Raw genomic sequence first — 113,996 nt, 5'->3', positions numbered from 1 at the left:
AATTGTTATTTTGCACAGGGACAAGATATCAGAATTCCATGGATACATGAAAGGAAAATAAAAGTCGAATTGCTAATAGGCATACTTAATCAGTTTTGTGCAATGTTTCCAAAGGAAAATCATATAATTGTCTGTAAGATTTCAAAATACATAAAATATGTTTTTTTTTTTTGAGAAAAACCTAAAAAATATTTACATAAAATCTTATGAACGCGCAAAACGCTCTCGCATCGGTGAAACTTTGGAGTCTGAAATACGCGAGAAATTTGACTTTCATCCGTTTGCATTTTCATTGCACTACCTACATATTTATTTGTTAAATTGTTTAGTATTTGTGTTAAAATGGAAGATTTTCAAAAGGTGATGTTACACAATGAAACAGTATTAATTGAAACGCCATATTACGCGTACTCGTTAAGAATAGTATCATTGTATTTAGATTTTTAGCAAACCTGACAGATAGCCTGTGATAGTAGTACTCACCTCCAACTTTAACCTTAATAATAGTCTCTAGGAGCCTTACAGAAAAGATTGAGAGTATTTTTATACCCTTTTTTATTGTTTCAATACCTACAAAAACTTTACCGATTTTAAACTATCTACATCACCCAGTTATAAACGTTCAAACACAAATACTTAAATACATGTAATAATTAAACCGAATTAACAAAAATGAAAAGAAAAAAATGGGAAAAACCGTGTACTGAGCGTTTTGCCGTAAACTGCATATGGTTGCAAATAATCCGATACGCCATATGACGTCAAACCGGTAGTCCCCCGCAGGGTATCATTAGCTGATTTTGTTACTTTATATACAGGGTGTTTTTTTTTTGGTGTGCCTACCATTGCTATCTCGGAAACGGTGAGAGTTACAACTTCGATTAAATTAAACTAAATTGGCTCCTTATGGAACCGATTAAGGAAACCGCTGCAAAGTTGCCACATTTTCAGTAGTTTCCTAGATATTTGAAAAAGTATGAAAATGGTCCAAAACTTCAATCCCTCGTATTTCGTATACTATTTGTGACAGAAAAGAAGTTTAAATTACAAAGTTTCACAACTTTTTACTTTCTACAAAACGACATATCGTACGTCATTGTACAACTTTTAGTAACTAAGTAATCGGTATCAACTTCATTATTTTAAATACGGACCTGGAATTTTTATTTCATATTTCGAAAGTGCTTTTTATTCCTGACAGACCCATGTATAATATGTTTACATTTATTAACGTTTCAGCCCGCATAATTCACCATCAGACTATTTTTTATTTACCTTTTTAAACTACACTACGTACTAGGTCACTATGGAAACGATTTTCTAACAAGTTTGACATTTATTTGTCAAATAAAGTTATTTTTAGATTTATTTAAACCTAACCGCTGAATAGGAAATAACGGCCCAATATTATGGCCACTTCGTTCTCCCGATATAACTCCAATGGATTTTTCTATTTGGAGAATAATTAAAAACAAAGTTTATAAAATCCCACCAGAAAATATTGACGACTTAAAAAATAAAATTATCTTTGCGTTTCAAAGCATTACATCCAGAACACTTAGATGCATTCAGAAAAAACTAATAAATAATGTACGGTTATGTCTAAGTGCAAATGGGAAACACTTTGAACATTTAGGATAATTATAGGTTAATAAGAAAGAGTATGTAGTGTAGTTTAAAAAGGTAAATAAAAAATAGTCTGATGATGAATTATGCGGGTTGAAACGTTAATAAATGTAAACATATTATACATGGGTCTGTCAGGAATAAAAAGCGCTTTCGAAATATGAAATAAAAATTCCAGGTCCGTATTTAAAATAATGAAGTTGATACTGATTACTCAGTTACTAAAAGTTGTACAATGACGTACAATATGTCGTTTTGTAGAGAGTAAAAAGTTGTGAAACTTTGTAATTTAAACTTCTTTTCTGTCACAAATAGTATACGAAATACGAGGGATTGAAGTTTTGGACCATTTTCATACTTTTTCAAATATCTAGGAAACTACTGAAAATGTGGCAACCTTGCAGCGGTTTCTTTAATCAGCTCCATAAGGAGCCAATTTAGTCTAATTTAATCGAAGTTGTAACTCTCACCGTTTCAGAGATAGCAATGGTAGGCACACCAAAAAAAAACACCCTGTATACTTAACTACGGTATATTTGGAAAGTTTTTTCAGCATTTTGACGTTTAGTACTTGATTGTGTAACCTACGAACTATAATAAGTAAAAAATAGTGAACTTGCAAATAAAATTCGAAGCTCTGCAAGTAATGCAATGAGTAGACATGTACCTAATTAGCAGAGGAAAAATATTACTGCAACATATCTGCAAAAGAGCCGACGGTTTCATTATATGTTTGACTACATTTCCAGAAAACATACCAATTCAGGCCAATGTTCTGATTCAAATCAAATTGTTCAAGGGACTGTCGCACAAAATGTCTAAAAATGTTTGATGAGATAAAAATGAAATTTTGAATCAAACGAGTTTTCAAATAGATAAACTCTTTACGCGTTAAGCTGTAAACTATTAGATAGATCCAAATGTAGAGTAAATTACTCTCATAATTATTTTAGGGCTAAAAAATTAATATGTATAAGTAATAATAATAATAATAGAAACATAATAATGAAGAACATAGACATATTTTTGTTCATATTACAAACTTTACAGGGTTCCATCTCTTTAGCTTATATATTGTATTACTACTAGAAAAATTAGCAGTAAATAGAGACGAAAAACAGGATTTATCAACTAGCAGATAGAACCAATTTGCAACTGACAATCTAAATACTTGTTATCTTCAAAAATAGTGCAGAAACAGTAGTATAAAAGGTGAAAAAATCAAAAATATCTTGAAAACGGTATAATAAACAATGTTATAAAAAAATTCATTTAACTACCAAGTTTTCCTTGGTTTGCACTTAGATTTCATCAAAAATATGGTACGTCCCATCAAAATATGGTACGCCATGAGTATGGCTTTGTGTATAATAAGGATAATGTCAATTATTTTCAAATAAAACTTAAAAATATTAATAGTTGGAGCAATCATTATTGATGGCGTAACCATATTAATTCATAGAACTTTTCATCATTAAAAACCGTGAGTTTCTCTCTTAACGAAGAAAGACATATTTAGACTTAGATCGATGTCTTTCTGGAGGCCAAACAGTCAACTTTTACCGCAGACTAATTTCCAAAAAAAATATTGAAATTGAGCCTAAAGTATTTATCAAATTCTTGATTTCTATGAAAATTAGATTGATGTTAAAGTTAGCAACGCATTAATAACTTGGCCCTAAACAACATATGATTTAGTTAGCTCAGTTATTCTCGTAAAGAATTACAAACAAGCATAATTACGTAAAAGCTTGAATATATAGATAGTATTAATCGTATCAGCTTCATAGCAAATGCTGATCTTGAATTTCATATGACAATGACTAAGATTATAAGAAGAGTAATTATTCTATTATAGTCTTCTAAATTGTGTGCTAGGTAGCCTAAAGAATTGAAGCTAAATATATAAAATAGTATAATAATAATATCGGGCAGAACTAAACTATATTTTAATGGCCTACAGTTTAGAAAAGTCAAATTGTTTCGATATCTTATCTGTGATATTTTTTATCCTCCTCATGCTACATTTTATTAATCGTGTTTAGTATAGTCTTGTACTGTTACAACCTTAGTATTATTATTGAGAAAAATTGATTTACCATGACTTGATATTAGACTTAAATCATCATTACTAAAACTTAAACTTAAATTTTATCTGAACCACACGAATAAAGCTTATTTTCCTCCAGAATACAGTTAGCATTGAAGCTGATTAACATTTGTAATGCTTTTTATTCTATATTTTTTTCAATTATAGAGAATTTCAAAATCCTCTAATTTGGATTTTTAAAAATTATTTTCTCGCTTTGATTTTTAGTGTTTGCAAACATACTACCGAAGCAAACATGAAACATTTACAACTTTAAAGCAGTAAAAATGAAAAACACTGAAATATTTGAATATCAAATTTTTTTAACATTAACACTTCAATATAGTTGGATTAATGGATCTTTGAATGCGATCATATTTTACGTGAACCTAGTAAGCACGTCCTTTTAATATGTATTTCTTTTCCCTTTTACAGTATTACTGACAATTAGTCTTTTTTTGCGAGGAGGTGGAAATCTTCCAAAGACACCCGGCTTGGACTGAAGCCGGATAGTGTGAGATTCGACCAACCATTACGTCGCTCACCTTACCCACTAAAACCACCTCCCCTCTTCTGCCTTGGAATCGCTTTTCGGCAGGTTTTCAGGGCTCCCAATTCTCCCCCCTCACAGGCTAGTTGCCGCCAAAGTTACCCACAACATTCTTTCACCTTTCATTCTCTTTCTCACGTTTTACCCACATGATTCGCTCAACCATTCTGTCGAATGCCAACCACTTCTCCTGGCTCTTCACCAGTTAACATTCGATCGTGCTTCGGTTTGGATTCAGTCCCCCTCTCCTGGCCTCCGACCGATTGTCCTCCCATTCTGGATATTCCCAGAGCGTGTGCTCCGAAGTGTCCAACACACTCTGCCTTTCACTCCTGCAGAACCAGCAGTGGTTACTGCGTTCTGCGCCTATGCGTCGCAGGTGTTTACCAAACACGCCGTGGCCAATAAACACCTGCGACGGGGCAAAATTGGACTTGGTCCAGTCGCATTCGGACCACCGCCTTATACTAGGAACAAACACCTTCATGTATTCATTGTATTTCACCCATTTTTTCTGCCACTCATGGGCCTCGCCGCAATCGCGCCGGCCATAGTTACGTCGATCAATGATCCTCCGTTCCTATTGCCGAACGTAACCCCCCCAATGTTAAATTCAGCCCAATATAACGCTGATACCTTTCTCTCTGATTGTCTGAAACAGCAGATCGGTAGCCAATCGCTTCCTGACCAGATAGATCTGAAGGCACTTATTCACTCTGATCGGCACCATGACGACTCTAATCAAACCACACATCCTCCCTATCATTCATTAATTCATGTTTACTTCGGTTTTGCGACCTTTTTAGGGAGGTGCACAGCATCTTGTTGCTCTTCGCACCCCCCCCCCCCCCCCCCTGCTGTTAGGTCTCCGCTCGGGAATCTTTCTTGAAGAGGAGACTCTCTTTTCGAAGTGCCTCCCCTCTTCCCAGTAGCTTTACCCAAAGGGCCGGCCTGGGGTTCCACAGGTTCCCTTCGGGTTCGTTGCAGACGCTGTATTTTGACAGTCAGCGAGGCCTGCTGTAGGACCTCGCTCGCCATCCCCTGGGGGTCCGAAGCCCCCTGGGGAAGTAACATTTCCCTTGTCGTCATAATTAATTCTTTTTGTGTCCCTCTTGGTTCGCTCCCAGTCCCGAATCCACCAGGAAAGCCAATGGCTCCGCGACCAAGAGCGTACAGCCCTCCCACCACCACAAGTTGAGGACACATCGGGAGGAACTAACAATGAGTCTATTTAACCCGGAACAAACCGGAGATCAAATGTATTTTTTGCAGGTTTAAAACATAAGTCTACGGTGTAGGTTCCTAAATATACAAATGACATCAATGATAGCTTTGTGTGTCTGTCGGCACATTCGTTGTCATCACAGTGTTGTCAATGGTACAAGTCGCAAAAGACGTCCGGAGGTATCTGGGGAAACCAAGCTTCCATGATTTATTCCAAAATTAATGATCGGTTCCGATTAATTCAATTTTTAATTGTGTTGTAATAAACGATTATAACCCAATACTGCTCAAAATGAAATATTTTTTGAATAAAATCAGAAATTAGTGGTTCAGATAAAACTCTTTAATTTTGATAGTTTCAACCAATAAAAAAAGCGTAGTCGGTTGTAGTTTTTGTAGTTATATTTACACATGTGTTGTAGTTCACTTTTACGTTTAATTTCCCACTATGGAAGGAATAAATAAATATTTCTATGGAAAATATATAAAAATACAGTTTAAATGCAAAGCTCGTTTTGTAACAATTCATACAGTTCATTCGTAACTTTTCGTATATAAAATATGCAAAAGGAAATTGGGGAAAATGTATGTTGTTAAATACCTTATCAATGGGTTTCCTGTTTCTATTTCCTCTTAGGAACACTGTTCTTTTCAAAAATAAAATAAAAATTTGCTTCCCCAGATTGGGGCTCTATAGGACTGCTCAAAGAACTACCGAAACCATAAATATTAAGACTTGTTCCTACAAAAGCAACATTTGTTATGGCTATCATGTTTCCAGGGATTCTTTCATGTAGCCGCTGTATTAACCCTCTAACAAACTTAAACTGACCTGGATTAGAAATATCTTATAAAAATTTGAGACTTTGTAAATAGATGCATAGTTCAACAGTATGTTCGTTCCAACAGTAAATCAATTCTGGAGTATCCGAATTGAATTTCAAGTATTTATACTGTAGATATTTCTGACCTGTTTGACCTAGAATGGGGATGGAATCCGGATTGGAATTAATTTAAAATTGCCATTTAAAATGTTGCTTCTGCATGGACGGGTTTTGACACCTTATTTAAGCCTAAGGCTTATTTATTTTTATGAGTAATAGTTATTTAACTGCGACTACAAACACTTAAACGTTTTAAAAAATAAAAATTTTAAGATATGTGTAGGTACATACATATTTAGAAGTTTTAATTCATTCTCTAATCTGTGCCTTCTATCTGTGTCTGTACATTAAATCCTGTATATCTCTGTACTATTTGTATATTAGAAATTAGCATTTAAAAATACGTAGTAATTACTCTAAATAAATGATTACACTGTAATTTTATGTTTTTATGTCCCATTTACTTCAAAGAAAGCAACGACTTCAAAGGAAAATGGGCCTAAAGGCCTTCAATCGCGTTGTTTTTTGATCCTCACTAATCTTTTACAGCAAGTGTTGCTGAAAACGTAAGTTTGATTTGCAATCTATTTTTTTGCTAATTATCACGGTAAAGCCCTTCACCATAACGTCAAGACTTCATCCAAATGTTTGCTTTGTTAGGTATAGCTCTAAAAAACACTGGATTCCGGGAAATTTAACGTACCTAGCTACGCTACTTATGTTCTCTTTTCGCTCTCCCCTGATCTTTTATACCAATTTCACTGTAAGCGCAACTCTGGTTTACAATTTATCTTTATGTTAGTTCTCATGAAAAAAATTATTTCACCATAAAACGTCAAAAACTCTTTTAAATATTTACGTTCTGTTAAATTTCATCGTAGAAACTTTAGATTCTGGAAAAATTGAGATATTGAAGTATGTCAGTTATGTCCACTTTTCGATTCTACCTGACCTTTTGGTACACATTTTACTACAAGCATAATCGTATACCTTACCATAATTACCACGGAGGTTTCCTTTACCATAACGTCAAGAACTCTTTCAAATTTCACTTGTTAGGATTTACCGTAAAAAATAAAAATTTAATTATCATTCCATTTTCTTTTAAATTTGTAAAATTTATAAAATATCGTTAATAGAATAATGGAAACAAGAATAATTAATTTCGTTTGCAAGTCGCTCGTGAGTTATTGAACAGAATTATTAAATAACCTTTTTAACGTGGTAGGTAAAGCACAATTTGAAGATACCTCTGCGGAACTTCAATTACATTTTTCAAAAACGGGAACGATGTGAAATACCACAAAGAATGGGGCCACCGAATGCGACGGCAACACCGCAACAAGCACCTACGTAGCAAATCAACAGTAAATAACCTCTCTAGACCGACTTATTTCTAACCTACTTAGTAAAGAGTTAATTTTATTCTCAGTTAATTTTAACTGAGAATTGAATGCAACTTCACGCTTATTTATGTATAAAGCGTTATTCTCAAATGGAATAAAGGAAAGAATGACTTACTGACAAAACAAGGCTCTGTGGTGCACCATTCTAGAAACCGCCCTTTCCGAGAACCTGCACCCCCAAGGGGCATTGTCAGGAAAGTCTCACTTGACGGATGACAGTAGCGGACGAACAGAAAGGGTTGTTAGCCTTTAAAAGGGAAAATGATCCCCAAAAAATTCTCTTTCTGTTTTAAACTCTCTTGAGCTGAAGTACCACAACATTACCCTTAATATTAGTAGTACCAAGCTGTGATAATTAGTGTAATCCTTAATCCTGTGTAAATAAAGTGGTTGAGTAGGAAAAGTGCGCATTTAATTTACTGGATCAGTTTCTCTGTCGGGTTGAATACTGATCCTTCCTGCATGTCTACCGGGAACTATAATGTAAAACGAACCCGTTCACTCTAGGTGCACGCTACACTGTTACCGACATCTCAATCGGTAAACGCACGCACACAACCCCGACAGGTCAATGCAGGCACCCATGGAAACATGACATTCTTGACAACTTGACTGACAAAAAAACCAGATGGTCCGCCAAAATCACCAATCACAAATTTTGCTTATCATCTTTCGTTTTCGAGTTTGTAATCAGTGGGCACAGCATCGTTTGCTGTTTCGTTCTTTTTGAATTCATAATTTGGAAATCTCTGTTATTTTTTTATTTAAGTACGTGATTTGGTTGTGAATCTTGTCCTTAACAAGCATCTGTTGAAATAAATCATCATGCCTATCGAGAACCTGGAAGATCAAGGCCTAGAAAAGAACCCAGATCTTGAGCTGGCTCATTATAAGTTTCTACTCACACTACCTGAGTATAGAAGTGATAAAAATGTTCATGCAAAAATTACTGAGGCAATCAAGAAAGATGGTAAGATTATGTTTTGTATACTTACAAAACACTAGATTCGATGCAAGACACACTGTTTTTAGTTCTTTGGCAGCTTAAGTATGTAATAGTTGAAAAGTTATTTAAAATGCAATGAAGAATCCAAAATTGCCAATTTTCAAAAAGGTCCTGTAGATAGATATATTAAGAGCAAAACTTATAGTGCGAAGAAAAGCCTATTTTTGAAATGTCATTGAATTAATTTTGTCTAACTCACTGCTCAGGCCCACCATCTCTTGCACTTGCTCATTTGCCTCACTTGAACTTTAAAAATTCAAAGTTTAATTTATATGTAACATTATGTATGCAGTACTAAAGGTGATCTGAGGAACCAACACAGAACATGAATCGAGCAGGCACACCATTCAAACTTTTCCTTACTCTGTTGCTCTGTCAACTTGTTTGTTATCTTACTTATATCCAAAGCTGCAGACAATCAAGATGTTGTAAATTTGTCAAACCAACTCAATTCATACAAAACATCAAACTTTATCTAAATAAATTGAGTTATTTAGCAAATCTGAAGTAATCATGCATTACATGTACACCAGGATTGAACTTGACAATTGAGCTCATAATTTGAGGACTATATTCTAGATGAATTTTGTACAATAAAATACCTTGAACATACCTGCATTATGCTTAATATAGTTAACATGGAGTTTTTAAAATAATATTTTAACATTGATTGCTAAATGTAGTTATTCATAAGATCTTAGTACTAATGATTGAATAATTCTTATTTTTATTTACATTTTTGTGTAGATATGGCTCCATGGTATGAGCTAGTGTGTCAAGATGTTGGCTGGAAAAAGGATGAAAAATTCCTTGCAACCCTTAAAGCAAAGAATGAAGAGCAAATAAAAACACTCAATGCTGCTATTGAGGATGCTGAAAAGAACCTCGGTGAGATGGAAGTAAGAGAAGCATATCTTCGGAAAGCTGAATATTTCTGTAGAATTGGAGATAAGGAAAACGCTGTCAGTACTTTCAGGCAGACATATGATAAAACCGTTTCTTTGGGACATCGTTTAGACATTATTTTTCATCTAATAAGAATTGGATTGTTTTTTATGGATCACGACCTTATTACTAGGAATATTGAAAAAGCTAAGAGGTAAGGGGAGCTCAAATATTACTTCAATGTAATCTTATTTAAAATGTCTATTTTTTTAGTTTGATAGAGGAGGGAGGCGACTGGGATCGTCGCAATCGTCTTAAAGTATATCAAGGGGCATATTGCATGGCAGTAAGAGATTTTAAAACTGCTGCTAACTTATTTTTGGATACAGTTAGTACTTTCACGTCGTATGAACTAATGGATTACAAAGCTTTTGTTAGATATACAGTATATACCTCTATTATTAGTTTACCAAGGAATCAGTTGAGGGATAAAGTGAGGATGCTGTAATTATTTTATACATTATAGTTATTTTATTATGTTTCCTTACTTTTTTAGGTCGTAAGGGGTTCTGAAATTTTAGAAGTTTTGCACTCAGAGCCTTTTGTAAAAGATTATCTGTTTTCTTTGTATAATTGTCAGTATTCTGACTTTTTTACAAATCTTGGTATGCTTATTAAAATCTTTCAAACACACGTGTTTATAACTATTATATGAATTTTTTAGCAAAAGTTGAAGAAATACTAAGGAAAGATTATTTTCTGAATCCACACTACAGATATTATATAAGGGAAATGAAGATTTTGGCGTATACACAGCTTTTAGAATCCTACAGAAGTTTGACATTGCAATACATGGCTGAAGCATTTGGTGTTACAGTTGATTTCGTCGATGAGTAAGTGGTACATGTTAAGCTTCTGTTATATTTTCCTCTGTACCATTAAATAACATGAACTGACTCTTACTTAACAATTTAATGAAAAACTTATTGCAATCTTAAACAAGGAACAATTATTTCCAGGCAATGCATATTGTAGTACTATATAATCAGTTATTTGAAAATCGATTTTTCTCTTTGTTACTATTATTACATTCCTGCTTTATTTTCAGAGAACTGTCCACTTTTATAGCAACTGGCAGACTTCACTGCAAGATTGACCGAGTGGGGGGAATTGTTGAAACAAACAGACCCGATTTGAAGAATGCCCAGTTCAATGCAGTGGTTAAGCAGGGAGATCTCTTGCTGCAACGTGTACAAAAGTTGTCTAGAGTAATTAACATATAAAGATGTATTTCGTAGCGTCAATTTATACAGATGTAACCATAAAGAGGTTGCCTCATGTCATGTGTGAATTAAGTTTGCTTAAGTAGATCTAGGTATACCTACTGATAAATTAATGACATTTTTATTACTATCTGAGTTCCATATTATTTCATTTACATCATTCTTTTAATATTATGTTAATCTTCATTTATGTCGATACTTAAAAATAAAAAAGGGATGAAAGGTTGACCTTTCATTCCAAAAAAAAAAAAAGGTTGAAGAAGGAGTAAATAAATCTCGTATTAATTCTATTTTAAGACATGTTTAAACTGTTTAACTTCGAAGTCGTGCAAAGTTTAAGATCTGGAGGTCCTGACCGACGTACTCATGTGTGCCAGAAGTATTTGCAAAAAGTTGATATGAGCTCAAGTTTTGTAAGCAAAGTTATCTGGTTGGTCGAATCGTATATATAGGTAGTCTTGGATCGTTCAATTAAAAAATATTGGAATTAGTAGAAGTTGTACGTCAAGCACAGCAGAACCAAATCTTCCAACAGAATAGCGCGCCGGCCCATACTTCTTAAATTGTGAGACGATTCTTGGAAGACTACTACCCCGAACGCCGCATTATGATGTACGGGCAGGTGATTAGCCTTCTAGGTCGCCCGATCTATCCCCGTTGGACTTTTTTTGGTGGGAAACACTATGTACATTATACATCATAATTATTAGATGTACATTCTTGAGTTGGTCGGTTTCAACCACATCAAATTCTAGTGATATTAACCAAGGCAATCCTTAAACCTCAGCAATTACGTACCTAATGCTTCCGAAGGTTTTGAAAGTGCTTTTAAATTGAGTGCCTATATTCTCTTGGCGAAAAGGGGGATGAAATGCCACCCCAGTCTCCCTTTCGGCCATTTTCGTCGTCGATAAATGCGCGTCGCGCGTCTCTTTAATCTGGTTGCCGATTTGTTTTCCTGTGCTCCTCACCCATCAGTGAGTGTTTGCGCACTGTAAAAGCAGGATACATGCTGCATTGAAAAACGTTCCATTCTAAATATAAACAGATATTATTTTATATTTATGTGTTTCCTCGTATGTTCTGTCGACGGATGTGCACTATGGTTACGATTATGCTACTGGATGTTTTAACTTTTATTAGCCAACAACAATTAAGGAGACATCTAAAAGAACATAAACGATAAAATATCTCTAATGCATTTTTGGATAAATAAAGGTAATCAGCAGGGGCATTATTGGCCCAGAAGTTGTCGCTTAGTTCGTCCCCCTCCAGAGGCTGTTGCAAATTATTTGGGTAAGTGTAAGTAAGTAAATAGATAGGTACCTACTTTATATGCATTCGATTTTTTAAAATTATACAGATTAGTACAAATTTCCAACCAAAAATGGGCCATTTTGGACAAATATTTACTGAAAAAAATATTTTAATTAAAATGAAACATTAAATATTTCGCAAATTAATTTAATTTAATTTGATATATAATTATTTAATAATTAATAAATTTACTGCAGGAAAAAAATTAAAAACTGTTTTTCTACGTGCTCCTCATAGAGAGGAAATACATAAAATGTTTTCTATATTAAAGATTTTAAACATATAGTTTTTGAAATATAAATTAGTAAAAAATTTATAGCTAATTATCAAAATCCTTAATTTTTCATACACAAACAACAATTTGGCACCATTGTAAATGGCAAATTAAAGGTCTTGGAAGATCGTATTTTTAAAGTTTTAACCCAAAGTCTATAACGAAGAAAATGACGAAGTTGATGTAATTAATGTGTTTGTTAGAATAGATGCAATACCTGAAACATCTTGCAGAAAACTTGAGGGTCAAGTGGATGTAAATAAGTCTCGCGTTAATTATATTTTAAACACAAGTTTAATCTTCATTAATAAAATTTAACTGAGTATGTGAAAAGCAACAAGCAAATGTTTCATAGACGCAGTATGGAAAATTTGATTTTTGTCTGGCCCGCTTTATACCAGGAACGAAAATTAAATATCACATCTATGAGAAAAATATTTCATCAAATATATGTTACTGCAAGACATATTAGCGGAATTAGCAGAGCAGAACCAAATCTTTTAACAGTATGATATGTCAGCAGATAATTCCCAAGTTGGTATATTGGTCTCCTAGATCACCCGACCCAGCCTAGTGGGATTTCTTTTTATGGAGATATTTCAAAAATTTAATTTATCGTACGAGTTGGTATAGTAGCACTGAAGATCTGCGTAATGTCACTTAACGGTTGCAAGAACAATGGTGCACAGTATTATATGTTAAATGTATGAGAGAATATGGAAATTAATTTAAGCACCTTCTTTAATGTTAATTATTCCTTCTAGTACTTATTAGCATACAGGGTATTTTAGAACTATAGGATCAAACGTCTAGGGATTGTTCAGTGCAACTATAGAAAACATTTGAGTATAAGCACTCGTGTCCGCAAATGTTTCTCTAAGGCGCTGCTGCCTTATCATCCTTAAAGACAGTTATGTGCAAAAATGAGTTTTATCGAGTTTTAGTACTTTCATTTTAATATATTTCTACATCATGACATCACAGTGATTGTTCAAAATGTCGTTTTTAAACTTGAATACACTTGTTTAAACGACGTACATGATTTCTGGGGACTTGGCTAAAAATTTTTGATAATCGTTTTAAACGACTTCAAATGTCGCAGCAATTCGTGAAATCAGATATTGATCTGTTTCCATTGTCGTTTCATAAACTAGAAACTTTGCATGCCCCTATAAAAAGAAATCTAAATATGTTAAATCGGGTGACTCAGGGGCCCACGGAACTGGAGCACTTCTGCCGATCCCATAATGTCTAAACTGACGATTTTAATAGGTACTAACGGCCTTCAATAGAAAAGAGTGCAGGCACACCATCAGGCTGCAGCCATATTTTCTGTCGAACGATTAATGGGGGGTTTTTAAGAAGTTCTGTTTTGAAAATAAATAAAATAACTCAATAAAACACATTCTTGCACGCAACTGTCTTAAGGCATCATAAGGCTGTAGCCCCTTAAACAGGCATAATCCGGACATCGGTTCTTATACTCAAATGTTTTCTAGTGTTGCACTAAATAATCCTTAGAAGTTTGATGCCATAGTTATGAATCACTCTGTATATTGTTTTATATTATCCGCCCCTGAATAAAACGAGTCTACTTCTTTTTAAAGTTTCATAAGGAGCGCAAAAAATTATAGTAACTTATTATTCTTTACGTTTTTACACTGCATATATCAAACATAAAGCATTTTTCAATATACGTTTATGTTTAATTTTTTTTTGAATTTATTTAATTTTACTAATTATTACTTAACTTCCTGTTTCAGAATCTAAAATAAGGCTTAAAATAGGCAAATAAATTTAAGTAATTTCTTCTAGATATTTCGTTTAGATCCAATAGTACAAAGGATATATGTATATTCACATATCCGTAATTTAAAAAAAAATATTTATTTTCTTCCGCAGCTAGTCGCCCCAGGGGATTTTATCCCAATCCCATGGTAACACCAGTTCGGCGTTTCCAGTCCCTCGAAAGTGTATCCAACAATGGTCTGCGTTATAGCAGAACATCTCCAGGCCACCGTCCCATTCGCCCCGCCGTACACAGTAATGCACATATTTACTATAAGTAAGAAGGATTAATTTACATCATTGTTTGCGTTTTTTATTACCTTTAGAATGGATTTGATTATTAAGTACGTTTTAGTTCAACAATTAACCGAACTCCGCGATTCGAGCAGGAGAGATCAATAGATATAGAAGACCAAGCCGCAGTACAAACCTTAGGAGGAAGTGAGCTGGAATCTTATATTCAAAAATTTAAATTTGCTTTACTGAGTTTCGCTTTCCTCTCTGTATGCGTTATGTTTGGGGCCAATTATGTGAGTACAGGGGTGAGTCAGTTATTATTTGGTTTGAAACGCCTAATGAATAAGGAAATTAATTTTAGCACATATGGCGACTGGGAGTCGAAACGTTAGTAGTAATTTCGGGAACCCTCGTGATACTTCTACTAGGTGGTATAATTATTTTGTACTTGGGTGATAAGCAAAACACCACACATCTAACTATGATACACCAACAAAGTTTCGAAACTAGCAATGACCAGGTAAGAACAATAAATGCGTTGGTATTTCCAAGGGGTTGAGGGGGGGGGGGGTACCTACTTTTACCCAGTTTTCAAACTTTAAATGCAGACGTGTTGCGAATACACGTATCGATTGCCACAAAATTGATCATCTCGATGCGCACTATGATAATATACAAACGGATTTGCAAAATCTCTTTCATTTTTTAAGATTCCTGGTAAATAGTCTTTGTGGGGTTAAAACAAAACTACTTTTACCTAAAGATATTGTTCCATGTGTGGAAAACTTTTTTATTAAGAAAGATAAAAAATCTATTGACACCGAAAAATATAAAATTATTTGCACGTTAAATATCTCGTAAATTATTTGCGGTGAAAAAAAACTGTTCTTGACAGCTGTTTTTGCACAGAGTTCCATGGAGTCATAAAAAATATACATCATATTTAAATTCGTAAATATAAGAATTTCACCTTTTTTTAATGAAAACCATTGTTTTCTTTCTTACAAGGAAATATAAGAATCAACATTTCTAAAATTGAAACCAAACAATAAATTTTTCATATTTGTTTAATGCCTGTATTTGCCTATAATGAATTTTCACTCCATAATCGAAATCTACTCGAAACGAATCTCGATTACCTCACTTCCTTGTCTCAGTTCCAATTAGATGACTTACAAGACCACAGTCACCAACAAAGACCCACTCAGCTGTCTATACATGAGACAGAAATGAGAGAAGCGTCCCCACCACCATATCATATCGCCATTAGGTTAACCAACCAGGTGGATCTGGAAGAAATACAGATCTACGATGACCAATCCCCTCCTCCACCATATGAAAAGGCTGTCACCTGAAGCAGATCAGGGTTTAAAGGTAAACGTATTCTACTTTTGTCTTATAAGCCTTTTTTAAAATGTATAAAAAAGAATTATGAAAGCCACTTATTAATGTATTCGAATACTTTTACAATTTCCAGAAAGTTGATAATATTCAACCATGTCCTGAAGACTGTACTTGTATGCCAAATATTTGAATGTTAGATGTATTGTTCTTTAGGTTAAAAGGAAAATAATTAGAGTATATGCGAGCTCATTTTGTATAATATCTTCTTTTGAAAAATCTCTCACTTTGAGAACTATTAAAAAAAACTAAAGATCTCATTTTGGTAATTTTAATTTTGCACACCATTTGGACCCACTTACTACCTAAGAAATGAATTTCGTGGTATTCCAGGGATGATGACCTTTTTTTATTTAAAAGGTCACTTGTTAATTACTTTTTTTCCTATTTTTTAACAAAATTTTACTAATATGTCTATATATACATGGTGATTTAATCCAATGGGCATTTCTATCACTATCGGTACCATGAAAATCTTTAAATTAGCAAAGCTTTATATTTTTTCCAAATTCGAATCTATCTTTGATATGTTAGTATAGCATAATTTATAAAAATGTTTCTTGAGCATGTATGTATAAGATAACATTTTCACAACGTCAAATAAACACTTAACGATCCGGCGAATAACGTCACCTTTAAGATGTTACTTTTCGTAACGTTTTATTGACGTGGTTAAAATCCATCTTTTTAGAACATTGCATGAGTCATATTAAAAGCATATGGCAAATATTTACATATTTATATTTCTTTTCCACAATGTGAAATAAAATGCAAAATAACTTTTCAAACCTCCTTTGTTTTTCCTCTCGTTTCACAATTCTTCAATTGATATATAGGACAAAATCCATTTTTTTCTGTGACTTTCAAACTAGCTTGTACCATCAAATAAGCTATCACAAAACAATATGGACGTGCAGCTTATTCAACTGGTCATTAATTTTATGGAAGACACGAGCAAGGATGTACATACACACACAATTATTGATTGTGAAATAATAGCCGAATACCTTTTGAATGAATTACCTGACAATAACTAATTAATTTTCACTTATCTGAATAACATGTAAGACATTACACCAGAGTTCGAGAACAAAACACGAAAGAATGGAAAGTGGGAGAACTAGCGAACAAACAGGTCAGACGCCAACGCCAAAACTGCGATAACTTGCCGAACCACACGTGAGTTTTATTTTTTTTTGTGAGCAATACTCCGTTTGTTATCTTAACTTTCCTAGGGGATGGTGGTAAATAGTATATTACGTTATGAGAGTAGTAAGCGGCATGTTACGGGTGAAGCGAATGTTTGCGCCCGACCCGCAGGTGAGGTCAGTAATTTCCTCAAGAAAAATAATATGCTTGTGTTTTTTCGACAACTTCCTCAACACCGTTACGTAATATTATTAATACTTATTGATAAGAAATAGGTAAGTAAAAGTCATAGGAGTTACACACAATATTATTTATTCGAACGGGTATCAGTACAAATATCGTTGTGGGCTGAGCGATATACATAATTTTGCTGAATATGATATACATTTGAATGTAGAATGTCCAGGGTCATCACATATAACCTCATAATTAGATAGTTTAGGCCTTTACGCTTTTAGGTTACTAGAATCTTATTTCTTATGTGGAAACCATGTACATACTTACATTTGAATATGATTACAGATATTTATATTAACAAAGCGTAATGCAGCAGGTTTAAGACCTATACCTATACATTCAAATGAGACAGGTAGGTATATAAAAATTTTGTGTATAATGTTACATATTTATTAATAGCTAATACTAATTTAGATTTTGTGTGTGCCACCGTAAACAGTTTTAAGTTACTTTAGAAGTCAAGCCCTTATTAAAACTGCCTCTAATGTTCCCTAATTTCATTCATTTTATGCTTCCGCACATCCCCCTATAATAATTATTAAATCTATTTCTATACATTGTTCCCTATACAGTCATTTAAAATCAATGTTCGTGATATCTACAGTAAGTCGTGAATATCATATAAGTAAGTACATATTACAGATATAAACCAGCATGTTATTTTTATGTTGCATGATTAGTCTTGATGGTATTAAGTAGTGCTATTCTAGTAAGTATACAAGGACTTAACTAACGCCAAACTACATCCACATTTCTTTCTGCAATAATATTACAAATTGGCTAAATTAATGTTGAAAATAGGCAATTTTTGATGTACACCAACAAACGCACCGCCTACTACTCCCTATACACCAACGCGTGCTATGGAGCGCGAATAATGCACTCATCATTCACGCCTTTGATTCTTAGAATCCACGCCATTAGTAACAAGCTGCCGGAGTATTTAGTAGGCTCTAATTTTCAAATTGCTGAAGGTCTTTTGAAGTTTCACGTGGCGATCCGATAGGGCAGTTGTGAAACGTCAAAATAATATAAATTTTGCTGCTAATTATTTAGTGAATTAAAGTATAATCGAGTACAAGTTCTATTCACAGCGAATTATGTGTTCAGTAACGATTTAGAACTAAAACAGGAGATGAAGAAAACCCTTGGAAAAACAAGACAAATTTATTTAATTGTAGCCTTAAAAGATAAATAACAATGGCTTCTTATTATGAAACTATTTAAAGAGAATTTTAGGTTATTTTGCAGAAAGTACGAATGTTTAGCCGTGGACAAAATATACTAGCGTGCTCGCATACAGGGCGATCCAGAATTAGTACGCCAAATTTTACCGATATAATCTACACCCAAAAACATGACGATAAGTTTATTAATTTTCGAGATACAGTGTATCAAAGTTTCATATTTTTTACATTTTCTTTATAATTCCTGGTTAAGGGCCTACATTATTAGATGTACCAACTGATTGCGAGAATCTATAGAGTGTGTTCTTTTTTCCAGAGTCAACTTCCCTTATCCTCCCACCTTCAAACTTTTTTATTATCTGCCATTAATCGTTTATCCTTAAAAGCTTAAAATTTTTGTTCAACCTAGAACCTTTTTTATATCTTACGTTGTTTGTCTATCCCCTAAAATATCTTAAAATGCACATAATTTTCCAATAATCATTGCTTACAAGCGTAATGAGTTTCTTTTTCGAATAAAAATGAACTTTTTGTTTAATTTGGACATAGACTGTACCGGCAAATTTGGCAGGCTAGTTTTGGCACGCCCATATAATGGCCCTCATATCCTTGAGAGAAATCTTTCCATCGAGAATGATGCATGGTCGTCCAATAATACTTTGGATTTTGAATCATTTTGGAGAGAAAGTTCTAATTTTTTTTTGAATTCTGGCAAGAAATAGGTAAAAATTAATGTTAGTTACCAATTTCATTTTCATCATTCAAATTAAAACAGTCTATTATTAAGTCTAAGTTACTATTTTAACCATTTAACCTGTTTTGCTGGTCACAATATGCACGATACTATAGGTCAGAAATTCTATCGAGAACTGAAGAGGGTAGATACAGGGTGGAGTGATTCATTTAACAATAGGAAATCGAATGTTGGAAGTATCCGTTAAATAGTGACCATTGGTGTAAGCTTTTACAAACTTGATAATTACACAAATACAAGGTGTTCTTTTTATTACAAGTAAAGCTACCCAAAATAATTATCAATGTCTTTTCTTTCATTACTTAAATTTAGATTTCCATTGTTAATAAATCACTCTGTATATTGTGAAAAACATCAGTTGAAAAAGTTATGTAGGCACTACCAGGAAAAGTCTTGTTCGTTTAACTTGAAGGATTAATAATAGCACTTATATTCTATTACACAATCATCACAAATATAAAAAGTTATTTCAGTATATTCACATTTAGCTAAACAGTCGTTTTAGTATGTGGTCTCATTTTTGTTGTTCGTAATTAAGCGGGTTCTTCTTCAGTCGCAGTAACAAATGCAAAATTATCGTGTTTATCATAATATTGTAGTGCCATGAATATTAAAGTGACTCAATATACAGGGTGGGAACTTTTAGAAAACCGAACCATTGGGAACTTTGACACGGTAATGTTACACAGTTGGTTATTTGGGGAAAAGTTGCATCATTTAGTGCCATTTGAAATCGAAAATATTTACAGAATGCTACATTTGTAGCAGGTACTCAATATACAAGGTGCTTTATTTGTAGCACCCTATATAAGAGAGATCTGCATCCTTTCCCCTTAAAGTGAATCTCAGGTTGTCCCGAAAAAGGATCTTTGTAAGATATATTGCTGTTGCGCAAAAATCTGCCATTTTATGTTTTGGTGGTAGCAATATATCGTGTCATTCGGGGGAATTAAAAGGACCAAAGCCTTAACAAAACATTACCATGTAGATTTCAATAATTATTTGGCCTGTTAATTATGATAACTTTTAAATATTCCAAGTTTAAGCTAAATATCTCAAAAACTCTTGAAGTTTTTTGAAAAAAACAAATAAAAAGATTAAAATTTTGACATCTTCCATTTAAAAAATGAAGGGTTTACGGACCCACCTTCATATGAATTTTTCTTTATGAAATGACGCAAGAAATCACACCATTAAGTTTGATAACGGAATTTAAGGACATCTTCTACTTATGAGAATCATTAGGAAATTCCCTCTTGCTTAATTTGAATTTTAGGTATTATGAAACTTAATGGTGTACTAAACAATGAATTTGCCACTTTGTGGTGGCTATTTTCATAATTACTAACACCATTCATATTTCCTAAATGCAAAGATTACAAGAAAATATCAATTTTTATTTTTATTTCTCAAATCTAATCGAAAGTAGAGAACATGACCTACGTTCTGCAAGAACGTTTTCCATTGCCAGAGAAAATTCATTTTCTGTCTCATTTGATTATGAAAAGCGCTTCATAGTATTATTTTCGGCCATAAAGTGATTCTTTGGAATACTAGTAGACTAAAGAGGGTATTTGATTTTTGTCTTAAAAGATAAATTCTCATCAAATTACCATGAAAGTGAGTATAAAACTTTGTATGTTATCTGTTCGTAATAAGATGTTATTCGACTCACCCATTTATGGATTCGCTCGGTCATAAGTTGATCCGTCTCATAAAACCGTACATTACGTACTTATTACATAAACAACTATTATATGTAGGTAGGTTCTTGATGAGCATCGAAATGCCCAATTTTATTAATATTTATTAATTCTGTGTTTCATTGTGTGAAGATGTTCCTAACCGAGTGCATTGCAGAAGTGACCACCCTGTAATAAGATGTACGTAATTTTTTACTTTACCTGCATTACAGTTTAATTTGTGGCAGGGAGATAACAAGCCAAAAATATTATATATTTACATTAAGTATCAATTCATTAACAAGCGTTTTCGAGTACCTAACTCTCAAGCTTAATACATTAATTATTATTAGGTATGTTACATTAAGTTAGTTTACATACCTATGTATGTAGAGTTAATATCATAGTAAAATGTATGTATATAAGTTATGATTTATAATTGACTATTATTAGCAATGTTTTTTTTTTATAAAATCAGGTAGGTACCCCATTAATGCGTGAAACTAGGAAGTTGCAGCAAGTTCAACATAAGTAATTTTTTGGCTTTTGGCTAATTGTAAAATGGTGAAACACGGAAAAAATTTAAGAAACAAAGGATGTTTTAAAATGAACAGGAAATTATTCAACTTTCGATGAAAGTCAACAGTTAAAGTACGAAAACAGGAGTTGTTTGGGAAATATACTATGCAAGTCACGCTTTTATGGTTACCCTCAAATCATAATAATTGAAAATATGGGCCCTCGTAACATTTAAATGACTCGCCTTACATTTCGACACCATTTTTCCACTAACTTACACAATAGCAGCATGGTCTTATTATTTAATCTAAATATCGTATCAATCAATAAGTAGATCAATATTTCTACATTTTTAAAGATTTCTGTTGTCAGTTTCTTGGAAGATATATTGGTAGTCATGCCATGTTGTTTATCTCCTTCTTCACGACTTTCCATTGTAAATTGCCTTAATCCTAATAGTATCACATGAAAAGTCTTAAATTCCCAAATAACTATACGCATGTAGTACCAAACACCTATAACTGTGGTTCCTTACTTTGATAAATGGTCAGCTCTAAATAATGTCGAAGTGTTCGAATTCATTATTATTCGTGATGGTGGCATCTTCCAAGACTAACCCTCAGCTTTCCATGTTTGCATCGTCGAAAAGAGTAACGCCGATGGTAACACCGTTGACAACGTCGTGCACTTCGCATTTCTCCTCCGGCATCAAAATCTGACACACATGGCCATTCTCCAATATTTGGGTCTTGTGTAGCTCGCACTCTTCTGGAGGGTCCAAATCCCCAGGGTCACCCATAATTACACCACCGTTCTTTTCGCAGAGAACATGGTGTCAGGGATTCAGGACATCTCTTTCGGATACCTATGAAGACTTTAGTCTCATTGTTCGTGAAAAGAAACGCTATAATTACCTCTACGAGAGGCCAATCGCTCTCTGGACTTGAAGATCGGCCCCCAGGAGACGAATTTTCCTCGTCCTCTCCGGAAGATACGTCCACCACCACAACGCCTCCGTCGCGTGGATCTCGTGGCCCTCCACCTGGAGGACCTCTGGACTGTGGTCAGGCCACAGTCATTAATCCAGTGTCCGGATCCGGAGACCAACAGTTGTCGGATAACCAGCAGCCTATGACAACCGTGACGACGCCGATTAGGAGGGCCAATATAATGTAAACTTCTGCGTTTCCTGAAATGTAGTATTATGTAATAAGAGCTTAATGATCCAACAGCTGACATTGCAGCACAAAGAAATTCAAGTATTTCAGTCAAGCTTTACTAGTTTCACAGGTATCGGAAAATATAAAATAGTAACAGAATATATCCATGGGTATATACAGGCTGTCTGATTCTGGAGCTCAACCATAAGGATTTTTCCTTAGCTTATTTCGAACGGTAGTTCAAAAAGCTTGGCACTTCATCAATGCAACTTTTCCTCTTCGGCAGTATGGCGATGTTAGGTTTGAAATCTCACGTTTCGATTATTGACAATCATCATCAACTTTATTTTTTCTTATCCGTACCATCTTGAATTTTCACATTTTTTAATTCAGCTTTTTAAAATATCAAAAGTTTTCCAGGTAGAATTATAGCTAACAATTGAGTCATATGTTGGCCTGCACGATCTCCAGATTTTTCTCCTTTCGATTATTATTTTTGGGGAGCTATGAAAGAAGACCTCATAAATCTGTAGCCACCGATGTTCATAATCTCACTGTGTATAGGGACCTACCATTTAATGTTACCGTGGAATAAATTGCTCTCCTTTTTATCCAACTTTTCGTTCAATTAGATTAAAGGATAGACATTCAAATAATTACCAGAGTAATTAACCATGCCGAAAATTTACCATTACGAAACATTCGTTTTTAACGGCACTTCTCTTTTCCCCTTAATAATATTCGAGAAAATGCCCGTATTATTTCAAGTTGAGAGGAAGAGAACAATGACGCAAATTGCAGTCTAAACGAGGTGTTGTTGAAGTCTAATTAAAATCTTGTCCAACTATAAACTTCAGCGGGCTGGTAATAATATTAACAAATGAATTATACACAGGTATTATTTAAGTGCCACCGTAATGCAAAAGATATTAAATAACGCATAAAAGTTGATATTTTTATTAACAAATTGGTCAGGAAAATTCGTCAACAGGAGTCTTCGTAATGCAGTTTTTTGTGTAGACATTTCCTTTTAAATACGGCATTTAAAAGCGAAACAAGCCCAGTTTTGGAGTAACTAAAGGTAAGGACTTGACTAGGTCGAATCTTGATTTGCGAGGAAAAACTTTTTTTCACATTTACCTCATAAGTGCCAATTTCCCGAGAGCCTTATAGTGGAAGTTGAATGCGGAGCACCCTATACTAACCTGAACCTCGGACCAACTTTTCAGCTTATTGAACCAGGATGTGATTACCGCAGCGATTCAACATGCTCAATTTATTCAATATGTAGTAATGCTTGATTAAAATCCAACTTTGTAAGTCTAACTATAGTTCCGGTCACTCAATTAAAGAACTGCACGGGAAAAAGTTTCATGGCTGCCCGGAAAAACAGTTTCTGCATAAATAGACTTGCATGGAACATTTTATATAGTCCATTTGTAAGCTACACTGTCCTTTGGGACCGGAAGTAGTAGACCGGGAACAAAATCGAGCACGGTAGATGGAGGTGACTTAATAAAATATTAAGTTTCAAGTGTAGGCACCGCCGGCTTCTATATTATTTAGTAAGATATTTTCGTGGAAACATTATACTTCGTGCTGCTAAATTCTTCCAAAATTTGGTTAATCTGAATATAAGCCACTTAGCTTAATGCAGAGAATTATTAGAGGATGTGCCTGTTGGAAAATAATTTTATTCCTACATGTCGCACGGAAACAATATTAAAGTTTATGAAGCTTTTACTCTATATTATTTTGTTATTATGTTTCTAGATTTTATTTCTTAGCACACAAACGAATTTTTACATTTTTACCGATCTTGCTTTCGACAAGCTTGAATATTTGAGTGAATGACAGGGTCCGTAAAGAGTCGGTTGCTGTTTTATTAAGACTGGGCACTAGTAAAACTAGCGACACTGGAATAAATTAATTATTCAAATCAGAACCTTTTATATATAGTCCCGGTTGTAAATTGCATAAATTTCACTGATGATAGCAAGTGCCATTTTTGAGCCAAGAAGACAGTTTGGACATAAATCGACTAACGTTACTCAGGTAAATAATATTTTATACAAGGTGTTTCAATTTTCGATTTGTTTTAGTTATTTTTGTACTCAAGTTATATCTTTAATTTTCTAGTCTCAACCCATTTCGTTTTGGATGTATCTGCAGGGCATATTATTTCAGAGTTATTTAGTCACTTGTAAAATTATGAGCTAATGAGGTCGACTGTCCTATTAGTTTGACTCAAGTTCGTATTCATGCTTTTGATTCACTTCCAGAATACTAAAAGATCGGAACACAATTGAAGTTTTTTCCAAAAATATCTAGAATTCTATTCCAGGTACAACAAAAACCAAAGGGACGAAAGAGAGATTCTAAATTGGAGGATTCTCGAGTGATTAGTGTTTGATCGCCAAAATGTTACCACCCTGTGGAATTTCATCAGGTAGTCACAATGTTTTGGTGGCAGTCACCGTCCAGGAAGAATTTTTCGCGAATTGAATGTGACCACCACGAACCGAGACCTTTATAGGACCAATGTGGCATCCGCACGAAAGGACAGTTTTAATGACTAGGTGGTCACCACCAAAATGTAGAACAAATATTAAAGAAATTCCCACATTCCTAGACATGATTCAATCTCAATAGCGGTATAAGTTTCTGTAACTATAACGCTAAAAAAATAATAATATAATAAAATAATATATATATATATATATATATAATATATATATATAATATATATATTATAATATATAATAACTATATATTTTATATTGGTAATTTTAAGATTCATCTAAAATCTGGTCTAATACATAAAGTTTTGGCTTAAATCTTGCAAGATCTGACACTGAAAGGGTCATTCAACCGTTATCGGGATGACTGGTTTCTTCTAAACTCGTTCCAGGCAAGAAAAATTTGACCCAATAATACCTAATTGTTTTCTTATTCCATTTCCCATTTTGCTCCTCCATAGACTGTTGATCAAAGTTGGATCTGCCCTTCTCCATTCTCTCCATCCACTTACAGTTCTTCTGATCCCACCAATGGCTCCACCAGGCACTCCAGGAACCGGTGACGGTGTACTGAGTTGTGGTAATTGAGCCTGATTGGGTTGGGCTGTGGTCCCTTGAGTTACTCCTAATCATTGATAGAATTAAAATAATTTTCTGGTTTAGATATACAGCGTGTCTCAGGATAGATGTAACAAGCAGACAAATGGACGAAAAATGCTTAAAATTTTTGAAAAACTTTTGGATGTTAAGTCTCTCTTGTTGTAAAACTACGGTATTTAAAAAATGAGTTGATTCCCAGTTATACAGAGTGTTTTATAAACAAATACGTAAAAATCATCACTAATACAATGCCTCTTTTTTGGAATACGAAAAGATTCGACTAAAAAAAGTTGTTCAGAATGCAATTTTACATCTTCGCACCAAATTTCGGGAATATAAAAGTATTTTTCAAAAAAAAAATGTTTTATTTTGAATCATATAACACTGCGTAAATATTATAACAAATAATAAATACCAAATTTAACAAATTAGATTTATAAATAGACTAATTGGCAACAGGTTTACCATTTTAAAATAATTATTTATTCGATGTAACCACCATCCATATCCACACATCTTTCGATCCTTCGTCTAAATTCCCTAAAAGTATTTTGAATATGTTTTAAAAAAACAAAAATAGACTTTGGCACAAATTATCAAACATTGTCATTTAAAATGGTAAACCCACTGCTAATTAGTTGGTTTATGAATCTGAAGTGTTAAATTTGAAATTTATTATTTGTTATTAGGTGTACAACTTTGCTTCCGCCGTTTTTTTTCCGAATTTCGCGATTTTATTGTAAAAAACTAATTATACCTTTAGGATCCAAAGTATTGTCCATCGCTGGCCACTACTTTCTCCCATCTTTCGGGCAGCATACGAATCCCGTGTTGAAAAAATTGGACATCTTTTGAAGCGATCCACGATTCTATCCAATTTCTTACTTCTTCATAAGACCGGAAGTGTTGGTCAGCTAGCCCATGTGCCATGGATCGAAACAAGTGATAATCAGAAGGAGCTAGGTCAGGAGAATATGGCGGGTGGGGTAGGACTTCCCATTTCAATGTTTCCAAGTATTTCTTGACCACTTGCGCAACATGGGGTCGAGCATTATCGTGCTGCAAAATCACTTTATCATGTCTCTCGTTGTATTGCAGCCGTTTCTTTTTCAATGCTCGGCTCAAACGCATTAATTGGGTTCGATAAAGAGCACCTGTGATTGTTTCAGTTGGTTGTAACAGCTCATAATATATTACGCCGAGTTGATCCCACCAAATACAGAGCATGATTTTGGAACCATGAATAGACGGTTTGGCCGTCGACGTGGAAGCATGGCCGGGATATCCCCAAGTCTTTTTGCGTTTGGGATTATCGTAATGAACCCATTTCTCGTCCCCAGTCACAATACGATGCAGAAATCCCTTCCGTCTTTGCCTTGCAAGCAACTGTTCACAAGCGAACAGACGCCTGTCAATATCTCTTGGTTTCAACTCGTACGGCACCCAATATCCTTGCTTCTGAATCATTCCCATGTCTTTGAGGCGTTTTGAGATTGTTTGTTGAGTCACTCCCAATGATTGTGCCAATTCTTGTTGACTTTGACACGAGTCTTCGTCAAGTAATGCTTCCAAGTTCGCATCTTGGAAAACCTTCTTTCTTCCACCGCTATGTTGGTCTTCGACGTGAAAATCACCGTTCTTGAAGCGCTGAAACCACTCACGACATGTCCTTTCACTAATAGTGGCTTCCCCATAAGTATCTGAGAGCATTCGATGAGCCTCAGCAGCAGATTTCTTCATATTGAAGCAGAAAAGTAAAACCTCCCGCAAATGACGAGAATTTGGCTCGTACACTGACATTTTCAATTGCGAATAACTTTATGATGAAGACACAAATAGACTAATATTTTTATGAGGTTATGTTAACAGGTGCCCAAGGCTCCTGCATGCCCACATGGGGTTATTTATTTCGATCATTACTTACCGCTACATACATCTATTCAAAAACGGCGGAAGCAAAGTTGTACACCTAATATAATTTTTACGCAATGTTTATTATCTAATTCAAAATAAAACATTTTTTTTTCGAAAAATATTTTTATATTCCTGAAATTTGATACGGAGATGTAAGATTACATTCTGAACAACTTTTTTTAGACGAATTTTCTGTATCTTGAAAAATAAAGGTACTTTATTGGTGATTATTTTTACAAATGTATTTATAAAACACCTTGTATAACACGGGATCAACTCATTATTTGTATACAACAGTTTTACAACAAGTAGGACTCAATCCCCCTACGTTATTCAAAAATTTAAAAATTTTGGTCCATTCGTCCTCTTGTCACATCTATCCTGAGACACACTGTACAGGGTAGTCCAAATTTGAGGCGTATCATTGGGATCTCAGAAACTATAAGAGATACGAGGTCGCTTAAGACAAATCTATGTTAAAAAAGATGTGGGAGAGTGCTAAATATATGCACCTTTTAAGAAGGTATGTTTATCATATCTACAAATTTTCTTGGTGATTGTTATATGTCATTGTTCTAAGAAGAGCAAAAGGTAATAAAAGACAAGATAAAAAATCCAGGTCCGTATTTAAAAAAATTAAGTTGATGATGGTTGCTCAAAGATGAAACGTCGGATTTCAAATTTCACAACACCATCTTGTAGGGAATAAAAAGTGGCAATAATGAAGTAACATCTGTTTTGGAATATTTTTTCAAATAAAGTCAGGAAAAAATAAAATTTATATAGCAAAATTTCGATTTTTTCTGGATATCTCCGAAAGTATTCGGAATTTTTCCACATACAAAGTAGCATTTTGTTGGGCACTAAATTGCGCAACTTTGCCCTAATTTAAGCGACCTCGTATCTCTTATAGTTTCTGAGATCCCAATGATACGCCTCGAATTTGGACCACCCTGTATATGTATACATACATATAATTTTTGATACATTATAGAGCTCCATAAACTGCATATTTTACGATATTTTTAATATAGGTAAAATGTCAGGGCGTTGTGACGCTCATCAATAGCAGTGGGCGACGCGTCGTCTACTGCAATTAATGAACAAACCGCCTTTTCTAATATTTAGCTTCGCGTTAAAGAGATTAAAAAAAGTTATTTAAAATATTATTTTAACCAATTTTAACCTATTATATATATTGATTTTCATCGAAAATTTTGCATTTTTAGTTTTTTAATTATCTTGTGTAAATTCCATGCCTCGATTCTCATATTTATTATTATTTTTACTAACAGACCATGAATGCAAAAACTATGGAAACAAAAACAATTGAATTGACAGTTTAATAAACAGATATTCTGTTATTTAAACACAATAGTTGTTTGTACCGTTCCCAATTTAGAAACTAAAATTAGAAATGCTCGTCGAATATCTTGCATTACGTGAAAAAATTGAAATAATGAAATTATTTGGAAACAATGTTCGAAGTAGCAGAGAAGTTGCTCGTGAATTTAATCCATTATCGTCCAAATTATTTTATCGTCAAAAAATGTCTTGCTTTCTTCACGAATAATCGTGTTAGCGTCGTACTGAATACTCATCTTGGAATTTTACATTTTTTCTCAGCGGTTTTTTCAAAAAAAGGTGATCTATATACAGGGTGATTCACGTAACTGTTTCCTTCGAAACTTTTGTACTTGTAACAAATCTAAATTTTTCATATTTGGGGGTTAAACTAATATAGATATACTCTACTTTTTTAAAATATTTTGAAGGTCATATCACTTCCGGTTATACCGGAAGTCGAGGTCAACTTCCTTATTTCAAATAGAACACCCAGTATATTTTTGCATTTTTGGAATCTAGGGATTAAGCTGATTAAATTCTTATTAGGTACTCCTATACCTAAACCTAACCGTTTTAAAGATATTTTGGTTTAAAAGAAAAATCTTTTTAAAACACCATTTCTATAAAATTTAAAATTCTCAGTTATTATTGAAACTGGCTTTGCGAAAATTTGCTGACATGTTAACTAGATATGGTAGATTAGGTTAATGTGAAAAGTTTTTATAAACATCCTACAGGGTATCCAAAAAAACACATCATATTTAAAGAACTTTGATGGCAAAAAAGTCGCTTATTTCAAATGGAACACCCCATATATTTTTATATGTCTAGAATCTAAATTAAATTCTGAATCGATTACTATTAGGCGTCCCTATACTTAAAATGAACGCTTTTGCTCTAATTTGCGATTTTTTAATATTGTACAATAATAATTGTAAGTATCTTAGTTGGCTTTGAAAAGAACATGGCTGCTTCCTGTAAAATGCGAACTTATTAAATTGATAATTACATTAACTGCATTATACAAACGCATTTTACAGGAAGCAGCCATGTTCTTTTCAAAGCCAACTAAGATACTTACAATTATTATTGTACAATATTAAAAAATCGCAAATTAGAGCAAAAGCGTTCATTTTAAGTATAGGGACGCCTAATAGTAATCGATTCAGAATTTAATTTAGATTCTAGACATATAAAAATATATGGGGTGTTCCATTTGAAATAAGCGACTTTTTTGCCATCAAAGTTCTTTAAATATGATGTGTTTTTTTGGATACCCTGTAGGATGTTTATAAAAACTTTTCACATTAACCTAATCTACCATATCTAGTTAACATGTCAGCAAATTTTCGCAAAGCCAGTTTCAATAATAACTGAGAATTTTAAATTTTATAGAAATGGTGTTTTAAAAAGATTTTTCTTTTAAACCAAAATATCTTTAAAACGGTTAGGTTTAGGTATAGGAGTACCTAATAAGAATTTAATCAGCTTAATCCCTAGATTCCAAAAATGCAAAAATATACTGGGTGTTCTATTTGAAATAAGGAAGTTGACCTCGACTTCCGGTATAACCGGAAGTGATATGACCTTCAAAATATTTTAAAAAAGTAGAGTATATCTATATTAGTTTAACCCCCAAATATGAAAAATTTAGATTTGTTACAAGTACAAAAGTTTCGAAGGAAACAGTTACGTGAATCACCCTGTATAGATCACTGGGATGTGCCGTGCACTTTTTATTTATTTATTTTTTGTTTAAATTATTTAGGCGATAAATTTATGAACTTTATTTTTAACAAAAACTAATTGATAAAACAATACGAAAACTGAAAGTACAGTGTTTTATTAATATGAGCATCGCTAATAAATCCAGCCATGGCTTGAAAACGGTGCGCCTCCGCATATGGATTTATTAGTAAAAGTTGGTGAATTTTCAATCCCCCCGTATACCCTATAAATATGTAACACGTATTCATTAACACTCTGTATAAATCACTAGGTGTTAATGGATTAATAAACACCATCCACTTCGGCCTGCTGTTCAATATGCAATAGTAGCTAAGAAAAACAGGTTGTTCAATACTACTAGTTGTGTAGTAGAAAAAATTCTGGGCAACCCAGTTCGCAGACATTGGCAAAACCTTCAAGACACAATTAATTTGGCCGCAAACAAAAAAAATCTCAGAACCAGTTTAAGAAATTTGTCGTTAAGATTAAATTTTTCAAAAAACCGAGTAAGGAAATATTTCCTTCTTCATGAAATAAAGTCATTTAAACCCAATTACTTATACACTTTGATGGAAAGTGACAAAAATAAAAGGTTGGATTATCATTATTGGGCCCAAGAAAACTTTTTAAGCGATCCTCAATTTTTAATGAAAATTATGTTTACCGACAAAGTTACATCCACTACGAACGGGACGGTGTCTTCACAAAATTGCAAATATTGAGCTGTAAAAATTTTCACTGGATTATTAATTGCAAAGACCAACATTCGGAAAAAAATTTATGTTTAGTGCGATATTTAAAACGATAGAATAATTAAACTTTTTTTTGACACTACGTTAAACACAAACCGCCTGCTTAATTTTTTTAACAGTGAGTTACGGGATATCATTGAAGATTTACTTCTAAATGTGCGACAAGAAATGTATTTTCAGTTAGATGGTACGTCTATTCGAAAGTCTCGATTAACATTGACTAAATCAACATTTTCCACAAAAATGGATTGGTAAAAATAGCCCTTTTGAAATGTGGCCTCCGCATTTTCCAGATATTATGCCTTTAGATTTTTATTTTTAGAATACCATCAAGAATAAGGTATACAGAATACAGCCTAGAAATCGCGATGCATGCAACCAGAACTTAGATGAGTTGTCAACAATAATCTTAAACGAATTGAAAAATACATCAGGCTGGAAAGTGAAGCAGTTGAAGCAATTCTTATTCGATAACCTTACATTTGATAAATTGTAAAGGGTTTTTTCATTTTAATTTATTAAATTTTATTGCCTACATCATCATTCATTTATACAAGATAATTAAAAAACTAGAAATATGAATTTTTGGATGAAAATCGATAGATAGGCTTAAAATAATACTCTAAAAAACTTTTTGAAATCATTTTTTTGATATCTCTAACGCGAAGCTAAATGTTAGGAAATCGCTTTGTTCATCAATAGTAGTAGACGACGTGTCGCCTACTGCGATATATATAAGCGCCGCGACGCCCCGACATTTTGCCTATGCTAAATGCCATAAAATATGTAGCTTATGGAGCTCTATAAGTGTATCAAACATTATTTCTTTACCTCTAAAAGTAAAAAAAATATAATACTGTATTCATCTTAAGTGCGACACACTAATAGTTTATAATAGCTTACCTAATAGTTTGAGTAGGGCCAGCGCTACTGCCAATAACATAAGCCAGCCCATCCCTGCACGTCAATGTATCAGTGTCCTCCACCATGAAAAAGGCAGTTTGCTAAACATTCGCCTCCTGATTTTCAGTTATTCGACTATCAGATAACTCGGTGCTTTTGTCCCTCTCTGTAATGTATCGGGGAATAGTCCTGTTTTTTCGTCAGTTATCTCGTTTTAGATTTGAACTAGTGTCGCAAGAGTGTTCTAATGGAGGTTTGAATTTTAGTTCAGGGACCGATGAATTTCCTGTTTCCTGTGTTAATTCCTGCCTTGTTGTTTAGGGACATTCACCGGTTTTATCTGTAACACACAAAAACATCAAGATTTGAAGTTAGGAACATAAAATATTAAAAATATTCATTTAGGAATAGGTACTACTTTTTATCGTCGACTACTTACAATAGAGCCTGTGTGTTATATAAATAATTATTTTTTTATAGTGACACGATTATGACTACTTTAGAACATAGATATTCATTTGATAATGATTTATATCATATATCTATTATCATAGTGCTATAGAGACCTTTTTTCTATTCTCTTGGTTACAATTGATTGTACATATGTGTATAATTTAAACGGCGAATTAAAGACGAATTTAGTTACACATTAGCGCAATTCCTCTTTACGGTTAACTGGTGTGATCTTTTATTTTACCCCGCAAGTAATAATTCAGTGAGATAAAATCGGGAGATCTAACAGGCCAAACACACGGATTCAAATTCTTACACCAACAGTCACCAAACATTTTAAAGAAGTCCATTATTAGCCTGGCTGCAATAAGCTGGTGTTCCAGGTGAGTTTGAACCAACAAGTGCAATATTTTTCTATAGCCAGATTTTCGAAAAAATCGTTAGTCACTGAATTTAGGATTAAGACAGATTTGATAGAATTTTATGGTTCACCATAGACGATGAAACTGATTGGACCCTCCTTAAGGAAGCAAAAAACATTAAATCTGAATTCTACTTTAATTCCAATTTCTTTAACCACATATGGAGCCTACAAGTGGTTATTCTGTTTATTGAAAAAGTCTTCTCTGGAAAACTTAATATCGTCTAACTAAACAATATTTTTTAAAAAGTTGGTGTGTTATTGTTTCCAAACCAAAATTGCTTCATAAAAGTGCAATTTTCCATCTTTAGAGGTTTGACTTTTGCGAACTTGCATTTATTGCATGCATGTTATGCTGGAATGGGATGCTCTGATTCAAAACATATGCTGACCATCAAATCATCCGCAGCTCTAAGAACACGAAAGTGTGGAAGTAAGCTAAAATATTCACAGTATTTTCTTCATCAGAAGTGATTTATAAGTTTCAGTAAACTAGGTTCTCCCTTTAATTTTGAGTCATAATTAATGAATTTGTGCTGTATTCGTATAAACTTCCTTCCAGTCATTTGCTGCAAATCAGGGTACGTTTCGCAGAACTGTCTGCGTGTTCTTGCTTTAATTAGACCACATTATCCATGAAGAATAAATAATTTCATTGAAACTTCACTTGAATAGCCCTTTTCTGTCATTTAATTAGTTTTCGAGCCACTGTTCTAAACACGCCTAATAGAATTTTCGCAAGCGTCCTACCTATCATATTAATTCAATGTTTTGCAACAATACACGAAATAGCACTTATATTCGTATCATATCTAAGTAATACTTGCCCATACCACTTGGATAATCAAAAAAGAAAATTCAGATAGATGACATAGATAATAAGATAAATAGAAAATATAAGGAGAAAGATAAGAACAAAGAATAAATAAGAAAACTCTTTCTTAGAGAAAAGCAACTTCGAGCAAATATCGGTGCAGGTGGATTTAAAGGTTGTCTTGTTTACCGAAATAATTTAAACTGTCATACACAGCCGATATTTTTCGATCATCAAACAACGTTATGTTCCAGCATGGAAGGTAATTTAAGTGGAGTCGGTTTTGATAAATGACAGGATTTCTAACTTAATACTTAAAAGATTTTTATAAATGAAAGTTGATTTTTCCGATTTAGGATTTTTCAGATTCTAGCTGGATGGCAGGAATGATAGAATTTCTTTTTTGCAACGGGGGCAATACTTCCTAAACTAGATAGATAGGTACCTACACACAGTGTTAAAAGCGAAACGCCTCCAAAAAATGTGCGTTTTTTTTGTGTTTTTGTGCTAAGGATCACATTTTTGTAATGAAAATAAATTATTTAGGGAAAAAAATAAAATAAATATAACATAAAAAAATTATAAAATAAAGTAATTTTTCACCAGAAATAGTACAACAATCGTTCACGCGTCCTCTGAAACGCAGAAGTGAATGTTCAATGATCTTGATACCGAAAATTGAATATATTTTTAACCGAATTATCTCTCATAATTTCTGTTCTGTTTTGGCTACATAATATCCAGGGGACTCACGAGGGTAAATGTTTCAGGTTTCTCATAATATTATCATGATATTCTATCGCACGAGAGAGCGGAGCGGTCTAGCGTGGAACATTTGAATCGAAGTAAATTTCCAAAAATGTTGTTTCGGTAGGTAATGTCTACATGACAAAAACGCGACCCAGAAAGAATAATAAGAGAGGAAAGGAACGTCAAAAAAGTGGAAAAATAATCGTTTTAAGTTTATAGCATTTCGAACGTAGTCCCACTTTCTGAACCTACAGAATTATTTGGATGAGTCAAAATATAGTATGCCAAGGTGTTATCTGTATTTTTTTTGTCGAAATTTCGACAAGTTTATGTTAGAGTTGAAGAAAAAATAATCTAATCAAAATTCAGAGCGTCTCGTGTTTCTTTGTAAAATCACCGTGGTACCGTGCATACTGGTGGTATCGTGCATACTGGTGGTATCGTGCATACTGGAGGTACCACGGTAGGTGAGAACTGCAAAGGAAATTTTTAAAGGCACTTTAGATGTGACGCGTGGTACTGCGGTGGTACGTTTGAAGCCAGACATGGCGTTTGAGCAAATTACCATGCATTCATTGTATCAGGTATCAATTGGGAGGAAAACTCTGCACATTTAGGCTGAACGAATCATAACGGCGCCATCCAACGTCACGGCTTTTTACCTTGGCGAATAAAACCGCAAATTAAGGTCAATGCGTAAACAGCGTCATTAATTTCCACATAATTCACATCCATTATGGCATACGACCCCAATTTGATGGAAAAGTATAACCATAGCATCATTGCTTTAACAAATTTTAGGGCATAGGACTGTATTAATTACTTAGGGGATCGATTTCACTAAAAAATGATGATAAAATGAAATGGCACGTAGGAGTACTTAAAAATGCACTCCCACTTTAAGAGCTCCAGAGACTCGTTATTTACAAGAAAATGTTTTCCTCATCAAAATTCGGTTCAGCTCACAGATAAATACAGTTCCTAATAAAAACATCAGGTAAAAACAATTTAAGCAATGGACTGAGCCCATAGAAATAAATATACCTTAGAGCGTCTTGAAAAATATTTATGATACATCCAGAGGACCCTTATTTTCTGCTTGGCGCTTCTGTAGTTCATTGTGGAAAAATGAATAATGATTCATGTTTATTGTGGTTAAAAATTTGTTATAAAAACGGATACATGAGAATAGATGACAGGATCATCCAGGGTTATAAAATGGGAAAACGAATGGGGTTTTAGTTCTTTTATGTTGTTTTATATCCTAGTTCCGTTTAAAAATCAGAAGTTATGGTAAGTCCTTTCTAAATTTACATGGATCAGTATTGAAGTTTGCCTCGTAAAATGAGTATGTATTGGCCTGTCTCACCCGTGTGCAGCTTTCCAATGTTACCCGATAGAAATGAAAATAGCCAAGGACCTTTCTAACTCTGGATTACACAATATATCCGCTATTCATCGTTAAAGAATCACGTACGTAATATATTCCGGTATGGACCATAGGACCAAAGTCGGGAGAGACGGGGGGTCTTCAAGCGTGGTACAGTTGTAACTCGCATTTTATCCTCCAGCTATATATGTTTCCTAGTAGATTTTCCAAACATTCACTGGATATGCCGTTATTTTTTGGGCACAATACATGTCTTTTGGGAACAAGTCCAATTCACAGATGATTTACAGTTATAAAAAGTACAAAGGAGTTGTTCTTTAAATAAGGATAATAACCAATATTTTTCGCCAAATCTAGGCAATAACCAAGTTTCTGGTTCTGTTTTTGCATTCATTTTGTTATTGTATTAACTACTTTCTATTTTTGTTATTCTTAAAAACATTCTAGAAAAAATCCTCAAATGAACACTTCGAACTTCAAATTCTCAACAAAAACTCTGTTGCATTATTCTAAATTAAAAGTAAATACTGAACACGTAATATTTTTGGAAATTCCAAATAGGGACATTTTTTATCCCTGTTTGGATATTACTATGCCTCTACCAACTGAAAATAGGTCCATACACTCACTCCATATTTAATTAACACCGGAAATTCAGCCAGTTAGTTTCCGGATCCTGATGCTCCATCGAAAAGCATTAATAAAACAGGTTTATTTCTACTTTCATGATAACCCGTATTCATTTTATTTCTGAAATTAGTTTCCGTGTTATTTGGGTATTTAAAAATTCCATGTTCCACTAACTCATACGTACGATATTACTTATGTAGGAGCTACAGTGCCATGACACTTGCAGCATTATGAAAGGGTACTGAAATCATTCATCGTCCTCAGTCATTCAAGCACACACTCCAAATTTGCCTTGAAAAGGCGATTATGTATTGTATCTAAAACTCAAAGATTAACAATGTGCTATTTTCTGTAGCTACTTTAATTATTAACTGAAGGTAAATTTCACACAGCCAAAACACTGTGTAAGGCCCCATTAGATATTAAATTAATTAGGAATTTCATGCGGTAGTAATGGACTGCCACAATCTTTATGCAAATATTAATTAAAACATGGAATATCTTCCTATGGATAATTAAGTAGGTTTCCTCTAAAAAAATCAGAAGGAAGTGCAAATATCTAATTAAGAACGTTTGCGGCAACATTTTCATGTCAGCAGAGAAACTTAAATTAAAAAAAATGATTACGAAAAATCATATATAAAAATTTTTAGGAAATGCTCTTTTGTGCAGTTCCTATCCTTTTCGGGTCATATTGCGAGGCGAGGATGTCTGATTTTTCTCGCTCCACAATATGGTCATATTTTTCGGATTCGCCCCAATTCTTCTGCTCGTTATAGAAAACAACGCATTTTCTAATTATTCGCATAAAATTAGTATTATAGCCCGAAATTCTTTGTTGAATTCAATATTTCCTCTATGTAGTCCATTACTTACCTATAAGTCAAAGAATCCTTAAGGATCCATTCGCGTGTTTAACCACAAAGCTCATAATCCAAGGATAAAAGGGGGAGAAGAAGCGAACAGCAGAATCCATTCCCTTGCATTTGTGGTAGTAACAAAAGGGATAGGCTGCTAATATTTGGATAGGTGTCACGTCAGATGGGTCTTTTATATTCCATTATTTAGACGAATAAAAGGAATTTGAGCGACGAGATTTTTGGAAGAAATTTCCTGTAAGGGAACGCGAGGATGTTAATACTGAAATATGTGGGTGGATTCTATCTCATTACTAGGGAAAATATTTCAGATCAGACGGCATACTTTTTTAAGTAAGAAACAATAAATAAGTCGCAGATGTCTATTTCTTGGAAAAAGGCTAAATCGAATCAAAATAAGTAAATCAGCAAGAGATGATGACTAAGCTGTGGCCAATTAGTTCTCTGGGGAAATAATGAGGCATATGCCTATGATTGTTAAACTCTCGTTCAAATTTACGCAAAATAAAGGATCGATAAAAATTTGTTTTAAGATCCGTGTAAAAATAATACTGTAAAACTTTGGATAATTTCAATATCTTTGGAATAATATTTCAATATCAAATATATAAAACGAATAAATAAAATACTAGCCAAGTAGCTCATAAATAAATATTGTACGTCGCACGCCCAGAAATGTGAATTAGTCGAGCTCTCAAAGTTTCCAGGGTGAACCGTAGGGGAGCCCTGGTTCGACCTACAAAACAATACTTTCCGGTCTTGCAACGGAATAAATAATTATTTCCAGAATTAAATATTTTAAACTACTGTAACGAAACTTTTCGGAAAGTTACAGAATTTTTATGCGGACTTGTTATTCTGCGCTACATATTCTAAATCAATAAAGCAAAACCTAATTTATTGCGAAGTAGTTCACTTAATTAATTAATAATTCTCCGGTGCATGGAAATTTACAGGGTGTAACAAATTCGAGTCTATACAGGGTGTTTTATAGATATACCGATAAATTTTCAAGGAATGTAGAGCTCATAAAAACAAATATTTAGGTCGAATAAAGTTAGGTCCGAAATCGCTTCGTTTCCAAGATAGAGTGCTTTATTTCTTTTTTTTTTATATTTTTAAATATTTCAAAAACGGCTTGGGATACAGACATGAAACTAGGGACACGCTATAGCGGGATAAATGTGCATGTTCTGGAATAGGCAGAATATTTGCACCTACACCAGTGATGTCCGTACGGCTATTCAATTGGATATTTTAAATGAAAGAAATAGTACGCCACTGACTTTTTAATACGAATATATTTTTTAATATTCCATTAATTCTTAATAAAAATGACCTCTTAGTGTTTTGTTGCTCAAGTAAACGTTCTCAAGATAAAAAATAATTTCTCATCCCTGTGCTTACCAAAAAACCAGTATAGGTTTCCAAATACGATTTTTTTTTTCAATTCTTTAGAAGAAATTAATTTAATTTTATATATACTGATTTTTTAGTAGGCACAAGAATGAGAAATTATTTTTTTATCTTGAAAGCGTTTCCGAGATCCCCATACATAGCCTCGAATTTATTACACGCTGTTATAAAAATTATGTACTTGATCAGACCTCACGCACTCAAAAATACGTAGATGAATGCTTTAAACGAAAATAATTTGATGCCTGAAACATTATTAATTTGAGAGGGAAACCATTTGACCCGTGAAATTGGTTTATTTCATGATGGGTGCACTTCATGAAAACGTTAATTATTGGGAATGACAGTATTCTCCTGCTCGTTATGACGTTACAGGCATATCCCTTCCATAAAATAAGTGATATCACAATCGGTTAGTTTAAGTTAATTCAAGTTCCATGAACACAAGCCCTATGCCTCAAAAGGGTCAGACTAGAGACTCAATTTTCATCTTAATAATTTTACCATTATCGGGAAAAATCGTTGTTTATTTTCTGCTGAAAATATTAATGTTATTGTTTAAAGTAAATACTCGTGCAGTAAATATTAATACGTTTTTTGCTACGTACATAGTTAATTACTTAGTGAAAAATTTTTTTTTTTTTGCGAAAATTAATTAAAATTGGAGATACAATACATAGCTGGAGTGCATTGTTAAGTAAATCATCACAAATGGTCATAATCTATAGGAAAGTTGGAGTGAAAAATTTTAATCAATTCAACGAAAGGTTGAGAATCATACTCCTGTGTAGATACGAGTACAGGATTGTTCCATCTAAATATTGCAAGCTACACTCGCATCATTAATAAAATTATGGTTTATAGGAATTGTGATCTTTTTTTGATGTATTCTGTTCTTTTGATTTCATTTTTTAGTTGTATTTTTATTCTAAAGATTTTAAATCCTCTTAAGTACAATTTCAGGTAACGGACTTATTCAAAAACTAACTCCAATACTGTCGATTAGCAAAAACACTATATGCTGCAAATGGGGTGTACGTTCAATTCATTTATGAGCATTGAAGGTAAGAAATTTTTAAAATGCTTCTATTAAGTGCAAGCTTATGTCTTAGCTTCCATGCAGCCATAACAGTTGAACCGGCGAATGTCTTTTTTATTATAGAAAACTATGTACAATCTCGTAATGCGGCAGTGTGGGATGGATAAAAATTTAGAAAAATATAAACAAATAATCTATTACCGAGTTGAAAAGCATTTCATTATTGCCAAGAGATTTTACAGTTTTATAAGAAACTATATAATCTTGAGACATTAAGGAATTTTTTTGTATACTATTTTGTCCATCACCAGCTATAGAAGATAAGATTGCTAGATGTATTGAATAGCTATGAAGTTCGTTTTTACGTCTTTTTTCTAAAACAGCTGACTAACAGGTTAATAATGACATATACATAACATATGCATGCCTCATTATTTACCTAGCGAGGTAATCGGCTATAACGTCGTCACTCCATAATAATTTCGAGTAAGGATGACATGACAATAAATGTCAAGTGAAACGTCATCGTTGATGTTCTGACTCAAGACATGATACCTTTTTTGATTAAATTTATGCTTAATTTAGGCGTAATTTTTTTAAATCTAGTTAATTCTTGAAGAGGAAAAAATTGTATATACCCCTCGGTTGTGAAATATTTATGATGCTCATGTCCTACATTAAGATTATTATTGATATTAAATTTAAACTTGACTCTAGGGGCGTAATAATAGATTTCACAATCTTGGCGTATAATATGCTATAATCCGCAATCAACGTATGTATTTATAATATACATTGGATTAATTCTGTAATGTATTGTTGTAATAATAATGTATTGTGTATATGTGTTATTTGGTTGGGTATTTGCCATGCAATATTACAAGTAAATAAAGATAAATAATCACCATGAATCTAACCAAATGTTACTTTAATGCCAAAAACATTAACAATTTGAGCAATAAAAAGGCACTTTTGGAAAACCAAGTAAACAAAACAAACCATAAATATTGTAGACAAGGTATAGTTTGTTCGGGACAATGCTAGAAATCAATAAAAATACGTCGGGAAAATGGGGGCGGGAAATGAGGGTTGGGATTAAAGGTATGTAATATAACATTTCTAAACTTATAATGAAGTTAGTAATGCGAACATTATTTCATCATTCGGTGTGCTTGGGAAGTCCGTTTCCAGAATTCTTACCTTTTCTATTATGATATTGGTAGTAAGTACTAGTGATGGTAATATTTGGCAACGTTCCAGAATCTATCAACATCTCGCTATGTCGCTAAACACAACATAGTTTCCAATAAAATCAATTTGTCAAAAACCCAGATATAGAGTCTTTCATAAGCAGTATATTCACTGTACATAAAAAGTATTTTTTAGAACATGACTTATAGCTACATAGGACTGTCGATCCGTAATCGATAAATGACTACATCGATCTTTCGGTAGAAAAGTTATGGACCTTTTTACTAACTTAAAATAACTGTCCAAAAAGAGTAAAAAAATTGAGCAATCGCAATGAGAGTGGTGATTTTGTGCTTTGATCTTCTACATGAAGTAATTTCATAACCTTCAGTTCATATCGATTTACATAATTGGCAATGTCGATAAATATTGACAGCCCTACCGTGCCCTAATGAAATCTGACGTGATATGCTCGTACTTAATTTCAACGTTTTTCCCCAATTAAAATGACAGCTTTTCAGCACTATTAGGCCATGAAAACATTATCGCATTGACGTTATTTTGATGCCGTTTATTTTTAAACAGGCTCTTTGATGCTGGCAGGACTTACTGCTAAAACAAATATCATAAATGTCTTAAATAAAAGTCCCATCGACTTCATTATCTCCTAACTATTTACCGCACGTGTGCAGTAAAATTTTTCTGGGCGATGCCATACTTCTTTTGCCGAAATTTGCGAAATTTTGTATCTACATGACCCATTTCTAGCCGGAATAGTTTCATTATACTTGAACAGCTTTGATAATTTAGTATAACGATACTGGAACTGGTCCAACATGTGGTAGTATAAAGTGAGGAAAAATTATAGCCTGCAAGCTCGGAAAATGGCTGAAATTTGACTTTCACTTAGTAGTTTTTCTGTTAATATACAGAGTGTTTTTAAATTATACTGCTAAATTGATATGCGGTAGATTAAATGCCGGAAATTCTATATAAATATGTGGTCAACAACGCTTAAACAAACAGGGTGTTTTATAACAGTTTGGAAAAACATACTTCTATTATTTTCTTTCAAAGGGCTTTTGCGATTTTATTGAAAATTGGTATACAAGATATGTCCATCAAATGCAACAATAATTGACGAGTACATTATTTTTAGTTGCTATGGTAACCATACAACAGGGCTGGCTTAGAAATTTTTTCAATATGTTTTGTATGCGTGAACAAAATGCATATTTGGTCAGTTTTTCTTAAATTTTGCTTAAAAATGTACTAAAAAGATACTTTAGTGCAAAATCGATAATGTACACTGTTTTTGAGAAAAATGAGCAAGTATGAAATACTATACACTGCTCATATACCATTGCGTTGAAGTTTCGGATATCTAACTTGCCATGCTTTTTTTCAATTTTTTGTTGATAATGTAATTAGATTTAAAAACATTAAAAATTAAGAAACTAGTAACACCAAAACACACTTAATAATTGCCCCATACAAATTATTCGAAATGTCTTCCACCAACACGAACACAAGCTCTGACTCTTTCGAGGAAGTTAAATGGTACTTTCTCTGTAATTCTCTCATTTCATTTTATCTCCGCAAACACAATCTCAATTCTTTCCCTTGAAAGTTTTCATTGCGAATTGGCCTACTGTACACTTTCTCCTTTAGATTGCCCAATAAAAAAAGTCTAAAAAATTATGCAAAATGTTTAGAAACGAACATCATGACAGGAAACTTAAAGACTAACATTGACAACAGAAAATGATAAAAAACATGGCAAGATAGATATCCGAAACCTCAATGCAATAGTAGATGAGCAGTGTGCAGTTTCTCATACATAGTCATTTTTCTCTAAAACAGTGCACATTAACGATTTTGAACCAGAATACCTTTTTTTTATGTATTTTTAAACAAAATTTAAGAAAAACTGACCAAATATGCATTTTGTGTATGCACAAAAAAACCTACTGGAAAAACCTCTAAGCCAGCCCTGTTGTTTGGTTACCATAGTAACTAAAAATAATGTACTCATCAATTATTGTTGCACCTAACGGACATATCTTGTGTACCACCTTTCAGTAAAATCACAAAAGCCTTTCGAAAGAAAATAATGGAAGCATGTTTTTCCAAACTATGTTAAAATGACCCATATATTTATCATTAAACATTTTGAATAATTTATTTATATCGAATTTCCGGCGTAAAATAGCGTAATCTACCTACCATATCAATTTGGAGCAATAATTTAGAAACATCTTGTATATTTCCGTTAGTCCCTAGATATCATAATGTGTCCGGCTCCAAGCAATTATTTTCAAAAACATTTCTACACTCTTTAGAGGAATCTGAAAACAATTTTGCTACACTCTTAATAACAAGTCAATAAACGCACATTTATGTGTGTTCAGGACTGATCTTAAGGTTGTACATAGTGATTAGATAAGCACTTTAGCATAAGTCGAATTAGTACTGCTGTTTGCATCGCAACCTAGTAGCTTTACTTTAGTTTATCCTATTTTATCACGCACCCAGAGACAACGCCTATGAACGTTAAGAAATTGGCACCATTTCAGAATGCCCAGATGTGGGGAATCCTTTGTCCTAATAATGATGGTTCCTCGAAAGGGACAACTTTCTCTCAAGTAACTAGCTCAAGTAGTTTTGCCATAGCACCACGTTTCTAACGGCTGCAATTAAGAGCACCCTCTTTGTCTACAAGGTTTCTACTGGAGTACGCCTATGGGTGCCGATCCCTGAATGTAGTATTTAAGGTTTCAAAGGGTAGTTTTTCGCTCTCTACGATTCGACCACACTGCGACTATACCTTAATCACCATATTTATTGTTTAAAAGTGTACCCAAATATATCATCCTGAAGTGCAAGGAGAAAAATTCTTTTTCTACAGTCCGTCAATCCAATAGGCAAAGTTTCTCTAATATTAACAATATGTGTGCAGTAAAACATTTTTCCACACGTGTATGTATAAAAATTTGACTGCACGCTGTTTTCCTGTTTCGTTTTCCTTCGCAGACGCTATCGACTCAATCATAACACGATTTCTAAAAGGACATCAAAATATTGTTTATTTTTAGCGGTTTTCGTTCCTTCCAGACCTCTTAACGGAGGAGGTAGGTCACGTTAGCAACTTGCACTTTTTGTTTTTTTAATTAATTTTTAAGGAGCTTTTAAGGCTTAGCAATTTATGGCAGAGAGGTAGTTTGCGGCTTTTGGCTCGAAAGCCTCAACTTTTCTTAGTTTAGATGTTGTTTGTAGGATACTCGAATAAAATATTGAAAATATTCGTTTCGAAAAAATATTTTTGGTGTCATCGTGATATGTTAAATTTTCCTATAATATTTGGCAGTAGATACTAGTGTTTAACTTTTCACCATGACCAGATTTAGGGTCTGAAGCACTGGGGCCTAAAAATGTAATTTGAAAGACCTTCATTTTAAGGCACTTTCAAAATCGTTAAAATAAATATGAAAGCTACCCCAAATCTCGCAAACTAAAAAAGACAGAGCAACGTGTTCAGTGCAAGCTAACAGTAAGATCATAGAAGAGATTAAACTGATCTATTATACAGGGTGTTCGTTAAACATATGGTAAAAATTCAATAGGTTATTCCCTGGACTATTCTAAGAATATTTTGTCCTTTGATAATTTTTGAAAAGCTTCTTTGTTCCGAAAATACAGGATGAGAAAAGTTTTCGACAATAGCAACATTTTATCACTAAACATTACGTGAAAAGCTTCTTAATCTGTAAGAACTGCTGAAAATGACTACCTCCAGCTATGACGTAAGATTCTAATCTTCTCCTCATTGACTGCCAAACTCTTTCAAAAACACCAGGGTTGTTTCTTGTTGAGTTACACCCAGTAATGATCCGATTTCTCAAATTTTCCACCTTTTCAACTGGAGAATTACAAACTAATAATTGTAGATGCCGCCATAGGAAATAATCCAAGGAATTTAAATCCGAGGATCGAGCAGGCCATATCTGAAGTCCATCTCAACGATCTTTTTTACCGGTGAAGCAAATTTCTCAAGAAATGGATTGGTTGAGGCGGGCCTTATAATGACTACTTCACTCGAGGTAGTCATTTTCAATAGTTCTTGTAGATTAAGAAGTTTTAGATGTAATATTTAGTAATAAAATGTTGTTATTATTGAAAATATTTCTCGCCAAGTATCTTCGGAACAAAGATGCTTTTCAAAAATCATCAAACGACAAAATATTCTTAGAATAGTACAAGGAATAATCCCTTAAATTTTTTCCAGGTGTTTAATGGACACCGTGTACATTTTTAATACAACTGCTTTTAGGGTTCCCGAGATGTCAGCGCTTAATATGATATAAATTTTGAAATATTGAGGAAAATTTCGAAATTTGTCATGTACCGCTTATCGCTCTAATCGACAGAAATGGATTCTACATAGACCCTGGAAACGCCCATTAAGGTGCTAAAGAAGAACTCTCACAATTATGACACCATTGAAAAAGAACATATTCTGTATCACTTACCATTTAGAAAGAATGTTATCGCAGTATATTCCTAGGCCTTTTGTTAATTTATTATCTCGAGCATCACCGAATTTAATACGTAGTTTACATTAAATTGCGGTGCTAATTAGTTCATTAATCAGGCGATACCACGATTTTCTGTAGCAGATGTTTAAGACGTTTAATCATTCCTGCTTAAAATAATGAGGTATTTGGTGTTAACTCGGATGAACAACGAGAAATCAACAACATTAAATTATGTTGAATATGAGTAATAACTTAATTTAGCAATGTTGAAGGTGTTTCCAAATTGGAAATTAGGAAAAACTCTAAAATAACGTATTGATATACTATAGTATACTGTAAATATACTGTGGTATTTTATTCTTTGAAGTCAAGAGTAGAGAACTTTCTAGACAACAAACGACTGTTACTCTTCCACGTTCATGTTATTTTGACTTAATTCCAAAATATCAAATTAAATTTTTTAATTTATCTAATACGATCCTCTGAAATTTGATTCGTGGCCCTTTCCATTTTGCTTATTTATCATTTTTTTCTTATTTCTGCTTTTTTATTTCTGAATTTAATATTTTTTTACCTTCTTTATTACAATGTTGTCTCGTCGGTCGGGGATAATATTCCACCAAATTCAAAATAATCGTTTCTTGTGATCTTCATAATCACAGGCATAAGACACGTTCAAATACACCAAAAAAATGGAATTAAGAATATTATTGAGTAACCTAACCATAATCGTAAATATAGAAGAAAAAAGAAAGAGTCTCCGGCTATATTTAATTTACAGTTCACTTGATTTACCTAGATATATAATAATTAATTATGCTCCTCACGTTTGAGAAAAGGGTACATCCTTTCCTTCACTGAAAATAAGTCTCATCTAGTTTCGACACGCTACAATACGCAAATGATACCTCTTCAACTTTATAATTAATGCTTTATAGCATGCCACAATTTGAAAATTAATGACTTCAATGGAAATAACCCTTCATGAATTGCAAATTCTATTATGCATGTATATTGCTCCAATAATTATGACCCTAAAGATTTATTCCTTGATTAAACGATTTTTCCGGATGAGAAGCTCTGGAGTCTGTTCTCAGTCTGCTATCTTGTTTAACGTTCTGTATAATAAAGGATGATAATTAAAAGAACCTCATGTATCATCACCCGTTATTAATGATGCCATGCCCCGAATTAAAACATCACAGACATGCTATTTAACATACCTTTAGAATGCTTCATAAAGCTTATGTACGCTCAATCAATAAATAGAATAAAAGGACAAATAACGAAATACATATCATTTCGCTTTTTACCTTTTTGCTGTATTTATTTTATTTTTATTTATTTTATTTTAAAATAACTAAATAATATTTCCTCTATCAGGCTTTTGTTCGTCTCTTATTGGTTTTTATTTATTATTTTGCTATTTTATTATTTTTTGGTCATCTTACTCACTCATTGTACTTAAAAATACAATTTGAACAACCTTCATTTCAAGGCACTTTCAAAATTGAGAAAATCACTATTGAAGTTGGACCATATCTCGGGAACTGAAAGAGCCAGAACAACCCTTCTTCTACACGTTGCTAGGCGCTTTTTCATTCATGTTAAGTAAACTTAGCGGGACATTTTTCGTTGCATTATTTAACTCAATTTTTTAGTCTCCATCTCTTCAATCAAGGTCTTATTGTCAAATACGTACAAATTGGAATAACAAACTCTCGGGCATTTAAATAAACACTAAATTGCCCCAATTTGTCGAGATTTAAACTTTCCGAGAGTCTTATAGTTTTCGAAATCCTAATAGTCAACCTCGAATTAGGGATACATGGATATACACTCACTTTCACATGAAATGCACCACCCAGTAATAATAATAATTAAGTCTTGTAATTTTGGCAAAATAATGCTTCATAATAGAGTATCAAATGATAAGACTTTCAGTAAAAAAGAAAGAATGCTGGTGGTTTTTTTGTCATCGACCTATTAGATTTTTTATTCAATTGCAAATAAATAAAATAATATTTTCATGGAAATATCAGTTTATTTTGTTGTTGAACTGTGAACAAGACATCTCAAAATGCCCCCAGTGAGACAGCGTCGAAATTTTTTCCACGTTTCGGATTTTGATAGAGGGCGAATTATCGGCATCAAGGAGGGTGAATTTTCTTTTCGTGAGATTGCCCGAAGAATGAATCGGAACCACACCACGATTGCGAGAATATGGTCTTCGTGGTCTGAAGAGAGGGTTCAGCGACGTCGTCCAGCTGGACGCCCTCCCCGTAGCAGCAACGCACGTGAAGATCGACTTCTTAGACGGATGGCCATTGGTGATCGATTTCAAACAACAATGTCTGTTGCAGTAGATTAGATGGGAGCTCTAAATCGTCGGGTGTCGATGGCAACAGTTTACAGAAGAATTTCGTCTTTTGGCCTGCATTCATACCGTCCAAATCTACGACTGCCACTAACCGCCCAACACCAAGCTTCCAGATTGGCCTGGTGTCAGGAACAAATTGATTGGAATCATGAGTGAAACAATATCGTCTTCAGTGACGAGTCGCGATTTTGTTTATGGATCAATGATGGTCGTAGAAGAGTCAGACGATACCGAGGTGAAAGAAGAAATTTGCAATTTTCTGAAAGGCGCCACACAGCTTTAACACCTAGTGTTATGGTCTGGGGTGCAATATGTGTTAGCCGAAGATCTTCTCTTGTGTTCGTTCCAGGCACCCTAAACGCACGTCGCTACATTGACAATGTTCTGAGGCCAATATTAGTACCTTTCATGCAAACTTTACCAAATGGCATTTTCCAACAGGATAATGCAAGACTACATAGTGCGAACATTACTCGGCGATACCTGGAAGAAGCACAATTGGAAATACTGCCTTGGCCTGCACGGTCACCGGACCTATTGCCCACTCGAACATCTGTGGGATATGATGAGTCGCCGTCTTCGAAATTTACCGAGATCTCCAAACAATGTGGATGACCTACATCATCTTGAGGTAGCATGGAATGAAATGCCCCAGGAAGATATTGATCATTTGTTGCAAAGCATAACGCGAAGAGTACGTGCTTGCATTGCCGTACGAGGCGATGTCACTTATTATTAATTTTTTCATTATCAAATGTTGCATCTTTTAACTGAAAGTCTGATCATTTGATACTCTATTATGAAGCATTATTTTGCCAAAATTACAAGGCTTAATTATTATTATTACTGGGTGGTGCATTTCATGTGAAAGTGAGTGTACATACATATCAATTTTTTAAAGAGATTTAATTAGGTTTTGACTAAATCTAGCGCTTTCCGATAAAATCAATACCTATATCCCTATTCCGTTCCAACTTTTCACTACAGCATAAATCTTTCAATGATCTATTTTATAACAGGCTCCTCCTATCGCAAGGCAAGTTCTTTTCTTATCACGTCCTGGCTAAATAACGCAAATAAAACCCAAATATATGACATTACAAGTTCTGGCAGGGCCCCAAATTCTAGAGAATTGTAGTATCTGGTGGAACAAATCAGAGGTTTATGTCTTAGGGCCTCAATATATTACATTATCATTCGAAGGCTTCATAAATATGTCGGAAGTGAGTGTTATCTGTTCCTATAAGTATCGTTAGACGTAGATAAATGCCTACTTTTAAAAGGTGTCTGAGAATCATTTTATTTTTGGAGATTATGGAGAGTATTTCAGATTGCAGTGCACAAATTTTAATAACGTATTTTATGCGTGAAAATATCTTTAGTTCGCTATATAAACTTTTACCCTCCAAAAACGTTTCATTAAAGAATTACTTAAATTCCCTGAGAGAGGAGTAGACTTACGCAAAAAAATGCGCAAAAGGAGTTATTAGTTCTTCCTCGAGAAGGGAGCGTCATACGAAAACAACTGAAGAGACCTTTTTTCTTCAGAAGTGGGCAGGGAAGTTAGAAATAACGCTTATTTTGCGAAATTCCAGTAGCGTATCATTTTTTATTTTAGAGATATTTAGTACCCCGTTAGTGCAATGACCATGGAAGTTACTAAAATTAAATTGTTCATTTGCAAAATATGCGCTCCCTTTGGCTATTGACAAGCACCAAATGTAATAAAAATAGCTCCAGGTGTTTTTTCCCAATTGAACTTTAACTGTTTAGTTTTTATAGCAAACTAGCGTAGTTTTCGGACATTCATAGGTCGACGTTAATAGGTTAAATATATTTGTTACCAATAAAAAACAAATTTTAATAGGGATTATTGGCTTAAAAGAAAGTAGATACTCTAACTTATTCGACACATGTACATCTTACGTAGCATAGAGCCACGAAAAAGAGCTTGGCAATAAATTTAAAATCTTTCAGTATTGATTCAAGTGCTTGCAAGCGCCTTTTACCTAGATATTTAAACTTACCCACATTTACTGGGATGTTGATATGGGTTATATGCACAAACTTAAAAAACTGGACGAGGATTTATTTTTTACAGTTCTGCTCCCTCTTTTTGGTAAATGAGACATTAATCTGTGGCAGCGAAATCGCAGGAAATGACGTTACTACGGTTTTTTAACGTTTTAAATGGCCCGATTGCACAAACGCATCTCAGACATCAAAATGACGTCATAGAAACTCTAGTACTTCTACTTTCCTTCCAAAAAATAAGATTAATTTTACTGGGATGCCGGCGTTAGAAAGTTCTTATCAATCGTTTCATCAATAGTCTCATCAATCGTCTCGTCAATCGTCTCATCAATCGTCTCATCAGCCGTCTCAGCAATTGTCTTCGCAATCGTTCCATAAATCAGATATCCTAGCAGCGTATGAGTTAACTATTTAATCGATTTTTAAGTTGAAATTTATTTTCATTTTTAGATTAAAACTATTCGTGGCCAAAGGGGTTATCTCCCTCTCTATTAAAAAATTATTCATGTGTTTGCGAATTTTCGGGTTATTTCAACCAAAAAAAAACTGAAAATGAGAGTCTGGAAACGTCATAGTGGGGAAAGCGATCTGTAGTTGCAGATTTATCGATATCAGCCTAGCCACATGTATGTGATGAGCAATAAATTACCGTGTAATTGATGTTTTATTGCCAAATAAATTGAGGTTCGTTACGAAATAAATTATATTTTATATTCCCTATTTTTCATGTTCGATTCATATTCAAACTCGATCGAAGATTCTTACTTAATTACCAATAAATGATCAAAATGAATATTTTGAGCATCAATTCCTCTTTAGAGAACGGTACCGCAGAGACGAAAGTTTCTGAGTGTAGACTGTTATGACGCCATTAAATACGGGTAGTTAAGATGCAATCAATATTCCAAGAACAAACGAAACGCTCAAGGGAATAGCATCCATTAGCAGTGGTTTTCAGATATCCTTTGAAGTCATAATTGGTAGGTAATGCTCCATCTCGACTAAAAGACTTGAGGCGTTGTCAGAGAAACTTGGTTTCAAGATTATGATAAATGAATTTGCATTTAGAAAAATTCTATGCAGCTCCTTCGATAGAACTCATAGATTTAATTGACCTATAACTTTTTTGCAGTTATTTCTGTGACCCTAAGTTTTAATGGGGAGAATGAGTAGGTATAGAACGTAAAACCGTTCTGCATAGAAGAAAACTAATAAAATTGAAGTCATTGGAAATTCCAATTGGAAAATCAAATTAGTAAATCCAATTCGCAAGTTAGATTTGATCCTCAATTCGAGCACCTAACTTTTAAACCGTTGGCTGTAAACAACCCCATTTATCTTGCTAAGTTCAGTAGACTGTACAAACCATGCCCTGAGGAATTTAATCGGAAATTTAGGTTTAATTCTTTTAATTAGTGACGTCGCGTTGCGAATCCCATCTAAGTCGGTTTTGGACACACCTGTTGCATATCATTTGAATGCAGGACACGCCAAAATGGACAATAGATATTCATATATATTTGGCTCAAATTTATGTTGTGACTGATCAAGCTCGAATCGTTCAGATTTTACACACACCCCTAATAACCTCAACAGAAATATAAAGACGTTGATAGGCCAAAATCGATAGAAAAAATGGTTGGAAGCTTGCCAAGAAGTTGGACAAGATAAAGGAAAATCAGTCCTTTGAACAAACACATTGAACGTCCTAGCTATAAGGAGCAACATACCCAGAATTTGGTGGACAACTGGTACGACAAGCATTTTAACAACTCATTAAACCGCACATACAATGCAAGTTAATTGTAGACACGCAGCAATCCTCGTACTGAAAACACAGCGGAGGGAAAAGACAAAATAAAAAGAAAAATTCTGAAGATCTCAACTCTGGAACCTCATGAACTCATTTTAAACCAGCTGAACAACTATGTTATAAATTGTACAGTGTACCTCAATTATACAGACATGGAAAAAACGTACAATAATTCGACGAAATTGATTGGACAATACACAAACGCCGAGCTCGAGACTTGTTAGATTACTCCTCGTGCTAAGTGTTTGAACACATAATAAAAAACAGACTTCAGGAGCGGATCAGAAAAAATGTATCAGTAAATCAATTTGGCTTTAAGCCAAAACACTTAACTATTCGCCCATTCTTTGTTTTGACGAGTAATACAGGGTGATTCACAACTTATCTATAAAATTTTAGGGGTAGGTGTGTCATGAAAATCTAAGTCGATTTTGTAAGAAAATTTTTTGGAAAATCCTTAAAAATTTTTTGGAAAAAATTGTTAAAATTTAACCATTGTATAATTGGACGACTGTAATGTTCCCATTTTTCTGCAGAATCCCTTTTAGGTTCATCAACCTTACATATAATTTATAGTTGGGTCTCCTATGTGTGGAGCTGAAGACATGGGTGATCCGACTTAAGGGTACTTTTGTTTCACCCGAAATAAAGGAAGCGAGCATTTTGGCATCATAAATTGTTACCCTTAAGTCAGATCATCCATGTCTTCAGCTTCCAACTATTGACACGTGGGAGACCTAACTATTAATTATACATATATACTGTAGAAGGCAGCAAGTATATTTATGGACATTAAATAAGGCATTTGACAGCATCTGGCACCATTGATCTACTATACAAATTATACAAAATTCAAACGCGAGAACTTCATATTATCAATAAGCTACTGGAAAGGTAACAACTAGAAATACAAACTGACGATACCTTTTCTCTCCCTCTTTCTCCAGAAAAAGGGACGATCCCTCGGAGACCATCCCTTTCCCCCTTCTTTTATAATGTATACTGCCATGACATATAAAATCATATCTCACAGAATAAAAAATGCATAAATAAAACAGTACACATATTATAATATGCTGACGATACTGCATTTCTTGCACATGAGAAGCCAACTGAAAATGCCATGGTTCTACAAACGGAGACTAACACCAAATGCCATAAAAAATCAAGTTCAACCCTCAAACCACCAAATTAAAACAAGGTGCCCAAGATGAATAGCAGATTGTCGCACAACTAAATCAAAAAACCATGTAAAAAACTTATTAGGTTGTTCGGAAAGTAATTTCGTTTTTTCCCGACAGAGGATTTAATGGTATTTTTTTGCACTTAACCTCACACTTAAGCCATATAATTTTTATATGCTTTGAGAGCTCATATAACAAGGCTTGTGTGTGAAACATTTCAATTAATTCTACGCAGTAGTTTTTGGTTGGTGCCCTTTTAAATATGGAGAGCGATAAGCAGCATTTTCGACATATCCTACTGTTTTACTACAGAAAGGGTAAAAATGCTGTTCAAGCCAGAAAGAAATTGACCGATGTGTATGGAGAAGGTGTGTTGACAGTACGCCAGTGTCAGAACTGGTTCTCTAAATTTCGATCTGGCAATTTTGATGTCGAAGATGCACCACGTTCGGGAAGGCCGGTTGAAGCTGATAAAGACGCCATAAAGGCATTAGTTGATGCGAACCGTCGAATAACAACACGTGAGATCGGATTGAAGTTAAATTTATCGAATTCAACAGTTTATGACCACTTGAAAGGCCTGGGATTATCCTCGAAGCTCGATATATGGGTTCCCCATGTTCTCACAGAGAGAAATCTGTGTCGCCGCATTGACGTCTGCGATTCGCTTCTCAAACGTGACAAAAATGATCCGTTTTTGAAGCGCATCATTACTGGGGACGAAAAATGGGTTGTATACAACAACGTCAAACGCAAGAGGTCATGGAGCAAAAAAGATGAATCGACTCAAACCATTTCCAAAGCCGATATTCACCAAAAAAAGGTGATGCTGTCTGTTTGGTGGGATTTTAAAGGAATCGTTTTTTTTGAGCTTTTACCGGATAACACAACGATTAATTCGGAAGTCTACTGCCAGCAGCTGGACAAACTGAAGGATGCACTTCAACAGAAATGACCCGAACTAATCAACAGAAAAGGTGTAGTGTTTCACCAAGACAACGCGAGACCTCACACAAGTTTGGTCACTCGCCAAAAGCTTTTACAGCTTGAATGGGACACAATGCCACACCCACCATATTCTCCAGACCTGGCACCATCGGATTATTATTTGTTCCGGTCACTCCAAAATTTTTTAGACGGTAAAACTTTCATCTCAAATGATGAGGTCAAAAACCACCTCGATCAGTTTTTTGCCAGCAAAGACAAAAAATTTTATGAGCGTGGAATTATGCTACTACCAGAAAGATGGCAAAAGGTGTTGGACCAGAACGGCCAATATATAATTTAATAAAGCATTTGTTTATTATACGAAAACTGTCATTCATTTTCACATAAAAAAACGAAATTACTTTCCGAACAACCTGATAGAAGTATTGAAGAAAAATTGAAATTCACTAAATATGTTCAAAATATGAAAATGAAAATTACTAATCGCTTAAAAGATTTTCGATCGCAGATGTATAAAGGCACAGAGATCGGTAGAAGTAGATATAAAAAGCTGTTTCCCGACCGGAAGTGAAATGTCATTTTATGAATTTGAGCGGTAAATTTGAAATGAGATCACGTGATTCGATTGCCGAGCGGAAGTGAGCTGTCATTCTGGTAATTAGTTTGGGAAATTTGAAATGGGGTTCCTTGTGTGGGGTATTAAATATTAGGTGAAGGTTACCAGCGGATATGGTTAGGGATATGGTTACATATGATAATTCTAATGTAAAAAGCACAGATACTGAAATTTTCGAGAGTAAAATCCAATATTTTGTATCTATTACCGTTTTTGAGATCCCCATGCTGTTTACTCTTATCTGGGACAGACTGTATATATATCGGGGTAATATTAGAGACGTTTTTCATAGTTAACAATTTTGTATTTTTGAGGCAAAAGTAGTAAGGCAAAACTAACGAATTCACTACTACTCAACCACTTCTCTGCCGTTCTGTCTCTTAATTGCCTGTTTTTCGTTTCTTTTTCTTAACTTTTCCCAGTTCCGGTGGTCTGTAAGACCCAAGGTACCTGTTAGTCCCGGCTCCCCATGGACAAAGTCCCACACATGGTCACTTAATTGCGTCGGCAATAGTGACCTCATTCGACAGTACTTTATCTTTAAGATGGCTCTCAGCCTACCCCTCATCTTATTATCACTTCTAATGTTACATACATATTTATGGAGTCAAGCTGGAAGGAGTACGTTAACAATAGATATTTTCATCTTTGTGTTAAGGAAGATTCGGACAACAAAAATGTGAAAAGTGAAATTTATAAAAGTGTTGAGAAATTTAATTAAAAAACTGATTGTGTTTTGTGCGGAGGTGCTGCTGGGAATTTCAACATACAGATAATCCCCTCAAAATCCTTAACCACTGATCACAAATACTGCATAAGCCGTAAAAATAAGTGTGTTTTAAATTACATTGAACATGGATACTTTGCACCATTAAGTTGCAAAAGTAAATTGCGGAATAAAAAGCATTATTCAGCTTGCAACTGTGTAGAAAGTACGTTATAGAACAAATCAACAGGAACTTGTTATGGATGGTACTTGGAAGTCCGTATTTAGTGAAATTTTAAGGAGTATAGACATGATTGGTCCTAAAAACCGGGTTCAGCCTATTCCAATACCATATACCTGTAAACTAGATAATTGTTTGCAAATTGCTATAACTGAAACATGTGTTAGATTAGAGGTTAATCATACATGGATTGAATTTTCACATGAAGAGGAGTTAAAATTTTTAGATTTTCTAGCGGAAAGTTTAACCAAGCCAACCAGGCCATCGAGGTATAGGAAAGATGTGAATATACGACAACAAGATGCTCTGAAAATAATATTACATAAGACTAAGCTGAATTTCATTATATCATCTATTATTAGAACCAATTAAAGGAATGTTTAAAAATTTAGTGTGATATTTATTAGAATATTATCAGAAAAGGAAAACGTCTAATTACCACAATTGGCGGTAGCTACGATACAGTTGCATAAATAATTGAACGGAATCGACTGTGATTATATTAGCATTGCAAATTCTGGTTTCATACATAAATTTTAACCAAAGAGGAAAAGCTCGCGATAAATTTCTTAATATAAAAAAAGCCTGCATAACAAGGCTTTTCATTCTGAAACTTGCAGCAAAATGTTGTGCCTCAGTCTTAAAGAATGGTAAGTAATTTTTAAATTATTTGCGCATGTTATAAAATGTATACCCTACTTTTATTTACAGGATTGGCAATAGTGTAGTTGTTAAATTTATCCCTGAACAGTTAGATGGGTTGCTAGCACAGTCGCAATCTGAGTCTCCAATATACCAGCAGCCAGAACAGTCTTATTGGCTTCCCCCAGCACAGAACACACATCCAGGACACTGCTGGTCACCTGGAATGCCAGTAGCCAGAAAATTGCTGGACACCCCGAACGTAAACCTCTGAAAGTATTGTTATAGACGATTAATTGTAAATAAACAATTAATAACCATATGAGCGCACACATGCGAGAGAAACTAAAAAAAGGTGTAAAAATTCAGACAAGAAGGAAAAGCCAGCGTCACAACTGAACAGTTGTGGATGACTTCTGGCACCTTTCTACCCTTACAAGACAAACAAGACTATCCCGCTTCTTTTCCCTTCAACCACTTTCTTGGAGTATTTTCAAATACCTTCTGTTTATTGTCTTTTTTTGTTGTTTGTATCACTTTGTTCTGTATTTCATGTATATTTTTTTCACTCGTAAGCATAATATTTTTGTCGCGAGGGCAAAAATACCAAATAACCAATCCTTTATCTCTGTAAATAAAGATTTTTTTTAATGTAAAAACATAGATGTATATATAATTTTGTTAATTTAGTGTACAAGTTCAAAATGTGCTCCATAATAACGCAAGCAAGTTTCGCAGCGAGTTTGTAAGGCATTAACCATGGTATTTAGAAAAATTTTAAACAATGAAACACGTGTCCTTCATTATCCCTTGTACAAAGTATTCCCGGATGACCCAGGGAACCCTTATCCTTGATGAAACACAACACGTGACCAGTAGCATGTGGCATCATTTTTCATCAACATATCAAATGAAATTATTTCATTGGACGTTGCCGCGTTAAAATGATGTTGATATTTTCGTGAAACTTTTTACACTTGAGCAATTAGTCGGTCCGAACGAATTCTGCATTCACAGAAATAATACTCTATTAAAAAGACTTTTTCTTTAATTAAAGCACCATTTTCGTAATGAATGTAATTGCAATATTATTTCACTGCTGCTAATTGCAATAGTTTCAAACCACTCACTCTCTCCCGCTCAACGTACCATTCAGAACACACCAATAAGGTATGCTCTGGTGTGTCTTCAACTTCCCTCTCAGAGAACAAGCAAAGGTTCTCACTTTCCACTCACATCCCACACAAGTATTTACAAAAGATCCTAATACTTCTAAAAATCCGTGTCAATGTACTGCATCCGCTCTCCTTTGCACTATTCATTTAAGTCTGACAGTAAAATTTTCGTCTATCCTTTGCATCGCTTTCATATTTTCCCCCGTTCCTTCACCATTATCTTCCTGGCATATATCCTATTTTCTTCCATTTTCCCTCCATAAACCTCCTCTCATCCACTCCTAGCTTGACTGGCGAGATCTTGACTAGAACCGGCACAGGGTCTTTTGCCATCATCCTATAAGCACCTCTCCCTCTTATTGCCAAGGCACGATTGGCTCGTTCTAGAAGTGCTTCATACTTCTTATACTCTAGTATTTCCTGTCATACTGATACCGCATAGCACAAAAAGTCGCCAGGGCTAAGACTTTCCTCTTACCATAACCGGGTCCACCCACTCTTGACATGAGATAGTCCCTAACTACCTTGCCTACTTTCTTTGCAGTTTTGCGTATACATTCAAAAAATTCATGTCTCTACCCAACCATATTCTGAGGTATTTCATCTTCTATTGCATAACAAGCTCGTGTTCATCTCTCTTAAGATTCTGATTATCCTTTGTTCCACCAGCACCATCATCTCATTTGGTCTGTGTCCATGCTAACTCCCCTTTCCTAAACTATCAGCCCCATCGCCTTTATTGTTTTCAGTTCAAGGGTTTCCTTGGCCTTGGTACAGATTAACCAGGTGATCCATTAGATTAACGCCATTTAGGAACTATGCTGTCAGCAACCGGTTGTAAAATAGATTCCACAGAATTGGTCCCAGAACCTGTGAGGCACCCTACACGTTTTCATTCGTCTAACCTGACCTAGCCAGAAGTAATTTGAAGGTCGTGCCAGAACTTCTGATTCACCAACCAAGGTACACGATTAGCGGTATAAATCGTTGAGGAATGTCCATCAAGCGTTTTTCTTCTTCAGTTTTAAGGATATATATGTTTTTTGAGTTTTCGACGCATCACTATAATTAATTATTATAACTAATAACATAATATAATTAATAACATTGACATAACTAAAATAATTAACGATTCCGTAAATCATACCAAGTCTACATATCGAGTGTCTATAATTCACCCTGTGGGGAATATTCAGGCAATCCAGAGCTCAAGGGAGTCTTATGATATATGAAAGTTGAGTTTGCAGCTGCGAATTTCCAAATAATGGATTTATTTGAATTAGTCAAATGTCTGGTTGTGTGTAGCACGAAAGCATTGTGTGATTAATGATTGGTATAATAACATCGAACAAAACTTGAATGAAAACGGTTAGTAGGAGCCCATGTGTTACAGTGCTATCTAAAAACTGTGAAATATCTATAAAACTTAAATCGTCAGCTTAGTCACTTGCTTAAACCTACATTATTGGACAAAAGTAGAGAAACTTTATTCCTCGGTTGAAATTTTTTTAAGTATTAATATTTGAAAATTATGAATTAGCCTTTAAGGTAGCTTTGATGTTGTGCAGAGATAAACTATTGATTATGTTTTTCATAGGGCCTTTAAGTGTAAATAATATTTTAAAGGGACATAAGTGCAGAAACTCTTAAAGAATTTTGTTTATAACAATCGGAACTCGTTTTTAAACAAATTTCTAAAAACTTTTGGTACTAGTTCAGTTCCAGCATGGTTCGTCATGGAAAGCATTTGCCTGAAGATATTCGATATAAAATAATTAACGCCCATCAACAAGGCATTAAACAAGTCGATATCTTTAAAGTATTTAATACTGATAAATCGGTTATTTCAAAAAAGAATTTCTAATTTTAAATCGCGAAATACATTAAAATCGACTAAAATAGTGGTCGTCCCAGAAAAACAACGAGACGAATTGATGCATTAATCAAGAAAATTGCTCAGCAATATCCACAAATCTGCAAAACAAATTTTATGTGAACTTGACGAAGCCAAAATGAGCTACAAAATTGTTCAAATAAAACTAAGAGAAGCAGGATTGTTTAGTCGCAAAGTTCCAAAAAAATCATTTACCTCCAGGAAGAACCAGAAGACCCGACTTGTTTTGGCCAAAAAGTATTTTCACTGGACCAACAGTGATTGGAAAAAAGTGCTGTTTTTAGATGAACGCAAGTTTAGCATTTTTGGGTTTGACGGCACATGGTGGTTCCATCGTCTCCCAAATCAAAGATTTAACCCCAAGTATACCAAACCTACAGTTAAACATGGCAGTGAATCTTGCAGGGAGTGGAGATGTTTTTTCGAATATGGTGTAGGTCCGCTATATTATACCATAGAGGGCCTTATGGATCAGTTTGTGTATCAAGATATATTAAACACATAATGCTGCCATATGCCGAGAATCATTTACCATTCATGTGGATATTTCAGGAAGATAATGGGCTGAAACACAAATCTAGAGTCATCCGAGACTGGTTCGTGATCCAAAAATTACTGTTATGGATTTTCCTGCATAAAGTCCAGATCTTAACCCTATAGAAAATTTTCGGGAGGAATTAGAACAACGTGTTCAACAGAGTATAATAGCATTTAAGGACGAATTAATTTGAGTTGTGCAAGAGTCTTGGGAATCCATCGGAAATGACGGGATTTTGAAATTATTAGGACCAATGCTAAAGCGATGCCAGGACGTTTTAGCTAACAAAGGATTTTCTACGCACTATGAATTTTAGTTTAAAAATGATCAACAATTTCGTCACTTATTTTGGAGTTTCTCTACTTTTGTCCCGACTTATTATTTATATTTTGAACATATTCTTTATTTTTGGTTTCCTATCGATGCTTACCTATCAAGAATGTTTCTTACATTTATGTGTAAATACAGAGATGTTCCCCGATTGATGGTACAAAAGATGTAATGGACTATAAATTTTAGAATTTTCTTTTGAGTTTCTGAGATTATATCCTGCTTGTTATGAAACGAATTCGAAGTATATTTTGAGTTTTTGCATATCAAGTGACGCAAAAATCATTTTCCTTCCAGGTAAAGTACCTTTTGAGTTCATAATTCAACAAAATGTTACTAAGAAAAATTGCTCACAATAAGAAATTTTGAAGCTGTGCCAAATTTCATCCAGATCGGTCTAATTTAATTAAAACGTCTTTTTTAAAATTATATGTATGACATAAATTGTATTCGCATAAAAAACTTATTTACAAAACATGTTATTGTATAATACTTTATTCACTATAATTTCCACTATTTTCTGTAGACCTTTCTATTCAATATCTGAAGTCTTTAAAGCTCTTCCGAATGTTTTCCATACGAATTTGATTTACCGTATTTCTTATCCTATCTTTTAATACTTCTCTATTGTTGAGTATTCGCTGAGAGAAAACAATTTTTTTAAAACTATCCTATAAAAAAAAACTAGTATTGCAAAGCCAAGTGACCTTGGAGGTCACGCTATCGAACCATTTCTACCTATCCAATTTCCTTGAAACACTAAATTTATCCATTCAGTTATGCATGCTGTCGAATGTGCAGGACATCCGTCTTGCTGAAAATAAATTGCTTGTCTTTCTGCTAGTGGTAAGTCATCTAAGTATTATTTCCTCAATCTTTCAAGTAGCTGTAAATAAACGTTCTGATTTAACCGTCCCTCTATAAAGAAAGGTCCGATAGTGCCAAAACGATATGAAATAGCACATCACACATTCACTTTTTCATAATATTGCCATCTATAATTGTTCCGAAAATCTGGTGTTTATCTAGATCAGTTGCGATAATTCTGAAAACAAACAACACCATTTGTAATACATTACAAATTGCTTCGTTCAAAAATGTTTTTTATAAAAAGTTCGGTCTTGAAAACATTTCTCTCCGATAATAAGACAAAACAATAATCTACGGCCATTATCTCTTTCTTCAAAAGTGCACATAAATTTCGGTTTGAATGGTTTAACATTGTTGGATTTATAATTTTTTTATAATAACGATTTACTAATATTTAGATGATGTGAACGTTTCCTTAATGATAGTTTTGGATGTTCGCCTACAAAATTAAGACCAATAATAGTTGCGACATCGTTTTCATCATACTTGTCCTTCTCTTTTTTAACTTTAAGAACGCTACCAATTGCAAAAAATGTCTTAATTCTGTGCATTGCAGTCATACGTGTAAGATCGGTGTTTGGAAGTCTCTCGTTAAACTGCTCTACCACTGATCTAAATGGCATTTATCCTCTCCCATAACACTGAACAATGTAAATTATCTGCTGCAACGTTAACAGAATTAAAATTTAAACTAAGACTACTGCAAATTGTCAGTTTTGACAGTACGTCAAAGTAGTCAGTGATTTTGTTTTCATAGCCTATTTAGACCAAATTGGTTTTGCGCCACTAGCAAGGCCAACTTGATTTGCAAGACCTCAAAATATTCTTCAAATTCGTTTCATAGCAAGCAGAGCTTAATTCCAAAATCTCAAAATATCATTTTAAAATTTTTACACCTCTTGTAACATCAATCGGGGGACACCCTATATGTGTAATAATTTTCAGATTCAGTTAGGTTCAAAGAAATAAATTTAAAATTACTAAAGTCGTTTCTATACTTTTGTCCAATAGTACACATTATAAAATGTCTGATCGTTTAAATGTTCAAATATGAATACCAGGGAGGAACAATTATTGCCGTAAATAATGGATTATTGTTAAGTCGATAAAAATCCTTTTTAAATCAAAGGTACACAGATTATAGGTATCCCTTGAAAACAGGACGCTAAAATTTGTAAAATTACTGATTACCTCCATCTGGGCATTCACGTCTGCAGTGTTCGTAGTAATTAAGACTGATGCGAATTAAAGTGACAGTCCTAATTTTAAAGCAAGAGAAAAGAGGATATTTGAGCAGCAGCCTTTTTCCTTGAAAATTAAATGAGTCAACATTATTCGTTATGTATTAGGAAAAGGTAATTGTGGGTGCCTCAGAATATTTGGCGAATCTTCTGGATTCGTATAGAACACATTAAAATAACATATTGCCTTATACAGGGTGTTTCGGAACTATGGAATCAAACTTCTAGGGATTGCTCAGTGAATAAAGTTCAAGGACGACATTTTGAACAATTTCTGTAGTGTTATTTTGTACCAACAAATTAAAATAAAACGTACTAAAAGTCGATAAAACAAAGTTTTGCACATAACTGACTTAAAGCATTACAAGGCCGTAGCGCCTTACGTAGACATTTGCGGAGACGGGTTCTTATATTCAGATATCTTCTATGATTGCATTGAAAAATCCCTAGAAATTTGATCCCATAGTTCTTAAACACCCTATATTATTTATTTTTGTTTATCATACATGACGTAAAAAAGATATCGGCTTGGAATAAACCTAAAACACCCTGTATATTTGCTAATGTGCGTTTTTTAAATAACGTTTAACTACAAAGTAGTTTTACGATTTTCTACCACTCCCTAAAACGTTAAAGCTCAACCACTCTGAATACTATTTTGCTCAAGAAAGGTTAGCTTTATCAACATTGCTCAAGAATACCTTTTTTACTTACCTTTTTTTAAGGTTTGGTACATTTAAAATAGTTTTTTAACTTTTAAAGTGACACTTTATCACACGTTGATTGTACTTAATCAAACTATGCGAAGCGGAGTTCTACCAGCAAATGAGTGCGGTAAAGACTCTTTCCCACGCGTTACGTGCAATATTTTTTCCACGATCGCATGTGTGTTACTCAATTGCTTTCGGTGAGTTTAAGAGATGAGTATTAGCGTTTATTTTATCCAACGCTAGTTCGATTTTAGTGTGCAGTAAAAATCTTTACACATATAGGTGCGGTAAAAAGGTTTACCGCGTGCATGTCAATGTCAAGTACCTCTAAAAAGTTTTGAGATTGACACATGCCACTTTAAAGTGACATGTGATGGCTACAGGAAAGATTTTTATAATACACATTTGGTAAGTTGCTATTTTCAACTACCAAATGCATGCAGGAAGGTCACATTACCTTATGCTGGTTATAAAAAAATGCCTGTATCATACTGAGTATTAAAAAATAGACATTATTTCATTAAGACTAGTCCGTCCCTGCCAAACTAAACGAATCAGATTTATTTAAAAGGGATCTTATTTAGAATCCATTGCATTAAAAAGTTATTAATTTAAGTTAGGTAGTTCGAAAGTTTTTCAAAGAAAAACCTATTGTGGGTTATGCGCTTTAAGGGCGGATATCTTCATAGGAGACGTCTAAAAGATAAAGAAGCGAAAGAACTTATCAAGTTATTTTAAAGTATTCTACATGAATTCAGAGAAGTAGTTCACATATTCTGAAACGTGTAGGATTTGAAAAATTATGGTACATTAAGTATCGAGAATAGTAAGAAAGGTTCACTCGTCTAAGGAAAAGTTTTTTACTATTAGTCTAACTCCGGCATTTTTTTCTTATATTTTAGACCATTTTTATACTAATTGCGGATACTTGTGCTTAGTAAACACGAAACGTTCGCATCAAAATGTCCTATCCTGGTGTAAAGCAATTTCAGCAAGCATGCTATGCGTCCATTTAAAAGAGATCTCTAACCTTTAGTCCATGGAAATGTAAGTGTATATTTGGAATCATTTTAAGTGTATGTATTCTTTGTTTAACTAATTAAATTTAATAGAAAAGTGAACAAAATTGGATATACACGTTGGTGATGAAATATTTCTAACTCTCATGTCTTCATCCCTCAGCAAAGCGCGCTTCGGGCTTTAAACTTAGGCACCAACCTAATGAGCTAACCCCCTAGCGGATTTCATTCCAAGCTATTTGTACAGCATTACAAAATATCACTATGATTTGTAGGAGAATTTGTAGCCTTAGATCTGCACTACTCCAGACGTGTTCAATGAGTAACAAATCAGGAGATGTGAGGGGCCAAGGTAACAAATTCATGTTAATTTCTTTCATATGAAGATTATGCGTCGCCTTATTTAAAAACGGAATCCTGAGATGATAAATTTTTCGGTCCTCATCAAAATAGGGTCATTTCGAAATTTCATTTCTAGACAAGTTACTGATAATTATGTCTAATAAACACAAAATGTCGGCGTAAAGCTGTACTATTTTAATATCGAACAATTTCAGCAGGCCTATATTATAACATGCGTTTATTTAAAACTAACGTCTAACCTTTAATCCATGGAAAATCACTTCATGTCTGGAATTGCTTCAAGTTCACGTATTCTTTTATTGGACTAGTTAAATCTAGTAGGGAAGTGAAAAAATCGTATATACTCCACGGCGGCGAAATATTTATGACTCTCACGTCTCAGATCCCTCAGCAATGCGCGCTTCGGGCTTTAAACTTGACGTTCGGGTCATAATAATGTCTTTCTGAAACTTGGTGCATAATACAGTATTAAAGTAGAGATTAAATTCAAAAATTTGTTCCCGAGCCAAAGAATATAATGAAAATATTTTATGCTTTTAATGTCAGTTTACTTTCCAAATTTTAATTTGATCGAAGCTCGCAGCTAAGTAAACAATTATTTAAGCGACACAAATCGTGATGGTCAGTTCTCAAACCCTTTTGTGGAGTATTCACAGGCCTTTTATGCCTGACCTTCAACGATTTATGCAAAATATACTTGTAAAAAACCATTTTCTATACTTTCTCATCAGTTGAATGGAATTCAGTAATAACATATAAAATTGAGCTGCCCTTGTGTGAGTAAGTATTTATTTTCTTTAAACCGACCGTTTGGCGAACAGCTCAAATAACCCGAGAAGCGTAGTATTCTCAAGATAATATAATTCGATCTAAAGAGATATTTACAGGGAACGGACTCAACAATTGTTGCTCCAATACACATTTATAGTTATGAATACTACTGAGAATTTGAGGAGCAAACAAAATGGAAAATAAACTTTGTTAAAACGTGCGCAAAAATGCACATTTCTGAAAAAGTACACAATGGATTAATTTATTAATAGAAACAATTCGAGCAAATATAAATTTAAAATCGCACTTGACAATGGAGACGATTTACATTACGTACGAGTATCGCATAAATCACGCCTCGGCCTTTCCAAGTGGTATAAATAGTATAATGCCCTTTGATTAAATGTAAAAAAAAATGAGTAATTGCACTAAAGAAATGCATTTCGGGTGCGAATATAAATTAGGTTTATCACCCATTAACTAAACTAATCTGGCTACACGGATCATGGGTTTTCGACAAAAACCTGCCGAAATATCACAGTGAAAATATCATAAGTAAGGCGTAACGGTCTAATGAAAACAAAACATCCTAATCTCATCCCATCATTGGCTCAGAGGGATTAAACGTCATTAGTTGGCAACAGCAAATTTAAATAAATCTTCATTAGGCAAATGAATAACGAGTAGAGAGATTTGGTTGGATTTTGATTGGGGTGCCCAAAGGGAGGTGCAGAAACATGAAATCCGTTGTTGGAGATGGAAATATTGAAAATTTTGTTAATCCCGATAGATGGGAAACGTGGTGGTTTAAAAATGCTTAATATTTTTCTGGAAGAATATCATTCACCATCTGTTCCACACTAAAAAAGTCACTTATTTTATTATTAAATAACAAGTTGTGACCAAAGTACCAGAGACCCTCACAAAAATTTTATCACGACAAATGCACTTATCCTTAGAAACACAAGATTTTCAGCCATCATATCAATTTACTACCGAATAAAGTAATCCTGGGATCGATAAAAACATTATTTTTATCGCGATAAAAATCGGATTTTTATCAGCGTCGTCAAGAAAATATGACCAGTTTGATTATTTTTCAACATCGGCTTCAGCCTGATAATCGCTTATTTATTTTCAAATATTACAATTCTCATTAAAGTATCATTGAAATATTAAGTTGAAAAGGAATTTAGCACGATTAATCACATTTCCAACACAGGCACGTGCGGCTTGTGATTTATTTTGACTTGCACAAGGATTTCGACACAATTGGAAATACCCTAGTGCGTATGCCGAAGGAGGGCGGGGAGGCGAAGTGTTTGAAAATTCTTGAGTAATTACTTCTTCATATTATACATACAGTGTGGAAGTTTTAGTTGGAACAGTCCATATAACTAAGACGCCGAACATATGCGGCCAAAATCCTCGGACTCGCCGATTTTTATTTTTCTTGCTGTTTTTTTTAACGGTAAATTCATGTATACAGAGTAGTCGAAAAATCAAGTACGATGACCAACTTCGTTTTTTCAAATAGAAACACCTATTTTTTATTTAATTTTTGAATTCTACGTAAAATTCTAAGTGTGTTTCATGTACCATGTCCTACATCTAATGCCCAACATGATGGAGCAGCCTCTCATTACCACATTAATGTTAGGGCTTATTTAAATGATATTTTTCCTGAACGCTGAATTGGGAGACGAGGGATAATTGAATGGCCGGCACGATCACCTGATCTCACGCCTTTAGATTACTTTCTATGGGGTTATCTTAAGAGTAAGGTATGTTTTAACCAATCAGCAACTATCGAAGCCTTAAAAAAAGAGTCCGTAAGGGAATAAAAACAATTACCCCAGCAATGTTTCAAAATGTCAAACAGGAGTTCATTCATGGTCTTGCTTACTGCCAAGAAGTAGGTGGAATCCAATTTCAACGTTTAATTTAATTGTTGCTTGTTGATTTATTTTGTATAAAATTGGTCCTTTTCAGGACCAAAGAAATTTTAAAAGAAATCAAAAGTTTTAGTTTTTGATATGTTCAATCGTAAATTTCTCGAGACCTGTTACGTTTAGGTATGGGATATGGTACATGAAACACGCTTAGAATTTCACGTAGAATTCAAAAATTAAATAAAAAATAAGTATATCTATTTGAAAAAACTAAGTTTATGAACGTATCTGATTTTTGAACTACCCTGTATATATGAATTTACCATAAAAAAAGTCATAAGAAAAAATAAAAATTGAAGTGTCCGAGGATTTTGGCCTCATATGTTCGGCATCTTAGTTATATGGACTGTCCCATCCAAAACTTCCACACTGCATAAGTGACCGTTGGTATATTATTATTATTTTTGCGTTCTTGTACATTCGTACCGATCCTACGAGAAAAAAGTAGCGAGGTGATCAAAAATATTTTATTATCAAAACTAAGTAAATATATAAATATAAATAAAAAATATAACAATTCTTGAAAATTGCTTCTTGTTACGATAATGCTATGTTTCAATCTACGTCTGAGTGACTGACGTACACCTTCGAAAATGCTCGGAGTGTCGCGGATCGCATTGCAAGATGTAATAAAACGTGTTCCTATTTTTTCATGTTTTTCATCATAAAATGATATTTTTATGAAATACGGTTCGATTTATAGTTTTGGACGAACAGCATTTTTTTCGTGTAGAAAATATTAGTAGATTAAAAGGTGGTTTCAAAATGTCAATTGTTCCAGTGGCGAAGAAATTAGGAGTAAAAAACCTCACATAAACCTTAAAATCTCCGCCACTGGTCTGTGAAAAAAAATGAATTAGCGCTCAAAAATAGCTAATATTAATAATAATATGTGTACAAAAGTTTAGTTTTGTACCTGAAACGATTCCTGAGATATCGTCAAAAAACTGAAAAAAAACTTTATTTTTAACACCCTGTATCTCGGAAATGGTGCGTTTGCAGACTCATGTTAATAGGAACTTTTTTCTTTTTTTTAGCATTATCAGGCGCATGTTTATATAAACTTTTCATCTTAGAATCACTCGAAGAATCACCCTTTGAAGTTTGACCACATACTTAAATAACACTCTGTATAATAGCAACCTAGCGCTAGATTTTGCACGCAAATGCTAACTTTTATATGTATCAAACTCTTGCCTCAATTTAATAATCATTAATGTTTATAAGGACTAAACAGGCTAAATTCTTATGACCAACGAAGAAATGAGTTCACCAAAAGGCTTAGTTTTTGTTTTAGTTTGGAGAAAGTTTCTCAACAGGGAGTTTATAAATTCAGAGACTGTAGCTTAGTTTGGTAGTTAGCAACTGCTGTAAATCAAATTAGCATTAAGTATTATTAATATTTATTAGATTACTTCACCGTGTTATGGTTTTGCGGTAAAAATAATAGTCTGATAAACAATTCGAGTATTAAAACTAAAAAATAATAATAATGCAGCTTAAAGATTTTGAATGCTTACACTCCTGAATACATTTAGACATAATGAGATAATCGATGACCCCTTAGAATATTTCAGCCCCGGTTATCTGTACAGCATTACAAAATACCATTAACGCTTGTGGAGGATGCGGCAAATTTTGCAGTCTTCTGTTTACAACGTTTCAGACGTATTCGATGGGTAACAGATCAGGAGTTCTGGGAGGCCCAAGTAAAAATTCTGCTTGCGCATTGCCTGATTGAAAAAATGAATTATGGAGGGCTCTGAGGTGGGATAAAACATATTGATTCAATACTCCCTGAATTAACAATGGTTGGACATATTGTCTTTGATGGGAATCAAATGAAGAACCAAAAAGAACATTTTCAACATTTAATGCTTTACTATTACTGCATAGGCAAAAATGCTGTTTAAGTCAAAAAAAAAAGATATGTGCAGTTTAAGCGAACGATGCTGTAAGAGACGAACGGCTCATGAATGGTTTATAAAATTTAGAGGGGGCGAATTTAACTATGAAAACCGACAAAGCTGCGATCCTCGGTTGATGACGACCAATTCGAAGTGTTAATCACAGAGAACCCACATAGTACCACTCGTAACATGGCACAGAGACACAAAGTATCAAATTCCACTGTTCACGATCAATTGATGCGGCTTAATTTCGTTAGTCGCCTGGATGTTTGGCTATCTCTCGAATTAAGCGAACGCAATTTGATGGACCGTATTTCGATGCGTGATTTGTTGCTTAAACACAATGAAAACGAACCCTTTTTGGAAAGAATTATAACGAGGGCTGAAAAATGGATTCTGTACAATGATGTAGAGCAGAAATGTTCGTGGGGTCCTTCTTCTGCACCACTCCAACGACCAATATTCACTCAAAAAAGTTATGCTTTGTTGCTGATGGGATTGGAAAGGCATTGTTTATTATGAACTGTTATAGAATAATCAAAGAATCAATTCTGACAGATATTGTACTCAGCTGGACAACTTAGAGTATGTCGTTGAACAGCTACGCGCAGAATTGGCTAATCGCAAAGGGGTGGATTTTCACCAAGATAACGCTAGACCATACGTGTCTTTGGTAACCCGGCAAAAGTTGTTGCAGTTCAGTTGAGATGCGTTACCGCATCCCCCATACAGTCCTGACTTGGCACCTTTTGACTGCCACCTATTCCGCTCTTTACAAAATCCGTTGAGCGGAAAAACGTTCGATTTTTTGGAAGACTGCAAACAGCACCTGGAACTTTAACTTTAAGACAGGGGATTTTTTTGAAAATGGGATAAAGCAAGTGCCCAAAAGATGGCAGACTGTTATTAAACAAAATGCCTCATGTATACTAGATAAACCCGATTATTTTTATACCGCTTTTAATTTTCAAAATTTGCTAAAAAGTGGTGGCGAGTTTCGAAATAACCAATAGAATAATGGAAAAAATGAATAATCTGTCTCAATCATGGAGAATATATTTATCAAAAACCATGTCAACCTATTAAATCTGATCTCTAAAAATAGCCTTTCGAAGTTATACGGCATCCCCATTCGTTCATAAATATTTCTGTTTCGAAAGTAGTGTAATGCAATTAAAGGTCTATTTATTTCCATTCTATTTTACATGTCGAGACCGACAGGAACTGTAGTTATCATTGCGAAGCAGTCGATCGTCAATATAAATATTGCTATAATTTCGTTCCCAGGACGTACATATGTCATTTTTAGTCGGCTTTTCTTTTTTCTTTCGTACATTTTGTTTCGCACAGTTTCCACGTTATGGCAAATCTGATTTTCCTCGTGTTGTTATCGCGCCGATTTAATTCTCAATTATACTGACTACTCTAAATTCGAATCTAAAATAACTCATGGGACTTTGACAAACAATCCTGAGAAAGTTTGTTAAAACTGAGTTACCAAAACGAAGACGTCAGCCATCTCTCGCAATCAATTGGGAAATGAATCGTGTTTCGTTATCCTTTTCGATTACGAAAACGTCTCAGTTTATATGAAGGACGAAGGGAAAAAACAAAGAACGTCACATTTATCTCAAAATTGAGATAATGGTGTCCTTTAAAGGGTATGAAAGGGAACTACTATTTGCATCAGAGTGGTAAATAAAAACTTGAAGCGTTCAGTAAATATGCGCATTTCAAATTTTTGCGCGTGACCCATCGTTTAGATTTAATTTGTTTATTTATTTATTTACGTGTTAAAGCACGTTAGAAGTTCGAGATTCTTTTTTCTGCATTTACGAGTGTAAGATTTAATTTCCCAATAATACACCGTAATATATTTGATTTACCATGGATCGCCATGGTTCGAAGATATTTAGTTGCAAACGTTAAAGTTCCATTTTTCACACTGTGACATTCCCTGTTCTTTCCCTTCTCCCTTCACTTGTGAAAATTAATTATGAATTTTTTTTAAGCAACGTTTTTCAGAATCCACAGATCCATTTTTTATCTTACCAAATTAGCTCTGAAGGGCCCAAGTCAAGAAACCACATTAATTTTCTTCTTTTAGGTAACTAACCGGAAATTTAAAATATAACATTCATTTAGTGTCACTTGAATATAAATTTCACTGCCACTGCCTCGGGCAAAATTCCCTGAAAATGTTATTAGCACTGCTAATGTTCAGGATTTATAACGGGCAGGAACTTTTCCATTAAAGGCGATTTCCGTAAGAAAACCAATATGGAAGCATGCTGTACGTGGCATTAAAAACAGGCTGCGAGGTGGAGTAACCCGGAATAATTTATCGGGATGGAAGTTTTCAAGAGGGCTAGAAAAACGGTGAATTTTTTCCACAGATGAATGTATTAATTTCTGCGAAGTTACGTTATTGATTTAATAAACGTAACGTGGGATTGGCACTTCAGCTTGAGTATATTATGCACCTTCAAAAGCTTTCGACTTCTTATTCCCTAAAGGTGATCCACACTCGGTCCCCGGTTGATCGTATAAGAATGACAGTTCACATATTAAATTCACCTACATTCTTGACTGATATGAGTTTTCGGATATTAAACCGAATCGCTGAATTATTTGGGCACGAAATGGCGAGTCGAATTAAATTTTAAGAGGTTTCCCCATTTGGTTTGTACAGCCGAAGCAGATGAAATATGCTCAATTTTACTCTTCATTTCTATTGAGTTTTTTTTGCTCAGACACGAGTCACATTTAAATAAAAACAATAATTCAAATATCTGAAGCTTCGGGACTACGCCATTCTACCAGTTACTTGTAAATATTAATTAAAATCATTTTTCAGGGTTATAAAGGCCTAAAATCGTATAAAATTAAAATATATATATATAATCTTATGCATTATTATTACCCAACTCCATCGACCAAGTAAAAAATTTATCGTTGGTTTATGGCATGGTTTGTTTACTTTGGAGCCATATACAGCATGTTCCAATATGTTTTTGACGTCGAAAAGTTATTTGAAAATTCAACCACGAGAGTATGTTGAGTATTGAGTAGACTGCTGGTTACTCTATACATTCAAAGAGTTTCCCAAAAGCGTATTATTCCCCACGCTAGTGAGGTGCAGTACCATGATCCAAATGTCAAATTTTTAGAAAAAAGGTGAGAAAACGTATTTTAAAGTAATTCAACGCACGCAATAAGGATGCATTTTAAAGCTAATAGGGCAAAAAAGAACTTACTCACATCAACGAAATCCGCTTCAGCAATAATAAGGCACTTCTAAATGACCCTTAGCGAATATAATGTCATTAAAGCCATATTATGGCGACCCCATTACTTCCTTCCGGTTTTTATGTACTTATTTTTCATAAATGCGGCTTTTATTTCCAAGGCTGAAGAGCTTTTGCATTATTATGAAGTGTTTGTCATTACTTAAATGCCCACGATCTTCAAAATATTCTGGAAAAAGCAAGTCGGCCTCATAATGCTGCTATTTCATTTCAACGGAATTTATTAAGCAAAACATTACAATTCCATTTAATAAAGGTGATAGAATATGCGTTTGAAATGAATATGCCTTGTCGCGGTTCCCTTTTTTTTTCGAGATTTTAATGATCTCGAAACTTTTTAAAAACAATAATAAAAATGAGAAACAGCAATGAAATATATCTCGGTAGCCACATTCAGCAGTTGTTGCCACTGTTCACTGTGCAACTTTTGACCCACAACAGATCTATCTGAACAACACGTTGCATATTGCATAGATTTAAATAAGAGCTGGCGTCATCTATACTCGAAATTTGAAACCATCGCAAAACTGTTGCACAACTGTTACCTCTGCTGAATGCGGCCAATGTTTTTGTTTTGATATATTTGTTTTATTTGTCTTGATACCTGTCCTAATTTATTTGCCAGTTTATAACATAATTTCATATTATACCTTTGCATAAATTGATCTCTTGCCACGTACGTATGACGCCGAATCATCGAGATGAAAGGTCAAAAATCCTAAATACCTATGAAAAACAGCTGATACAAGCTTCTTAGATAAATTAAGTGTTATAGAATAAAACCTTGCAAACACCATTTAATTAAGTTTAGAGAGAATAAATGAATGGATTAATTAAATCATTAGTTAAGCAACTTTTGTAGAAGAGTAAAAGGTTTGAAATCAAAATTTGTAGGTGAATTGTGGTACAATAGAACATGTAATATCCATTTAACTAAATCCCCAGGATTAAACTACGTTACCTTTCCTTTGCTGTTCAGTAATATATAATGAGTAATATACGAGTAATATGTATATGCAGAATATTCTGAACAATAACCCGTAAAATGAAACAGTTAACTTTACGAGAATGGCTTAATATAACGTATAAAGTCGGGTTTAAAACTAAATCATTAATCCTTCAAGAGAGAAACTTAAGATATATTTTATCAGTGTAATTGGAAAAGTTATAAACTAACAAAGTACCAACTAATCCCGCACGTCTTGCTGGAATTTTGTCAAACGCTTACTGTTCACTTAAAATTCTATAATCAACAAAATATACAAAGTGTAACATTTAACCCGGAATATTGAAATATCTCGAATACTAGGCATTCTATAAAGAAATGTTTAGTATCAAACTTTAATCACACTGAGAGGGAAATATATTGGATCTAAAGTTGATTTCCCTCCATCTCCCGTGTGGGTTGAGTGGGGGTTACCTTTTTAATATCAAATGGCAACCTCCATTTTTTCACAGATTCGGATAATATGGCTAAAAATAAGAAAAAATGGTCTGAAGCATTTTTTCGATTCATATTAGAAAACACTTTAATTAACCAAATTCAATTTCTCTTCCACTTTTCATTTACCAAAAGGTTTGGCGACAACTGCTTTAGAATGAATGAAAACGTGAATTTTTGTATAGCTTTTATTTTAAATAAATGTTCAAAACGATGTCCCCGAATTTCAATGCACCTATTTATCCGTGTTTTAAGGGACTCCAGATCTACGAAATATATCTTCTGAAATATCGGCACCAGCGTCTATAATATTTATAATACGCAGAATCATATCTTCATGTGTCGTTAGTATTTCTTTATAAACCTGGTCTTTGAGATATCCCCACAAAAATAAATCCGGCGAAGTAAAATCTGGAGATTTAGCAGGCCAATCCACCGGACCAGATCTGTCGATATATCGACCGTTAAAATTACGATTAAGAACTTTCTTGGCCACCGCAAAATAGTGAGCCGGACAACCGTCATGTTGAAATCACATGTTCTGACGCATTTCTAAATTTATGTCCTGGAGTAATATGGGCAATCCATTTTCCAAAATATATCGGTACATTTCACTATTCAAGTTGCCTTCAATTAAGTGGGAACCGATAAGTTTACTGCCAATAATTCCACACCATGTGTTGACAATCCAAGGACGCTGGTGCTCAATTTGTCGAATCCAATGCAGATTTTTAGCACTCCAGTAATGCACGTTATGCGTATTAACTGTACCACGATTTGTAAATGATGGCTCGTCCGCGAATAATACACAACGGAAAAAATTGGAATTTCATTCTGTCTGTCCAGATGCCCACACACAAAAGTATAAACGAGTTTGAAAATCTTCCTCATAGAGCCTTAGGTGTAAAGGGATATGATAAGGACGAAACTTGTGCATCTTCAGAATTCTCCACATACTCATATGAGAAATTCCTGATAATCCTGACATTTCTCTTGTGCTCACTTAAGGATTAAAAGCCACAGCGCCTAGGGTTGCAATTTGATTATTTTTTCTACACACAGTAGGTGGGCGACGTCTTTTCTTTTGATTTAGTCCTTTCATTAATAATTTTTTTTAATTACACGGTAGAAAGAAGTCCGTGGATTGTGGTTTTCCAGGAAAACGCTGAGCGTAGAGATTGACAGCATTATCTAAATGCCCACCAGCTTCTCTATACATTAAAACCATTTCGATTTTCTCTTCCACGGTCAAATAATCCGTCGTGAAACAGTATCAACAACAGAATGTTTAAAAGTAGATGTTTTATCTGTTGACTCCATTGTTTATTTATCACATTTTATTACCACATACATTTTTGGTCCATAGAAATTTTTTAAAAGTGAAGATTGCCATTTAAGATATGAATTATTAGGTTGTGTAGTATGAAATGAGTAGATTCTCGAAATGCCACATTCAACTGCGAATAACTTCACTCTAAATCTATATTTGGACTTGACTTTTTTATGTGGAAAAGGCCCATTCTTCCTCTTTCGATCAGAGTTTAAAGTGTTAAAAATTATTGAATACTTTTATTTTTATAAAAATTTTTGTGCAGCCATGCAAAATAGTGAAATTCGTGTGTTAATGAAATATGAGTTCCACCGTGGAACCACAACAGTTCAGACGGCTCGCAATATTAATGATGTGTTTGGTACTGAAGTCACTTCACAGCAAACAGTATCTCGTTGGTTCATGAAATTTCGTTCTGGCAATTTTGACCTAATAAATGAACCACGTGGACGACCTGAAACTCAAGTGGATAACGCTTATCTGAAAGCCGTGGTGGAAGCGAATCCACGTCAAAGTGCAAGCGAATTATCGTTAATATTCAGTGTAACCAAAAAAACAATATTGACTCATTTGACTGAAATTGGTAAGGTGAAAAAGCTGGACAAGTGGGTATCGCATGAGTTGAGCGACATACAGAAAGAACGACGTCTCGAAGCTTGTGTTTCTTTGTTGTGCCGGTATAATAACGATCCATTTTTGAATCGGATTGTTACTTGTGATGAGAAATGGATCCTATATGACAATACCAGACGTTCATCGCAGTGGTTGGATCAAGATGAACCACCAAAACATTGTGCGAAAAAAAATCTTCATCAAAAGAAGCTTATGGTGTCTGTTTGGTGGTCCAACGCAGATGTCATCCATCACAGCTTCATGAAACCTGGTGAATCGATTACGGCTGATGTCTACTGCCGACAACTGACCGAAATGATGAGGCAACTGATGGTTAAGCAGCCAAGATTAGTCAATCGAAGCGCACCGCTATTGTTGCACGACAACGCTCGGCCACACACCGCACAAGTCACCTTGGCCAAGCTACAGGAGTTGGAATTGGAAACTCTTCGTCATCCACCGTATTCACCCGACTTAGCACCCACTGATTACCACTTCTTTCAAAATTTGGATAACTTCTTGGTAGGGAAAACATTAAACTCCGACGAGGCTATCAAAGCTGCCTTCCAAGAGTTTATCGACTCCCGGCCTGCAGGCTTTTACAGCAGGGGAATCAATGAACTTCCCGTTAAATGGCAGAAGTGTATTGATAATGGTGGTGCATATTTCGATTGACAATAAAAACATTTCATATGAAAAAAAAAATGACTAAAGTTTCAATTCAATTCTACTCATTTCATACTACACAATCTAATATATTTCGTTAATTACAGTGTTTTTTAGCATAAATCGAAAAAACTGTTTCGAACGATATTTTTAGCCGTGTTATCCGAATCTGTAAAAAAACTGGGGATCGCTATTTCAAATTAAAAAGTTGACCCCCACCCCGCCCATATGGAGGGTGGAGGGGAATCAACTTTAGTATCAATACATTTCCTCCTCAAAGTGATTAAAGTTTGTTACTAAACGTTTCTTTATAGGATGCTTAGTATTTTAAGATACTTCGATATTCCAGGTTAAATATTACTCAATGTAATCCTATTGTAGTCTTTAGCCAATACTAACGTGAATTAATATATTTAATCAGAAACGTAAATTGAGATGTGATGTATCACCTCATAGTTAACGTTTATTTCCTAGGCTATATTAGTAAAGGTAGGTTTATAGAGCAAATAAGATCAAATATGAAGTAGAATGAGAAACAAAATTGCAGTCGATAAAATGCAATAAAATAAGGACACAGGAAAATAAGAAAAAGAAATCAGAAAAAAGAAAGAAAAATAATTATTCGGCCTGCGTAAACATTAAATAAATTGTTATCTGCTATTTTATTTTCGTCTTACGTCTTATTTTACCTTATTTGCTGTATAAACACACCTAAAGGAGTAACTTGAGCTTAGTACGAATTATAAACAAATCAATTATTATTAAGTAAACATAAATGCATCGTTACAGATTCATGTGATACGTAGATTTATTACAATTCCAAATAATGAGTAGTTTATTGACAAACTCTAATTAAATTTATAGGAAAGTCTAACACACTAGTTAGTTATCTTCTATATCCTCCCACGCTTTTTATATCCTGTTAACGAATTGAATGTATCCCATTAGCCGAAAATTTCTCATTAGAAAAATGAAGATAAAAATGTCAAAGTCAAATCAAGGCCAGTGAGAATATTTAATGAATACGATAAAATAAGACAAATCCTATATGTAAAACATTAGATATATTCATATTTAGGCAAAGAGTAGTCCAGGTTATTTCTGAACATTATCTAGTTTTACTTAGGTAGCTGAGTGTGTGTCTAAATAAAACAAACGACAATAGGAGTTGGAATATTACCTCGGAAATATGTTAATTGGAGTTTCTGCAATTAATATCAGCGAATGGTTTCCCCCTGCTTTGGCGCCTGTTGAATATTTCATACCATTTCGCTAAAGGAAAAGCAAATTGGTATGCCCAAGATAGATTTTTCATGTGTTGAACAAAGTAGTCGCTGGTTTAGAGTCTAATTTTAAAGATTAGTTTCAGCGATTTCTTGATAGATACGAACTTGGTTTTTGTTAAAGTGCGAACAGGCACGTAACGGACCATCCCATCTTAACAATGTCATGCAACATTTTCTTGCTACGCATCGAAATTACGGTCGTGTGTTACAGACTTATACGAACAGTATATGATCACGTATTGTATTATATGTATAGGTAGAATATATTAGTTATCCATCAAAATCAAAAGAATTAAATTGCCATTCGTGTAAAGCCTGCCTTTATATTGTATTACATTTACATTGCAGTAGCATTTACATTGTAGCAATATTCATGTGCTAGGTAATGCCTGAAAAGAAAGCAGTGAAAAAACACTAGCGATAGAACCCGAATCAACAGATCTATCAAGCAACAAATATATACGGACATGAAACGGAACAATGTATTGTAACGGCAACATTTAGTCATGCAAAAAAGTGGTGCAACACCAGCACGATCGTTTCTTGGATATGATGACAAAATACCGTGAAATACCGACAACCACGGGACGCCTCGGTGTTAGAATGTTTACAATGCGGTGTTACGCGACGCTGTTACTCAATGCCGTCCATACTTGTTGCCGGACATGGTGTTGCTATTCCATCTTATGCTTGTACGCGCATGTGTCTGCGCAGTCTCCAAATAAATATGGACGTCACAGCTCTACGGACATGCAAGAGAACGATGTATTGTAACAGCTTCGTGCAATATTTAGATATGCAAAAAAGCGGTGCAACACGAGCACGTATCGTTTCTTTGATGTGATGACCCAATACCGACAATTGACGGGATGCCCCAGGTGTGCGACGTTGCGTTACAGAGTTACGTTGATGCTGTTAGAATATGTGCGACACCGCTTCGCTAAAAACTAACATTTTAAGTAAATTATGTGCACAACCTATAGGTAAATGTAAATTCGGCAAAACCCATCAATTATATGTTAGCGCATCTTGTATACTCACTTTTTAGATTAAAGCACGTATTATACTGGTAATTTATTTATGAATTTGTTCGCGAAAACGTTTTATGAATTAATTCACGTATGTAAAACCCCTTTTACGCTGACAATTTGGCCATGAATTAATTTATGAAGAAATTCGCGAAGTTATTCACGAATTAAAGCGTGTCCTAGTTTTACTAGATCTTGTAGGACCGATTTCGGGCCTACAAACCAATACAACATATAAAAAAATGTTTATCTATTTATTATTTTCGATTTATATACCTTTCGCCTGTGATTTGCGTGCAAAAATTGGTAAAACTAACAATTAACCGGAAGTTTTACTCCCAGCTCACGAATCTTGAAATCAGTGGAAAACCCACAAATTTCATGAACGAATTCGCGAATTAATTTATGAAGAAACTGTCAATGAAATGGCGACGTAAGAACGCAGAAGTAAGCACTTTGCGCAGGCTTAGCTGGTACTGTTAGTCATCTGTCAATAACAGTAATGTGACCTTGTCACTAATGTCGCTAAAATTGACACTTCTACTTGTCTGAACTATCAATTTAAATCACGATGGATTTGGGCTTAAAAACTTAAGAAGAATATGGAGGTTAGCCGTACAGAAATCACGTATGACACATGAACATAAGAGATGAACACAGTTAACGACTACGCCTACACACATCACGCACGCATCCGTTCATAAACTTAGAAGTACCTCCACAAATGCGCTAACGTTAAATTGATGGACTTTTGCTTAGTTTACGTTTATGCGTTTTTTTGCATGTGTGGACGTATCTCCGTAATTTTATTTTTTTGATTTTAATCCAAGAATGTTCTGCTGACGTGGTACGCACCGACGTTCAGTTACGTACAAATTCTTGATGCGTCGTAACATCGATGCATAATGAGAAAATGCTGCAGGAAGGTGAATTTTTACGCTTTATAAAAATGGTTAAAGCCAGTTTTTGATTGACGCAACGGCTTCTATTGTAGTAAACAGCGGGTAATCATTAAAAACCTCAAGGAAGCGTTATAATATCAGAGAGACAAGACTTTATTATATTGATCTATTATATTATCACTATACTTTTTTTTAGGATAAATAGTAAATAACTTAATCAGTGCCTCGTATTCACTATCCGGAAGTTGCTTTTTAATGATTCCCGTTATTTGATTGCTCTTTCTTTTCCTTCCGAGGAGTAATCCACAAGAGAATAACGTCGTCAATAACTCCGTTAAAAGCGCTGTCAGGGTGCAGATTATAGAAACTTAATGTTCCTTTGAACCTAACGTTCCTTTAAGTTGACTTTTATTTCATGAAGTGTTCAATTATGTCTGTAATTTAAGATATTCAACATTACCAGAGTTATGGATTTTCTGTTAATTTGCCAGCAATTTAACTGCATTTCCTGATCCTTGAAATCTTCATTTCACTATCATTTCTCTTGTCCACATATTTTGAAGATATGCTAAAGAAAGAAATATAAAGTAACAGTGTATAAAATTTACATTAAAAACATTTTCTTTATGCCCGTTTGATGTTCACGAGTTATGTGGATTAATCAAATCGATTAATGAGGGTAAAGCGGCATTTTTCGTTTATACATATATGTACGACCGTCCGATGGTCCATTCTAAGGAGAGAAAACAGAGTAATCAATCAAGAAGAACTTATTATAATGTAACATTTTCTCCACTTTAACAATTCTTATAGATACTCATGAAATATTAATAAAGCCAATGAATGTGGATTAGCGGATATTTATAGGGGCGTAGGTAGATACACTTTAAGGACTTAAGCCAATTAGAGAAGTTTATAGTTAATAAAGTAATCCCCCTTTTGAATGTAAAATATCTCTCAATTCGAAAACTTTTCTGGATACCGAATCCGCTTATGGTACGGACTACTATCTCAGTTCTTCGTGGCCCATAAACTTTAAAAACTTTTGCGCTAATTCCACTGCTCCTTTCAAGTGCGAAAGGAATTAGTAGCTGGAAGGGAATAAGTAGCCCGTTTTAAATTTGTGATAAAAAGTACTCCAATAAGTTTTATTCAGAGACCTTTGTAACAATATTGTTATGATTGAATCTGGCATGGTACATATAGCAAATACCCGCTATAAGAGCAAAGCCAGATCGGATTATGACCTCAAGTAGCTATTGTTGACCATTGTCCAGAAATAACGTATATATCAAAGAATTTCTCGTTCTATTGATGGACATTTCCCGGTTTCATTCGTGGGCCTAAATATGGATAAAACATACCAATTTGGGGCATCAAACGCTTAGAGCTAATCAGCCGAAATCGCTTCAAGTCATCAAAGACAATTCATAAAATAGAATAAAAATAGGAGTTAGATACTTCTACAAAATATTTTGTTTTTATTAATTTATTAATAGGATTTAATAATTAGGAATAATTTAATAAAAACCTTTAAATAACTAAATAACATTACGCAGATCATAAAAAACCTTGAAAATGGATTCCTTCATTTTTGATACAGAAAAGTGCTCTTCTTTCAATATTTCCTATAATATTATTCAAAGTAACAAGATTTGCATTAATTTCATAGATTTTTCTTGAATTTGTTAATTCTTTAAAAGGCCTGACATAAATAGAATTTTTAACGAAAAGCGTGAACGTGAGTACGAGTAACTCAAGTCACGTGATTTTCAGAGACTTGAGCCCTGTCTCGAAAGAAGTCCTTCAAGGGGTGGAGTTGGAATTTCATTTCGATAGTGTTCTAACAAATAATAAAATTTTTCGTTAGCTTATTACTGCTTAAACTCCAACTTTTCTGGATGTAGCGGGCTCTCTATAATTACATGAGGATTTTAAGCTGCTCAAACATAGCCGGGAGCATGAAAGCAGGCTTCGTCAGTGAAAAAGTCAACTTATGATGAGTTTTTCCGCGAAAGTTTTCAACATATCCCAAATGGAAGCTGAATTTGTTGAAATAATAGAAGTTGTTGGATTTTCATGAATTAACTGTCTCTTATGCAGCTTGAACGACCCTTTCTGTGAGGATAGTTGTTTGTTCACTTGTCCACTTGTTCACTCTTTACTTTAAAATACTTCGTATTTCATAAGTTTACACTACTTTTAAAAGCATATTTTTAACCTCTTCATAAATGACTGGCACATGGAGGAAAGCTTCTTAGAACTCCTCAAGATAAAACTGAATATAACATTGCCACATCCCATTTATTTCTTGAAATTACGAAAGTATCGTTCTAACAAGAAAGCTCTCTGTTTAGATGTGGAAGGGGGTCCAAATTTGTTAGGATTTAAGGTTTTCCCAGAAACGAGAGGACATTTAAAAACTAATATGCTTTTCTTGAGTTCCTAGATTTAAAAAAATGACCATTCCTCTATCGTTTTTACGTTCATGATTACGGGGGCTTCTCAAAAATTGACTCTCGAAAGAGATCACTATAGCTCGGAATCATGATGTTGAATCGAGAAATGTTAAATACTTCCTTAAGGCACTTTTTTCAATAGAATGCATTTAAAAAAAATTAATGCATAGGTTACTTTACAATAACTTCTTTTATATAATATATATATTTTTTTAAATATCCTGTAATTTTTAAGATCATTCGATAACATTTTTTTAAGAATTCCAGCCATATTAAGTAAACCCCATTGAAATGGTTGAAAAATCTTAAAATTTAAAAAATCTCTCAAAAAATGCTTTTCAAAGACATGACTATCCCTCATAAGAAACGAACAGAAATTATTATTATATCTCGATAATAAAAGGTTCAACTTTTTTTGAAAATTTATTTTACTCAAGAAACTGCCTTAAGAAAGTATTAATCATTTTCCGATTCAACCTTGAGTTATCGATGTTGCCAAATAATAAAATTTAGGAAACTCCTTATAGCGAGAGAACTAAAAATAATACACGGAGGCGGTTTGCATTAGCATTTTTTCTTGACTCGAGCCGAAGTTTCTTGAGCTCGCGTTGGACAGTTACAGAAAGTTTTTCCTTAAAATTAAAGTATTAAAAAAAAATTGTTTTCAAAATGCAGTAGAAACTGATCGAAACTATTAAAGAATGAAATTGTTTTGAGTAAGAAAAGACAAAAAAAAGTTTTCCAACTTAAATGATTTTTCAAAGGTTTTTTTTAAAATAATACGTTAGCATTATATAAGTTACCGTTATAATACAAAATTCTAACAATAGCAATATTTCATAAGTGAGGTTGCATGCTTTTCGTAATTAAAGGAGGATCTGAGAAATCTTATTTTTATCAGAATTCAACATAAAGAGTGATGCAATTAAGATAGTCGCTTTTTCTCCTTCACGATTTAGATATTTCATATTTTTCCTTTCTGAACAACAAGGTAACGAAGCAAGATATCGGCTTAATAGGTATTTATGTGGTAGATTAACGAGAACATAACATTCAAGTTTATGATTATACCCAAACTAGCCTCGCTTGTATACACGTTTGTTCCAGATTGTCCATATTGTATATTAAAAAATAAATAGCAAGTGTGATATAGTATCACATTACATTATTTTTATGTAATATTACATCGTTATCCATTGTTAGACTGTTCAAGTTACTACTACGCAATGTGACTCCAATGTAAGTAACTTGAGCTATGGCAAGCTGAATATTAATACCTCATTATTATACAGCGGTGGATAATCATCATACTCCCCGCTTAGGTAGATACTTAAACTGTCACGAATGCACACAGTAAAATAAATATCTATTATTAATGGATAATAGATTACGCGTCAAAAAGTTATATTAAATTCCGCTCAAGAGGTAACTTGGGTTTAAGTTTCGTAATTGCTTTAAGTACCGACATAAAAAAGTTTCTTCAGTTTTTACACGTACGTTCTTGCATCAAACTTTGGAGAAAGTTTTTGTACTCTTAAACCGAGTAATTGTTATATATTTCTTTCCCAGTCAGTTATAGAATTTACGCCAATGTGTTGCGGCATATGAGATTTAATTTCCTCCACCTCTGTTCAATTATTTTTATATTTTCATTTCCCAAAAGAAAATGCACAACTTAACTACTACCTACCTTATTAATATTCATAGAATTTTCATTTAAACTTGTTTTTCGTAGGCGCTTTCCAACCACAACCTCACGCAAATAGAGCTTCTTAGAAAGCTTGACAAATAGGGTCCATCTTCGAAAGTGCAGAGGCGCTGAATTTATACACGCAATTAGGCCATGTGTTCATTTATTTTACGGCTTCCTTTGCTTGGTGGTTCCAGCCCTAATTCAATGTTTAGTCATCTGTCGTGTGGAGCCCTTAGGGCTTAGAATTGAGATTATAATTTAAGTTAGACTTTAACAGAGAACTAGATTGTGATGTTAGAATTAGATTTGAAATTAGAAAAAACCTTTCCTGAATTGAAAGAATCCGTAAATCGAACATTGAAAACTTAACAAATAACTTGTTATTGTTTCATGGTATACATACACAATTTTCCTAAATTTATGGAAAAATTGCACAACTTGACAACACTGTACTGGGAGGTGTTCGAACCAACCTCACCTCCCTAATAAGAAATCTCAATCCTGTAGGCCCTGAAAAAAGGAAGGAACCCGTATACCCTCATGTGTTTTTTCATGGTGACTACTTATGGAAACGCTCCGGTATCAATTTAAGGAAAATTTCCGAAGATACGATGACTAACATATTCTAGAATATTCGACAGAATTCTGGAAGCATCTCGCTAATATTGCAGATCAAGTCAACTGATATACATTGTGTCTACTTAAGTGGGAATCATATGGGAAACATTTTTACTATCAATTTTACGAAAAAAAGTTATTATTTAAAAAAGTTCTGCATGGTCTTAAACCTAAAATAAAATAATCAAACATCAAATTTTTGGAGACAGGTACTAGCTTTTTTAAAAATATGAATTTTGCTCAAGAACATTTTATTATTGTTAGTTAAGATAAAGTCTTATATATTGAAAACATGAAAACTTTTCGTCTCTTAGTATGTTTTCACGATAACTGCGCGATTTAAATGCGTAATTAATGCATGACAATAATTTATTTTGCTAATGGGAAAAGACAAAGAGTTTATAACTTGTATAACTATTTAAGATTATTTTAGTTTTAAGTCATTCCACTAATGCCTCGATATAGCCACCCTCTCTTTTTGAACATTTAATCGTTCTTTTGCCAAATTCCTTTAATACATTAATTATCATATTTGAAGTAACTGTCTGACATGCTTCCGAAATGATCCTCCCCGCATGACTAACATCTTGAAACGGCCTGCACTGGTAGATTTTCTGTTTTAAGTAACCCCATAAGAAATAATCTATAGGGATTAAGTCAGGAGATTTAGCAAGCTAAAAAATATTTAAATATATATGACGATGTACTATAAGTTCTAGACGGTGAAGTGAAATTACTTAATAGGTATAAGTAAGTCTTGTTACTAGTTTAAAGTGCTGTTCGAGTAACTTGCGTGTTATTAATTGTTGTATATTTAAATAAAGTTTGTTTAGTTTCAGAAAGTTTGAGAAATTGTCTTACTTATCGTTGAATTCAGGAAAAGTGTGACAGTGTTATCTCTAATAAATTTCTTGAAATTTAATAATACCTGGTGAATAAGAACAATGTGTCTTTGTAGGAAAAAAGAATAAAAGAAAGTTTTTTTCCAAACTCCTTAAGAATTTCGATCAAATACAATGGCTACCAGTGAAACTTTAAGAATACAGTTTTAATAAATGAGGAGCTTTGGAGGAAAACGAATAAATCCACCATAAACCATTTTTAGATTTCTTCAGTTTTGATCCAAAAAACAGGTTAATTCAGTTTTGTACAAAAGCATCCATTTCAACACAAAGGTGAAGCGATGTCTATCGCTAACTTAATTTAAAAAAGTGGATTTATTCAATTTTGCTGCAAAGCTCGGCAAACAGACCCGCACCAGCTCAAATCAATAGTCACATCAAAATCTAACCTAGAAAGCAATAAAACGTTAATGTCATATGCCACTAAATTCAAAATAAAAACCAAGATCAGAATTAAATTTTAAAAATTCAGGACGGCATTAAAAATATTTAAGTTGATGATGATTGCCGAAAAACAATATGTCGGCTTTTAAATTGTATGGCAACGCGTTATAGTAGGCAAAAAGCGGCAATCGTAGTGTTAGATCTTTTCGAATAAATAGGTTTATTTTAAATACAGCATATGTGCAAAAAAGAACTTTTGGGAAATTTAGAAATGTTGACGAGCTTCCTTCTGCTCAGTAAAATGCTTAGAGAATTGTGCTTTTTGAGGAAAAGTAGAATGTGCAACAAATATATATTAGAAGCAAAGTGTATATTTTTTATTTTCACTACATATAACAACTAAAAAATGTGATGTATCCATGTTACCGAAAAAGTTAGAAAAAGCAAATATTTTTATTCTCTGCCACTAAGGAACCGACATCAGTATTATCAGTAAGAAGTTCAGAATGTGAGGTACCAGCCTATGCCGTAGCTCTTAGCTGAGGATTAAAGTAAAACAGCTTATGTAGAGGATTCTCGCGATATTTTGCAAGTCTCAAAACTCTACTTCATTGATTTGATTGACGTAGTTCTCAGTGGCGAAATACTGACAGACTTCTTCGAGCAGTTTTACGGCAAGAGTATGGAATATTCACGAATCATGTTAACTTTCATAGTTTCAACTGTCATAACACAACACAAAGCTTGGTGGAAATCGTGTTTATTTTCTTTTTTCACACTCCTATGTTTCCCTCTCTTCAGTTGTGCTCGTGTTTCATCACAAAACACATCACGTGCCACGTCTAGTGTAGGAAAACGAAATGTCGAATTCAATGTAGAATATATGATAATAAACAAAATAAAAAAATTTAATGTTAAATTAAGGTCTCAGAACATGCCATACATCTTCTTTGCATTTAACTACCTAAGGTGAACTTTATATGATAGAAAATTGCTCTAGTTTTAAGTCAAAAATTCCTCAGATGCAGGAGTTTCCCACTGGCTTCAAATGGAACTGACAACACTGCAACAACTAAATTATTTTTCTTGGTCAATGTGGAAAGTTAAAGGGAATGGGACAGGTGGAAGTATTTTTCTTAGCCATATTCTTCAAACAGAATTTTTCCTCGAACACTCAAAATGTATAATTTCTGAGATATTAATATTTTTAATACAGTGCCAGGATTTCAAAAACGACCATCTCCATTATTTCTTATTGTAAGAAAAATTATAATTCTAGCCCAAACACACTTCAACTGAGAAGGTTTAAAATCACTGTCCCTCATAATGCGGATGGCATCAACACTTTCTATCTAACTTTACTGTCTAACTGTTTAACGTGTCACTTCATTTTCTGGGTATATGGTATTAAAGATATTAAAATCGTGATTCAGCAGTGAAATGATAATTGAAGTCGATTTATCCATTCTCCAATTGGAGCCACAAACAAATGTTGGAGAAATCGATCCCTGTCCTAGTGCCATTAGAAATGTTTATTAAGGGTCAGCTCGTAGACAGAGAGGAGAGAATTCTCATTATGAGATAATCGTACAAACGTACGTATAAGAATATCTGCGGCAGGGTGTGAGCTACCGCCTTTATTCCCCTAGATTTCCATATAAGACATTCATAGACGTAAATCATGCTCCGTTCCTGATTACTTATGAATTGAACTGAAGTGAAGGAATCACTGGAGTGTTCACTGCCTCGATTAAAATTTCATAGCTGCCAAAATTGTTTGAGCTCTTTTGAGGGTAATAAGTAGACAGGTGGATGTAATTATTTTACAGCAACGAAGGAAATTGTAGTTCCAAGGCAAAAGACCAATGCATGTTATGGTTTCTATAGTATTCGTAACTTTCCTTTCACCCTAGGCAACAGATTCTTTTTTAGAGCAGCGCAGGGGCGTTAAGGGAGGGGTACCATCGATATTGGTACCGAAATTTTTATTTTTCAGAAAGTTATGAAGTCGTCTGGGCAAAATCGAGAAAGAAAGCGTAGGAGTTATCTCTTCCTTCAAATCGATCCCTCTATTATTTTCAGCCATTTTCTATCTCAAACAAATAAGGCTTCTGCATGACATAACATTTTAATTTCCTCTCAGAAAACTACGATTTATAGGATTTTGAGAGTACGCGACTCAATTCTAGAATTCCGGATACAATTCTAGAGCCATAAAATATCCGTCGTTTAAAAAAGTACTCTGGTATAGACTGAATTTCGGAAATATATCCGCCTTCAAAAAGTGAGGACCAGTCCGTTGCAAAGGTTCATTACAAGTACATTTCCGATGAAATTAGCCGCTTGTACCAGAAAAACGACTGGAAACAAATCTAATCAACGACTGCTCCAATGTTGGAAAATTTCTTTCATTTTCATTTCGACCTAAAGTATTGGAACCCGGTAATTGGTAACATTTTCAATTATATTACTTATAAAGCTTTATAGGATTAAAAAGAAGACCCATTAAAAAGTAAACCTAACTTTTGAATTTAACTTTCCTAGACTTCTGGACGGAATACTGAGTTTTGGAGGAAGATTGTTTGGGCATTGTATTAAAAATTATTAAAATATATATTTTTTTCAGTTAAAAAACAGCCTGCAATAAATTTTTAATATTTTAATCTATTCATTAATAATTTTATTATATTAAATTTAAAAATTACGTTTTTAATTTTAATGTAATATACAGAATTATGGGCAATAATCGCAAAACGTGGATTCCTAAACTAGCATAAATCGAATCAAAAAGGTTAATCGCAATAATTCAAGTTTACATGCAAGATATGTCATAAGATTTCTGGCACTTCTTATGGAATTAGAATAAAGTTTCTAAGTAGATTCTTCTCACCTCTACTAAGTACCATTGATAATTGCGGAAAATGCCCAAAATGGCGGCTCTTCGAAAATTCGAATATAGTTTTTTAGATCAAAATTTCGTAGTACTGTTCCAAAGGTCTAATCCTTAGCCAGATACGACGGTTACTTTCTCCTACGCTATAGACTATGAGGGAAAATATCCACGAACGCACATAATTGATTACTAATTGTGATGACTAAAGATGATATTTTTCAGCAATTTCCACAATAGATAGATAAGCTAATCTTCACCAATCTTACTCTCACGTCATGTAGAAATAAATTAACAGCCGTACCCAGTCGCCAACGATTCAATGGACTAGGAACGAGCAGGTGTATCTGAACCTGTTGAATAACTTTTGGAATATGGATACATTAAGAGATTTAACGCACATTTAGTTGACCCTTGACCATACCAAAAGAAAGTGGAAAATAATATTTAGCTTACTGGAATTTCTAATGCTGATTCGAAAAACACCTGCTGCTGCGGTTCACCGGCCGAGAAACCTCGTCGCTGAACTTCCAAACTCCGATAAATCGTGAGTGAAGTCACCGTATTTCGCGCAGATAACTCCCGAGTACACTTCTGTATTGAAAATCCAGAGAGCACTGTCCCGGCACAGTTTTCATATCGGGAGCCTGTATTCTGGACCCGGGTGAACGCGCAGATATACGAGAAAGACAGGGAGAGAGAAAATGAGCAACAAGGAGAGAATTGCTGAAGTTTCCACAACTACGTCTGGACGGGAAGTGGATGGGTAGAGGTGGCTATAGGTGTCGGAAGTTGCCGGGTAAATTTATGGTTCTGTTTGATATAAGAATGTTAAGTAATAAACATAAACTCATAGCAGGCAACAAAAAGCAGACTCGAATAGCATCCAGCCAACAGAAGCGAATTTTCTACGTAATATTTCGCTAAAGAGGAATTTGTCATTGCCGGTGGCGTATTTGGGGCCAGTATTAATAGCTATTTCTGATGGGCTTGTTTGAAACGGCTGTAGCTGCAAAAGTGTGCAATAAGGATATATTTTTGGTGAAAAAATGGTTGGAAATATAAAGCGATTGAACTAAACCTGCCTTGTACAAAATTGACTTATTTTTATTCTACCATGGTGTCAAAGTAATTTTTCATACAACGGCAAGAACAACAACTTAACTTATAATAGTTTTGTCAATATACAGCCAGCGAACGCTTCACACTTCAGAGTGATGAAGGTTGGGAGTTTCAAAATAATAAATCATACATTTTTATGACATTAAAGAATGTAAACCTTCAAGAAGTCGCGTGGCTCCATATGGCGCCAAAGCCAATTTAAACACGTATATCTTTTACAGGTGATTGCAAATGAAAAATAAAAGTTGCTTGTTATCATTCTACAGTATTTCAAATTATTTTCTTTGTCAATTAGAAAGAAATCTAGCAATCTAACAAACTTCAAATTGCTCTTAAGGTGGTTTTTGAATACATAAATTCAATTCAAACAACGTCGTTAAAAATTCTCGCTTATATAATCTGAGAATTACCATTTTTGTTGATGTTGATTTGTCAAAAAAGACTATGGTCAAAAGACATGCCATTGTCGTTGGATAAAATTTCCATTCACGAATCGCGCCCCAACTAGAAATGACGGCGTAAAGTAGAAAATATATTTCCTACAATCTTGATAAGTTGAAGCGAGGTGGGCTGATGTCCGGAGCACTCAGAATGCAATTACCAAACATTGTTGTGGAATCCTAAAAATTGGGCCAAAAACACCTTCTCTTTTCGTAAATATCTAGAAATTGATAATTTTCTAAGCTCATTCGCTTCATAGATTTCCCAATATTTGGACCAAGATTTTCTCTTCTTTCATACTCCCTTTTCGTATTTTTAAATCAATTCTTTTATCCTCCAGCAGATTATACTCATTTATACCAATGGTTCTAGGACACCCTGTAGAGCATAGTTCATCGACAGGAAAATATTAACCGAATTTCAGTGATTGTGTTGAACGAAGTTAACAAAAATAATACGACGATCCATAGCTTTATCGTCAATTACACGAATTCGAATTTCATAATGGAGCTTACCTTTGGATTTTAAATTGCGTCAGAGTTGCAGGCTATCGATAGTCCAGAAGCTGAGGCCTGCTGATAAAGTCAATCACCTCGATATCTGCATACAAATCTTTTTTTAACACGATTGAAAATCAATATAAACATTGGCAATGCAATGAAATGTGACCCACGCCATAATCAAAATTTATAGTGTGTTAATTCGTTTTTACATTTGGAATGATTAGTTAATTTTTTTTAAGACTACAGGCTATTGTTATTTAAGTTTGATGAGGTAAAATTCTACTTATATGACTGGTGAGATTGAACAGATGAACTAATATTCACTAAAAATATGTCTTACGTCCGTCTCTAAAGGTGGACAAGTATAATTAGTAGCTTGTATAATTATACAGGTGATTTTCCTAAAGGAAAAAAACACACAATTATACATATTATATATGTATATAAATGAAATCCAAAAAAATTTTTTTTTTTTTTCAATTTTTCTTTTAAATTGTTTAAATTATATTAAATTGCAATATTGTTTTTAAACTTAATTAAAAGCTATTATATGGTTTTGAAAAACCCACGAACAGTCAAATTAAAATAGGCAAAAATATATAGGGTGTTAAGAAAATACACATTTAGTTTATTGGTGTAATTAACATTTCACAGATATAGTGCGCGCTATTGCAAAAACCACTTTTCTCTCGTTTCAACAATAACTGAGATTTCCTAGATTTATTAAAAAAATGCGCACCTGTAAATATCTAAAAACTGTTATTAACTGTTAACTAAAGATTTAAGAAAGCCACATAACGAACTTAAATCTTCATCTCGAAAACTCTCATAATTATCGATGGATATGCAATAACTGATATTAAAATTTTGGCTCAAAAAATTTCCGAATTCCGTTAAAGACCCTGTAAAAAAATTATACAGAATACTATGTTTACATTTAGAATTCGGGATTATTAGTCCCATCATGGTAAGTTATCAGTGTCCTTATGGAGGACTGTCTTAAATTCTAATCTTCCTTGAACAATAAAATAGAAGTTTAGGACTTTCTGCTACGTGGTTTTGGCCGCCGATCCAGCACATCCGAGAGTAGGCGGCGGCGTCGTGGCTCCGACGCCGCCAGTGCAGCGACCTTTGACCCAGAGACGTCGGCCGGTGCACCGGCATGGGGCAGCTCCAATGGCACACTCCACTAACTCGTCTTCGAGGTTTCCGATTTGGTAATTCTCTCCTCTTCTGCATATTTAGTTTTACTGCGAGGGTCTGGCTTAAAGTTTCACTTGTTGATCCCCCTTATAAGACCCGCAGAGCGAAGGAAACGAGCGGAAACGTTACATTCTAGAATTGCTAAGCGTTGAGAGATACATTATTCATCTGATATACAGAGTGTCTTTCGCTGAGTGCGCATTAGAAGTATTTAGAGATACGCGAAAGCCAGACAATCACAAATTGGTATGCAGCCATTCGGGCTCAAGATCTATTGATTGAAAATACTTTCAAAATGGCAGCACTTCCGGAAGTATCGGAAACTGATAACGATTTTGTTATTTTAAAGGCATTGACCATGTTTTTTTATTTTTTTTTATGATTCCGTATTAGATTTTAGGTCAACTTTATGTAACATACTCGCAACCTAAAATGACAACTTCCGAAGATAAAAATTCTTTTATGCCAAAATTGGCAAAAATCTAAAATTGATTATGAAATTATAAAAAAAAATAAAAAAAACAGCCATTCCATATAAAATAATGAAGTCGTTATCAATTTCCAATACTTCCGGAAGTACTGCTATTTTGAAAATACACACAATCAATCTTATACGGAATCACCCAGTATTTACGGGAAAAAGAAATTATTTTGAAAAAACATAACAAGCGAATAAAAATGGAATATGTTTACTACTAAAAACAGATAAATTCATAAAAACATGATTAAATTTGTTCCTGTACTGTCGGTTTTAGTGTCCCTATGTAATCTTAATGAAGTTGTAAGGATTTTTTTCCGCAAATTTTATTAAAAATGCCTTATGTGGGGTTATCAGATATTCAGAAGGGGAGAATTATTGCTTTTTCAGACAAAGCACGTCCCAAAGGGAAATTCCATAAACAGTGGGAGTCACACAAGGGATTGTTTTAAAAACTTATTCAAGATTTCTAGAGTTAGGAACATTAAAAATAGACCTAGGAGAAGTCGTAGAAAAGTCACCACAGAAGGTCAGGATCGCTTTTTAGCTTAAATAGCAAGAATAAATCCCACAACATCTCACCCCGAGCTTCAAAGGCAACTTTTGCAAGCTACAAGTGTCAGCATTACGGTCAAATCTGTCAAGAAGTCTTTGAGCTCGAGGCCTTTTCAGCAGAATACAGCTAAGGGTTCCAACTCTGTCGGTGCAAAATGAAGTTAGCCGTTTAAATTGGTGTTTAAAGCACCAAAACTGAACGATTGAAGACTAGCGAAATGTCTTGATTTCGGACTGAATTGGCCTAGAATAAGACAATTGGCAAATTCGTGTTTTAAGAGGTCATGAGAGACCGACTAAACTTCGAGCTGCTCGATTTGTTTCCAAATACAATGGAGGAACTATAATGTTTTGGGGTGGCATTATGATTGGTGAAAAAACTACTTTAACTTCTATTAATTAAAAACTAGCAGGTTTAAGGTATGCGGATCTGTGCTGTAACCCGTAGCAAGGTTCTGGAGAGCCACTTTTAATGATTTTCTTTTATTCATGCACCTTCACGCAGCAAAGGAACTAGTAGACATTTTTTAGAAGTGGAAGATGTGACAATTTTAGATTAGCCTTCTTGTTCGCCGGATCTTGATCCAATCGAGTATTCGTGGGATCATTAAAAGAAGAATTAGAGTTCATTAAAATAACCCGGGCCACGCTGAACAATTAATATAAGCAGTTTTAGAACAATGGGGAAATGTTCCCCAAGAAGCCATTGATAATTTAATAGAGGAGGTAATACTGTTTATTAAATTTATAAAACCTATTATTTTTCTTAAAATTCCATTTACCTCACATTTAATTTTTAGAGAAATTTACATTTTTTTAAATTTTAGAATTCATTTCGATCATTTTTTTTTCTATAATAAAACGTTTTTGGAAAAACTGCTTTTATCTCGAAATGATTCTTTTTAAGTGTAATACTGTTTTCTGGTGATTACTAACTAATTCCATATAAATTTGGTTGTGTGTATTTTCAATAAATAGGCCTTGATCCCAAATGGCTGCATACTAAATTGTGCAAAAGCTTTCGCGGTTCTCTAAGCACTTCTAATGCGCATTCTGATAAAGACGTCCTGTATAATGATAAATAGGTAGGGATAATCATGGATTATATTTCTTTCCATTTGGATATACTACTTTGGATAAAATAAGAAAAAGTTAAACATAGAGGGTACACGAGTAATAAGTAACAGCGCTAAAAAACATTCATCTTGTCCAATAACGAATTAGATAGCAACCGAGTGAGGGCGATAAAGCAGTTAATTACCTATATGTGCAGTCTCCGCAATCGTTAATCTTCACTAGTTTCCCCTGCCGTGTGATCGGTTCCTGTCAAGGATATCAAGTTAAGGTTTTTATTTTGTTAAATACTCTTTCACTCATTAACGGTCAATTCCGTAGATTAACTCAATAGCCGTGGGGCAAGCTGAAAGTTAGATAATTGCGAATGATCCCAAAGCCCGGTTTTTTAAACTCCTGGTAACTTTATCGACAAGATATTTTCCATGGAAATGGAAGAATTAACCAATGTTCTGCTCAGATTTCATAATTTCTACGGAAATTATATTGCTGGCGAAGTTATCAAAAGCTTTAAGAACCGGCAATAGGCCTTCTTTTCACGATCGTGAGGTTTTTCTTGTTAGTGCAGGTTAGTTCGGAGGGGGAACAGGAACAAGATTAAGATGTGTGCCAGGGGTGTCCTGGTTGAATAAAAGTTTTAACGCCAAGCGTGAATGAATGGTACAATGTAGAATAGATGCAATGCAATTATGCACTAACAGAGATGGTTACAGGACATGGAGTGTTCAGCAAATATCAAATGCATAATAGGGCTGCAACCATTATGAACTATACTAAAAAACATGGGTAACGTGAAGGGAGGGTGTTTTTATTTATTTATTTTTTGTTGCCAATTATTATCCAATTAGTCAAAACTGAATCAGCAATAACAGAACTTCTACATAATATTGAAAATATCTGGACAAGGCGTTGATTTAAAACGTAGAATTCAATATTACTAGATCTCGTATAATTTGAGCGACGACTAATTAAGCCAAAAAATAAATTAAGATTTATATTCATAATAAATATTTCTTATAATGTCATTTACTTAAAATTTTACCGACCTAAAAATATAAATCTGATTTGTCTAATGAACCAGTTTCTATTATTTAGCGATTTTTTTCTGTCCAATTCGTTTTGCCTAAACGTCCTCCATTCCTGTGTACGCTTTGTGCCTGCGGGTCCCCAATTTTGAGTTGAGAATATCTAAAACACGGACATAATTTTATAATTCGCCACCTCGGTGGATGGGGATTTTTTAAATTTTACCGGAATTTCAGTATCCCAGAATAAGTAATAGCCAATCCATAAAATAGCTTGTAGTACGCCCACTGCTAGTATACACCAACCAAATGCTACAAACAAAAATTAGGTAGATTCATGAAAAAGTATAATCATGTAGAAATTTCATTGAAAGCATGTATGGAACATGCAGAAACATATCATATACATGTATAAATTTCATTTACTAGAGGAATTTCCCTATACAGGGTGGCCCATCAAGAATTTGCTGAAAGGCATAATTGTCAGGAAGAAATGATCTTGTCGAAAAAAACGGATATACCTTTAATATGTTCATAGAAGTTTGTGTAGAGGATTTTGAACAGTTACTGTACTGCTATCATACATTTTTATATCGATTATATTTAAATGTGCAAAATTTCGAAGATCTGTATCTCTTAAACGAATTGGCTCAATGTTGGAAACGAAGGGCAGGCGCATAGAAAGGGAATCAAAAACTATTTTCAATGTTGACCCTCATTTCCTGAAGATAAATGTTGGGGATGACACCTCGCTTATCACGGTAAAGCTTGAGCTATAATTTTAGCGTCAAAACCCCCTCGTTAACAAACTTGAGGAGTTTCAGGTTTTTTCAAGAATATGCACCTTCTGTCGAATTTCCTACCTAAAAGTCTTACCGATCAAAACCGGAAAATCAACTTAAGGGATCGGGAAAACCACTCTCCGATCCCTGTCTGCAAGATAATAATGTAAACATTGAAAAATGTGTGCCTTTTCTGTGGCACTCTGGAAATGTGTTTATATTATTGATTTGTTATATAAAATTTTAAATATGTAATTTCCCTCCTTACAGGAATATTCGTCTCATCTGAGTTACAATCTTGTTAGGTTGTTCGAAAATTACAAAAAAAAACACTGGTTTTAACAACGACTCCTTAGTCCAACCGTTTTCTACTGAGCATTATGATAATGCTATATTGAAAATCCGGTTAAGCCGGATATTCAAATATTGACGCATGACAAATCTAAAAAACGGTTGAAGTATCAGCTAAAGCTGGTTGTAAAAAAAATACCGAACGTCACGTGATCCAAATGTGCTTCATGGGGTTTTCCAAGCTTCCTTGGCTAGTTAACTTGACCTGAAAAATGTTATTTTTTGGTCTTATAACATAAATAAGTATTCCTGACAGTTATGCCGCATGGTGAATTTACGATGGGCCCTTCTGTACATATTACTAGTAAATCACTATAGGAAACGAAGGTGGCCTCCGCTATGCAGAATACGCGAGAGATCCCTCTGCCTCGTTAAAATTCATTCTGGGAAAAGTGAACAGTGAACTATAATACCCACTAGCAAAAGTTCTCAATTTTTCTTCTGAATGCTAGAGGGCAAAGAAATTAAGTTGTTTAATTAATTTTTTTACCCGAGAAATTGTAAAAAAAAACCGACGAAGGGGTGATTTACATTATGTGCGATTTTATAAATAGCCAACTTACCTGCACACTGACTGCATGTATTTTTACTTACCTAAAATACCGTCGGGGTATGGAAGTTTGTATATTCCGTAATACAATGGTTTAAGAGTTGCAACAAAGTATATAAATATAACCACAAGCAATAAAGGCATTATTATTCCCCAGCATAGCCTCCAGTAAATACCTGGCTTGTGGCCGGTCATATATTGAAGATCCAAGCAGAAGTTTTGCAAGCCTATAAAAAAACAAATTCTGTATGTAAAATTTTCAAATATTGAGGTGTTTTAGTAATCGAGTTCCTATGAAATGAAAATGTATTAACTTCTGCGAAGCTATTCGAATATATTTGAATAAAGTCTTAGGGAATTAATGCTATTTTTGCATTGCAAGCACCGCTGTAGCGATTTTTTATGAAAGAAATAAAAATACATTATGATTTTGTGTTCATAATATTTTTTAAGTGCCCTTAAAAAATTTTTAAATCAGTCTAGTGATATTTTCAATGCACCCTAACTTTGACTTAAATCACAATTCATTTAGCTTAAGCTAGCGAGGAGCATTAAAACAGTTTTTATTTTTTTAACACGAAAACGATGAGTCACGTGAACAAAACTGAAAAGAGCTTTTTTCTCCATAGCTGAATGGATGCTTCAAATATTAATTTTTTTTTTCTAAAAAAACAGTAAAGAACTCTTTTTTTAACATTCAGTGGCCTGCTGATACACATGTCACTGGTGTATCTTAAATATATTTTTTAGGTCCAGCACTGAAAAAATATGCATTCCTCGAAGCTATCAGCAGCTACCAAATTTCATCAAAATATCTGAACCGGTTTCTTCATAAAAAAAATGTACATACTCAGTTAGTAATGATTTTCTGTGCTTTTTTAAGCTCTATTTACTAATAGAAGGGCTTCCCCAACTTTGAAATCACCCTGTATTTTCACGTACCATATAAATAGACTACAGCGTACACTTCCAGGATGGCGAAGACGAAAATGATGAATGTGCCTCCGAAATGATCAACAATATCTAACATATATTGACCGCCCTGGAATCAGATAATGATATAGTCCTATCTAATGCTGAAACCGCAATTTATGTACTTACTGGTGTAACGTATATAAGGCCAATTAGAAACATAGCCACCGCAGTGAATAGTGATATTGCCCATGCAGGTATATGAGGGAACGCGTCTTTTATCACTGTATTCAAGCAGTTTTGTAGTGCTACCAAACTTCCGACTCCCAAAACAAACAACATGAAGAAGAATAATATGGCAAAGAGCTGCAAAATAGATTTGGATAAGGCAACGTAGATAATTGAGACCACTGAACATATACAGGGTGATTCTTAACTTATACGCATAAACTTGGGAAATTATAGCTATGATTATTAATGAAAAAAAAATGTAGTGAAACATTTTTAGTTTCAGAGATACTAATTTATTTCAAATAAAAATAGAAGAAAAAAATGAGTATAAAAATATGCTGCAGCCATTGAATTTTGATGTGAATCGCTGTATGTTAGTACCATGTCCGTGAGTTCTTCGTTTGAGAAATAGTGTCCCACACTTTTATTCTAATCGCGTGAAAATGAACTCGAATTGAAAAGAAAGTACTGCTAGAAATACCAAACGTGTCGTTCTGACTTGTTTACTTCTTATTTTTTATAAACAAAAAATTTCACCTAATAATTTTTTTTGCGTCTCAACTCAGCTGTGCATTGAAAATCACGGAAACGACTTCGAACAGTTACTATGATAAATAAAATGCATTTTCAAATTTATGGAATTCAGGTTCTTTTATTTTTACTTGAAATAAATTGGTATCTCCGAAACTAAAAATGTTTCACTACATTGTTTTTTCACCAACAATCATTATTTATCCTCAGCTATAATTTCCAAAGTTTATGCGTATAAGTTAAGAATCGCCCTGTATAGTCATAGAAAGGTCACTCAACTGAGGTACTTTGATTTAATAAAAATTAAAGAGCAACTTCGATCAAACCCAAAGAAGACTGTTATTTATAATTTTTGCACGTCTTTGGTTCGTTCTTATTGTTCGATAGCACGCTAATGAAATTAAAAAAAAAAATCAATTAAAGAGCTCTCACAATCTAACACTAGCAGCTATTTATAATTTCTCTAATTACAACTTCAGCATTTTTAATAGATCATCGGTTTCGTAAAACTACTGACGTTCCAACTTTAACAGGACAGCCTGTTGTATAACAGGACAAAACGGCACTTTGCTCGATTTCGCATTCACTGGGTCGACAAACGCGGTTACAAGTTTCATTCGTTTACTGCATATAACATATTTGTTGGCGGTTGAAGCATTTCAACGTACAGGCTGTTGGTTTCTTGTGCTTGGATCTGTGAAATCTCCAAATTGGTTAAAGTTTTTGTTAAATTTGTGGGCCCGAGAAAAAAAATAACGTTATTTCCAAAGAATTTGCAATGTTGGAGTATTATCTTCATATAAGGCAAAATTAACATAAACTTTCTGTGTAGCTCAACAGGATCTTAACTCAGACATAAAGACCTTCAGTACTACTGTTGTCGAGTGAGCATCAATAAAGGTACCTCAATACTGTTATTACACCTCAATACTCTTTCACCAAGGATAAGTATTTATTTATTTATTAACGCGAATATATTCAAAATTACTCGCCAACAGGAACTATAACAACTCGTAAATGCATCACATTGAATTAATTAGTGGTGATTTAATTGCGCTTAGCATTTCATGCCCTTTATACACGTATTTATCGAATACCAGCAATCAATTGAGTGAAACGATTAAGCGAAAAAGCCGAGGAAAAAAATAAGTCGGTTCGAATATTTTTTCTTGGGGCGATGAAACCGTTAAGGCCTGAATTTATCAAATCCACTACAATTGAAAAAACTCACCCATGGTACATATTTGAATTTTGCTATTGCTTCTGGGTATGAAATAAATGCCAGTCCAGTTCCTCCCGATGAAACCACATCGGCAGGTTCCTGTCCCATTTCATAAGCTAGATTTCCCAATATGCCAAAAATTGTGGTTCCCGATAACAGCGACGTGAACGTATCAAGAGTTGTTATTATTAAAGCATCTCTGTAATAAAAATTATTTTCCTATATTTTTTAATCATATTTGAAAGCATTCGTACTCCACTACTCATAATGAAACACTATTACATGGGCGACTGGTTCCGGAGTTCGACTAAACAAGCGATCTCGATAACCTTAAAAGATAAGCGGTCGGTTAAATTATCGTAAAGTTGCATAATTTACAGTTAAAAAAATTGAAATTTTGGAAAAAACCCTTTATTTTGTCCTAAGCTTATTTGTAGAGATAATTAAGAATGATTGGCTCTTCATCATTGCAACTTCTACAACGTGGTAATGTTATATTTCGAATCCGACGTTTCGATTTTCGGCAACCATCATCAACCTTGTTTTTTCTTATGAACGTCATTTTGAATTTTCACATTCCTTAATTCAGCTTTTTTCCGATTACCATGATGAATTTCATGTTGACATTCTGTCTTGCAATTTGCAGTATTAAAAATCATTTGTTTGTAAAGAGTGCTTGGGACTAATAAATTATAAGTAAATATAGAAGATTGTAAAAGGAGCTCAAAGAGTTGACCCTCCCCTTCCAGACACTGCTCTATGTATTTTCTTAATTTCTGAATTGATCTTAAAACGTCCCTATTTCTTATCTTGGTGCTTAGAGTTGCAATGCTCTTTCGTGACTCATTAATATCACTGGTACAAAGATCTGGTTAACGTACTGGTCCGCATATGTGAAAAATGTGAACATTAATTATGGCGTCTAGAAAAAACGAAGTTGATAATAATTGCCAGAAATCGAAACGTCTGATTTCAAATGTGACATTACACCTTTGTAAATGAGGAAAAGTCGTAACGATAAAGTGTTGATCTTTTTGAATTACCTCGCCAAATAGTCGCAAAAAAAACTTTTTTCCAAAATTTCAGTTTTTTTAATACATCCGAAACTTATGGAAATTTTTCAAATATTGAAACAGCATATTCTTGAACTCCAACTTGCGCAATTTTGCTCTAATTTAACCGACCTCGTGTCTTTATGGTTTCCAAGATCCTCATGATTGAGCTCCAAAAATAGACACTCTGTATGTACATTTTAATTTGACAAAAAAAGTTAACTTATTTTTAACATTATGTAAATATAAACTCCTTTATCGCTCAGACAGCGAATCGAGTTTTAATATGAGAAAGTTTTATTTATAGGTTAAAATAGTTTCTTTTCTCTCTTCCCACTCTTGGTTTGAATTCTAGTAATAAAAATCAACTAATAATAGACCTAACAGATATATGTACCCTGTGTATAATGTAATGTTTCCTTAATAAAGCATTTCATAAACTAAATGCACACGCCTTTCTCAGTTCACTTATTGAATGACGATATGCTTAACTTGATTTGCTACTTCGTATACCAGAACGTGGAAAAGTGATATTCACTTCTCATAATCCGTTATCAAATGTAATATCATATTTTGAATGATATTAGAGTAATGAAATGAGAGATCTATACAGGAAGGAGCCTTTCTTGTTAATTCTGTTAAACACTCCTAACACTGCCTATTTCATTATAATTTTAGTCCTCGTTATAGAGTTAAAGGACAGAAAATATCACCTTTTCGACGCTAGCAATCTAAAAAAGTTGCAGTTTTAATCCATAGGTAGATATTCTAAATCTGTATTATATACTGAAATATGATCAAATACATCTGCAGGGAAACGTAAACCTAACGTGTCTAGTAATTTTTTTACTTGTAAAATTTTTAATATAATGACAATATTTCTATGAAAATTTTTTTCCAACGAAAATGAGCATCTATTCCAAAGTTTCCATTGAAGTAATTGCATTTCACGTAAAATTACCTCCGTTCTAATAAATTACCAAAAGGAAGTCATGTTTTAAAGTCATAAACGAGCGCACCCATGCATTGAAATTGTTCATTAAATTTCTCAAATACGCATTTTTTTTAAAATAATTTTCTATTCCTACACTTAGAACGAAAAACAATTAATTCTACCTATTTATCTTGTGGCCAAAAGGATTATACGAGGAATACATAATAATGGATCCGAATCCAACGTTAAGCGAGAAGAAGCATTGTGTCACTGCTGCGTACCATACCTAAAATGTAATAAATCTGTGAACAACCGCTACTTCCGGTCAAACCGGAAGTAGCGCGCATGCGCATAGTAAGTGTTCAAATGCTGCATGAGTTACTTATGGCTAATAATTTTATTTATTCATTTATTTTTACTTTTTTTATTTTTTTTATACTCACAGAAGCTTGCCCGAGCTTTGCCCAATCAGTTTCAATAAAATAATACATTCCATCTCCTGCGCCACTTAATGTTGCCGCCCTGATCAACAATGTGATCATTATCACGTAAGGAAACAAAGCAAGGAAATACGACGCTTTTCCCGAACTTTTCACTCCTCGCACAGAAACCAGAAATGTAATAATCCACGACGCCAACAAACACAGAGTTAATCTCCACTCAGGAACTCCTATGCCATCAGAGATGTTATCTTTTTGCCTTAGAACCTCAAGCCTGAAAATAATAATGAATCATGAAGTACAAGTCATCATATTATCGCACAGCGTGCCGTAATATTGTACGGCGTACAGCATTGAAGAAAATCTGAAGTATAAATTTGAGTTAATAAATAATCTTAAAGAATATAGGAACAAGGAGAAAAATACTAAAACGACATAAAAATTGATTTAGTGATTTGATTTATAGCCAATTAGAGCGAGGTTTTGACATAAGAATGCATATTTTTAATGAATAAATTTTTAAAATTTACCTATTTTATTAATTTGATGCATTTGGAAACTGAAGAACTTCGTAAGAAAACTAAAAAAAAATTCTCAGAAGAAAGTATGTATTTGCGCCAGTTTGAAATGATACAAATTGCTAGAATAGCGCTTAAGTAAAATGAAACCAAAAACATCTACTACAAAGAGTCAATACGTAAAAAAATTAATTAATGGGCCCAAATATGATAAAAATAATTAATCTGATATCCAGAAAAATGCTTTATTAAATAGAATGATGAGGGTTGGGAGTTTTTGGGGAGGAAAAGAATTTTGTTTATCAATGCATATAGAACAAGATTACCATAAAGATGCAAGAAGACGCAACATATGAACGTAGCAGGCATAATAAATTAAATTATATATGCATAAACCATTATTCTCTAACTTAAACCATTTGGCATTTACGGCCGTCGAAACTGCAATATCATATTTCACACCTCAATAAATCGAAAACAGATAAAAATCGGAATAGGCTATGATAGATGAATTCGATTTATCTCTAAGTATTAAAGGAGGGTGTTTCATTTAAAATAAGAAAATTGCCATTTACACTTCCGGCTCTGTTAGTTTTCAAACACATTAACGCGTTCTTCAAACAGCTTTTCATCCTCTGCAAAATTTGTCAGATATAACGTTTCATTTTAAAGGTACTCACAAATCAAGTCCACACAATTCGATTCTTAAAAGTGCTTCTAAAATTTATTAGAAAAATTAAATGTCGTTTTTGGCAAGTCAAACGTTACTCAAAAATGAGAAAAAAATGCAGGCCCGTATTGAGAATATTCGTGATACAAAAACGGCCAGTAAGCACCGATCTACTGATGAGTTACAATGAATCCTACACGACAGCTTTAACAAGGAATGGGATTTTAACATGCATAGTTCATACTTCTCGAAAGACTTGATGTGTTTATTTTAAGAATGAGAATTTCCTCAAAAGCAATGTAAGTAATTGCTGTAACACGAGATCAATCAATGTAATACATCCAGTACATTTTTTAACGTCAATTAAATATCTTACCGAAACCAAAGCTCAGATGAGCTTACTGTGGTGTTACTATTATTTTCAGTATTATTCGCTGATGCTACGCAGGCTTTTCCAATTTCTTTTTCATATTCCAGCCATTCTGTTTTACATAACGTCCAAGGTAACTCCCCAGTAAACGAATTTATTAAATAAAACAGGGTTATGGCCATAAGACAGCAATAGTACGTGGCCACGCATGTTGAACCAATCAATTGTCCAAAACCTATGCCTGGTGAGAAAAAGTATAGATAGATTGATCCACATATTCATTCAATGCGTTTTTTTGTTGTTTGGATACTCACTTTTCAATACCGGTGATATTTTCTCATACATCTTCACATTTCCTCGACTCGAAAACTGCCCAAGCACCATCTCCATGTAATATAATGGTCGTCCAATAACTGTGAGAACTATAATGTACGGAATTAAAAATGCTCCACCTCCATTTTCTTTCGCGGTGAATGGAAATCTCCATATATTTCCGAGCCCCACAGACATGGCGATGCAAGACATAAGGAATTCCAGCCCATTACCCCACTGGGCCCGATTTTCGCCATCGCCTTCCAGATCTCTCTGTTCTTTCTATAAATTAAAATAATTATTATGAAGGCACGACATTCTGACACTGTGTTCCAGAACATGTATTCGATTTCCTAGAGAAAAAAGCTGCTTTCCAGTAAGCAAACCCAGGAGATTAAACGAATCTCGAATCTGCATCAAAGTAAACTGCTTCCAGTAAATCATTCCTCGCAACCGTATGTTGATTATTTTTTTATAGGTTTGTATGGGTATTTGTAAGTAATGTTTAGGACCCATACAAACCTAATAAAACTTTTTTGCAATCTCATTAAAATACATTAATTTTGGATTTTGATGTCCGCACTCAATTAACTCATGTCGAAGGATTATGTCAAAATTAAAGGGACCTTTGCCGTAGGTGCCATAGCACCACCAAGCCTGGTACTATTATTTACCATAACTGTATTGTCGAATAATATGCGATTTACTCGTATATTACTCAATTGTATACAGGATGTCCGAAAAAGGCGCTCAAATATTTTGGGAAGCGATTTCTTAGGTAAAAAATAAGATAATTCTCATTGACAAAAAAATCCCAAACGTTTCGTTATTGAGATGCAGGGTGTTAAAATTTCAGATATTCTAAAGATTTTGCTTTAGAACTGCTTCAGATTTCGAGAGTTTAGGTATAAATGTGTTTATGACCTTAGCTTTGAAAAATCGTTATTAAAACCTACTGTGTAGTTATTTCCCTGGAATCAGTCTCTTTTTTCTCACGTTAAACTTTTTTATAATGCATGCAGTGGTGATTTAGTTTTCGAAAATCTAATTATCTGATCAACTTAGAAACTTTTCGCCCCCTGGATCTTTTTAGTATCTGTAATTGTTTCCAACTATTTACGAAAATAATATTGAAAACACCCCCATTTTAACCTAAATTTTTATTTAACCGAAATAATTTGCCTTCAATTTGCCTGTATTTGGAGACCTGCCCGAAAAACATAAATTTGAGCCCAAATAAAAGGGAAAAAGAAAAAAGAAGAAGAAAAAACGCGAGAGCTGCTTTATTGGTCTGTTTGGAAACGATAAGGTTTGAAATTGTATTTGAAATATAATAATTTTATTTTCAAATCCTCGGTGGTACCAATTGCGGGAAGTGATACTTTATCGTAGACTGAGTACCGTTGACCGAATGATGCCAAAAGGATTTTGACCAGCAATCGAATGCTGTGAAGATCTTTCTGCGCATGTTGGGAGGAATACTTTTTTCTAGCTCATGTGTGCTAATTTTATTGACTGTTGTAAGTTTAATAAAAAATTAACTTGCTGAAAAACCTCCACGCCCAGATTAGCAGTAAAAGGTTTTACCGCACACATATTAATGTCAAATACTCATAAAAAATTTAAACACTAATCCGTGCCATTATAATTTGTGTGTAGTGAAAGTTTTGGTCGCATATGTGCGGTAAAGCACTACATTAAGCGCAAAAATACGTCCTGTAAAGCCATCTTGCCCCACTCTTATAGAAACAAGTGTAAATCATCAACTTTAAAAAAAGCTTTTGTAATAATTAGCAATATATATTTTGAGTCGTTATTGCGAAACGTAGGTGTATTATTTTGCTATCTTTATTAATAAAATTTCGTGATTAATGACGACAGAAGCCTTAAATCAACTTATTTCGATCGTTATTTACTAGTAAGCCAATAAAAGTAGGTAATAAACATAGACTAGATATACTTGGTACTAATATTTCTATTATATGAAACTGGAGTGATTTAAGGCAGGTTTATTAAAGTTTATGACGACTTGAATAGAAAAGAATGCAAATTGTCGATTTGGAAAATTGTACTGATAAGCAAAATACATAACTACTCGGTTTTATTTAGTTCATATCACTTTATATTTGTAATTATAAAATTATATATATAAATATTTAAAAATATATAAAATTATAAAATATAAAAAAATATAAATACTACAATTTTTATTACCTGTATTCCGATTAAAGGCGTTTTTGAGTTGTAAGTTACTTAGTTCCACCTAGTAATGATTACCGGACAGATAGTACCATAGAGTGCAAGGCCACTAGAAGCTTATATTTTTTCTTTGGATTAGTATAAAGTAGAGAGCGTAGCACAAAATAGTTAAAAATAGTTAAAAATAGTTAAAAAAGTACAAAATATTTAAGTACAAAATAAACGCATTTCTGTTGAAGCTCTTAAAAACAGATACGAACCGATCCGGATTAATTTTTGTACACTCTGTCCTTAACATAATACCAAAGAAAAAAAATCAAAGGGGTTCAATTCTGGCCACTGTACATTTCATGTAAATTCACATCTTTTAACTTTCTAAGCAATCTTTATGCATTATGTCATGCGTTATATACTATATAAATATAAAGTGTTGTTTCCATGATGTTGTCAACTGTCAAACAATGTCGAAAATTAATACAGTCTCATAAAAAATTTAAATTTCGAAGCCGAAGTTTTTTAAGATTCGCTTATAGGATGCAAAAACTTTTTATTTAATGTGGTGCATCCCCATGTTCTCATTTAAAATTTTGATGGAAAACTCTTCCCCTGAGACTTTAAACCGGACGTGTCAGGCCGATTTCTCATAATTGGAAAATTTCATGGATGGTGACTTCTTTCTACTCCCGTATATACTTACATGTCGTTTGGAGTAAAGTAGGAAGCACTATAATAAATCTCAGCGACACTGTAGACACATGAAACGCCGATTTATTTTCCGTTGTACAACATATTCTTACCTCGTTCTCTCTACTGCTTCCTTTCCCATTTTGAACGTCATTAGGACCAGGAACAAATGATGGATTGTCTAGCCCGCTAGTCTGAAAAATATATAAAATCATGGTTTGAACCATAACAATACCTTTTTCATAACAAATATATTAGTGTGTTTTTAATGTGCAATATAGGATTTCACGCGGCAAAATTTTAATCTTAGAGGCCACATTGGTCTCTGTTCTACTGAAATTAAAGCTATGAAACTTGGCAGGTGCTAATTTGACACAACAAAGTTTACCATAATAAACCGACTGAGGCAAAATAAAAATTGCAAAAAGTCGTAAAAAATGCATTTATTTTCAAGATTGTATCACTGGGCACTGTTCATGTGTTGAAAATTGAAATAGCACCTTGAGATGATATGAAAAATAATAAACATTTAGATGCGAGGATCCTACACGAGTACAACAAGCACGAAATGAACTCGTTTCTCACGAGTATGATGTTTACACACGATCTTCTGGTGAGTGCAGGAAGACATATTCGTAGAAAATGGCGTTTCCGCACGAGTTGCAGACCAGGGGAGTCAGCCACGTTCGCAGGTAATGGTCATTTTTTATAAGTTGTATAATACTTTTCCTACAGCTATAAAAATGTGTAAAAAATTAACGAAATTTACTGCTTAGAAATACAAAACTCAATACAACTGTAGCCAAACTTGCCACCGGGGTTTTAAAATTTGTTTTGCCTCGTTGCTATGGATACAAAACCGTGGGAAATAAGCTTATTTTATTATCACCATTACGGGCACGACCCGTAAAAAATTACAGCGTTCGGAAATCGAGGATTCTTTAATATCATTTTTGCGGCGGTAACAATGCAACATCCTGACAGCTCGTACAAAAACTATTTTTTAGATCTTTTTGCATGTTTTTAGACCCAATTAATATATTACTGAACCATATGATATGAGTAAGTGTGTCAATCCATTAGCAAACCGTACTTGTTTATTGACATATTTCCACATAACTGAGTAAAAGCTTTTGATCGGGTAAATACGATTAAAGATAGTAGATATTAGTGTGAATAAAGATTAAAAGATGCTGGGGACAAACCAAGTATTTTAATTAAAAAATATTAAACCTAGTTGGTGTGATGTTTGAAGCAAGTCTTAACGTATCAGCTCCATTCATCTGATTTTTAATTTAGAGTTGTTTTTTACACGGACAAGGTGACAAGTTGCACAAACAGAACTTACAGGGTGATCGTTAAAGAAATCTTACGTTGAAATATCAAAGCCCTGTCTTAGATAAATTCATTTTAACTATTTATCCGATGTTGGATAACAAAGGACAAATGGCTTTATCAACACCATACCTTTAGGGTCAAGGGTTTTCATGGTCGCCCGGTACAAATGACTGGGACTGCCAGACAATAAAAAGAAGTCTTTGAGAAATGGAAAATGTGAGCTATTCATATCAACTAATGTAAAATGCTACTGAGCCCCCTGTGTGTCATATTCAACGAAAGGTAATTTCCTACGGCAAACACATCTGATATAATACGATGCAAAGCAGATGTCTCTTAAGAGTCATAATTCTCCGGCAAATTAATTATTTCTTAAGAAACAAAGAAATTAGCCTCAGTTCACTGTCTGATATCAAAAATAGTGGGAAAACATTCCCAGATGACACAAATATTGGCAAAAAAGTGAATTTGCTTTGTTGAATTATCAATTATCTCTATACAATTGCTGGGCATTCCAAACAACAATACCTAATTGTACATCCGCAGACAATTTAGTTTAGAACCGAGACTAAACTAAGAAGGATTGTAATTACATAATCAATATTATGTTCCTATTATGTATGTGTCCAGTCATTTCCAATTCATTCATTCTCTCTAGTCCCTTTTTATGTGTAATTTATATTTTTACGCTTTTTTAGCATTAATTTTTGTTTTTTTACTATTTTAATCTTTTATTTGCAATAAGATTTGTTACGCGCATTTTAACAGGAAATTACCACAATCGCAAATGGATCGCTAATAGTTTTATTACTCCCATTGGGATTTCACAATTTTCTATATCTTGTTCAGATGAGTTTATATCCCATTTTCTGTATGTTTATTGCTTGTCGAACGTAAACATTTTATTAGCTGATTGCGTCAAGGAATACGGAATGTTTTCTTTGCCTGACAATTGCGTTTCAATATAAAGTACAATGTTATTTATCCAAATGGAGTGCAGTTCAATGCAAATAGCATAGATATGAGACAAGTGCGAAATGCTAAAAACTGTAGCTGCACAGAAACCCTAAAAAGGTATCCGATGTGTTTAGGTCTTGACTCATTATCAAAAATACTGAAAATTGTTCACAGAACGGGAATATAAGGCATATTAATTTAATGAAATTAAAAATTTTTAATTTTATTAGCGTAGAACTCTAACCTTAATAAAAGTTTTAACAATCAAAATTTATATTAATTAAATTTAATTACATTTCAGTAATATGGTCCAGGTTAAAATATAAATAAAAGTCGGCAAAGAGACAGTTGTTTCGATAGATGACACTAATGTGAAATAGCATAACGTATACCCCCTTAAGGCTAATTAGTATTCACCCCAAATTTAGCTAATCATCTGAACTTCAGGAGCTGCAGAGAAAATTATGAAATCTATGTTCAAATTTAATATTCTACATAGGATGACCTCAAAAAACTTTCCCTTTATTCAGTATAATACGCTTATGCTCATAACTTCAATGCGAATTAAGTTCCAGAAGATTGAATAAATGTTTTTGAAACCTTAAAGTCGACCCCAAATTAATTCAGGATTAATTTGAGTAAAGCTGCTTCAAATCGCCACATAAGCGCTTCGATCCCGTTTCAATCCTAATCTGGCTTTTGAGTGATTTACCTGTCAATAGTGTCAACTAATAGCTGGGTGACGCTTCACACACTTAAGTAACTTTAAAATTCAGAATTATATGAGCTGAGTTGCTTAAATCTAGTTTTTACTTCAAGATCTTATGCTATCATTATTATTTCTACTTCTACGAATAAGCAAAACAACTTTTCCCCTTCGAATTAGAGTTAAATTAGCTACTAGAAATTCATGATTTTAACAGTTGACAGTGTTGACGTATACTTAAAGTCAGCTTGAAAGAGGAATGAAGACATAAGGTCATTTTTTTTCAACGTCAACTCAATCTGAATTGATATAATCGACATAAACGTAGTAAATGTCGAGCGTTAAGCACCCATTTGTGAAATCAAACCATGACGAAAACGATTCCCTAAGAAACGTAAAGAATTTCCAGTCATGTAGGTAATAAGAATTTCTGGTTGATCTTGTATCTGTAAGTAGGCGGTTTGCATTATAGTAACGACTTTCCTTTTACTTTGTCCCTCCCATTTTAAATCGCAGTATTCCCAGAAATAGTTAAAGGCACTCACATATTACGTGTAATTTTTATATAACCGGAATGATCTGATTTTAAAGCTGTGTCTACAAATAATAAAGCAATTCGTAATTTTATGTACTCCAAACTCATTCATTAATTAAACTCATTAAAACGTGAATAAACACACGTGATCACCAGACCAGACAATAGGCTCACACAAAATTTGGGGAAATATTTGCAATGTAGACTAATAACTGGCGTTGCACTCCTACTTTTTCCATATCAAAAGCTTTTTTTAAGAATTTTTGCTATGATAATGACGTACATAAGCAGGATTTAACTAGTGACCCACATCGATTCTATCTATGAACTTTTAATTAAGATTTTCCTGGATGTATCTAATTTGAATAGCTCGCGTCAGCAAATTAGATATTTTGCAAATAGCACGTCATGCGCAGTAGAAATACGACACTTTTTTAAAATTTTTGCGCAATTTTTATGCCCACTTTTGAACTGTTGTGAGAGATCATGTTATCCATATCTTAAACCTAAAGTTTCTTACAGATCAGATACACGTTCGGAAACTGTCCAAATTAATATTTTGTCCGGCGTTCGCTTCGTTGTATAGTGTCAAGTTCAGGTCCGTAAGAAGCTTCATAAGTATGTGGTAGAAACTCGAATGGGGAACCCATTAATACACTATGCAAACCACTTATCCTGTGTTAAATCAAATTATCTCTCAACACATTATTATAAAGCTTCATACCAATTCAAACATTTCACCGCTCTAAGAACGCTACAACGAACCGAACGCCCTATAAAATATTCGTTTGAATAAGGAAGAAATCTGTAGCTTTTGCAAATCTGTTTACTATAAATTAATATTTTGTTTGGTTCGGTTCGTTGTATTATTCATAGAGCGGTGAAATATCCGGTCAGGACGAAGCTTAAGAAAGCTCCAGTTGAAGCTTTCCTAATTAATTTATTAAGTACATAATTATAGTATGTTGGTTCTAAGTCATTTTGGAACTCTTTTGAGGTCAATCCTTAAATATTGGGAGTAGAAATTTCCTGAAGTATGACGTCAAAATGACGTTTTCTTATTGATATCGCACATAACTTGAACATATTGATTGAAATATTCTGACGTCATTCTTGGGCAACTTTCTGGGCACTTTTCCCAAATTCAAAAAACGAGCCTCCGAACTGATCATCAGGATATGAGCGTTGTGGAACTACTTATGACACTCATATTGCCGGTACTCATGATGGTCATGTCATTTCTCATAAATCTCATTAGAGACAAATCTGTGCATTGAAAAAAGCGAAAAAACCGACACATCATAATTAATCATTTACATTTAGCTCTGGAAGTATTAGAAATAATCAATTTGAGTAATTTGGTGCTCTGACTACTTACTTTACTCTCCATTGTCAATTAAATTAGCCTATGCACAAGTTCAGACACACGTTATCCGTGAACAAATACTCAAGAATCCATTCATGTATAAAAGTACCATAAATAACCAATATTCGCGCCGTTCATCAACAACAGACTCGAGCAGCTTCAGCACCTGTACCTTTGATCGTGGTATTACCCATCACACAGAGGACATATCTTAATGTCGGCAATTTATTTGATACGATTAATTACTATCGCGCAAGTTTTAAGATATGCCGAATCGTTAATTATCGCGTGTTAAGTGGATAATAAAAATAATCTTTCCTCAAATTTCTATTGTGAATTAATCATCATGTCTGCCGTCCAAATGGGTGTCACTTTGAACCACCTTTTTAAATTATGCTTTTTGGATCAAATTAAATGTTTAATTAAATTAATTATATTACGTAAATTAAAGCAGATAAAATGGAATTAAACTGAATTATATTAAATTAAATTAAAAGTATGTACTTTATGGAACAAGTTCGTGAACTGAATCATTATTACTCGAATGCCAAATTTTAATTGTGATAAACCTATCTAAATTCAGAATGAAGCGAACGGGAAAGAGAAAAATACAAAACACCTTGAATCATAATAAAGGTGACGTTCCATTTGGCACATCCATGACGACCATCTTCGTTAGGTCCCTAAGTAGATAATGTGCAATACACGTAGCACGCGGGAGACACCATCCTTCCAGGTGATTAAAGACGCCCAATAATGGTCGCTTTTAAAACTAAGAGTAGCCGACATGAATTATTGTAATCCGGCCAACAATATAATGAATCTTGACCTACATAAGTTGTAGGCCAATTACATATTTTCGCATAACCCATTTAATTCATTTTTGCGTCCAGTTTACTATTCTCCTGTCAGGTTTTATTCAAAAACATGACACTATGGGATTAATTTGAATTATTTATGAACTGTATTCATCTTATATTTATGACTTATTGTTTATTTGAAAAACGGTTCAACAGTAAATGATTTGTAATCAGATGTGACGATCGAAAGCATCCGGACACCAGGAAAGTGACTTAAAGTCTCATTTAAGATCGTGTCTGTAATGATGTTTTAATCTTACGTTTTCCTTTAGAGCAAATTGCTAAATTTATGACTTCTCGCACACTTTCCACCTGGGTGCATGTCGAATAACATCTCAGGAGATTCAACAGATTCTATCGCTTTCGACATCTTGCGGAATATACCGAGAGAAAGCGTTCATCCCAAAAGATAAATCGTAGCTATTTAGCATGTAGTCCGCTCCTGGCAGCAATTTTTCCTGTGCCAGGAGGGAGGAGGGAGGTCAGGCCACAAGGGCGTCCACGTTTCTCAAAGAAGTCTCATCAAATACATAAGAAATCTTAAAGGTCAGCCCTATATAAGTTTTCTCGGGTCGCCTAAAGTTCTCCCTTAATATATATAATATTTGAAAAATAGTTACCCAGAGTCCTACCGTCTTACGTTCGGTTCAGAGTTTAATTAAAAAAACTCTCAATACCACACGAAGGAAGAAACTTGCTATGCAAAATTGTTAATATTCAATCCACTCCATTTACTAGCTACGGTTATTTCAGAACTATTGTTGAAATGATATTGAGTGGCTTGTAGCTATTGTTGTAATGATTTCTCGTGGACATGTTTAATGGATTTTCGTTTTCTTGACATTTAAAAAAATTACAAGGTATTTTTAAAAGTTATCGTTTTTATTTAATTACCCTGTATCTAGAAAATATCTCATCTTATTTAAACAAAATAAATTGTTTAAAAAACCATTACTTGCAGAATCTGTAGCGTAGGCTGGTTTATATACAGTGTGACCCACTTAAGAGCGGGACACCCCTGTAAAATTTTTATTTGTGGTTCGATTTTGATCATTTTTTTATATGTTGTAGGGCATCAAAAACTCTATTTTGTGACAAGTTCTTGTTACGCTCGCTTAAAATCTAAGGTCTACTTTGCCCCTTTCTTATGACGAAATTTTAAGAAAAGACATTAGGGAATTTTTTATTTTAAATTTAGCTTCAGTAATAACTTTAGAATTATTCAAAATGGCTGTATTTCAAATTTCGTTAAAAAATGTTTATCCATAAAAAAGTTGTAGA

The 113,996-nt window shown here is 33.9% G+C and overlaps 4 protein-coding genes across 4 annotated transcripts; 2 read left to right on the top strand and 2 right to left on the bottom strand.

The window, feature by feature from the left end:
• The first annotated feature begins 8,508 nt into the window (after nucleotides 1-8,508).
• Rpn7 (regulatory particle non-ATPase 7) lies at nucleotides 8,509-11,174 on the top strand. The gene is made up of 6 exons (XM_066392800.1): nucleotides 8,509-8,749; nucleotides 9,533-9,884; nucleotides 9,944-10,163; nucleotides 10,227-10,335; nucleotides 10,395-10,563; nucleotides 10,779-11,174. The coding sequence occupies exons 1-6, from the start codon at nucleotides 8,605-8,607 to the stop codon at nucleotides 10,951-10,953; spliced, it is 1,170 nt and encodes a 389-aa protein (XP_066248897.1). The 5' UTR covers nucleotides 8,509-8,604; the 3' UTR covers nucleotides 10,954-11,174.
• Nucleotides 11,175-11,688: 514 nt separating this feature from the next.
• LOC136412349 (uncharacterized) lies at nucleotides 11,689-16,310 on the top strand. The gene is made up of 5 exons (XM_066395403.1): nucleotides 11,689-12,249; nucleotides 14,447-14,609; nucleotides 14,688-14,874; nucleotides 14,931-15,089; nucleotides 15,727-16,310. Exons 1-5 carry the CDS (start codon nucleotides 12,150-12,152, stop codon nucleotides 15,922-15,924), a joined length of 807 nt encoding a protein of 268 aa, XP_066251500.1. The 5' UTR covers nucleotides 11,689-12,149; the 3' UTR covers nucleotides 15,925-16,310.
• Nucleotides 16,311-21,887: 5,577 nt separating this feature from the next.
• LOC136411116 (uncharacterized) lies at nucleotides 21,888-89,393 on the bottom strand. Its single transcript, XM_066393559.1, has 5 exons — nucleotides 89,251-89,393; nucleotides 32,422-32,761; nucleotides 25,596-25,802; nucleotides 22,413-22,687; nucleotides 21,888-22,363 (listed from the first exon to the last, which is right to left on the bottom strand). Exons 2-5 carry the CDS (start codon nucleotides 32,505-32,507, stop codon nucleotides 22,290-22,292), a joined length of 642 nt encoding a protein of 213 aa, XP_066249656.1. The 5' UTR covers nucleotides 32,508-32,761; nucleotides 89,251-89,393; the 3' UTR covers nucleotides 21,888-22,289.
• A 5,757-nt stretch (nucleotides 89,394-95,150) lies between these two features.
• On the bottom strand, nucleotides 95,151-112,040 carry LOC136411103 (sodium-dependent nutrient amino acid transporter 1-like). The gene is made up of 12 exons (XM_066393533.1): nucleotides 111,868-112,040; nucleotides 107,067-107,147; nucleotides 104,073-104,352; nucleotides 103,765-103,999; nucleotides 102,204-102,474; nucleotides 101,943-102,046; nucleotides 99,784-99,973; nucleotides 97,980-98,156; nucleotides 97,821-97,920; nucleotides 96,923-97,105; nucleotides 95,422-95,507; nucleotides 95,151-95,358 (listed from the first exon to the last, which is right to left on the bottom strand). The coding sequence occupies exons 1-12, from the start codon at nucleotides 111,877-111,879 to the stop codon at nucleotides 95,209-95,211; spliced, it is 1,869 nt and encodes a 622-aa protein (XP_066249630.1). The 5' UTR covers nucleotides 111,880-112,040; the 3' UTR covers nucleotides 95,151-95,208.
• Between the last annotated feature and the right edge of the window lie 1,956 nt (nucleotides 112,041-113,996).

The sequence above is a fragment of the Euwallacea similis genome, chromosome 1, assembly GCF_039881205.1.
Source record: "Euwallacea similis isolate ESF13 chromosome 1, ESF131.1, whole genome shotgun sequence".
NCBI classification, from domain to species: domain Eukaryota; kingdom Metazoa; phylum Arthropoda; class Insecta; order Coleoptera; family Curculionidae; genus Euwallacea; species Euwallacea similis.
The sequence above is the reverse complement of the archived record's forward strand: the minus strand, read 5'-3'. Positions and strand labels throughout refer to the sequence as shown.

What these genes read in the sequence shown, in the direction of transcription:
- Rpn7 (XM_066392800.1), top strand. Translation starts at nt 8,605, where the DNA reads ATGCCTATCGAGAACCTGGAAGATCAAGGCCTAGAAAAGAACCCAGAT. An exon ending in AATATTGAAAAAGCTAAGAG is followed by an intron (nt 9,885 to 9,943) that starts GTAAGGGGAGCT and finishes CTATTTTTTTAG; the next exon opens with TTTGATAGAGGAGGGAGGCG. An exon ending in GGAATCAGTTGAGGGATAAA is followed by an intron (nt 10,164 to 10,226) that starts GTGAGGATGCTG and finishes TTACTTTTTTAG; the next exon opens with GTCGTAAGGGGTTCTGAAAT.
- LOC136412349 (XM_066395403.1), top strand. Translation starts at nt 12,150, where the DNA reads ATGCATTTTTGGATAAATAAAGGTAATCAGCAGGGGCATTATTGGCCC. An exon ending in GGCTGTTGCAAATTATTTGG is followed by an intron (nt 12,250 to 14,446) that starts GTAAGTGTAAGT and finishes TTTCTTCCGCAG; the next exon opens with CTAGTCGCCCCAGGGGATTT. An exon ending in TCGAAACTAGCAATGACCAG is followed by an intron (nt 15,090 to 15,726) that starts GTAAGAACAATA and finishes TCCTTGTCTCAG; the next exon opens with TTCCAATTAGATGACTTACA.
- LOC136411116 (XM_066393559.1), bottom strand. Translation starts at nt 32,507, where the DNA reads ATGGTGGAGGACACTGATACATTGACGTGCAGGGATGGGCTGGCTTAT. An exon ending in GGCCCTACTCAAACTATTAG is followed by an intron (nt 25,803 to 32,421) that starts GTAAGCTATTAT and finishes ATCAATGATTAG; the next exon opens with GAGTAACTCAAGGGACCACA. An exon ending in TGGAATAAGAAAACAATTAG is followed by an intron (nt 22,688 to 25,595) that starts GTATTATTGGGT and finishes ACTACATTTCAG; the next exon opens with GAAACGCAGAAGTTTACATT.
- LOC136411103 (XM_066393533.1), bottom strand. An exon ending in AATATCACCGGTATTGAAAA is followed by an intron (nt 104,000 to 104,072) that starts GTGAGTATCCAA and finishes TTTTCTCACCAG; the next exon opens with GCATAGGTTTTGGACAATTG. An exon ending in AATTCAAATATGTACCATGG is followed by an intron (nt 98,157 to 99,783) that starts GTGAGTTTTTTC and finishes TCTATTTTGCAG; the next exon opens with CTCTTTGCCATATTATTCTT.